Raw genomic sequence first — 144,179 nt, forward strand, 5'->3', positions numbered from 1 at the left:
GCTTCTCCCCTCCTTCCTTCCCTCCCTTCCGTTCTTCCTTCCTTCCCTTCCTTCACCTTTAAAACGGAGGACATTGCAAACTGGAAGAAAAGAGTGTGTCCAACTTCTTATCGCCCCCCAAGCCTGCCCTCCCCCACCCCCAACACTTGACAGTTGGAGGCCCATTTTCTTGGAGTGTTGGATCTCATCTTGATGAGGACAGGCAGTGTGTGAGAATTCTATCTTCTCCCTTGAGCCTGAAATGCATGCCCAGATGTTGCTATGGTAACTTGCTGGTACTCAGGCTCCCATCTACACAAGCATGATGCTTCTCTAGTGACCACCAGTTCCCTAGCTTTTATTTTGGTTTCACCTTCTCTAGATATAAATAACATGTTGGAGTCTTAGCAGATCACAGGCTAGTCTGGGAAACATATGTACCACCAGCAAACACAAAGGGAAGAAAAGTAAGCTGAAATTGGTCTGTAAGGTAGAAGACCTTATGTGAAACTCTGCATTAGAGAGCTATGTAACTTAGCAAGATGTTTCAGCTTTCATGATCCCCTCATTGTCCCTTCCTAGTATACAAGGTAGGGGAGTGGGCTAGCTGATATCCAAAGGTTTTTCTCTCCCCGCAAATGATTCTGTGCATATCTTTTAGTATGCACAGAAATGTCAGTGGTAACTGTTTCTAGAACATCAGCTGGCATTCTGAGAATTTTAAAAAGAGGTTATTTAATGAAAGGTCTGTGAAAGGAGTGGGAGAAGGGAAGTAAGTGGTGGGTTGGGGACAACTGAGAGTAGGAGACAGATTATAACTTTTTACCCTCCAGTTTGGTGGAAGAACACTCAGAGTCAAATACAAGTGGGAAATGGAGCCAGCCCTTCACTCCCTTGTCCTTTTTACCTTCTGGGTAGGTGGTATCTATCACTTAACTTAAACTCCCAAATTTCTAGATTGCACGAACTCAGTCTCATAAACTTTCTAGATCTCACAAACTTTCTTGCCTTTATGTAGTTCACTTTCCCCACCTGAATTCCCCACCATCTCTGCCAACCAAATCCTCTGTGTGTGTGCGTGTGTGTGTTAGTCACTCAGTCATATCTGACTTTTTGCAAACCCATGGACTGTAGCCTTCCAGGCTCCTCTGTCCATGGGGATTCCTCAGATTACAGGAGTGGGTAACCATTCCCTTCTCCAGGGCATCTGCCCAACTCAGGAATTGAACCCAGGTCCCCCACATTTTAGGGAGATTCTTTACCGTCTGGGCCACCATGGAAGCCCAACCAAATCCTACATCAATGCAAAGTCTTAAGCTCCTGATATGTCACCTCTTATTTCTTATCATAGACTGCTCCTTCATTTTAGCCATCCTTACTTTTATAATTTTAAATACACTCTTTTAAAATTTCATTACTTTCATATTGATTTTAAATATGGAGGGATGCAAAGAAGAAAACAAGAATGAGCTGTAATCTGTGTTAATTTTTTTTTTGGTAAAAGTAGTACCCATATAAAGGTTAGAAAATTCAAACTATGGAAATGTTTTACCAAATGAAAAGCAAAATTCTTTCCCAAGCTGCCCTGGTCTCTTTCCCCAAGATCACTATAAAATACTCCAAATGATATTGTCCATAAGAAAACCAACATTTGTTGTTGTTCAGTTGCTAAGTCATGTCTGACTCTTTGCAACCCCATGAACTGCAGTACACTAGGCTTCCCATACAGCATACATATGTATATCTATATTACAGAGCATAATCCTTTATCCTAAACCCTGGAGGCTAGAAGTATGTTGGAATTCAAAAATTTTAAGATTTTTCACATAGTAAGATAGTGCTTGTGACATTTAGCACATCACTTCCACAGTGGGGTTGGGGAGCTCAAAGACCTAGATTAGACGTGTTCAATATTAAACACATTAAAGCTTGTCACACACTATTTTGAGATAAATGAAGATCACAAATAGCCACGTGTCAGTTAATATCAGGTTCTATCCCAAATGAATTTATGCCAAGTTTTGGGGTATGGTGGGGAATGTTCTGTTTTCAGAGGTTTTAGGCTTAACGAAAAGCAGATAAGGGATTGTCTTTTTTTTTTTTTTAATTTGGTGGCACTAGGTCTTCCCTCATAGCTTAGGGCTTCCCTCATAGCTCAGCTGGTAAAGAATCCACCTGCAATGCAGGAGACCCCAGTTCAATTCCTGGGTCAGGAAGATCCTCTGGAGAAGTGATAGGCTACCCACTCCAGTATTCTTGGGCTTCCCTTGTGACTCAGCTGGTAAAGAATCTGTCTGCAATGTGGGACACCTGGGTTCGATCCCTGGGTTGGGAAGATCCCCTGGAGAAGTGAAAGGCTACCCACTCCAGTATTCTGGCCTAGAGAATGCCATGGACTGTATAGTCCAAGGGGTCGCAAAGAGTCGGACATGACTGAACGACTTTCAATTTCACTTTCTTTTCCAGATTTTACTTGTGGCATGCAGGGTCTTAGTTGCAGCATGTGGGATCTAGTTCCCTGACCAGGGATTGAACCCAGTGCCCTGCATTGGGAGCACAGAGTCTTAGCCAATGGACCACCAGGGAAGTCTTGGGGATTGTCTTTATATTCATATTCATTCTCTGTCTCTGCCTCTCTTTCATAACACACAAACACACACACACGGTACTATATACATACTATTCTGCCCTTGCCTCCTTTTCTCCTGAATAACTTATATTAGAGGATTTTAAATTTCAGCCGATACAGATCTAACTTATTATTTTTGTTATCCCTCAATATTCCAAGGTATGGTTGCACAAATATTTACTTATCAAGTCCCCTGCCGGTGGACATCTTGGTAATATTCTGCTTTGGGATTTTGATTTTGATTGATTTTTGTTGGTGTTTGGGGGGCATTTATTGCAATTACAAAGTTGCAGGGAATATCCTTCTTCATATTTTTTAATGAACTTTTTGCAGTCTATCTGTAGGGGAGATCCTTACCAATAGAATTCAGTACACTTTTATGTGTTTGGATCTTGGGTTTTTGAATAAACTGCAAGCTCCAAAGAACAGAGTTTGTTTCTTTAAGTTCTTTGTTATCCACCTCAGAGCTCTGACATATAGTGCTAGTAAATATTTTTTTTAATAATAAAGATAATGAAAAAAGATGAGATAATGACCATGGACATGAAGGTCCTCGCATAGATCTTAAAAATAAGACAAAAATATGTAGCAAGAACTTGAAAATAGCATACCATTCAACCCTATAGTGCTACCTATTAGCTGTTTTTTCCCCCTAAGGAAAGTATTTTAAATGTAGATTTTTATGAATAAAAATATCAGTTGAAACAGAATGTCTAAACACTGAACTCTGCTGAAGTTTGCAAAATGATATAGACAAAATTTTAAGATCAAGTGAAGAAAAAATCAAGGTAAAAGTTGCATATACAATTCCCAGTTATCTAGAGGTATTTTAAAGGCATTGGACTAAAGCATGAACAATGTCTACATCTAGATGAAGGGATAATCAGAAATGTTTTTTTTCTGCTTTGAAGCACTTTTCTATATTATGCTTATTATATCTCTATAGGGAATTTATATTGCTTTGATAATTAGGACCAAGACCTTTGCCCTAAAATTAGCTAGAAGGAAAATATCTTCATCTATTTGGGCTGTTATAACAACATACCATGGACTGGGTAGCTTGTAAATAACAGAAATGTATTTCTCACAGTTCTGGAGGCTGGGAAGTCCAAGATTAAGGTGCTGGCAGATTCAGTGTCTGGTAAGGGCCTACTTTCTAGTTCAATAGATAGTGCCTTCTCTCGTGTCTTCCACCACATGGTAGAAGGGACCAGGGCTCTCTCTGAGGTCTCTTTTATAAGGCATTAATCCTATTCATGAGTGATCTGCCCTCATGACTTTATCACTTCCCAAGGGCTTCACTTCCTAATACCATCACATGGGGTGGGGTAGGATTTCAACATATGAATTAAAAAAAAAATATTTATTTGGCTGTATCAGGTATTAGTTGTGGCACTCAGGCTCTTTAGTTGTGGCATCTGGGGTCTAGTTCCTTGAACAGGGATTGAACCTGGGGTCCTTGCATTAGGTGCACCGAGTTTTAGCTGATGGACCACTAGGGAAGTCCCAACATATGAATTTGAAGGTATGCACACATTTACTCTAAATTGGGAAGGATTGTCATTTTCATCTCCAAATGGAAGTATAGGGACATTTCTTGGTACTTGCTCATACTTTCCTCCACTTGATATCCTAGAGAATTCTCTCAAGGTCCCCAGGATGCATTGCTAGCCATATAGTATGCTCTGTCATGTAACTGTTTTATAAGCTCCAGCCCAGGTTGAATCATGCCTTCCTCAGAAAGCCTTTTTCTCCCCATCCCTGGCTCCACACATACCTACCCTTCAAACTCATTCTAGTTTACATTAGTCAGGTTGACTACTTAATCATTTTTAACAGCTTTTTCATTCTTTGTATATTTTTCAGAAGGGTTGGCTGGCATCTCTCTCTCTCTCTCTCAGATGCTTGCCCACTTGAAGTCCCCTAAGACCTAGGGAAGGGCTTTCCAGGTGGCATGAATGATGAAGAACCTGCCTGCAATGCAGGAGACATAAGAGATGCAAGTTCAATCCCTAGGTTGCGAAGATCCCCCGGAGGAGGGCATGGCAACTCACTCCAGTATTCTTGCCTGGAGGATCCCATGGACAGAGGAACCTGGTGGACCACAGTCCATGGAGTCGCAAAAAAGTTGGATGTGACTGAAGCGACTTAGCATGCACGCACACAAGACCTGGGGAAGAGTCATGCCATTAATCAGGAGGAGGAAAGCCAAAGATGTTAACAAGAGAATCTGCCCAATTTGAGTCGTTGTCTGCCACCAGCTTTTTTCTTCCTGAGTGGTTTCAGATGGATATCTCTTTCTGGGTTCTTAATGCTTGCCTTATTTTGGGGACTTCATAGAGTGGAGGCTATTTATAAAGCCAGGTCCAAGTAATATCCCACCTCTATCCATCCAAAATTATGTTCCCAAGCCAGTCTTGTCTTTCTTATGGCCATAACCATATTTTCCCAGCTGATTTGCATGATTACATATTCTGACTGGTGGAAGGGGACCTCTGATCCACATGCTCCCATCATGTTAAACATTGATTCCTTAGGGCTGGCAGACTACAGCATTTAAGTCTAATCTGCTAAAGTAGCCTGTTTTTGTGTGGCCTGTGAACTGCAAATTTTTAAAAATATTTCCTAATGTTTTAAAAATAAAAAGAATAATATTTCATAACCATAAAAAGTATATGATATTCCAATTTTAGAGTCCATATATAAAATTTTATTGGAACACAATCATACCCATTAGTTTACATGAATGCTTTTGCACTATGGTGGCAGAGTTGGGTAATTGATACAGAGACTGCATGACTTGCAAAGCCTAAAATATTTACTATCTGTCCCTGTAGAGAAACATTTGCTACCCCTTCCTGTAGTGCATTCCCATCTATTAATTGCTAGTGTTATCCCCAAATTGTATACCTGGAAAGTGCCAGGCTATTGAGATAAAATAATAAACTTGCCTGGACATCAAGTGATAGAGAAGGTTGAGAGCACAATGTCTATGTCAAGATGACAACCAAGCTTGCAATCATTTATGGTGCAGACTCAGCTTTGCCAAAGATTTTAAGTTTTCAAGAGAAGACAGAAAATCCAGATTTTTATGTGAACTCTCCTGGTTTATGTTGGCAAACACTGCTCAGGTCAAATATATCCTATCTGCCAGCTACCAGTTTACTATGACTCCTTATAGGACTTCTAACATGCAAGTTCAGGTTGTAAAAGTCAGAGCCCCACATCCCACCATCCTTGCAAACCAAGGATGCAGGCAAGGGACAAGTGAGCTCATGGTGATAGCCTCCACTGCACATGCTGCTCCACTGCACACACTGCAGGACTTGAGGGTGAGGACTAGAAATGAAAACAAGGAGAGAAGTCCAGCATGTCCCTCTACTGCCTTATTTATGTGACTTCTCTGGTGGCCTTAAACATCGACGACCATTCTCTGCTTGGAACTCTCCACACTTCCTCCTCCATCGCTGGCCTGTTCTACAATTTCTTTATCTGGCTCCTCTTCTCTCGTCCACTTTCTCTCTCCCATTAAACCAGGGTCCTCTCTCTCCTATCGCCACTCTTTTAGGCATCTGGGTCACAGAATCTGCCCTTGGCTGTGTTGTTCTTACAGCATCCTTCAAGTTCTACCAAGAGAGGGCTAAGTTCTAGAAGGGGTTGAATTTCTTTCTTTCTTCTTTTTCTTGCATTTGCTCAGTCATGTCTGACTATTTGCGGCCCCATGGATGGTAGCCCACCAGGCTCCTCTGTCCATGGGATTCTTCAGGCAAGAACACTGGAGTGGGTTGTCATTTCCTCCTCCAGGCGATCTTGCTGACCCATGGATTGAACCTGCATCTCTTATGTCTCCTATATTGGCAGGCGGATTCTTGACCATTAAGCCACCTGGAGATCCCAGAAGGAGTTGGAAGCCCTAGTTAAACCTCTGACCTAAGCTATGTCATTCAACCCAACTTTCCTAGAGAACCAAGCAGTGAATTTTAAGCCTTTTTATTAAAGTGATGTTTTGTTCCCCATTTGCCTACTGTTCTTTCAGATCTTTCCCTGGGAAATCTCATGAGGATAAAGGCTAATTGGCAACAAAGAAATTTCAACATTTGCAGGTACTATAGACATATATCATTTAAATATGAACAAAATTTCACCCCAATTCCTAACAGAAACCTTCTCTCTTCATTCTCTTTCTTTCTCTTAGTCTGTTTTATCCCAGGCTCCATGATGAACACTTTTTCTTATGCCCACCCTTGACATGCTGCTGTGACCTCAAATTCTTTCTTGCTCCTTTTCCATTCACATTCTGTGGTTTCTTCCTACACAATCTCAACCACTCCTGTGGCCTTAAATACAGCATCCAGGCTGATGAATCCAAAAATCTTTATCTTTAGTCTAGATTTCTCTCCTGAGCTTCAGACTCATATATTCATCTTCAGACTCATATATGCATCATCACCTTAGCAAGGATACCCCAAAGGTACCTCAAATCAACATGTCCCAAGTTAGACCTATTATCTCTACTCCTTCCCTTCAAACCTTCTTCTCTTCCTATAGAGAAGAAGGTAGAAGAATAAGGGTGTCTTACTGCTTGGCACCCTTGTTCCCCAAGACACTCAAACCAAAAACCTGGGGCTCATATCAGATTCCTTCCTCTATACCTCTCTCACATATTCAATCACTCCCTCATGTCCTGTGAATGTCACTTTCTAATTATCTCTGAAACCCACCCCTCCTCTCCATTCATATTTCTAGTATTTGCCCTAGTTCTGGCACTTATTACTCATCAAAAAAGAAAAAAAATTAACTATGGGAATAATCTGCTTCAAGTCTAACCCTTTCAATCCATCCACCAGGCTGCTACCACAGTTATTTTTCTAAATTGCAGAGCAGATCCTGTCCCTTTCCTGCTTTAAAACCTCTAACTGTGTAGAAAGTCAAGTCTAAATCCCTAAGTGTGGCATGTAAGACTCCCTGTAAGTGACTTCTGCTTTGGACCTGTGTGTGTGCTCAGTTGTGTCTGACTCTTTGCAACCTCATGTACTGTAGTCCACCAGGCTCTTCTGTCCATGGAATTTCCCAGGCAAGAGTAGTGGATTGGGTTGCCTTTTCCTACTCCAGGGGATCTTCCCAACCCAGGGATCGAACCGGCATCTACTGCATTGGAGGCAAATTCTTTACCACTGAGCCACCTGTGAAGCCCTCTGCTTTGGACACTATTCTTCAAATATGCCCTGCCCTGGGACTTCCCTGATGGTCCAGTGGTTAAGAATCCATGTGCCAATGCAGGGAATATGAGTTCAGTCCGTGGTCTGGAGGATTCCACATGCTGCAGAGCAACTAATCCCCTGTGCCACAACTGCTGAGCCCACGCACTGCAACTACTGAAGCTCACATGCCTAGAGCCCATGCTCTACAACCAGAGAAGCCACCCCAATGAGAAGCCCGCTCACCACAACTAGAGAGTAGTCCCCACTTGCCACAACTGGAGAAAGCCTGTGCAAAGCAGCAAAGACTCAGTGCAGCCATAACTAACTAAATAAATAAAACGTTGAAAAACATTATGTCCTGCCTTAGTTGTTTTGAGCACCTTTCATTCCTCAATTCCAAATACATCATGCTATTGGATTGGCCAAAAAGTTCATTCAAGTTTTTCTGTGAGATGTTATGGAAAAGCCTGAACAAACTTACAGAAAAGCTCAGATGAACTTTTTTGGCCAACCCAATATTTCTGACCTTCTTGCCTTTGCCTAGAATGTCCTATTCCATACTCCCCACCTCAACAAATCCTACAGCACAGCTTGTCAGAGCTTTGCTAGGTGACAAGCTAGTTAACATCTGATAGGCATTCATACTGAGATGGCTGGTGGTGACTTCTTGTCAAAAAATAATACTTGTGCTTACCATGTGACAGGGATTCTTCAAAGGGTTTTCTTGTGTTAGCACAGATAATCTTCATGATGGCTTTATGAGATAGGTACTACTGTCATCGTCATTTTCTAGATGCGTCTAAATCAACAGTTACAACAGGTCGTAGGTGGTAGAGATACAAACCCAGGTCTTCTGGCTCCAGAGTGTGTACTCTTAACCACAGCTCTCTTGTTATCATCACCTTAATTATGTCACAGCATTTGGGAAGGCTGCGTGGGCTCTTCAGTCAGAGCTTGTCGAAGCTCTGCCACTTACTAGCTATTTGACCTTGAACAAGTGAATTAACCTGATTCTCAGCTTCCTGTTTGTAAAATAATAATTCTTGTAAAGATTAAATGAGGTAATTAATAGGTGCTAGTGTATAGTAGTACAGAACCTGATCCATACTAAGTCTTTAATAAATACTACCATTGTTGATTGTTCTAGTGAATAAAAACAATGACTCCAGTGGTGGAGATTTCAGACAGCAAAGGGAAGCGTATATAGAAAAGTAGTTAAGAAAAGACCTTTGAATTCTAGCTCTCCCTCTTGAGAACTGAGTGATCTTAGGCAAGTTACAAAGTCTTTCTGTGTCTCAGTTTTTTCATCTATTAGATGGGGTAATAATAGTCTCTATTTCTTAAGATTATTTTGAGGATGAAATGAGTTAATAGATATAAAACTTTTGGAACATTGCCTACATGACTGTTGGGTTATGATAACAAATATGTTTCCTTGAGGCCCTTGCCTCTTCTTCCCATGTATACGGACCGCCAAATATGCAACTTTGTTTTGGTAACATCTGTGCCAGACGGCTGCTGCTTTTTTTTTTTTTTTAATCATTAGTGTCCTTAAAGGAAGAGGCTTAACTTCTTTAATATATCCCCAAAGCCAACATAGTTTCTGGAGCATGGTCTGATGAATGGATCTGAATCAAAACATGAATAAATAAACATAAGAATGAAAAATAGGGTTGAAGTTCTGGGGCTGATATCAGCAGGTATGACCAATTTTTCTGACCAAACAGTAGAATGGAAAATTCCTTCCTGCCCACTCTGGGGACTTATTAAATATTTAATAAATGGCACTTAAATAGCAATATGCAAATGGCATATTCCATTTCATTTAACTCAGTGTACTACTTCATAGTCCTTCATCTGAAAGCAAACACGACATATCATTCATTTCACTTTACTCAGCCCGCATCAGCATGAAATAGCTGCCTTTTTTCAAATCATGGCAGCCTGAGGGTCTGCAACTGATCTAGCTGAGGAAAGCTGAGTTGCCTTTTGTGGTTATGTCCACCTCTTAATTTTGAAGGCCCTCTAAGGCAAGGATTTTCAATCCTGACTGTGCATCAGGGTAACTTCAGAATTGATTAAATGTGTGGCTGCCCAGGTACCCTAAAAGAACTACTTAATCATATCCTCTGGGAACAGATGTAGTGCTTTGGAGATAGTTGAGTTTGGCCAGTAGATGTCACTGAATCCTTCCTAGGCTCTGTCACCCACCTGTCTTATTGTCTTAACCTTTACAAACTTACTTGGAAAACTGTCTATAGCAAGTAGCTGAGACCATACCCCCAAAGCATCCATAGCTGAGGTCACATGGACCATAAGAGAGAACGAGGGCCCTGTCATATACAGCATCTGGAAACCAAATGTTTTCCTGGTCAGCTTGGTGAAGCAAGCCTGGTGAAGCCTACACAGGAAGCCGTCTCTAAGCTTGTGGTTTTTCATTCCATCTTGATGCATTGATGGCTAAAGTGATATAGTCTGAAGGAGCCACTGTTCCTTTGAATGCCTGGGAAAAAATAGATCCCTGTAACACAGCACAGAATCAGAAGCAGCGACTTCATTTTCTTTTCAAATGGAAGAAAAAGAAAACATGTAATTCCTAAACCCACTTCAATTTTTAATTTTTCTAGTTCTGAAGAAACTGGGCAGAGGGATGGGGAAGTGCAGCAAAAGAAGGTGCAGAAACAACCCCATCTGCTACAGAAGGCCTCTACAGAACTTGAGCACTAAAAAAAGAAACAGACCGTGGCTGGCTTCAACAACTCAGCCTCTCATGGTTCAGTCGAGCCAGTCGTACCACAGAAGGATGCAGGGATTTGCTCAGAAATGTGGCTTTAGTTTAAAACACAAATGACCCCCTGCTGGAAAACAGTTGTAGAGCTCCTTGTCTGGGAAGGCAGGCACCACTCATTCACACACCATGCACTACTGCTCGCTCCCTAAGTTTCAGGGCCTCAGATCAGGGTGGGGTTTCCTCTTGTTTTGTAGTCCTTTCCTTCACAGCCATCATGTGCACATCTGCATGTGCCTGTAGTGTGTTGGCAAGTGTCTTAGTCTGCATGGGCTGCCATAATGAATACCATAGACTGCATGGCCTTGGCAACAGACGTTTATTTTCCCACAGTTCTGGAGGCTGGGGAGTTCAAGATTAAGGTTCAGCAGGGTTTAGTTTCTGATGAGAGCTGTCTTCCTGGCCTGCAGACAGCCCTCTTCTCACTGGGTGCTCATATGGCCTTTTCCTCAGTGCTCGCCCATGGGTAAAAGACATTTCTGCCTCTCTTTCTCTTTTTATAAAGCCAAACACTTTATTAGATTAGGATCCCATTCTTATGACCTCATTCAACTAGAATTACATCCTAAAAGCCCTATCACCAAATATTGGGGGTGAGAGTTTTAACATAGAAATTTGGGGATGGAATGGGGGACACGATTCAGTCCATAGCAAGAAGGCAGCGTAAGAAAACTGAAAACAGACACTTTGACCTCCCTGCAAGCAGCTTCTGGAAAGGTCTACCAGGAAAGAAAAGCACATATCAGATGAGGGAAAGAGCCCATACTCAACGGCCACTGAGTCAGTCTGCATTCCCCAAATTCCACCCTCCACCCCTAACACCACCCTGTTGCCATCTCTAATAGCCAGCTGTATACACTCTGTGAAGGAGTATCTGCTTTAACTCAGTTTTCAACAGGTACACCACTTATACCTCTGAGGCTCAATTTTCTTCCCTCTAAGCAGCCTTTTTTGGCAGCAGGGACTGGTTGCATGGAAGACAATCTTTCCATGGACCAGGAGAGGGATGTGATGGTTTCAGGGTGATTCAAGTGTATTACATTTATTGTGCAGTTTATTTCTATTATTATTACATCAGCTCCACCTCAGACCATCAGGCATTAGATCCCACAGGTTGGGGACCCCTGCTCTAAGGAGAAGAAATTGGATAAATTTGGTACCACTTATCAGCATGATAAGAGAAATGAATATTGATTAGGTATCACAAGTGCAGAGACATGAAATGCTTGCAAAATGATAATCATAATTGCATTCGGACTAAGCACATTCTAGTACATTACCTCATTGGATCAAAGTAAGTCAGGAGTTGTTATTCCTATTTGACAGATGAGGAAACAAATACAAATGAGCTATGACAGTGCCAAGATCACAAACCAAGTTACTGTTGAAATCAATACTGTAGGCTAAAAGAATGTAAGCAGTCATTGATAAATTAACAGGGCCACACTAGCCCCCTGGGCACAAGAAGTGCTGTTATATAGACAACACCACACAATTTAGCACTCAATTTCTTTCCTTTTGTTTCATATTTCATTCATCTGGTCTTCTTGAATTATTAATTTCACAAAATCAGAGACCTAGGTTTGTATATTATTGAATTGCCTGTAAGGCTTTTCCTAGGACTAGGCCAAGAGGGTGAACTCACTGAAAATACTTAAATGTTGGTATAGCACTTTACAGTTTGCCAAGGGCTCTTGCATAGATTATTTTAAATCATCTTTATGACAACTACCAGAATATCATTTTAGGAAAGGTCATTTTGTCTTTTCATTCTCATGATGCTTATTTTAATGCTTTTGTTTTGGGAAATATTCACTGAGAACTTATCATTATTTTATCGTGAATAACTAACACTAATTGAATACCTACTGTGTAACAGGCATTGAACCAGGCACTGAGCCTAAAATGCTGAGAATACAAAAAGTAAATCGTGTGTGTCCCCACCCTAAAGCAGTCTTGTGAATAAATAAATGATGAAGTTTATAACAATGTAGAGATAATCTCAGGTGAAAAGCAAAGGGTCTCAGCCATACATATACATGTATCCATTGTCCCCCAAAGCAACTTATCTCATTCTGTTTTCCAGATAGTTGTGATAGAGAGCTCTTCGTCACCTAGTATATTCTTTGCTTCCACTCCTTGCTCTTAGTCGTAGTCCTGGGGCTACATAATATAAAATTTCTTTTCACTTGACATCCCTTCAAATATTTGAAGGCAACTGTTATCGTCAGTCACCCTCTCCTAAGCTTCCCTGTCTCTGGCTCTGCCTACCCTGGGTCCCCCAGAGCTGGGCCCACAATTTACCCCAAAGGACTCAGCCCTTCCCTCATGTCCAGAGCAAGGGAGGCTTGAGGTCAGAAGCACTCAGGTGGCCAGCCTGAGCCTCCTCCATTCCAAATTCCAATCCTTGAGGCTCTGCATTAGGGCACACTCCTTGTTTTGTTAGTTTCTGAACCCCAGCCTCTTTCCCACCTGTACCCTTGTTTGTAAAGCAAGAGATGAGCCTGCAACTCCAGCATGTTAGAGGATAGGAGAAACTAAGGAGGAGAGGAAAGGTTGCAGATAAAATAGGGGATTTCATGGGTAGAACAAAGTCCTCAAGGAGATAAGGGTAAAGTCCAGAACAAAGGTGGAGACGATGTGTGCATGTGTGCTCAATTGTGTCCGACTCTTTGTAAACCCGTGCACTGTAGCCCTCCAGGCTCCTCTGTCCATGGGATTCTCCAGGCAAGAATACTAGAGTGAGTTGCCATTTCCTTCTCCAGGGGATCTTCCTGACCCAGGGATCGAACCCAGGTCTCCTGCATTGCCAGGCAGGTTCTTTACCACTAGCTCCACCTGGGAAGTCCAAGGAGATGATGGGATAGGTCTTAATCTGTAAGAAGGATGCCCTATCTTCAAAGACTTAAGGAAACTAGTGAGTTGAATGGAGCTGTTGGTAAACTTGCTGTTGGAGAGGGCTGGAAGTTGAAATTGTTCCTGAGGCTGATTTTGAGCTGGCTGACACCAACATGAGGGCTTCCCAGGTGCCTCAGTGGTAAAGAATCATCTGCAATGAAGGAGATGAGGGTTCCATCCCTAGGTCAGAAAGATCCCCTGGAGAAGGAAACGGCAACCCACTCCAGTATACTTGCTGGGACAATCTCATGGACAAGGTAGCCTGGAGGGCTACAGTCTACGCAGTCTCAAAGAGTCAGACATAACTTAGCGACTACACACACATGCACACACACAGCTCCAACATGACGATATTCCTTGTTAAAGCTGAAGTGCTTTTTGAGTGAGAAAGGGTAGTGCTATACCTATTGTTATATATTTTCTTCCAGTTTTGCCAAGATATAATTGACACACAGCACTTTGGAGAAGGCAATGGCACCCCACTCCAGTACTCCTGCCTGGAAAATCCCATGGATGGAGGAGCCTGGTGGGCTGCAGTCCATGGGGTTGCTAAGAGTCAGATATGACTGAGCGACGTCACTTTCACTTTTCACTTTCATGCATTGGAGAAGGAAATGGCAACTCACTCCAGTGCTCTTGCCTGGAGAATCCCAGGGACGGGGGAGCCTGGTGGGCTGCTGTCTATGGGGTCGCACAGAATCAGACACGACTGAAGCAACTTAGCAGCAACTGTATAAGTTTAAGACTTATACACATCATGAAATGATTACTACAATAGGTTTAGTGAACATCCATTGTTTCATATAGATACAACATTATGTTTATCATGCTGCAGGACACATCCCTATACCTATTGCTGTGTATTTTTAATAATACCCTTGGGTTCCCAGTTGAAAACTCATATTTCACACTGAAGTAGGACTTAAGGCTGTGAGGGAGGGAGGCAGGTAATTATACGCTGTGGGAGAAGAGAGCCATAGGCAGAATACTTGCTGAGGTGAATAGGAAAGTGGCTGAGGGCAAAAACAGAAGTTCTCAGCTGGAATTTGAGCCTCTAGGTGTATAGTGGCATCAATTTTCTTATCTTTCTTCAGCAGTCACAACAGCTCAGATACATGAATGGAAAATGCAGCTGTTTTCATTCATTTATCAAAAAAACATTTAGTAAGTACCTACTTTATGTCAGGTACTATTCTAGGCTCTGAGGATATAATAATGAACAAAAATAGGATCACTTACAGTATCAATATGTCTGAATATGTCAGCATTTTCCCTTTCACTTGCTAGATTATGCAAGAACAATGAGAAGAATGGAAAAATGCCCTCCAAACTCCACTTATCTACTAAGACAGATATAATCTCCAGATTCCACATTGCAGCTGCTAAAAGTATTTGAGATAGGAGCCAAATGGAAAGAAGGCATGGGAAATGAAGAAGCATTGAGAGTGTAGAAAGAACACATAGATCTTAGGAAGCTTAAGAAAAAATATACTTCCTGAAGTTGACTGGTACATTCTGAAGTATGAAAGCTAATTCCATGGTTTACAGCAACAGACCCAAGAACTGGGATGAGTAGAGCAGGGGCAGATACCCACATAGACTAGGTTTGATTCAGAGAAGCCAACAAAATAGGACTGGACAAAGAACCTCACAGAGGAGCTATATTTGCTGTAAGACAGTGGTCCCCAACCTTTTCAGCACCAGGGACCAGTTTCCTGGAAGACAATTTCCACAGACCAGGGAGGGGGCGGGGAGGGATTGTTTCAGGATGATTCAAGTGCATTACATTTGTTGTGTGCTTTATTTCTATTATTATTATACTGTGATATATAATGAAATAATTATACGACTCACCATAATACAGTCCCAGTGGTGCTAGTGGTAAAGAACCCGCCTGCCAATGCAGGAAATGTAAGAGATTTGGATTCCATCTCTGGGTTGGGAAGATCCCCTAGAGGAGGGCATGGCAACCCACTCCAGTATTTCTTGCCTGGATAATCCCATGAACAGAGGAGCTTGGTGAGCTATGGCCCATGGGGTCACAAAGAGTCTGACATAACTTAGTGACTGAACATGCACACAGACGCATGAGAGGAGCCTGGTGGGCTACTGTCCATGGGGTCACAAAGAGTTGGACGTGACTGAAACAACTTGGTACCATAATGCAGAATCTGTGGGAGCCCTGAGCTTGTTTCCTGCAAGACAGACCCATCTAGGGATGACAGAACAATGGGGAGTGGCTGTAAACACAGATGAAGCTTTCTCACTTGCCCACTGTTCACCTCTTGCTGTGCAGCCTAGTTCTTAACAGGTCACGGATCAGTGCCAATCCATGGCCAGGAACCTGCTGTAAGATACCCATCTGTTTACCTGCAAGGGATAGAGCTCTGGGAGAGTAAAATGTGGAGGGCTACCCTGGTCCACTTTCCAACACTGCAATCTCCTGCAAATAACTGAGACTGAATAATCCAAATCATTCAAGGATGGCTAATAAAAAAGGAACTGACACAGTATTGATAAAAGTATACTATCTTTTAAAAGGTGGAAATGTGCGACAGAGACAAAATGCCATAAATAGTTTTACCACTTAGTAGATGAAAAATTTTGCCCCAAATTCCTCCAACTACTTAAAAAAATAATGAGGTAACCAACTCTGTGAATGAAGAATACAAAGCAGAGATTAACAAATTCCAGAAGAGATAGTGATATAATAAGAAAGTGAAACTAACAGAACTCAGGAGAAGTGATCAGATTATGGATATATTTTGAAGATGGAACTGATGGGATTCACTGATGGGTTAGATGGGGAACATGAATTGCATGAGCCCATTCCAATGACCTCAGAAAGTTTCTAGCAATGTGTTCATATAGTAGTGTGTTTCTATATTTGTAGGAGACAAATAGGAAACAAATATATAATAGGAGAGCTTAACCTATTAGTTAACATTGGTTAAAGACTTCTATGATCATTAACTTTATGTGCCAACTTGGCTAATGTGGCCAGTTGTTTGGTCAAACACCAATCTAGAAGTTGCTGTGAAGATATTTTTAGATGTGATTAACATTGAAATAAGTAGACTTTGTTTCAACAGATTACCCTTCATAATATGGGTAGTTCTTATCAATCAGTTGAAGGCCTTAAGAGCAAAGACTGAGGTTTTGCAGAGTAAAAGCAGTTCTGTCCAAATATTTCAAAATTGACAACTTCTTAGTATCTATCTTTCTCTCTGTGTCTCCTTTCCTCCCTCTCCTCCCTCTCTTATATTTTGCTTTTCTGGAGAACCCAAACTAGTATAACTGCTAACTTGATTACACTCTCATTTCCCTCCCTAACACTTTCTCTCATGTTTGAGATCCAGCAAAGGGAAGTTCGGTGGCAGATATACTTAGCTTGTGTTCAGTGACATATTTATGTGGTTTGCAGTCAGTCCTGTGTACAGATAAATCACTGATAAACCATTGTGGTAAAGGAATGACTTCCAGAAATACCTCCACTGTTCCTTCTGCTGAGCTATCCAGCATGGTAATACAAAGGGGCAAAGCCAGAGGTCTTATCACTGTATGAAAGTGTCTTATGATACTTGGCACTGAAAGTGTGTGAGTACTGAGGTAAGGTTTGCATGTATGGATTCACAAGCTAATCTGAGGAAATTTTCTTCAGTCCCCTGATGTGCAAAAAAGTTAGCAGGGCATTCAGTTCTCACTAATGCCTGAGAGCAGAGGAAGTTTTGTTCTGTTAAAAATGTCCTTAGTAATACAGTGTATACAAGTATGCACACTACTTTTATTTATTCTGTGATGGGATTTGCATAAAATCCAATTATCAGAATTCTCATGTGTATAGCACACAAACCTGAATCAGTTCTACAAGCATCAGTTCTGCTTCAAGCGTGTGAAGTTGTGTGCTTTAGCATTCCAACTATCAATCATAATGATACATATTGATCAACCATGCTAGTGGAAAGAGTAAATTATCTTCCTATTTTCTAGATAAGAAATGTTATTACAAAACCACTGTCATATGAAGAAACCAACAAAAATATGAAGCCAAGAGTGTAGGGAAAAAAATACTATAGACATGTCAGACAGTTAATTCATAAAAATAATACACTGTATTATTTTTCTTTTCTATTGTTATGTATATGGTATTTGTCAGCTTATAAAACTTAGTAGTTGTGATTTCTCATTCTAAATAAGTATATTCATATCTGCTGGTACATTTATAATTAAAAAAACTATTTTTCATAAAGAGGACCTTTCTCTTTCTGACTTACTTCACTCTGCATAATAGGCTCTCGGTTCACCCACCTCATTAGAACTGACTCAAATGAGCTCCCTTTTATAGCTGAGTAACGTTCCATTGTGCATATGTAGCACAACTTCCTTATCCATTTATCTGCCAATGAAGAATAGCATTGAAACATATACATTACCATATATAAAATAGATAGCCAGTGCGAGTTTGATGTATGATGCAGGCGTGCGCCCAAAGCCGGTGCTCTGTGAAAACCTGCAGGGATGGGGTGGGGAGAGAGGTGGGAGGGGGGTTCAGGATCGAGGGGACACATGTATGCCCATGGCCAATTCATATTGATGTATGGCAAAAACCATCACAATATTATAATTATTCCACCAATTAAAGTTTCAAAATGCACATGATGTGGATTTGCCTCTGGGTGTGAAAGAAAAGAGTTCTAAAAGATAGGTTCTTTTTTTTTAATTTAAACTTCTTTTTATATATAATTTATTTATTTATTGACTGTGCTGCCCACGGACTTTCTCTAGTTGTGGTGTGGGGGTTTCTTGTTGCAAAGGCTTTTCTTATTGCAGAGCACAGGCTCTAGAGTGCACAGGGCTCAGTGGTGGTGGGCACACAGGCAGAGTTTCTCTGCAGCATGTGGAATCTTCCCTGACCGGGGATCGAACCCATGTTTCCTGCATTGGTAGGCAGACTCTCAACCACTGGACCACCAGGGAAGTTCTAAAAGATACATTACTTTTTGTTTCTTGGATCTTTTAGCTTTGGTTGTTGGGAAGAATACATATGTTACGTATTTGTCACACAACTAGTTTTTAACACCAAGCCCTGGTGGCTCAGCAGTAAAGAACCTGCCTGCCAGGCAGGAGACACAAGTTGTATCCCTGGGTCAGGAAGATCCCCTGGAGAAGGAAATGGCAACACACTCCAATATTCTTGTCTGGAGAATCCCATAGACAGAGGAGCCTAAAGGTCTACAGTCCACGTGGTCACAAAGAGTCAGACACAACTTAGCAACTAAACAACAACAAGTTACAAGAAATTTATTTCTCTTTCTTCTTTTCCTAGCTCTAGTTTGTCCCATGGGTGTATCATGGTGGCTTAGCTAATACCATCCTTCTCTTGGCCATCTTCTACAACATGACATGTGCCTTGATTATTTCTTCTTTTACTCTCCCTTGTTTGTGCAACTTAGCCCCAACAACTGGATAAATGCAAATTACCTAGATGCATAGCTTGAAAGTAATATAAACAATCCTACTTTCCCTCTGTTTTGATCTCAGGTTTTTCTAGGAAATTTATTTTTGTGGATATGTCTTCTTTGGAAAATAATATGTGTAGTAAGAGAATGAAGTAGGTATAGGCAAAATGGGGGAATAAAATGTCAAGTGTAGGCAGAACGAGAGGGGATTATTGAAGTCTGATGAATAGATTCTTAGGCCTGTAGTATATTTTCAATATATTTAAAATCTTTTATCTATGCCACATAGCCAATTTTGGATCCATGTGAAAGAATTTACCATCTGGAAGGTAGTATTTAATCTCATGGAATCAAGGGATAGAAGAATCAAAAGGGACATCAGAGATCAAAATTCAGTGACTTCATAGTATAGAAGTCATTGAGGCTAAAAGAGCTGACCAAGATCATAAATATGGTGGTAGTGGCCTCAAGGACCATAAACCATGTAAACCAATAACAACAGTAACCAACGTGTCTCGTTTGATCAGAGCAATGACTCCAACCACTTAAGAGTTTTATCTGGGGAGAATGGGCAGCTATTTCACCATAGGTGCTAAACGTGAATGAAGAAAGTAAAATGCCTTTAAAAAGAACAAAATAATGTTATTATCAGTAACATGGATGGACCTAGAGATTGCCATGCTGAGTGAAGTAAGTCAGAGGAGAAAAATCGTATGACATCCCTTACATGCAGAAAATAAGAAATGATACAAATGAACTTACTTACAAAACAGAAACAGACTCACAGACTTAGAGAAAGAACTTATGGTTGTCAGGGGGAAGGATGAGGGGAAGGAATATTTAGGGAGTTTGGGATGGACATGTACAGTCTGCTATATTTAAAATGGATAACCAGTAAAGACCTACTGTATAGTACATGGAACTCTGTTCAATGTTATGTGGCTGCTTGGACAGGAGGGGAGTTTGAGGGAGAATGGATACATGTATATGTATGGCTGAGTCCCTTTGCTGTGCACCTGAAACTATCCCAACATTGTGAATTGGCTATACTCCAATACAAAATAAAAAGTTTAGGAAAAGAAAATGACTGCCTACTGAAGTAGGGGTGTGTGTGATAGCTCATGTTCAAATTGGACTTATTTAACTGTGTGCAGTTGAGAGTCTATTATGTAGCAGAGGAACTGAAGAGGGGAAGGGAAGTAAGATAAATGCCAGGAAATCCTCAGCCAATGTTTCTCAAAGTATGTAGTCTCAGAACAAACTACATCAAAGTCTCCTGGGAAGCTTGTTAAATTGCAAATTCCTGGGTCTTATCCTAAAACTACAAGAGAAGTTCTCTGGGGCAAAGCCAGGGAGAGTGCATTGAATAAACGCCTGCCTGAACTGATTCTGATACAGATGGTTTGGATAGGACTTCAAGAAGTACTCTTCTAGATTAATAGATTAATATCAAAGTAAATAATGATGTGATAGCAGTAGTGTCCTATAAGAAAAAGAAAACACTCAGAATAAGGCATGATAATGATTCTACTGGAATAAATGTCCAAGATATCTGAGTTTTAGTTTCACATCTATCAACAATAAAATTTGGGGTTAGTTGTTTAATTCTCACCATCTCATTTTATTCACTTTGCAAAGGGAAGTTTTTGAAAGATTTTTAGCAGGGGAATGACATGATATAAGTTATATTTGTTGCTGAATAAATATAAATATTCATGTTAAATAGATATAATAAAGGGGTAAAACAAGAATGAGCATGACAGATCAGTTAACATTATAAGGCAAGTATACTCCAACAAAAATTAATAAAAAAATAAAATGAAGTATATACTTTAAGGAGATATTTGCACTCTATAAAAATAACAACAGATCTCATTAAGAAATTTAAGTAATTCCCTAAAATAAGCATGAAAACTAAACTTTTTAAAAAACACACAAAAATTATGCTATTGAACCTTTAGACCATGAAATTTTTTGTACCTTGTTTTATGTTCTTTGATATATTCCAGTGTCTCCTGGTTTATAGTCTATGGGAACTTTAGTAGAATTTGTATCCTGCTGTTGTGTGAAAATTGTATAAATCTTAATTATGCTGAATTGATTCATAGTGCTTTTTGGGTTTACTATATCCTACTTTTCTGTCCATTCATTCTATTAATTTTTGAGAGTTTGATATTGAAACCCTAACTAAAAATCTTACTTTACTTTAAAAAAATAATCATAATATATAGAGGAACTATATTTAACTTTGTTCTGTATTTTCCAAGTCTCCTGTAAATGTGTTATCATACTTTCATAATTTAAAAAATAAATATATAAATTATGCTATTGAAATAGCATGATAATGAAGGATTATGATAGCTTGAAATAGGTTGCTAACAATAGAGTTGGAGCATAGTGAATGAGTTTTGTTATTTGTGAGGATCAGTGATGAACTGGCTATCAGCTCTGAGGGAGAGAGGCTTCCCACGTGGCACTAGTGGTAAAGAACCCACTGCCAATGTAGGAGACTTAAAGAAAGTGGGTTCAACTCCTGGGTCAGGAAGATCCCTTGGAGGAGGGCATGGCAACCCACTCCAGTATTCTTGCCTGGAGAATCCCATGTACAGAGGAGCCTGAGGGCTACGGTCCATGGGGTCACAGAGTCGGACACGACTGAAGTGACTTAGCACTATGAAGGAGAGAGAGGCTCATGGATGACTCGTGAGTTCCAAGCTTGTGATGAATGATTGATATTTTAAGGGGATATGAATGATTTGAGGGTTCAGGTGATTGAGCATGAGGTTCAGATAGGTCAAAGTAGGTCAAGGCTAAAAGCCTAGGAGGAAATAGGGACATCTAAAGACTTTATGGTCCCTTGGAAGTCAAAGGGCAGATAGAGTGGGAGTAGGGGAACTGGGAGGATGGGAGACTGTAGCCAGAGAGCGGGGTCCTGGTGTATGTGATTTCCACAGTGGAAGAGTTCTGCAGGATGCCAAGGTCTGGGTTAGCGGTAGGCACAGTGGACTCAAGTGGAATGGATGTGGGGATCTGTGGAGCTGGAAAGGACAACTGTGATCCAGGGACTAAAGTTATCATCGCACTTAGGATAGTGACCAAATTGGTAGATGAGAGTAAACAAGGAATAGCTGGATGACAAGGACTTTAAAGAACTGGAGATTTTTATATGAGTGAAGGAGGAATAATAGCTTAGAACCTGCACTGGGGAGCCTTTAAAGAAAATATCTTCCCTGTGCACTTGAAACTATCACAACATTGTTAATCAGCTATACCCCAATACAAAATAAAAAGTTTAAGAAGTACAAAAAACCCCTCCCCCATTCGATATGTGAATTGTGGGAGAATGAACCCCTTACTTTTGAGACTTTTAAGTGTCAGTTTGAAGCAGGAATTATGGGATCAAACAGACAAGAAATGTGGTATCATTTTGTTTGTTTGGTGGGTTATACACTTTGGTTCCAGGAGTAGAACTTTAAATTTTTCATTATTAAAAATTTCATCTTATGCATATGAAAATATTTTGGGATAAAATGCTATGATGTCTGGGATGTGCTTCAAAATAATATAGGGTGGATGGGTGGGAGTTAAAAATTAAGCAAGATTTGCCACATGTTGATAATTGCTGAAACCCAGTAATGGTGATGTGGAAGTGCTTTCCACTATTCTGTTTTTGTGTGAGTTTGAATTTGTCTTTGATAAAAGTTAAATAAGCTGCCTCATCTTTATAGATTCAGCCTATCCTTTTGCCTTACCTTTTCCCTATAGTCTCACTTTGTGAAGCTTTTATCCCCTCTCTAGGAGACCCACAGGGACAAGTATTTATCTGCATTTTACTGATAAATTATTGCATTTAACTTCTCTGATCCTGTTCAGGGATTTATCCAAAGGTAAACATCTGTTTAGCAGCAGATTTAGGACTAGAACTCCATGTTCTTTTGACTTCTGAACTAGTATGTTCTACCACCTAATTAAGTGAGTTTTTAAATTTCCATTAAGAGATTGTTAAAATTCAGAGGAGTTCTCTAGGGACTTGGATCTTGGAAACATAGTCTTCACTTGGTTGCAGGTCTGACAAAGTGAGATTGCCTTTGTACATGCTATTTCTTTTGCGCTTAATGTTTGTTCCCACCCTCTAGCTCACCAGGTTAACACCTGCACATCCTTCAAAGCTCAACTTACTTCTTCCCCCACACATATACTCTTTGTTCCATTACAACAACCATTCCCTCCTTTGCACCGATTTTGCATCTTGTTCAGTTTTTGTATTTCATGTATCACAATGAATTGTAAATGTGTGTGTGTGGTTTTCTCTAATAAACTAGAATCAGGCAGTGTTTTATGAAACTTTAGGGCCTTGTACATAATGGCAACATCTAACTCATCTCACACACTAGTAAAGTAATGCTCAAAATTCTCCAAGCCAGGCTTCAGGAATATGTGAACCATGAACTTGCAGATCTTCAAGCTGGTTTTAGAAAAGGCAGAGGGACCAGAGATCAAATTGCCAACATCTGCTGGATCATCGAAAAAGCAAGAGTTCCAGAAAAACATCTACTTTTGCTTTATTAACTATAACAAAGCCTTTGACTGTGTGGATCACCATAAACTGGAAAATTCTGAAAGAGATAGGAATACCAGACCACCTTACCTGCATCTTGAGAAATCTCTATGCAGCTCAGGAAGCAACAGTTAGAATGGGACATGGAAAAACAGACTGGTTCCAAATAGGAAAAGGAGTATGTCAATGCTGTATATTGTCACCCTGCTTTAACTTATATGTAGAGTACCTCATGAGAAATGCTGGGCTGAAGGAAGCACAAGCTGGAATCAAGATTTCCAGGAGAAATATCAATAACCTCAGATATGCAGATGACACCACCCTTATGGCAGAAAGTAAAGAACTAAAGAGCCTCTTGATGAAAGTGAAAGAGGAGAGTGAAAAACTTGGCTTAAAGCTCAACATTCAGAAAACTAAGATCATGGCATCTGGTCCCATCACTTCATGGCAAATAGATGGGGAAACAATGGAAAGAGTGAGAAACTTTATTTTGGGGGGTTCAAAATCACTGCAGATGGTGATTGCAGCCATGAAGTTAAAAGACGCTTACTCCTTGGAAGGAAAGTTATGATCGAGCTAGATAGCATATTAAAAAGCAGAGACATTACTTTGCCAACAAAGGTCCGTCTGGTTAAGGCTATGGTCTTTCCAGTAGTCATGTATGGATGTGAGAGTTGGTCTATAAAGAAAGCTGAGCACCAAAGAATTGATGCTTTTGAACTGTGGTGTTGGAGAAGACTCTTGAGAGTCCCTTGGACTGCAAGGAAATCCAACCAGTCCATCCTAAAGGAGATCAGTCCTGGGTGTTCATTGGAAGGACTGATGCTGAAGCTGAAACTCCAATACTTTGGCCACCTGATGCGAAGAGCTGACTCATTTGAAAAGACTCTGATGCTGGGAAAGACTGAAGGCAGGAGGAGAAGGGGACGACAGAGGATGAGATGGTTGGATGGCCATCACCGACTCAATGGACACGGGTTTAGGTGTACTCTGGGAGTTGGTGATGGACAGGGAGGCCTGGCGTGCTGCGGTCCATGGGGTCACAAAGAGTTGGACACAACTGAGTGACTGAACTGAACTGAATATGTAGTTATTTAGCAATTCCCACATGCCTAAAACCAGTGGTAGAGGCAATAGGCAAATGAACGATACATGGGAGCCAAAATAAATACCCTGGGCTTGGCCAGTTTGTGCATCTGAGGGGTGAGTACTTGGATGTGGTATGAAATGGTGGTGCTGTGGGGAGCATTTTTTCTCTTTAGAAACCAAGTCCTGTTATTCAGGGATCTTCATTTAAATATCAGAGTGATTGCCAATCCATGTAGAAACTGTTCCAAGATCCAGTCACTTACACTTTTTTTTCTCCAAAAAAAGCCAACCTGTAGGATCAGATGGAGGTGGTCAAGGTGAGAAGCAGGTGTTTTCTTCCTGCAGTGTGTAACTAATATAGATAGAGCGGATTGCTTATCGTGGTGGAGGCGGCCCACAGGATGGAAGGTGCAATACCACACAGATAAGAGGACTTTATAATACTGGATAATAAAGCTGCTGTGTAGCGCAGGGAACTCCGCTTGGTGCTCTGTGATGACCTAAATGGGTGGGATGCGAGGGTTAGGAGGGAGGCTCAAGAGGGAGGGGATATATGTATACTTATAGCTGCTTCACATTTTTGTACAGCAGAAACTAACACAACATTGTAAATCAATTATTCTCCAATTAAAAAAATACTGATATGTATACATGCTCCTACAATGTGATCTTAGTCACTTTTGAAGGAACACCTGCTTTTTCTGTCCACAAATGATTGCTCATTAAGAACTAGATGTAATATATTTCTGAAAGGAATGCTTCACAAAGCTTTGTAAGAAGGTGTGGTTAACTTTAATACTATCTTCTTTTTCCTGAAAAAGAGGAGTGGGTTTTCACACATACAGTTAATGATAACCCTGTATGTGAGACAGCAAAAGAGACACAGATGTATAGAACAGTCTTTTGGACTCTGTGGGAGAGGGAGAGGGTGGGATGATTTGGGAGAATGGCATTGAAACTTGTATAATATCATATATGAAACGAATCGCCAGTCCAGGTTCGATGCATGATACTGGATGCTTGGAGCTGGTGCACTTGGAAGACCCAGAGGGATGGTATGGGGAGGGAGGAGGGAGTGGGGTTCAGGATGGGGAACACGTGTATACCTGTGGCGGATTCATGTTGATCTATGGCAAAACCAATACAATATTGTAAAGTAATTAACCTCCAATTAAGTAAATAAATTTATATTTAAAAAAATACTCATCATAAATATAGAGGGAATTCAGCCCAATTTAATAAAAAAATAAAATTTAGAATTGGAATTAATTCTATACCTTCTCCCTATCCATTCTGCACCACTCAAGACGCCCAATGTCACTATGAAAACTGCCATTTCAAAGCCTGTGGGGATCTTATCCTCCCAGGTCAGGCTGGGACTCGACGGTAAACAGGAGGCACAGAGAGGGAAGTGTAAAGGCAGCTTTAACATCTTCAGTGAAAAGAGCCAACTTGTTTGTGGGTTTGATTTGCTTTTAATAACAAGCTCCCTCAACCAAAACTGATGAATTGGCATAAGAACAAGGGTACAAAAGGAACATCAAGGGGCCTTCCAAAATGTTAACCCAAGGATGAATTCTCTGCTTTGGGTGGCCATCACTTTATCCCTTGGAACCAGGAGATAAAAAGATGCAAAGCTTTTAATATATGCTGCCTGAATATATAAAGGAACCAGTTAGACCATGTGGCCCATGGTGATGTTGTCTTAATACTTTATAATCACATTCCATACTTTAAACAAATGCAAAGTCTGCCACATGCTGCCCTTCAAAGGCAATTTCACTGGATACCGAATTGAAAGTAATCACTGATACAGCATAAATAAAGCCTCTTCTGGGTAAACACCAAAGCATTTTCCACACAGTATTACATTTTAAAATAGCTAACTTTATTATCAGTGAAAAGATAGGCACAAAGTGGATTCAAACCTGCTTAACTTTATTGGAACTAGCTCAGTTGATTACAGAACAGGGTCTCCATCATTATGGGGCCACATACATTTTAAATCAAAGGTGATTTCTGTCCAGCCATCTGCCAACCTCAGCTATCCATTCTACAAACACATGCCATCACAAGGGAGGCCAGAAGGAGTTCTGATGGCTCCATGTAACCCATAGTTGCTACCAGAGAAAAATAAACAAACTCCCAACAGTTGTCTAACTGATGATGGATGGTACTTGGAAGATATATTTCCAAGGATCATGGCGGGCTGAAATTGGTGGCAATTAGCCCATAGCTGATGCCTTCCTTTGAAAACATGTTCAACAAGACTGCACACATTTTAAGTAACACATTCCAAATGTGAATGAGCAATTGAGATAATGAGATTGCATGGCTAACAGACAAGAGAATATCATTTATAAAAGTTAGTGCATATGTATACACTTGAAGCTGCCGGATTATGAGTGGTTAGGCTCTTGATAAAAAAGTAGTCTGCACAATCAGTTTGTTCATTTCTCAACTGGTGTCCCCACCCACTCTGTAACAAGAAAAAGAATGCACGACTGGGCTCTTGGTGTGTTTCCCATGGCAGATGACATCAGATATTTTAGGTTCCCACTATCCTGTCGTCCTGAAGCTCAAAAGCAGCACTGAGAATAAATCCTTCATTAAAACAATAATCAGATACATGGTCTTAAAATACAGCTCAAGCTAGTTTTATTTAATAAAAAATTGTTGATAGGAGTTTTATATCAAGTAATGTTTATTTTAATGAAGTTTTTCTGTACATGGGACACTGGTATACAACTGACTCAGAAGGTCCCCAGAGACCACCAGGCAGTACAAGTTAAGACAACAAGGTCACCCTCCTGTCCTGAGGTGCCAGTAAAATGCATAGATAAGTGGGAGTCCAGAAAAATCCCCAAAATGTTATTACTTCGACACAATCATGAAAAGGTGGCTAACTTGAGATTTCTCTCATAAACCTGAATTTTTAAAATGACACCTATTGAGATTTTCTGAAAAGGCTGGATCTATCCTCCCAGTAAACAGAAAACACTGACATGGACTTCTTCCATCTCTGAGATGTTCCGTATTACTTTAGCAAATTACCTGGGATTAAAAACTGAGCCAAAAGGGACTCCCTCTGGTGTGAGGGGGCAGAGAAGTTGTGAAAAGTTCAAAATAGTAGTTGGCCAAGAACTTCTTCTTTTCCTCAAAAAATAGGAGTCTAAAGAGATGGCTGCCACACAGTGTGGAATGTATGACATTTGTCACCTTACAAAATGTGATTAAAAGGATGGCTCCCAGAGCTAGCAAAAACTTGGCAATGTGTCATAATCATGAAAGGAGTAGATGAAATGTTGGTTTCTTCTTTTTCTTTTCTATTTATCTGAATAGAAAGTAGCAGTCCTGAGGTTTGCTACTTGTTGGTTCTATTATGTGAGGGTTTCCCCCCATGACTAAAGGGTAGTATAAGTGAGTATTAACACAACTGCACTTTTAATTTCCATTTGGGATTCAGTTGATGACTGAGGACTTGTGTAGGATGATCATTCATTTTTGAAAATTTCAGTCATGACTGGCTTAAAAGTTACATCACCTTCCCTCCTGTCTCCCCCTCACCACAGACAAAACAATTCCTTTCAGGAACAATACAAAAATATTGTTAAATATGCCATTCCTACATTAGCAGAGGAATCCTGTAAAATGATCTGATACCCAAACCCATAGCAAGAGAAGAAGTGAGGTTGATTTCTTAGGGGGATGTTTCACGTGACTCTTTTGAAATAAGGATCAGGAAAGCAAAAACCTTGCAAAAGGCACTGCATGAGAAACAAGAAATTCAAAACGTTGGACAAATTACTCAAACCAGGGACACTGTCCAAAACGCATGTGCCCTGGACTATGTTGGTGTCTCTTCTTAAACGGGAGCATTTTGTATAGAAAAAATGTTTCCCAAAATCAGCATGGTAACTGGCAGAGTGGAAAGCTGTAGTGTGGTCTTGAAAAAGTCACTTAACCTCTCCAGGTCTCAGATTCCTCATTACTAAAATGAGGGGGTAGGGCTATATAGCTAAAGTTCTTCCAGCCACTATGCCTCACAATGTAATATATCAGGCCTACTCTTCTATTAATCTGGTTTCTATCTAACACATCCCCAAACCCCTATGCCCCCCACCCTTATCTAACACCTCCCTTCCTTCCCTCACCCCCCACCCGATACCCCTGAAAACTGATCTTAATGACATTGTCTGTGGATCTGTCACCTTAATGAAGGGCAGAGAGGTGACAGAGCAGAGACCTGTGGCAACAGACAGCCCTTCTGTGTCCCTAGAGGCAGCCCAAAGGCAAAGCTTGGGGCTATGGCCTCATTGGTCCCTGCCCACACGTGTGCTTCCTGCTGCTCTCCAAAGGTGTTCCAAGATGAAGTCACTGGCAGTGTGAAGAGGTAGCTGAGAATAGTGCTGCAGCACCCTCTCCCCCGACTGCAGCATAGTACTTTGGGCTTCTGATGCTATTCCATCGGAGGTGATAGCCAAACTTGTCTTTTAAGACGTATGTGAAGAATTTGGGAAAACAACACGAGTTATTTCAACGCAGTCACCAGAAATTCAAAGCCTTCAACCTGTCAACAAAAATGCTTCGTCATTTTGCTAATGATTAGCAGTTTGAGACTAGCAGTTTGAGACTGGTGACACAGCCAGTGAATTTGTGCTGGAGAAGAAATAAACACTGAGCAGCTTGGTCTCAGGAAAGGCAAGCAAGCTGTGTTCCTGGCTCCACACAGACTACACAAGTCTGTGCACAGCACCTCATGCAACTGTCCGTCAAGGCCTCAGGTGGTCTAACTCCCTAAGAGAGAAGTTGTGCATCACTCAGCTAATTTACTCTCCTAGCATCTGAAAGCAATATATTAATTATCCAAATGCATAAATTACTCCAGAGTATATATATGAATGTATGAACCTCCACGAGGGGAATCAAAAGAACCCACTTCCAAAGCACCACTGAAATAAAGATAAACACAATCTCCTGGCCCAGGGTAGCTGGGAAATTGGGAGGGGGAAATTAACTCCAGCACCCTTCCGCACCCCAATACTCCCTACCTTTTCTCCAGTTTACACAGCTTCTAAAACTATTCCCTTTCATGAGCCCAAAGCAAGAGGTCTCTCTGGATGCTGCCTAGGTGGTAACCATACAAAACAGCACACACCTCAATCCTCTCTGGCTTCCCACTTCTGAACTACATGTTACACACGGTCTTCCAAACATACTGTGCTCTTCTATAAAAGAATGATCTGGAATATGGAAATGCGAAACAAATTTCAGCACGTTGAGAACACTGATGTATATCCAGCTATTAACAGTCCTAGTAGTTGTATAAATCCAAACAATAAACTTTAGAGCACATTCAAATGGATCTGGCTTTAGAGGTACTCCCTAAGGGTACCAGAACAGACTGGAGTTCGTATGGTATTACCTAAGTACTATGTTGATTCAATAAAAAGTTCCTTTAAAAAAATCCCCTCCCCCAACCCTTGTCCTCACCCTCAAAATAAGAACAAACAAAAGGGAAGAATGATTAAAAGCATTCTTGCTGATACACTGCAGCTCTTGATTCGACCGTTTAGATGAGATATTCCACCATCTCTGTATCAGGCTCTTGTCCCAGGATCTGAATGGGAGTTTTTCTTTCCAGAGTGTTGGAGTGGAAAACAGAGCCATCTAAATGGAAATAAAGGTTTAGAAAACACTTAGTGACAAGGTGAAAACTCACATTTTATTCTCATTTAAAAAATTATTTTATTTATTTTTAATTGAAGGGTAATTGCTTCACAATATTGTGTTGGTTTCGGCCATCCATCAACATGCATCAGCCATAGGTATATATCCTCATTTCTTTAAAAAAAAAAAAAAAAAAAAGGTTTTGGCCACACTGTGCAGCATGTGGGATCTTAGTTCCTCTACCAGGGATTGAACTCACACCCCCGCGTTGGCAGCTCAGAAACATTCAAAATTTGAGAAATGGCTTTAGAGCCCATATTTAAGCCTACGGCAAAGTAAGACTGGCCCACTACCCTCTGCATCTTGCTCACCCAAGCATTTACTGTTACTTGGAAAATGACCTTGCCTCATCCCCATTCCTGTCCTGGAGAAGTCCTCGACAGACTCTCTGCCCTCATCTCTTCTGATGAATCTGCTTTAGCACTTGAAAAGTCCGGCCCACATGACCAACTGTGCCTACACATCAGGCCAACCCACCAATCCATAATTGAGGGCAAAACCCCGAGCTACCTGGCCCAGAGAATCCTTACCTGGCTTATCCGGATTGCAGCTCAGGCTTGGTGTAGACAAACGACGTGGTCCAGAACCGGTGGCTGGACTTGCAGGAGCCTCAGACTGAGCCAAAGCTGGAGCTGGAGTTGGAGCTGGAGGAGCAGCCGCAGCCGGAGCTGGAGTTGGTGCCTGAGTCTGAGCCGGAGCAGAAGCCTGAGCCGCTACTGGAGCTGGAACTGGAGTCGGAGCTGGAGCTGGAACTGGAGCCGGAACAGCTGGAGCAACCTGAATGGCGGTGGCAGCAACAGGAGCAACAACAGTGGCAGTGACAGCAGAGGCAGTAGCTGGAACTGGAGCTGCGGTGGCAGCTGGAGAAACAGCAGCAGCCAGAGTAGCAGCAGCAGTTGCTGGAGACGGGGTGGTGGCGGCAGCAGTGGCCGGAGCAGTGGCAGCAGCAACAGCCACTGGAGCAGCAGCTACCATGGTGGTGGTGTTGGTGGCAGCGGCGGCAGTGATGGTGGCAGCAGCAGCGGCAGCAGCAACTGGAGCAGGAACAGAGATGGGAGCTACAACGTTGGTTTTGTTGGATTCTACTCCCCGTTCCGTTTGGGTGCTGCAGTCCCGGCTGCCTGTCTTGGAGTGAGCTGACAGCAGGGGAGTTGAGGGCGGCACAGGTGAAGGGGTGGAAGGAACTGACTCAGCACGGTAGTCTCCAGCCAGGAGGATACCTACCAAAGAAAGAAGGAGAGAACTTAGAAAACTACAGGCTATTCCAATAGACACCTGATGACCTCTTCTTCCTTGCAGGAGGTTCAGGAGGAAATAGGAACAGTTCCAAATTCTTTCCTTGTGCCTCCAGGGAACCCAGGAATTAGTTTGTCAGGCACCCCCCACCAGGGCTGGCTCAAAGTTTCTTTCAGACGGGGCAGATCCCTTCTGGTTCTCATTCTCTAACCCCCAGCACAACATATTAAACCTTTAAGTGTCCTGGGTATCTGTTTTGATTTATTTTTCCAATGGTGATTGATTTCCAACAAGCTGTCAGAATGCTTCTGCTTGGTTCCACTTGTAACCAACACTAGCTATTAGCAGACAGCTGAAAAGGACTGAGGCAAGGATTCTGTGGTCACAGATGGGTGTGATGCTAATTGTGTGATCTAAGGCTCTCATCCTGACCATGGTCCCCCAAATACCTACTCTAACCAAAGGACAGTGCAAGTGTCAGAGGACCAAGAGAGGTATTAGAATCAACAAAAAGAGCTAAAATAAAAAAAATATAAAGAGCGAGCTTGTTTCCTCAGGCTCTAAAAAATGTGCCTTGTGGTATCCACAAAAGTTCTGGGGTTTTGATTAGAGGGGAAGGAATGGACAGGAATGGAATGAAAAAGTACATTCTGTTCTCAGAACATTCTGGTAACAAAAACCTGCCACCCAGCTCCACTTAGGTTAACTAGAACTCTTCGTCCTCCTATTATATGGGAGAAAAGAACACAGAAAAAGCTGGAATTTTGAAATGGTGAATGATACGAAAGCCACATGGGCTTTGGACAAAGACAAAAGGTTCCACGTGGCAAAAGCCAAAGCTGAGGATTTTTAAGAGGAAATTGACGTTATCTTCCTTCCCAAAGAGAACTTGGGATTCTTATCAGCCTGTGGCTTCAACCAGTGTTCTCTCAGTGAGACTTCACACTTTCCGCTAAATATGTAGTCAGCCTCTCAGGATGACAAAACTGAACCTGGTGTATCTTCCTCTCTAAAATCAGGACCATCACTCCTTCTCATTGCCATGTGGGCATGTATCCCAGTCAGGGTTCTCTCTGAACATGTCACTTTAATCTGCTGTGTTTACTGTCATTACCTAGGCTCCCCTTCCAGCTCTTGTCATCCCGCTTCTCTTCCATGATGGGGGTGCCAGTCAGGGTTGAAGAATGGGAGAGCAAGCCTGATCCAGCATTGGAAATGGACATCAGCGACTTTGCTGGCCGCATGGATGACAGCTGCTCTGTCTTACTCGGCTCCTTCCGGGAACGCTGCTGGAGTACTTTGATCATGGCATCCTTCTCAATAATCTGGGCATGGAGGGTCTTAATCCTAAGAGCCAAAGACAAAAAATGTATAAAACATTGCTGCCACCTCTAGGTTCTGATCTCACTACATGCGTGGACTTGAGCTTCTGTTTTCTTTTTCTAAAAATCTTTTTGGCAGGCCATGCCGCCATGGTTTGGGGATCTTAGTTCCCCAACCAGGGATTGAATCTGTGGCCCCTGCAGTGGAAGCGCAGTTCTAACCACTGGACAGCCAGGGAGGTTCCCCATTATCTTTTCAACTAAGGGGTGGTCTACTTATTTCTGAGTTGTAAGACAAGAGACAGTGTCTTGCAACAATTTTTAATGCACACCCAAATGGGCACAGCAGATCATCCAGGAGTTATTGCTTAAACCTTAGGAAGCCAAAGAAAAAGTATCTGTGAAAAGAAAGGCTGTATGTCAGAGAGTAAACTGATGCAGTAGGTACCACAGATAAGAATCAATGGAAATGATGAGTCAGTCAATGAGAACTTCTACGAATGGGCTACAACTTGGGCTAATAAGTAAGTGACCATGAGCTTATGAGAGACATCAGATACCCTATCTCCCAGTTTGAGTGGATGCTCTTTTGCCAAGCACTTTACTGTACCACAGAGTTGAGGTGCAATCCTAGAAAGAATACCCCAGAGTGCAAATACTAACAATTCAGTTCTGGCAGAGGGCCTATGGAAAGCAATTACCAAGGACAATGAGGAAAGCAGTATTACTTGGAATTCCAGAGTTAGAATAATCAAGGTAAAGGTCATTCCATCTCAAATCCTAAATAACAGGCTGGGAGCGGGGAAAGGGGTGGAGGAGGTTGCCTTATCAGGTGTGCCTGCAGTGAATGAAGATGCTTGCTCTTCCCTACTGACCTATCTGGTGTCTCTGCACCAACTCTCAGATCCACCAGAGTCCAGATCAGCATTTTACCTGCCCTCCATGTCAAGGCAACGCTTGTTAGCCATCAAGATTTCTTCTTCCTCCTTCTGGATGCGAGCTTCTAGAGCCGTGTCATAGCTGGTATTAGGAGAGTGACTGATGACTGTTGTGTCCCTGGGAAGGAAAATGGCAGTGATGATGATGGGAGGGCAACAAAACTGATGAACCCTATCTCCCTCCTAAGTCAAATGTATTGTCAGAAAGTCCTAAACTAAAATCAAACTTATCAGGAATGGTGGCTTTCTGGGTGACTTACTGGTAAGAATCAGTGATGGATTCTATGAGAGGTGCACAGGCTTGCCTTCAGAACTACATAGTTCTGCCAAAACCTCTGGCAGAAAGTACCTTCAAGTTTTTAGATCATGGCCAGGCAATAGGAAGACATTTATTTTTTAACTTTATAGTATTTATATTACATATGCGAAATGCCCATTTTATTCTCATGACAGTCATGGAGAGGAAAAAACTAGACTTTGAAGGAAGTCAGAGAATGTACCAAATTGCTGTTGCTACATTGAACAGCAGTAACTCTACCTGAGTGTTTGCTAAAAATGAACTCTAGACATGTCAACAGACCAGTTCAGGTAGGGCATGGGAACTGAGTGAGAAGCAGAGTCTTTGAGTCAGTGCCACTTGATTCCTACTGAAGCTACATATGAAACATTCTCGTGCCAAATCAGTGAGTCCCCCTCAACTGACTAGTCTCCTGCCAGCGTCCCAACTGCCTGAGGGACCATCATGTTCCATCTGAAAGTGTCTCAGGCCATTAACTCAAAGAGTAACTAACAAGGAGAAAAGTATGTGTGTGTATGTGTATGTGAGAGAGGTGAGGGGTGGGGGAGAGACATGGAGAGGAAGGGAAAGGATGTAACCCATAGACAAGGCTGATGTTTAAACAGCACAAGTCAAAGACACATGGGAATCCTATATCCTCCTGATAAGTGATATCATGCATCTTTCTTTAGTTCATTTAGAACTAGTGGTAGAGAAGAGAAGGAAGAAAACTGGATCTTACTTGAGTAACTTGGAGGGAAAGAAAAAGGAATTAGGAAGAATGTTATAATAACATTGGTTTTAAAGAAAACCAGACAATGGGCTGAGAAAACAGTGACCGGCACTGCTGTGCGATACTTCCTCTGAGAATGAGAATCTGCAGGAGAACTCCAGGCAGCTTTTGTGCTGGCAGCTAGTTACGTCCTGTGAGCTTAGAGACTGTGACCAGTGCAGATGGCAGTGAAGGGGCACGGGAAGGAAGAGGCAGAAAGTAGATATTAAAGTTGGGATACTTTGGAGAGCTTCTGCAAAATTAAGAGTTCCCCCAAATGCTTGCCCCTTATACATGAGGTGGGAAACAATGTACCTGAATTGTGAAGTAATAGGAGAACAAGAAGGGAAAGGACCACAGTGGCTTTCATCATTTGCTAAATTAAAAATATTTTAGCATCTCAGAATTCGGAGAAGGCAATGGCAACCCACTCCAGTATTCTTGCCTGAAGAATCCCATGGACAGAGGAGCCTGGTAGGCTACAGTCCATGGGGTCACTAAGAGTCAGACACGACTGAGCAACTTCAGTTTCACTTTTTACTTTCATGCATTGGAGAAGGAAATGGCAACCCACTCCAGTATTCTTGACTGGAGAATCCCAGGGACAGAGGAGCCTGTTGGGCTGCCGTCTATGGAGTCGCACAGAGTTGGACACGACTGACACGACTTAGCAGCAGTAGCAGTAGAATTCTACATTTGCCCTACTGCAGTTCACTTGCTTGTAATCCTACTTTGAATGGCCTCTGTGTCCCAAAGTATGCAAAAGAAACCAGCGTTGTGTAGTGTTGAGAGCACAGACCCTGACTGTAGACCCGGTCAGGGTCAAGTTCCACTTTCCCAAGTCCTCTGCCACTAACAAACTCTAAGAGCTCAGGAACTGGTTAACTGCCCTAAGCCTCAGTCTCTCTGTATGCAAAACTGAGATAATAATTATACCCATATCTCATGGGATGGGGAGGGGAGGGATAAAATGAAAGTATGCATGTAAGACATGCAGTGCCAGGCACAGGAAAATCCCTCAATAAAACTATCCATTATTAAGAGAGAAAAGTATAGGTAGAAAGAGAATTGCCTACAAGAGAGTATGAGTTGAATGAATTCCAGCTCTAGGTATGACCCTGGAGGAGTTCCCCGCAGTGCAGAGTTCCCATGTGATGGCCTGGCTCTGTCACTGGGGGAGCCAGTGCTGGCTTCCTGCCACTTTCATTGCATAAAAGACCATTTTGGGGACACACAGCCCTGCCAGCTAATTGATATGGACACTGTGAACTCCTCAGGAATGGAGCCTGAAAATGTGGGGCACTTAGTGAATTCCTACAGAGCTGCCAGGATGGCCTTCAACATCAATCTTCCTTCTAGACCAGGGCTACCAGGCCAGTGGCTTAAGCCAAAGCAAGTGGGCACAGTGCTGGAGGGAGCAACTTGACCTGCTAACTTCCAATACTCTGACCATACCCAGCAGAGAGATACTGGACTTGAAATGACAACCTACAGACCCCAAACCCAGATACATGAATTTACTATCCTGCATCTCAAATTCTTAAGTAAACTGTTTCTGGCAACTATCGTTCCAATCATCTTCTCTCTCCTTCCTCTGTCTGACAAAGTTATCCCTGTCACATTACTTACATTGCTTTCTAGAATATCACCCATGACCTCCTAATTAAAACATCTAGCGGCCTTTTAAACTTCCAGGCCATCTTTTCCTATCAGTAGCAGCCTTTTGTTTATTTAACATGGGAACTCAACCATGAGTGGAGCACTGTGTTTGAAGTTCCTGGGAGGCTGGAGAGTGACTGGACATGGATAAGACTAGTCCCTGAGTGCAGGGAACATGCAAGGGGAGGGGGAAAAAAGTAAAGAATTAACTACTACAGAAATGAGTTTGGACTTAATTCCAATAGGCACTGAAGATTATTAGAGCTTTTCAAGGGAATGAAATAATCCAGGCTGTGTTTTAGGAAGACAGCTTTATCTCTGCCGAAATGTGATGGAGAGATGAAAGGAACCATAACACTAGAATCAGGCAGGCCAGTCAGAAAGGTTATAATCCCAGCAACAGATTTTGAAAATGGGACCCAGTGAAGTGGCACAGGAAATGGAAACAGGCTACAGGAGGCAGAATTGCTAGAACTTGGAGACTATTTAAATGTGGGTGTTAGGGAGATGGAAGAATGAATGAGGACTTTGTTGTTTCTAATTCAAATGACTAGAAAAGATGGCATACTGCTCTATTTCTGTGATAGGAAACCAAGAACTTTTCTCTCTCTTTCTTTCTTGGAAAACGCTATGAGTTTTGATTTTAGTTACAGTGGAGTTAAAGTATCTTATTGAATAGCCATGACAATACACAACAAGTTGTTGAAAATTCTAACTTTAATCTTAGAGATGTCAGATTTGAAGCTAGAGTAGTCAGTTCAGTTCAGTCGCTCAGTCGTGTCTAATTCTTTGCAACCCCATGAACTGCAGCACGCCAGGCCTCCCTGTCCATCACCAACTCCCAGAGTTCACCCAAACTCATGTCAATCCAGTTGGTGATGCCATCCAGCCATCTCATCCTCCATCATACCCTTCTCCTCCTGCCCCCAATCCCTTCCAGCATCAGAGTCTTTCCCAATGAGTCAACTCTTCGCATGAGGTGGCCAAAGTACTGGAATTTCAGCTTTAGCATCAGTCCTTCCAAAGAAATCCAAGGGCTGATCTCCTTCAGAATGGACTGGTTGGATCTCCTTGCAGTCCAAGGGACTCTCAAGAGTCTTCTCCAACACCACAGTTCAAAAGCATCAATTCTTCGGTGCTCAGCTTTCTTCACAGTCCAACTCTCACATCCATACATGACCACAGGAAAAACCATAGCCTTGACTAGACGGACCTTTGTTGGCAAAGTAATATCTCTGCTTTTAAAAATGCTATCTAGGTTGGTCATAACTTTTCTTCCAAGGAGTAAGCGTCTTTTAATTTCATGGCTACAATCACCGTCTGCAGTGATTTTGGAGCCCCCAAAAATAAAGTCTGACACTGTTTCCCCATCTATTTCCCATGAAGTGATGGGACCAGATGCCATGATCTTCGTTTTCTGAATGTTGAGCTTTAAGCCAACTTTTTCACTCTCCTCTTTCACTTTCATCAAGAGGCTTTTTAGTTCCTCTTCACTTTCTGCCATAAGGGTGGTGTCATCTGCATATCTGAGGTTATTGATATTTCTCCCGGCAATCTTGATTCCAGCTTGTGCTTCTTCCAGCCCAGCGTTTCTCATGATGTACTCTGCATATAAGTTAAATAAGCAGGGTGACAGTATGCAGCCTTGACGTACTCCTTTCCCTATTTGGAACCATTCTGTTGTTCCATGTCCAGTTCTAACTGTTGCTTGCCGACCTGCATACAAATTTCTCAAGGTGCAGGTCAGGTGGTCTGGTATTCCCATCTCTTTCAGAACTTTCCAGTTGATTCTGATCCACACAGTCAAGGGCTTTGGCATAGTCAATAAAGCAGAAATAGATGTTTTTTCTGGAACTCTCTTGCTTTTTCAATGATCCAGCAGATGTCGGCAATTTGATCTCTGGTTCCTCTGCCTTTTCTAAAACCAGCTTGAACGTCTGAAAGTTCATGGTTCACATATTGCTGAAGCCTGGCTTGGAGAATTTTGAGCATTACTTTACTAGCGTGTGAGATGAGTGCAACTGGGTGGTAGTTTGAGCATTCTTTGGCATTGCCTTTCTTTGGGATTGGAATGAAAACTGACCTTTTCCAGTCCTGTGGCCACTGCCGAGTTTTCCCAATTTGCTGGCATATTGAGTGCAGCACTTTCACAGCATCATCTTTCAGGATTTGAAATAGCTCAACTGGAATTCCATTACCTCTACTAGCTTTGTTCATAGTGATGCTTTCTAAGGCCCACTTGACTTCACATTCCAGGATCTCTGGCTCTAGGTGAGTGATCACACTACTGTGATTATATTCGTCATGAAGATCCTTTTTGTATAGTTCTTATGTGTATTCTTGCCACCTCTTCTTAATATCTTCTGCTTCTGTTAGTTCCATACCATTTCTGTCCTTTATCAAGTACATCTTTGCATGAAATGTTCCCTTGGTATCTCTAATTTTCTTGAAGAGCTCCCTAGTCTTTCCCATTCTGTTGTTTTCCTCTATTTCTTTGTACTCATTGCTGAAGAAGGCTTTCTTATCTCTCCTTGCTATTCTTTGGAACTCTGCATTCAGATGCTTATATCTTTCCTTTTCTCCTTTGCTTTTCACTTCTCTTCTTTTCACAGCTATTTGTAAGGCCTCCTCAGACAACCATTTTGCTTTTTTGCATTTCTTTTCCACGGGGATGGTCTTGATCCCCATCTCCTGTACAATGTCATGAACCTCCGTCCATAGTTCATCAGGCACTCTATGTATCAGATCTAGTCCCTTAAATCTAGTTCTCACTTCCACTGTATAATCATAAGGAATTTGATTTAGGTCCTACCTGAATAGTCTAGTGGTTTTCCCTACTTTCTTCAATTTAAGTTTGAATTTGCCAATAAAGAGTTCATGATCTGAGGCACAGTCAGCTCCTGGTCTTGTTTTTGCTGACTGTATAGAGCTTCTCCATCTTTGGCTGCAAAGAATATAATCAATCTGATTTTGGTGTTGACCATCTGGTGATGTCCATGTATAGAGTCTTCTCTTGTGTTGTTGGAAGAGGGTGTTTGCTATGACCAGTGCGTTCTCTTGGCAAAACTCTATTAGCCTTTGCCCTGCTTCATTCCATATTCCAAGGCCAAATTTGCCTGTTATTCCAGGTGTTTCTTGACTTCCTACTTTTGCATTCCAGTCCCCTATAATTAAAAGGACATCTTCTTTGGGTGTTAGTTCTAAAAGGTCTTGTAGGTCTTCATAGAACCATTCAACTTCAGCTTCTTCAGCGTTACTGGTTAGGGCATAGACTTGGATTACTGTGATATTGAATGGTTTACCTTGGAAACGAACAGAGATCATTCTGGCATTTTTGAGATTGCATCCAAGTACTGCATTTCGGAGTCTTTTGTTGACCATGATGGCTACTCCATTTCTTCTAAGGGATTCCTGCCCGCAGTAGTAGATATCATGGTCATATGAGTTAAATTCACCCATTCCAGGTCATTTTAGTTTGCTGATTCCTAGGATGTCTACATTCACTCTTGCCATTTCCTATTTGACTACTTCCAATTTGCCTTGATTCATGGACGTAACTTTCCAGGTTCCTATGCAACATTGCTCTTTACAGCATCAGACCTTGCTTCTATCACCAGGTCAGGGGTGGCAGCCAGGAGGAGCTACCCCATGCCCGACGTCAAGGGCAGCGGCCAAGAGGAGCAACCCAATGTCCAAGGGGCAGTGGCTGCGTGGGTACAGGAGGGTGGAGAGGAGCTACTCCACATTCAAGGCCAGGAGGGGCGGCTGTGAGGGGATACCCCTCGTCTAAGGTAAGGAGCAGCGGCTGCACTTTGCTGGAGCAGCTGTGAAGAGATATCCCACGTCCAAGGTAAGAGAAAACCAAGCAAGACAGTAGGTGTTGTGAAAGGCATCAGAGGGCAGACACACAAACCATAATCACAGAAATCTAGTCAATCTAATCACACGGACCACAGCCTTGTCTACCTCAATGAAACTAAGCCATGTGGGGCCACCCAAGACAGGAGGGTCATGGTGGAGAGGTCTGACAGAATGTGGTCCACTGGAGAAGGGAATGGCAAACCACTTCAGTATTCTTGCCTTGAGAACCCCATGAACAGTATGAAAAGGCAAAATGATAGGATACTGAAAGAGGAACTCCCCAGGTCAGTAGGTGCCCAATATGCTACTGGAGATCAGTGGAGAAATAACTCCAGAAAGAATGAAGGGATGGAGCCAAAGCAAAAACAATACCCAGTTGTGAAGCTAGAGTAGAGAGCAAGATAACTAAGACAGAAGGTAGAATGAGAGGAAAAACTGAGAAAGGAACTGGAGAAAGGTCTCCACAGTGCAAGATTAGATAGACATGCATAAGAAGTGTGACCAGCTTCTACCCTCTGCTATCTATTTCTTTACTTCCCTCTTTCCCAGATGTACTTGGTCCCAAATAAAAGTGAAACACTGCACATTTGGAGAACAGTAACAACCTGATTTAGCAAGTGCAAAGAAATAAGTTACATGGTTGGTCAGGTGTGTTATCTTTTTGTCTTTTTGCTGCTATTTAGAAATAGATCACCATTTGTGAGCTGAAACTAAAAATCTGCATTGCCAAATTTGTTCTTCTTAGATGAACTCCTACTTGCTAGTAATTTCCCTCATCTACATTAGGCATCTAGAGGGGAATCTTTAGGAACACAATAATATGAAGTTATAATATAGGCTATGTTATTGAGATTATTTATAATAGTCTAAGAAATTAAATAAACCTCAAATAGCAACTCTCAAATGGGGATAATCCCTATTTCATCACCTTTGAAATCATCCTATATGGGGCACAGCAGAATATAGCAGTTAAGTTGTCAAAAATGCAGATTTAAGTCCTGGTTCTTCTGTTTTTTAATAGTTGTATCATCTTGGGGGAAGTATTTCATCTGTCTGTGCTTCAATTTCCTTGTCTATAGAATGAAAACTAGTACTTTGCTCAAAGGATTATCATTAAGATAAGCAATAATTGTAAAGCACTTAGAAGAGCATCTTATAGTAAACACTACATGTGATTTCTTGCATTGACAGCTTTCCCTTTGACAAGAGATGTTTCATAGAATCAAAGTGCCACAATGAGTATAAACAGAAAACCTAATGTCTTCTCACCTGAGAAAAGATAGATGTCTATTTTTGTATTAAAAATCTGTATTTTATTATTCACAGTGGCCAAACACTGGAAACAATCTCAAAATCCATAATCAAATGAATGCATAAAGTGTGGTACATCCATGTGATGGAACACTACTCAGCAATAAAAAAGGAGCAGACTATTAATATACACATTAATTTAGAGGAAGCTCAGAGTAATCATGCTTAGTGAAAGAAATTTAAAAAAAGAGTACATACTATATGGCCTTTTAAAAAATATGACATTTAGGATTTTTTTGCAAAAACAAACAAACTTTTTGGCCAACCCAATGTTGGGCAATGTTGCAAGTTTGCCAACGGAAAAGGCAAACTTACAATGACAAAGAACAGATGTTGTCTGGGGTCAGGCATAGGAGGAGGGGTTCGAGTTAAAGGGGCATAAGGACACTTTAGAATGTGTCCTCTATTTTGATAGTGGATACATATACAATAATATCTTACATTATTGTATATTATTACCAACATTCACCAAATCAGACACTTAAAATGAGTAGTTTTTAAATAGGTAGCTTATACTTCAATTGAAAAAAATTCTGCAACTACCATTGACACCACCAAAGCAACATTTCCTAATCATGAAACCTGTTATTTACCTATGAGCTATTATTTTAGGAATATATTAAGTTTGGGATACTAGCAGAATACACAGAAGAAACCAAGCAGGCCATTACAATGTGACACTAGATTTAAGGATTTAAATTGTAGTGATAAATAATTTGTCCTTCTTTCATTTCTTTTCTCCTTCTTTCATTTTTTGTCCTTTCTTTCTTTCCTTTATCACTCAAACGTATGTTGAGCACTTTCTATCTGCAGCCAATAGCCTAGGCACTTAAAAATTATTCTGAAAGAAAATAATATATAAAGGCTTTACTACAGAAAGGGGCAAAGAGCAGAACCTTGGTCAATACATTAAGGATTGGGAGGAGGGAAAGTGAAATCATTGGAGAGAAAATAAATGGCAAGAGAAGTTGAAAGGGAAGGCAGAAAAGCACACAGGTTCTGAAATAAAGTTTTCTGAATGCCAGTTTCCAAATCTGAAATCTCATAAAGAAAGAAAGGAGGAAAAGGAGACCAATCTCCATGGCAGAGCATAAGATGCAAATATTTGGAAAATAGTATAATCTTAGCAATAGAAGGGTCTGGAGGAATCACCTAGTCCAATTCTCTCATTTTACAGGAATTCAAATATAATCTCTCAATCTCTCATGTGGGTTGTATTAATAGGCATGCAAAAGGTACACAGTCCAGATATGGAATGTTTATCCAGGGAACTATTACAAAGTGTTCCTACTAGGTGGGAACTGGCTGCTTTTTATCATTAAATGATAAGCATGCCCATTTTACTGAAAATAGTGATTACATGGAAACTTTCTACCTGGTAATTTAAAGGAATTCAATTTAAATTAAATCTCTTTTACGGGAGCCAACAGACTCTGGAAAGAAATCCATCTGAAAGGGGATTCTCCCCATATTCTAAACTTTCCAGGGAGGCAGGAAAGGGGTAGTTTCTTTATATAAGGCCCCAAATGACAACCTCCTACCATTCCTGAATTTTGACCTGGAGTCTATTCTGAAGTCAGTTTCAATAGCAAACTTCCCAGCACCAACATTTTCTCACACAGCACACCTTCATGAGCTCTAGCTTTCTAAGTTTCTGCCCAAAGATGACAAAAATGCCCTCATCTCCCTTTCATCGTTAGGGTTTCCTGAACAACCTCTGAACAAAGAGTGAGCACAGGTGTTTGCTTGGGAACCAGCAGCTAAAATTATACTTCATTCTGCTTCAAAGCTGCCTACAAACCTCTTGACCATCTTCCAGCATAGCTGGGGCTTCTATGCACTCTATTACTACACTGGCAGGTACTGAGCATACTGTTCTCAGAAGAAGAAAGAAAAAAGACAGGTAAGCTTAAGCCCACGAAGATCTCAAAATCAAGACACAGGCAATTTGTTTAAGGTTTATAGGAGGTATGTGAAAACAGACAGATCACATTAGAGAAATGTAAGCCATCTTCCTGAAGCACTGGGAATAGATTTACAAACCACCAGTCCAGCTTTTAAGCACTGACCTCCCTCTGATTTGGCAAGAGAAGGACTCAAAAATAAATGTATCCACCGCCCCCTCTACACATATTCCAGCCCAAGTCTGGCAACCACTGCCAGACTCTGCTGGCTTACCACATTTAGGAGAATGCTAAAACAACACCAGGATTTTTAATAACTTTCTGTGTAGAGACCTATCTGGGTGCAATATGCTATAGCCTGCCTCAGCTACCCAACTCCAGACCATGGCTCTGTTTCTATCTCCAACATGCACCATCTCCTGATTCAAATTTAGTTTTTGTTTCTTTCCCAATAGATGATTACAAACAGCAGCAAGACAGACAAACTGGATAAGAGCACAGTGTCCTCCAAAGACCAATAATAAATGTTTATAACGAGAAGAGGGGAAACACATAAAAGGCAAAAAAAGAAAAAAGAAAAAGCCTCCTGCCACTTTCTCTCCTTTACCAAATGGAATGTGACTGCTTACATGTGATGAACTCAGGGACACTGAGAATGCGGGCTTCAAATATAGACCTTCTCAAAGGGCACAGACAGATTCGGGTTCAGTACAACCTTCGGCATACCTTGGAGGAGCCAGAGCTATCAAATGGCAGTAGCCACTCCTGAGTGACATTTAGTTTTGGAGTGGCATTTCTCTGGAGAAGCTTTTATTCCAGTCCTGGGGCTAAACAAAGAAACCTACACATGTGGCTCAAAAAACCTGAGGCCCTGGGGAAAGAGATGTACACAACTTGATCCGGTCTGCAATTGTTTAGGCTCCTGAGGAAAGCTGAACTATGAGTCTAGAAAGTTCATCAGTAACTTGAATTTTCCAATCCCGTACCCTCAGCCCCTACAGTCATTCAGTCTCTGCATGTGCTGTGCAGTGCTAGTTGCCCAGTCGTGTCTGACTCTTTGTGACCCCATGAACTGTAGCCCACCAGAATCCTTTGTCCATGGGGATTCTCCAGACAAGAGTACTGGAGTGAGTGGCCATGCCCTCCTCCAGGGGATCTTCCCAAACCAGGGATCGAACCCAGATCTCCCACATTGCAGGTGGATTCTTTACCATCTGAGCCACCAGGGAAACCCCAGAATACTGGAGTGGGTAGTCCATCCCTTCTCCAGGGGATCTTCCCAACCCAGGAATCAAACCAGGGTATCCTGCATTGTAGGTGGATTCTTTACCAGCTGAGGTACCAGGGAAGGCCCAGTCTCTGCATTAACCAGATTAAAGAAAACTAAAAACCACACTTAAGCAGAAACCGAGAAAAAAGAAACACAACATGATGGGGGGAGGAAACACTGGAAAAACTATCACTCAGTCACTTTTCTGTTCTCCCCACCACCCCTGCCCTTCATGCCGAGATTTTACCAGCCAACTACTTACCTCTGAGCAGCTACAGTGGCCGCAGCATCCAGAGCAAAATGTCTCATCACATTCTCCTCCAAGTACTTCTGCTCCCACTTAGTCATGTCAGCTTCCAGGGCCAGGATCCTTTCTTCCTTCTCACGAAGGATTTCCATCAGTGCAGCGGCATTGTATTCTGAAACGTTGGTGGGCTGAGAGTTGCCCTGGCGCTGTTGGGGGAGATGCCAAGACCTCTGACGTTAGTGAGTTAGGACCATGGTGGGCCGAGTCCCATTTGAAGAGTCCTTATTTTTGGACAGGATTACTGCCCAAGCCACTTCAGTTTGGACTCCAATTCAGAAGCTAGGGAAATTCCTAGGACTTTCTACCTTAGGCTTGAGTATGTGACTCTGAACCACAAAAGGAGCCTGCCATATCAAATTGTCATGCTGCTCAGAAAGTGGATCATAGAAACAGAAATTAAAAATCTGGGATTTCATCTCTACCTTTCCTCTAAACTTGTGTGATCTTAAGTGAATCATGCAACCTTTCCTGGGTCTTGATTTTCTCTCATCTGAAATTGAGGAGATTGGGGCACTTCTCTGGCAGTCCAGTGGTTAAAACTCCATGCTTTCCACTACAGGAGGTATGGGTTCAATCCCTGGTCAGGAAACTAAGTTCTAAGATGCCAACCATGGGGCCAAAAAAAAAAAAAGTGAGATGTATGGCTAAATGACTCTTACGACCATTTCCAATCCTTAAATGTCCCAAAGTCTGTTTGTATAGCATTTTTACCTCTTATAAGGCATTAAGGATTGTGCTGCGCTAGGAAGCTAAGGAAGCCGACTATGTCTTTACAACTGGGAGCCGTTCTGGAGTAAGACCAGGTAGGGCAAGAGTGTATTTTTCGTTCTCATGTCAGACACTATCTGACAAATGGGCGATCAGGAGCCATCCCACTTTCTGGAAATTGTCCATACCTGCTGGATTCGGAGGGATTCCAGTTCTCTTTCCAGTCGTGTCCGGAGACGGTGCTCCAGCTGCTCTCGCTTTTCACATGCTGCCTGGAGCTGTACAAGAGCCTGCTGCATCTTTTCCACCTTATCTACATACACTTGCTTCTTCTTTAGCTGAAAATCCAGGTTGGGTGAATTGCAAGATGGAAGGAAAGAGAACAACAGGGTCAGTTATATAGAGCCCCCCAAATCCAGCCCTGTGTTTACATCTCTTCCTGTCCAGTTTCAGGAAAGAATGAATAGCAAGAAGATCCTTCATGAGTAGCAGGCTGCCTTGTGTTGACCATACATAGAATGTCTCAGCAGTTAGGAATTAGGAACTCCTTTTTTATCTCTCCCTCTATCTATGTTTCCCCCCAAGTCTATTTCTATCAAGAGAGTCTTTGCTAGCAAGCTCCTAAGATTCCCATCTATAGATGTCCTCACCTCTTCCCTTCTTTAAACTGCAATATTCTGGGGGAGGAATATCTTATTTTGGTCCTTATATTGGGGGGAATGCTAAAGAATGAAAGGGGGATCCCCAGGGAGAAGAGTTTAATTTGGAATGGAAAGGAAGCCCCTTTATATAGCAGTCTCCCCTTTAAGTAAGAGAAAAAGGGTGGTCAACAAGGAGGCCAGAATTGTCTTTCTGAACTCTACAGTCCTAGTAATTACTCAGTGTCATCACTGCTGTGCTCCTGGAACATTTCTGCCCCTCAAAAGTGAAGGTGCCATGCAATGGTTCAAAAGTCTTTAGTCTCTTCATTGACCAGCACTGTCCCACCAGTTCTTTTTTTTTTTTTTTTTTAATTTTATTTTATTTGTAAACTTTACATAATTGTATTAGTTTTGCCAAATATCAAAATGAATCCGCCACAGGTATATATGTGTTCCCCATCCTGAACCCTCCTCCCTCCTCCTTCCCCATACCATCTCTCTGGGTCGTCCCAGTGCACTAGCCCCAAGCATCCAGTATCGTGCATCAAACCTGGACTGGCATCTCATTCCATACATGATATTTTACATGTTTCAATGCCATTCTCCTAAATCTTCCCACCCTCTCCCTCTCCCACAGAGTCCATAAGACCATTCTATACATCACTGTCTCTTTTGCTGTCTTGTACACAGGGTTATTGTTACCATCTTTCTAAATTCCATATATATGCATTAGTATACTGTATTGGTGTTTTTCCTTCTGGCTTACTTCACTCTGTATAATAGGCTCCAGTTTCATCCACCTCATTAGAACTGATTCAAATGTATTCTTTTTAATGGCTGAGTAATACTCCATTGTGTATATGTACCACAGCTTTCTTATCCATTCATCTGCTGATGGGCATCTAGGTTGCTTCCATGTCCTGGCTATTATAAACAGTGCTGCGATGAACACTGGGGGTACACGTGTCTCTTTCCCTTCTGGTTTCCTCAGTGTGTATGCCCAGCAGTGGGATTGCTGGATCATAAGGCAGTTCTATTTCCAGTTTTTTAAGGAATCTCCACACTGTTCTCCATAGTGGCTGTACTAGTTTGCATTCCCACCAACAGTGTAAGAGGGTTCCCTTTTCTCCACACCCTCTCCAGAATTTATTATTTGTAGACTTTTGGATCGCAGCCATTCTGACTGGTGTGAAATGGTACCTCACAGTGGTTTTGATTTGCATTTCTCTGATAATGAGTGATGTTGAGCATCTTTTCATGTGTTTGTTAGCCATCTGTATGTCTTCTTGAAAACTATAAAACACTGGTGAAAGAAATCAAAGAGGACACTAATAGATGGAGAAATATACCATGTTCATGGATTGGAAGAATCAATATAGTGAAAATGAGTATACTACCCAAAGCAATTTATAGATTCAATGCAATCCCTATCAAGCTACCAACAGTATTCTTCACAGAGCTAGAACAAATAATTTCACAATTTGTATGGAAATACAAAAAACCTCGAATAGCCAAAGCGATCTTGAGAAAGAAGAATGGAACTGGAGGAATCAACCTACCTGACTTCAGGCTCTACTACAAAGCCACAGTTATCAAGACAGTATGGTACTGGCACAAAGACAGAAATATAGATCAATGGAACAAAATAGACAGCCCAGAGATAAATCCACACACATATGGACACCTTATCTTTGACAAAGGAGGCAAGAATATACAATGGATTAAAGACAATCTCTTTAACAAGTGGTGCTGGGAAATCTGGTCAACCACTTGTAAAAGAATGAAACTAGAACACTTTCTAACACCATACACAAAAATAAACTCAAAATGGATTAAAGATCTAAACGTAAGACCAGAAACTATAAAACTCCTAGAGGAGAACATAGGCAAAACACTCTCTGACATACATCACAGCAGGATCCTCTATGACCCACCTCCCAGAATATTGGAAATAAAAGCAAAAATAAACAAATGGGACCTAATTAACTTTAAAAGCTTCTTCACATCAAAGGAAACTATCAGCAAGGTGAAAAGACAGCCTTCAGAATGGGAGAAAATAATAGCAAATGAAGCAACTGACAAACAACTAATCTCAAAAATATACAAGCAACTCCTACAGCTCAACTCCAGAAAAATAAATGACCCAATCAAAAAATGGGCCAAAGAACTAAATAGACATTTCTCCACCAGTTCTATATTAAAAGAACACAGGTCATTTGCGACTTCTGCCTCACTCTTGAGCCTGAGTTGATAACATTGGACTGTAATCTCTTAACTTTCACTCTGGGACCTTTAGGGTATCTAAAGATGCCAAATAATGAATCAAATCTAAGACTAAATGAGATCACATATAATAATTCTTTCTCTTTGCAAGTCTATGAACCATAACCAAAAACAAAAGCTGAAGCAGGCTGGGACTAAGAGTTTGAGTTCTTTGTACCCTTGTAACTTCCAAGGCAAATTCCACCATGGCAAATCCCTGATTCCATTGGAAGGAAGGAATGAAGAGAATTCCAGAGCTTTTAAAAGAAGGCATACACACCCTGGGGGGCTCAATGGTAAAGAATCTGCCTGCCAATGCAGGAGATGCGGGTTTGATCCCTGGGTCAGGGAGATCCTCTGGAGAAGGGAATGGCTACCTACTCCAGTATTCTTGCCTGGAAAATCCCATGGACAGAGGAGCCTGGTGGGTTACAGTCCATGGGGTTGCAGAAGAGTCAGACACAAATTAGTGACCACACTACCAACAACAACAACAACATATTTACTCTCAACATCTAAGAAGACAGGGGAAAGTACAACTTTCCCAAATTGTTAGGAATGAGCAGATGATGCTCCTTAATACTTAAAATGCTTGTGGGAGTGCCTCTCTTGCTAATAAATCAACTCATGGACTCTTTCTATAGCAGAAATTCTTCCCAGCTGGTCACATCTGTTATTATTATTTTCCTGAAATCTCACTGCAAAGACTTAAATGTGAAGATATTATTGATAACATGGTCCAAAGGAAATTCAAGAATTCAGCTCAACTCTAACTTTCCAACAAATTCCCAAGCCCTTGAGATACCTGGGTAGACAGTTGCAATGTAAGAAGTTACCCACTTTACCAGCGTTGCCCCAATCCATTTAGCTGGAGCAAAGCCAGCAGAACCAACCTGACTCCCTCATCGCAGAAACCAGGAAACAGATTCAAGGAAATGTGTCCAAATCAACTGCTCTCTAGAATGTCCAGTTAGACAACGATGGTACATGCCAACTGGGAACCTCTCCTTGTCTTTTACCTGCTCTCTCTCCAAATTAGAGTCGCTGAACTTTCTCTAGGTAGAAGAAAACTTCTATTTTCCTACCAGACTTGTGTTATGCTTTGCCTAGGTGACTGGGAAAACCTAAAAAATTTGCACTACATGTCTTGACATTTCCTTTCATTCCAAGGCCTAGTTCAATCTAGCCTTGTAAACCAGCTGAGGCAAGTTATAAGTCTAAATGCTTTTATCCATTAGACCTTCACCTAGGAAATAAAAGAAACAAAAATTGCCATTCTCTTTCTCCTAATAAGCTTAAACCTTTCTTTCCTGGGATATGTGACTATTTGTAATAACATGGACTAGGGCAATCGAGACCTTTAAGCCATGGACACCCCTGCCTTCTTATTTGCTAAGCTTTGAATAATTGGAGAGCAGAAAATATCCTCTATCCTTCACCTTTTGGGTTCCATAGTCCTGATGAGCTATTTAAAGCTGAATGCATTTATTTGTGAATCACTCTGAAAACCCTAGGGGAGCCATGCAATGTTAATGCAGAGAATGTCAACTATAATTACTGAGGCTTACAGCAGTTATACTTAAAGGCAATTAAAGTTAGATAGCATGCAGTTCTTGCCTTGATGGTAAAGTACTGCAATGTAAGGTCAGAGAACTGAAAAATAATCAATCCAGGGCTAGGTGTCTTTCTCCATGCCCTGTCTTTCTTCAGAAAGGTACCCTCAATGTCTTAGCTAAGGAATCCCCAGCAGTAGAAGTCACTGAGCTAACCATCTGGAAGGGAAAAGCAATAAAGGCCTAGAGTTTTCTGAGTTGGCTGAAGACAGTTACACAAGTCAGACAACTTCCACAAGCAGGCTAAGAAAAATCCCATTATGCTTTGCCACTGGGATGGTTTTCCACAAGGTACCAGGACCTCTGTGGTTGGCATAACTCTTCTACTTTCTTTAAAGAAGAAACAGTGCAGCTCAAACATAAACACCAAGAAAGTGAAAGTGTTAGTTGCTCAGTCGTGTCCAACTCTTTGTAACCCTATGGACTGTAGCCCATCAGGCTCCTCTATCCATGGAATTCTCCAGGCAAGAATACTGGAGTGGGTTGCCATTCCCTTCTCCAGAGGATCTTCCTGACCGGGGGATTGAACCCATGTCTCCTGCATTTTGGGCAGATTCTTTACCATCTGAGCCATCAGGGAAGCCCTATAAATACCAAGATCACCTAGTAAATGCTTAACCCCTAGATAATTTAGGATACAAAAGGACAACTGTTACATACTACCAGTGGATACTACCAGTGTAAGACCCTATAAAGATGCACTCAATGAAGTCAGCAATCTTCAAGGTTATATATTCTATGTTTTCTAGGTCTCATCTATACACAGAAAATACCACAGGTCTATTAGGCTTATTAACTCCTCTATTATCCTAGACTTTATATGCTTCATTTTTACCTTCATCATGGTAAACCCCCTTTTATTTTCTGCCTCTCTTCTGTAAAACTATCTCATATGCTAAGCTCCTCAAATGTTAGCTTGGTAATTAGGACATCCTGAGTCCTCAACTTCACGTTTCAATGCCATGAGAAATGTCAGTGGTTCCTTCCAGGTAAAGAAAGAGCCCATAGAGGAAAGTGGTTAAGGTCATGGGCTCTGGCCTCAGGCTACCCAAGTCCAAATCTTGGCTCTTCCGCTTACTAATTGTATGAAATCTGAAGAAAGCTACTTAATGTCCCTAAACTTCATTTACTCATTCATCAGTAGCATAGAGATGATGATAATTTGATATACCTCTAGAAGGAACAAATGAGATAAAAATGAAGTGCTTAGTAGAGTGTCTGGTACAAAAAGTACTCAGAGTTGTTTTTCTGTTTTAAAGAAAAAGTTAATGCCAAATCGCACATCCTCTAGTCCTCTCAACTTGGAACATTCACTCCAGATAGCCTTGACATGGTTCTCATTATCTCAATAAGTCTAATTATCACATCAATTAAGGCATTAAAAACATAGCCATTTTGCCCCAGGAAGGCATATAACAAGGAGGCCTCAAACCCCTTGTGCAACAGAGCTTCACGTATCTTTAGAGGGCAAGGCCTTTCATTGGAGATACAATTAGAAGCTGTATTCTCTCAAAATGATACAATTTGGAGGGCACTTCTGCTTTATGAGAAATATTTTTGTTGTTGCTTAGTCACTAAATCGTGTCTGACTCTTTGTGACCCTATGGACTATAGCCCACCAGGCTCCTCTGTCCATGGGATTTTCCAGACAAGAATACTGGAGTGGGTTGCCATTTCCTTCTCCAGGGGATCTTCCCAATCCAGGGATTGAACCTGAGTTTCCTGCATTGGCAGGCAGATTCTTTACCACTGTGTCACCAGGAAAGTCTGAGAAATACTTTACCTATAGTCAAAGGTACTGTTTAAATAAAGACACTTAGGCAGACATCATTCCCTGCCCCACCACACACATTTGTACACACACATCAGAAATTTCCATTTGACAGTAAATTGAAAGGTAAAGGTGGCAATCAGGAGACTTGGGTTCTAGTCCCACCTCCACTCTTAATGGTAATTTCCTTCCCTGTTCTCCCATTTGTAAAAAATGAAAGAGGTTTTCAGTTCAGTTCAGTTCAATTGCTCAGTCGTGTCTGACTCTTTGCGACCCCATGAACCACAGCACGCCAGGCCTCCCTGTCCATCACCAACTCCCGGAGTCTACCCAAACCCATGTCCATTGAGTCAGTGTTGCCATCCAACCATCTCATCCTCTGTTGTCCCCTTCTCCTCCCACCTTCAATCTTTCCCAGCATCAGGGTCTTTTCCAATGAGTCAGCTCTTCGCATCAGGTGGCCAAAGTATTGGAGTTTCAGCTTCAACATCAGTCCTTCCAGTGAACACCCAGGATTGGTCTCCTTTAGGATGGACTGGTTGGATCTCCTTGCAGTCCAAGGGACTCTCAAGAGTCTTCTCCAACACCACAGTTCAAAAGCATCAATTCTTTGGTGCTCAGCTTTCTTTATAGTCTAACTCTCACATCCATACATGACCACTGGAAAAACCATAGCCTTGACTAGATGGACCTTTGTTGGCAAAGTAATGTCTCTGCTTTTTAATATGCTGACTAGCTTGGTCATAACTTTCCTTCCAAGGAGTAATTGTCTTTTAATTTCATGGCTGCAATCACCATCTGCAGTGATTCTGAAGCCCCCCAAAATAAAGTCAGCCACTGTTTCCACTGTTTTCCCATCTATTTGCCATGAAGTGATGAGACCTGATGCCATGATCTTAGTTTTCTGAATGTTGAGCTTTAAGCCAACTTTTTCACTCTCTTCTTTCACTTTCATCAACAGGCTCTTTAGTTCTTCACTTTCTGCCATAAGGGTGGTGTCATCTGCATATCTGAGGTTACTGATATTTCTCCAGAAGTTTTGGGAGCCAGCAAACCAAAATGGTCAGCAGTGGGCCAAATTCAGCCATGCTCACTCATTTACATATTGGCTAGGGCCGTCTTCCTGCTGTAATGGCACAGTTGAGCAGCTGCAGTTGCAAAAGAAACTATATGGTTCACAAAACTGAAAATATGTACTCTCTGGCCCTTTACAGATAAGGTGCCTACCCCCAGAGTGATTTTCAAACTGTTCCAGAGTCCTAGCATTCTAAGGAGTGCTTCAGAAGCCACCTGCAATTGGTGAGTTGTAGCAAGTGGCTCGTCTTTTATTTATTTTTGGCTGTGCTGGGTCTTCCCTTTCTTTCCCTAATCCTATGATCTCCTCATGGGGTTCCTTAAATCATTCTTACTTTCTGCCTTGATCTTTTAGACCCACCTTCTCTTCCAATTTGTTACTTCCTGCTGTACCTCAAAGGTCCAATCTATGGTAGTTTACTCTTTTACCTCTATACTAATGATTCTTAACTGGGGGTGATTTTGTCCCCAGGGAACATTAAGTGTGGAGACATTTTTGATTGTTAGATCTGGAGGTAGGTTGCTATTGGCAACTTGTTAGTGGAATCCAGGGATACTGCTCAACACCTCACAGTGCACAGGACAGCCTCCCCCATCACAATCACCAAAGAATGATCTGGCCCCAAATGTCAATAATGCTGAAGTTGAGAAACCTTGCTCTCCACTTCAGCACTACTGGAGATTTCCTTCATATCTCTCTTAGGTTCTAATTATAGTTCATTTTTTACTATACTGTTGGTGACCAGTTAATATTAAATAACTGTCAAATACAGGAACAAAAACGAACATAGCATAGCTTAGCTATAATGCTGAGATATAAAAACAATAAACACATTCATAGATGTATTTACTTTGCTTGGAAAGTCAAGATAAGGGCTTCAAATCATTTCTATTAAGAGTTAAGTTTTTAGAGGGGAATCATAAAACTGGGGGGAAGAATTGCAGGAAGGCAACCTACTGAAGAATAGGGCAAATACTCTTGAGCTCAATCAATCATGTTTTTTCATCACACTTCTACAATAATTTGAACCCATTCCCAAGCATTTGGCAGATCTCTTAACCCCCTTCTGACTCAGGAAAATCTGATCCCTGCAAATGAATACCACGTGATGGCATCTATTCCCTCCTTCCAACAACTGCAGATGTCTTTCAAATTTATTTTTTCAAGGATGGCTAATTTTACAAAATTACATCTAGGGCCCCAAAAGCTACCCATTTGTCTCAGTCATTTGTAAGAAACTGATTTCATCATCAACCTTCTCCATTTATTCACTGGTAGACAAGGCATAATATGGGATATTTTGGAGTTAAGAGATCTGAGTTTTCTTCTAGATGTATTACCAACTATATAATCTGTCTGCACTTTAATTTCCTAATCTATTGAAACTTTCAAGGTTCACAGTGGGGATATACTAAGTATTTGGAAATACTTAAAAAAGGTTAAAAAAATACATGGGGGTAGGGGTGAACAGGCAGAACACAGGATTTTTAGGGCAGTGAAAATATTCTATATGATACCATAATGATGGATATGTGTAATTACATATGTTTACCAAACCCACAGAATATATACTACCAAGAGTGAACCCTAATGTAAACTATGTACTTCGGGTGATTATGATGTGTCAATGTAGGTTCATGAGTTGTGACAAATGTACCACTCTGGTGGGGAACGTTGATAATGGGGCGGGGGAGGCGCGGGCTGTGCATGTGTGTAACCAGTGAGTATATGATGAAATCTCTGTACCTGTCCTTCTATTTTTCTGTGAACATAAAACTGCCCTAAAAAAAGTAAAGTCTTAATAAATAATAAAAAATATATAATATGGATAAGTAGAGGGGGTAGACTATTATGAGCTAGATGAACACCAACATATACACACACCCAATGACTAAAGAACATTCAGACATAATAATACAGCACTAAGTCCAGTGTCACAGAGGTCATCCTTCGTTATGTCTTGATTTTCATCTTCCCTTCTACCTCCCAGAACTCCGAACACTCACAGTACCACAAATATCACAACTGAAATGTACTTTCTTTGTTCCTCTCCTTCATACAACTAAGTTATATGTTGCATGTTGCTCCATGAGCCTCCAGTGATTTGATCTGATTTAGTCTTACACAGGAGCACATGGCTCCAAGTAAGAGTTCCCTCTGAAGCAATTTGGTAACATTACCCTGGTATTAGCAAGTTGCCTGTGTCCATTGCCAAGAAGCTGTGGTCCACTGGTAGATATTAAAAGAACTGCGGAGTAAAAAATAAAACCACGTCTAGAAACTTGCTACCAAGGGAATGGAGTTCATTCTGTTAAGGAGACTAAAGAAAAATACACAAGGCTATTAGTTTGGGAATTTCAAATGCCAAAATCAGGAGAAAAACAGAATATCAAACTCTGAGAAGTAACTTTACCTATGTTGGGAGCAGGGACATAATTTCTCATATTGAGTGCAGCACTTTAAAGAAAACATGCTGCCCATAAATATGGAAAAAAGTCCTCTTTAAATGAAACACCCTTCAAATGAGTCAACAATTCATCAGCAGAGCACTCAAGAAGATTTCTTGCTATATACATATTTTATCTGAATTCCTATCTATACTCTCAATGCACACCTCAGATTTATAATCCATTATAACCACTGTATGAATTTTACCTATCACAGCAGAATCCTATTGTTTGAGGATTATTTTGGATGAGACATATAAATGTCTATCCCTAGGACATCTTCCTCTAATATTGGGCAAGAAGGAGACAATTAAGATGCCCTGTGGATATGTGTGATAGCGAAAATTATGTCTCTCTAAAGTCAAAGACAAGTCAAATAAGTGGCAGGGGATCGAGAAATGAGAAAATATGAGCCACGAAGAATGGTGGTGGAAATGAAATGAAACAATATGGATTTAGTGTTGGAGAACTGAGAGGAGTGGCACAAGGACTCTGGAAAATACACCACCGCTAAGGGTTTTCACTGCAGTGTCTAAATATCTGTACCAGACATTGCAGCTGAGAAAAGGTTAACACTTGGGCCCTTTTTGCCCCTGAATCTCTGTGGCTGTCAATCTAGCCTAAAGCCAAAGAACAAGGCTCACTGGCTCTTTCTGCCAGCCCTCCCACATTCTACTCTATCCCTTCCTGTGCATTCTGCTCAGTAAGCAGCCCACCCGCAGCATCTTCCCTCTTTGATCTTGCCAGGGCCTTTTCCCCACCATCCCTGAAACAATTACCCAAGCAGTAGCTCCGCTGTGGATCATCATAAGACAGTAGCCAGCCAGAAGCCTGGGCTGCCTTGAGCCTTGTGAGTGGATATGCCAAGCATCTGTCGACTCTCCAGTGAGGTCAAATTAGTGGTGGGCAGAGGGAAGTCTCTTTGAATGTGAGAATACCATGGTTGCTGTAGGACACAGAGTTCTTTTGACTTGGAGCTTAATAAGACTCCACTTCAATAGGACCTATGTGTCCTGAAAGATAAGGGCAGGGATGGAAAGACCCCATTTACCTCAGCCAGCTGCATGCTGCGTAAGCAAGCAGGATTATAGTCAATCACCAAAAAACAGGTCTGCTCTTTAGAATGATATCCCCTTCCTAGCAAGATACCATATCCCTCGATGTCAGCAGAGCAGGGTTCGTGAGAAAATCTGTGCTGAACTTGGAAGAGGAAGGAGACTGTGATTGCACAAGAAAGTTCCCTGTAAGGCCAAGGCACCCTTTCTGTATAGAGCTTAGAGCACAGTGAATGCTGAGTGTCATGGGCAAGAGACTTAATAGGATTAGAAAGATGGAAAGGATTTCAGGGAAAATACCTAAATGAGGATGTTGTAAAAGAGAAAGACATAAATAGATGCAAGGGTCTTCAGACCATCAAAGTAGTCATCATTGTTCCCTAACCATCTTTATTTTTATTTGTTGTTGTTGAGGTGATAAGTCATGTCCGATTCTTTGCGACCCTGCCAGGCTCCTCTCGCCTTGGGGTTCTCCAGGCAAGAATACTGGAGTGGGTTGCCATTTCCTTCTCCACGGGGTCTTCCTGGAACATGGATCAAACCCATGTCTCCTGTACTGGCAGGCGGGTTCTTTACCACTGAGCCATCTGTCAGTGGGCTCACAGGGCTTCCTGTTACTTCACTTATCTACACTTCTATTTTCACATCTGTAAAGCAGGTGATATCATTGAGATATAATTGATTTGTAACATTACATGCATTTCAGGTGTACAACATTATGATTCAATATATAATGTGTGTCAACCTGACCATCTTGATGCAATGCTGAATAGGTAAACTTGAGTGAACTTGCACTTAGTAGGCTAAGAAAATATTCCCTAGGGAAAAAAAAAAAAAAGCTTAATTTGGGAAAATTTCCCTAATTCTCATTTACAAAGTAGACTAGAGAGGTTTTCTCTGAAAGAACTTCTAAGGAAAATTCATGGTGCCATTTTTAAGCCATGACTAAATTATCTGTTTCTATGAGCCATAGACAGGCATCTGCCATATCCCTCTGCCTTACAACATGACCTGACTTCAGCCACCTCCAACAGATAGATATATATTTTCTGTTTGGGAATACTCTTCTTCATTTAGAAATGTCCACTATTTTTGTGAAGAAATCACAATCAAGAACCCTTACTAGATTAGTTCCAAGGCTACTTACATCTTAAATACCTCCCTAATGTTCTACTTAAAATTTTTACCCCAGGAAAAATGAGACCTCGTGGGGGCTGAGTCACAGCAAAAACAAGCAAAACTTCAGTTATCAATTCCTGTCTTTGAAGATAAGGAAAAGGAATGTTTTCCTTTGAATACAGTGGAGGAGATACGTCAAACATCACCCAGGAGCAAACTTAGCCCTTATGGGGTACTTAAATGAAAAGGTAAACAGGAATCCATGGATTTTTTTCCCTGAGATGTGGTTTTAAGCCCTGACATGTGCTAGAGGTGATCTAGCCTGAGATTCTGGAAGACATTACATGGCCTCTACCTCTGCAATTCTGCCAGGTACAAGGCTCCCAGGTTATGCTTGCTGTCACACGTCCTGCCTCCTTTAGCCACAGCAACTCAGAATTTCCCAATAACTAGACTGTGTGTGAGACAACCAGTTGGATGAAGACTAAAAAATTAACTATAGTTGATGAGCTTATGTGAGATATCTCTGACTACTAGATGCCATCATTCAATTCTAGCCCAATATTCAGAGCTTCTTCTTTAAATTGTAAATCCACATATTTTGGAGTGGGGCCCTGGAAAATGACAAAAAATCTCTGGAACAAATGCCCAGAAAAGCCTCAGAAGTCTGAAGCCAGAAATATATTTCAGGCAACTGTTTCAGTGAGGGCTTCCCAGTGGGAACTACAGATTAACATCATCTCCATACATGTATGTTATTTCCATGATTAAAAGCCAGTTACCACTGAGCCCTCAGACACTGAAAACCAAGATGGCTGCAGAGTCTTTATCACCAGTTTATCTCCAACTAGATGGGCATCCTTCCTGGAGAGGCAGTGGGCTGTATATATACCCTAATCTCAAAGCAGTCTGGACAAGCTTCCCATAGTCTGTTGAAAAAGAGTGGCCCAATGAGTAAAGCAATTATTTTTTTTAATTAAAAGATGCAGAGGTTTACTAAATCTGAACAAGCGCCCACATTTTCTTTTTGGGAGTGGAACCAAGGGATGATTCAGATGGGGAGACAGGCAGCAGGGTCTAGGGAATGAAGAGTCATGAGATTCCAGTTTTATTCCTGGCTCTGTTAAGAGTTGCCATGTGACTACCAGCAAGCTACTTCTCAGCGGGTCTCTCAGTTTTCCCTTCTCTAAAAGAACACAGTCTTAACCCTGTCCTGTAATTTACTCTGTGATCTCCTTGCAAAAAGGGAATGGAAGGGAATATATGAGTGTGGTGAAGGGCTAGCTAGAGGGAGTGCTAAGCTCCTAAGACCTGGACACCAGGCACGTACAAGTATCCTTCATTTTCAATAAAGAAACTTGGCAGTATTTCTGATCTAGAGAACTGATGAAGCAGAATATTAGCCTGACTTGATGCAACTTGAAGTTTAACGATTAAACAATTCAGGTTAAAGGACATCATAGGTTAGATGGCACCATCTATTAGAAAAGTTACGAGCCCACAATGCAGCTCGAACAAGCATGTTAATACCCATAAAAGAATTCAAAGGGTATTTATAAGTCAGAAGATCTTTAAGAACTAGAACATTCTTACTGAGGGAGAGGAAGCAGTCAATGAATGAAAGTAGGAGAGGCATCTCACCTATAATAGCCAGAATGGGTAAGGCTTTGTAACTGAACACTTTCTTTTTTAATCTCAAGTTTGTAAAGATCCCAACTTCTTATAACGGAGGCTATTTTTTTCCTACTAATTCCAATTTCAGAATAGACAATCAGTGAGATATATATATATACATACATATACTTGTGTATGTATTTTGTGTATATATACATACACATATATGTGTATGTATATATACACAAAATACAAATATGTAAACATATACACACACATATAGATATATATGTATATCTATCTATATCTATAGATACAAATATATACACAAAATCTGTCATTAGCTTAATTTAAGGCAAGATTAGCTATCAATACATGGAATTTGGAGAGGGAGGGTAGTTAGCTTATTATATAAATGAGCAAATGAAAATCACTCCTTGACCTTGGTAACTTTCAATTCTGAAGCAAAAGGAAGGAACTTGAAGAGAAGAGACAAAAACTCCAAGTCCAGTCACATCAGTTATAACTAGAAGTAGCAGACAGCACCTTCCTGTCAGGGGATGATGCAGCTGCCAGTTTGCCAAAATGGAAGACCCCCCCAACCCAGTGCCATCAGTTTCTAGCTCTTCTACCCTCAGGCTCACATGCCACCTGAGGAAACTACACATACCTCTTCTTCCAGCTTTACCACCTTGGCTTGGGCGTTGCTCAGGGCCTGGTCTCGGATTTCGATGTGTCGCCTTTGGTCCTCATTGGTAGAACGGGCAGTGGCCAGCTCCGCTTCCAGTTTCTCCTTCTCACGCTGGCTCTCCTTATCTATCAGGACATGAAATATTAATACTGCCATTCCAGAGCTGGCTCAAAACCTTACCTGAGCAAAACTGATAGTCACACCCATTCCTGGACATTTTAGTGTTCTAACACCCAGCGACAAGAAGCAGGACACGGAGATCTGGACTCTTACCACTGGTTCTACCACTAAATTGCTGTGTCAATTTAGAAGTCACTTAACAATGGTGGTGGTTTGTGCAGAAGCAATGAGGAAACAGATGTCAAAAGTATTGTGAAAAATATTATACAAAGGTGAACACAAAAACACATACAGACACACATATATCAGAAGAACAGGTAGGCTTGTCTCCTCCATTTTATTTTTTCAAACAGTCTTGTATTGGCCAATGAGCCATTGAGCCTCCACAAATTTTCCCCATCATTTCCTCAATAGACAGTCTATTAAATCAATTAAAAAATCGATATTAAATCGATCAGAAAAAAATGGTATTTCATAAAAATGCATAAAACTGGCAATGTCACCCTTTATTCACTAACATAATTTTCAAACTGAGGTCAATCTGAGATCACACTGTAGGTACACATGACCATGACACACGGAGTTATGTCCCATGCCTTTCTAGGTCCCTCCGCTTTTAACTCTGACAGACCTCACACAAAAACTCAAATGAGCAGTTTTGATTCTCAGTGGCAGGAAGAGTGCCCTTCCTCTCAAGACATGGATACTTAAGTCTTTAGGAGAGACTTTATTTGGCTACACCACAGGCATGGCATGTGGGCTCTTAGTTCCCTGACCAGGGATCAAACCTGCGTCCCCTGCCTTGGAAGCTCAGAGTCTTAACCCCTGGACTGCCAGGAAAGTCCCTGTAGGAGAGACTTTAACTGGGCAACCTACCTTCCTTCCCATCTTGACTTTACATACCTATTCAGATGTACCTTGGGAAGAAATAAATATTTGTTGAATACTTATTGCATACCAAGTATTGTACTAACTTAATCCTCAGAACAACCATACACAGCAGGTGTTGTATTATTCTCTTCTCCATTGTGCATATGAGAAAACAGAATCTCTGAGAGCTTGAGTAATTTGTACCATGTCCCACACCCTTAAGGCCAAGTTGTTCTGAGCTCTTTGTACTGTACCAGACTGCCTTCTCCTAGGATTAGGTTGGTCTGGCCTGTCTAGGGGGGGCTTTTCAAGAGTGTTTTCTTGGCTCCTGCCACACTTTCAACCATGTAGCACCCTGCGGATGCCCAAAGGCAAAAGAAATGACAGAGGCACACAAGTCATGCCCTCTTCCCTACCTACTAGGCTCCTTCCAGGACCATTTGACAGTCTTGGACCCTGCTGCTAATACAGTTTGATCTACTAAATGACCACATGAGAAACCAGCAGCAGAACTCTCAGGACACCTGAAATACCATCTCCACACAGGGAGAAGTGTGAAGTCAGAGATCCAGGGCCAAGAACCCATACATTCTCTGTGTTTTAAACTGGGAAGCCACCACCATCTCCAGCAGCAAAGTAGCTTCCAAAGGACACCACAAAAGCAACTTCACAACAACTTACACTAAGCACTGATGACACCAGAAAAGCAACATTCCTTCCTCTAAGGCAAACTGACAAAAGAACAGGAAGCTCAGGGAAATGAGGAAGGAAAAAAAAAAAGCCCCAGCTCTGAAGCCAAAGCACAAGAGAGCAACCCAGGAAGGGAGGGGGATATTGTAAGTGAAGATCAAACAAACTTGTAAAAGCTGACTGGAAGCTGCATGGAATGACCTGAAAGGGTCACGTGGAGGCCCAACAAAGATGCGGCCTGATGGATCCCCACGAAGTACTTCTCCAGCTGAGAACCACACTGGTGGAGGCCGAGGGTAGCAGCCACCAGGCCTTGGGCATCTGCAGAAGTCAGAGGAGATAATCTATTTCCTCCGGACTTGTCTCTCCCTATGGACTCAATCCACTGTGTAGTTTTTTACTGCTGCTTTTACTGCGGCAGTTGGAAAGAATGAAGCATTGTCTAGCTGGGTGGAGTCCATTAGGGACCCGATAAAGAAAAAGATTAATTCATTGTCCTGGTCCTAGGAGTATTTCCAGACAAAGGAAACAATATTAGGAGGAAGACATAGCTCTGCCCTCCCGCACAACCTCCAACTCCACACTAGAGTCACTAGTTGAGGCCTTAGCCGTGGTTCCCCTCTAGTTCCCCTTGCAATCCTCCAATATGGAATCATATGATATAAAAAGGGTGTTGACTGGAGCCCCAGGTACAGGTTAGGTATTCTAAGCGGTCCTACGTGGTAATCTCATGTCTTCCAGAACCAGCAGATGCAGCCTTCAATGATAAGTACCTTCAATATGAAGGGATCCCAAGTTTACCGAGGTCCTTTTCAGCTAGCTATGACAAAAAGCCAGAATTCCAAGGGGCTTCTCTGTTTTAATACAGAAGGAGTTATGTTGATGTGACTTGATGTTGTGGCAAGCAGCCTTCGTGGCCAGAAGGAAAAAAACACAATCTCCCAACTTGATGCTTGAACAGGAAAAAGAATCCTTAGATGACATTCACTCTTCGCTGGCTGTTTTAGGGGGCTATATAGAACTGCATAACCTTTTCATACACCTCACTCCCACTCGTACATGAATACCTGCTGCTGAAGCTTTCAGACTTACTTTTTGCAAAGAGCTGAGAGATGGTTTTTCTGGTATCTTCTGACCCCTCATATTCCTTCTCTGCAAGCTGCTTGTTGGCCGTCTCCAGACGCTCTGTGGAATTTGGAGACAATCAACAGGGCCCTGAGGACAAACTTCCAAGCACAAGCTATTTGCCCTCTAAATTCTGATCTTGAGCAAAACAAGCCTGTCTCTTCTTATTACACAAGAAGGGGTGACACAGACAAAGGTTTGCAAACGTGGATCCCAAAACAACACTAGACCATGAAGGGAAAGTAGGAGGCAAGTACTTTAACACTTTCACTCCTCACTGGCAAAACCTAAGTCCAAATTCCTAGATTCCATCCAAGAAATCTGTCCCTGAATATATGATATTTTTCATTCACTGGGAAAAAAGAGCACCAGGGTTATTATAAAATGTTTAAATTTAAATGTTTATAAAATCTTTAAAGCTGGAAAGGAAGACAAGTAGCATAGACTATGGGGGCAGGCCAACTGAGTCCAAGAGACCTGAGAGGAATACCGTCTGATTTACACATCAGTTCATCCCCCTTTGATTAAGAAAGCTTAGGAATAGACATGACTATAGTCACAAAAACCTAGCCCGTCTATGCTCTGCAATTTGCTGACTATCCCAGTGCGCTGGACAAGACCTAGAAGCCTTACCATGTGTTCCTTAGCTTAGCCCTTCCCTTTACCACCCTTTTTTAAAATTGAAGTATAGTTGATTTAATTGTGTTAATTTCTGCTATACAGCAAAGTGATTCTGAGATATATCTATATACACATTCTTTTTTATATTCTTTTCACTGAAGTTTATCAAAGGGATTTTTTTTTTAATTGACTGCTAGAGGTACTGGTAGGCTCTGACCTCCCTTTCTATCATAGAATATTGAATATAGTTCTCTGTGCTATACAGTAGGACCTTGTTGTTTACAGTAGGACCTTGTGGTTTATAGTAGGACCTCGTTCCCTTTAATGTCTTGACTGATGCCTTTCAGTGATTCTCTCACCTCTCAGATCCCTGTTGAAGTCATGCATTCTCCGAATCTCGCCCTCAAGCTTGTTTCTCATTGCTTTCTCCAGGGCCTCTCTTTTGGAGGATGACTTGACAAGGTTCTCATATGCCTCTGAGACTCGCTGGATTTCTGTCTCCACCTGAACAACAACAAAAATGAAAGACAGTGATGATGGTAGGAAGTGGATGGGGGAAGAAGATCTGAAAACATATATGCAAATCCTTAATGATAACTTCTCCCAGGGATTCATGGATAGCCAGGAGGCAATCATAACACAGTCAGAGGGAGGAGGGAGGAGGGTTCAGGATGGGGAACACAGGTATACCTGTGGCAGATTCATTTCGATATTTGGCAAAACTAATAAAATATTGTAAAGTTTAAAAATAAAATTAAAAAAAAAAGAAAAGTTTTCAGGATAAATTTCTAAGTTCAACCTCAAGCTCAGTAATTAACTTACCAGTCCCCAAGATTTCCTTAGGTTAAAAACAAATATGTTTATCTGTCTTCAGAGAAGGTTGTAGGAGAGGATAAATTTCATAAGTATAGTTACAAATGATTTTCCTTTCCTTTCTTAATTTAGAAAATAATAATAATGTATATAGTTACTGCAAAGCATTTAAAGGGTTTTTATATGTTTATTTTGATCTGGGCTGATATTGGCCTACACAAGAGCACCTCTCCCCCATTTTAGGAAAGAGAAGACTGAGATGGCCTTTTACTAGAAGGCAGAGGCAGAGATCAAAACTAAAAACCCTAAGACTCAGCCTCATTAGTTAGTTCAGTTCAATTTAACAAACATTTACCAGGGGCCAAATATTAGAGGAACTCTTTAAAGCACTGTGGGGTGTGTAAATATGAATAAGGACATTACAACTGCCCTCAAGAAGCTTTCAATCTAATCAAGTAAAAGAATACCGGGAAAGATATGTTATTAAGAAAAGCTGGAGTAGTGTTATAAATTGTAGGGGAGAAAGAGGTTGTTCCTGTTTGGGGGTGAAGGGAGAGGAGAATTTCAGGGAGGAGGTGGCATTTACAGTCAGATCCTGAAAGCTGGGTTAAATTTCAACGATCAGAGGTGAGGGGAAGGGTATTCTATTCTAAGTGAGCGAATGCATTCCCAGAATGACCAGTAGTCTCATTTGGCTGGACACTGTGGGGTACACAGGGAGAAGCTGGTAAGATCTGGCTGCAAAGATAGATTGGAGTCAGATCATAAAAGGGCTTTAATGCCAGGCATTTGGACTTTATCCCATAGTTAGTGGGACACCGTAACAGATTTTTTAACAGAAATTCATGATTAGAGTTGTGTTTTATGACACTCCAGCAAATCTTGTAAAAGGTAAACACACACACAACCTCAAAGAGAAAGGATCCCGCCCTGAATCAGCCCGAATTGGGAAGAAAATAAGAAATCTGACTCCAGAGTCTCTCTGGAACCAGTAGAGCTTCACTGTACATATCACAACCACAGAGATATTTGCATATGATTTGTATAAGACAAGTAAACCCCATTGCCTATTAAGTAATTTTCAAGTTAAATCTGACTCCTGCAACCATTCTGCATTCCTTCTCAGCTTTTCACTATCCTCCTTAACAAAGCTCAGGCTACTTTAGGGGGAGAAATATTAGCACCACCCCCACCCCATGGGAGACTCAGGGAAAGGTGGGGTTACCAAACAACTCTGACTGCACCTGCCCCAGCTCCAGCATGATGCCTGAGGCGGGACTGCCTGCAAACAAATGAAGCTTACACCACAGAAAAGAGCAGACTTGAGAGTGTTTTTTTCCTTGCAGATGGTACCAAGATAGCAGCACAGAAGGTGAAAACTGGTGAATGGCATTTAGAGACAAGATCTGCAAGGCCTGAGCCCAATAAAGCTTTTGCATGAAATTCAAGTGCTTGGTAGAGAAAATAAACATTTCTATTTGAAAGAGCAGGCTTGGTGCTGGTCTGTTCTGGGCTGTCTTCAGAGTACAAAGTTTTCTAGTGCCCCATAGAATGCCACACCTGGAAGGCAGTCCCCTTTGTTTATGTTTTTATGGAAGTATATTTGATGTACAATATTGTAGAAGTTATAGGTGTACAATATAGTGAGTCCCTATTTTTAAAGGTTGTACTCTATTTATAGTTATATAAAATTTGGGCTATATTACTCATGCAGTGAAAGTTGCTCAGTCGTGTCTGATTCTTTGCGACCCCCTGGACTATACAGTCCATGGAATTCTCCAGGCCAGAATACCGGAGTGGGTAGACATTCCCTCCTCCAGGGAATCTTCCCAACCCAGGGATCGAACCCAGATCTCCCACATTGAAGGTGGATTATTAACCATCTGAGCCATCAGGGAAGCCCAAGAATACTAGAGTGGGTAGCCTAACCCTTCTCCAGTGGATCTTCCCAACCCAGGAATTGAACCCAAGGGTCTCCTGCATTGCAGGTGGATTATTTACCAGGTGAGCTACCAGGGAAGCTGGCGTTGTGTAATATATTCTTGTAGCCTATTTTATACCTAATAGTTTGTGCCTCTTATTTCCCTCCCCTTATGTTGCTCCTCCCTCCTTCCCTCTCCCCACTGAGTATCACTAGTTTGTTCTCTGTATCTCTGAGTCTGCTTCTCTTTTGTTATATTCACTAGTTTGATGTATTTTTTAGACTCTTCATATAAGTGATATCATACAGTATTTTTTTTTCTGACTTATTTCACTTATCATAATACCCTCCAGGTCCATCCATGTTGTTGCAAATGGCAGAATTTCATTCTCTTTATGCCTGAGCAGTATTCCATTGTGTGTGTGTGTGTGTGTGTATGTATATATACACACACACCACATCTTCTTTATTCATTCATCTGTTGATGGACACTTAGGTTGCTTCCATATCTTGGCTATCCTACACAATGCTCCTATGAACACTGGGGTGCATGCATCTTCTTGAATTATTATTTTTTTTTTTCAGATGTACATCCAGCAGTGGAACTGCTGAGTCATATGATAGTTCTATTTTTAGTTTTTTGGGAAACCTCCATATTCTTTTCCATAGTGGCTACATCAATTTACCTTCCTACTGGCAGTGTATAAGGGTTCCTTTTATTCCGCATCCTCATGGAAGGCAGTCCCTTTACTCAAGTTGTTCAGAGTACTATTTCAAGACATTGTACCAATCCTTTCCCTATACCGTTTGTAGATACTGCCCCCACTAAAAGGGCAAGTTGTACATCTGTCAACAGGAAAAGGAGTCAGAAGGGCATATCCATCCGTTTGGTCTGTGGTGGGAGGTGAGGGGAGAGAGAGGATGGTAGTGGGTTTCCAGGTTGATTCTATCTACTTATTCCCCTCATGAGCCTCAGGCCTTCTTATTTTTTCCAGCACAAGCTGACATCTACCTTATTCCCCTCATTTGTCCTCTTCTAACCCACCTGTGCCTCTAACCCACTGCAGCATCGGGTCAGGTTTCACTTCTCCCAGCACTCAAGCTGTCCCAATTGCACTTGGTTGAGGCATCTTTCCCCATAATGGAGAACAAAACAACAACCCAGACTCTGTTCTGCTGCACTTCCCTGCCACCCATCTTCCCCCTCAAAAAAAAAAAAAAAAAAAATTCACTATCCTCTAGAAAGGAGAGTCTGTAGAAGATCTGGGTTCACCCTTCATTTACTACATCAAAGATGGGGCCAGGGCCACCACAAATAAGAGTTTAGGGAGCAGTATCAACTGTTAAACCTAATCAGCCAAACTGGACCCGTCTGCTTATAGTGTGTGAGTACCAATGGGATGGAACAGGGGCAGGTATGAGAGAAGAGGGAAAATTTTAAATTGGGGGCAAAGCCAGGAAGAAACATTTCTCACTCAACAACCCCCATCCATCCAGACTTGGGAACATTAGGTGCAGTAAAGGCATTTTTTTGTTCCGTAAAAATACTTAGCTGATAATAAGCCCTCCTCTCCTTTAGGACTCAGATCTGGTGTTTACATAGGCAATGGCACCCCTCCAGTACTCTTGCCTGGAAAATCCCATGGACGGAGGAGCCTGTTAGGTTGCAGTCCACGGTGTCGCTAAGAGTCGGACATGACTGAGCGACTTCACTTTCACTTTTCACTTTCATGCACTGGAGAAGGAAATGGCAACCCACTCCAATGTTCTTGCCTGGAGAATCCCAGATGGGAGAGCCTGGTGGGCTGCCGTCTATGGGGTCGCACAGAGTCGGACACGACTGAAGCGACTTAGCAGCAGCAGCAGCTTAATTCAGGCCCCTGAAATTTCCACTGTTGGGTGTCTCCTGAGGATAGAGTTACTGAACAATATCAGGCAACCTCCCTTCCCTCCTCCACCTTCATCCTCACATCCCTGAGCAGTCTGCATTGTCTGGGAGATCAAACCAAAGGAGCTCCACAATGACAGAAGTTGCAAAGAGGCTGTCAAAGGCAGAACCCTATTCACCACCAGCCACAGGAAGCCAAGAGCTAAGGTTCCTAGCTTAGGGCATTCAAGACCTAAAGTCCCAGCTGCAAAAGACTCAGGAGGGGCCCAGGGAAGAATGTGAACTTGGGACATACACTCCTTTTGCTACTTCCTTAGCCTCGGGCTGTCACCTGTCACCCATCTGTGGTGTGCTAAACCCCTCCTGCCCCCCACACACACCAGAGGAGAGCAGATGTTTCATTTGAGCTGCAAGGAAGGACCAACGCAAGAAGGGGGGAAAGGAAAGGGGATTGAAAAAGAGTTACAATGAAAACTACCACTTGGAAAACTCTAGGCCCTTTCCAGAACAAGGCAGGTCAGGATCTAACTTCAATGATGAGATTTTTCTGGGAACTATGGATTTATAGTTAAGATTCAAATTCAGTATTTTGTATTTGGTAAAATATAATCAAAAGGAAAAGTCTTTATGCTGGCAGGTACTTCTCCTACACAGCCCTCTCCAGTGTTCTTGACCTTCTGAAGCAGTTTCCCTGCCTTTCGTAATTCTCAAACACTCAGTTAAGCTTTCTTGGGGGCTACAGTTTCTGTGAAATGTTACTTCTAGATAGAGAGGCAGAAGGTTTTTTTAAAGTTTGCTCCATCTAACCTTCAGATATAAGAATCCTGAAGACTTGCCCATAAGTCATACAGGGACGCACAAGTGGACACTTTTATATCAATATTAAACAAATAAGATTTCAAAAAGACTCAAATAGCCCCATACGGAGATCTCACCTTCTGCAGTCTCGCCACCTTCTCATAGCATCCTTCCAACTCCTGCCGCAAGTTCCGGTTCTCATCTGAGAGAATCTCAACCATCTGCTGGGCTCTGGAAACAATGGCAAAAGGGTCGGCTGGCATTGGCTGATATGAAGCAGACGACTGCTGAGCTCGTGGCATAGCGGAATAGCCTTCTCCTGGCTGCTGCTGCTGCTGGTGATGGTGGTGATGGTGTGGCTGTGGCTGCTGTGGCTGCTGTTGACTCAGGCCAGGCTGGGGGAGACGGTAATGATCCCCCTGGTGAGCCTGGTTAGGAAGGAAATGCTGCTGTGGCCTAGGCAGGTGAGCCGAGTGGTCTCCTTGGTTGGGGACCAAGGGGTGTTGGGCAGGAGACAATCTAGTAGATGGTGGAGACTGCAGCAAGGGCAAGGAACCCCCAGATGTGAGGGAAGAAGTAGGGCTGTGAGGCTGAGAGTTCCGGGCTGACAAAGGCAATGAGATGTCCTGTGTTGGCCTGGAAAACATGGAGGGTGTACTCAGGTTAAGCTCCCACTTGAAGGCACAAGAAAGGGAGATGTGGAGTCTCCCAGGCTCCCCCACACAGGTGCAAAATGAGGAGCAGGCAGGGTTGGACTACAAGGTCTCTACCGAGACCTCTCCAGTCCCTTCCACGCCTGGCCTCCTCTCAATACCTGACCCACAGAGGTGTGATCCTATGGAGGACAGATCAGATGATCTCAAAGGTTGCTTTGTGAAAATCAAAGTAATGCATCCTTATACACTTGTTTCTCAAGTCTAAGCATTTCAAATGCGTCTTTGACAACGTAATTGTCACCTCATGATTTTAAACTAAGCTTTTTCTGGCATACTGTATGTGGCCCTGCACACAGAAAGGGTCACAGAAAGTTTGTTCCACTTGCCCAGAAGGAAAGAGCAAACCATCATCAAATCTGCCCCTCATCTTGTTATCTGCAACTCTCTTGGATAATTCATATAGTCAGAAAAAACTACCTGAGGATATACAGGTACTTACTACATTAGAGACACCAAATAATTATTGTTGATGACAGTTGTTAATAACTGAATGATGCTTTTTAGCAGCAATAATTCCAAGAGTTGGAAGGGATTACAAGTAACACTATCATACAATTTGTGATGTACTGAATCACAAAATGTAAGGACTGGAAAGGCCTTAAATAAATCATTTAGTCCAACTCTTTCAGTGGACAGAGGGGGAAACTGAGGTCCAGAGAGGGGAAGTATTCTGCCAAATATTACAGAGTGAGTTAGAAGCAGTGCCAGGGTAGAACCTAAGAGCCATTTTCAGGTTCTTTCTACTACTATTAAATAAAATGCACTGATTTGTAGTGATGTTCAGATTCCCAACCTATTACTTACAGAAAGTTCCAGATAGAGAACTTTGGCACATGGTTTAATGTGACTTTTCCATTTTGGTACCTAATACTGGACTATGAGCCATTAATGGAAACAGTGTATGCAAATGGATCATTTCCACCATTGCCACAACCAGGAAGAATATCTGTCAGTATACACCAAACACACACAAATAATGTTCACCTCCCTGCCCCTACCCAGTTAACCTAATATACTCCCACATCCACTGGATGCCTGTCCTACAGTTGGTATTTCTCAATCCAGGGAAGACAGATGGCTAAGAGCACAGGATTTGGATCCCAACAGAGTTTGGAGACCTTTCCTACTGCTTACTAGCTGTGTAACCTTGCTCAAGTTACTTCATCTGCATGAGCCTATTTTGTTTCCGAGGTCACAAATGAATTACTAAAATACTGGGCTCTTCTCAGTGTTGAATTACAAACAGTCTCATATCTACCTCCCAATGAGAATGGTTGACCCTGTTAGTGATTTTACTTATGGGATATCCACTTAATCTTTGCACTAAATTGCATAAAATTTGTGGTGAAACTGGGACAAATCACCAGGAGCAATTAACTTTTAACTGGCATTCCTGATGCTAAAGCACATTCCCTCCCACACATACTCCAATTATCATTACTGTTCATTTATCTGTCACTATAAGAGATCCTTACTATGACGGATTTTTACCGCTACAAAACCATTCCAAACACTTGCTCACACATACCCAATAACCCAGATGTTCACCAGAGCCCTCAAACCTATTCAAGTTGAAGGTTGTTGCTCAGCCCCATCAGTGCCTCTGGTATACCCACATTCTTCCAATTTCACATATCTGTCAGTATAAATAATTACTGAATACTAAAGTGGGCAAACTACTACTTGTGGACAGAATAATTCACATGGTTTTCATGATGACAACTGGAAAGTTGCTACCCTACATAACCCTTATGTCTGAGAGTTCAAAGCACTCATGCAATCAGACGCATGGGAGCTGTTTATAAACTTACGTGGGGGGAGTCTGTCTCCATTTTTCATACTGTGGATCTTTAGTTTCCTCAAAGGTTAAATGGTCTATGTACTCTCCTTCCACTTTGAGTAAGAGCTATTATAAATTGGGTTGACCAAAAAGTTCATTTGAGTTTTTCAAAACATCTTACAGAAAAGCCTGAATGAACTTTTTGGCCAACCCGAGCTAAAATATGGCAGCCTGGGGTCTGTTAGGGCTTATGTCTCAGGCAGAAAAGAGGGGTTGAAATTTCATGTTCTCTAATCCAGTCCTCAAATTTTAAGGAGAAAATGACCATACTAACGTTCATCCTCATTGCCAGGATGTGTAAACCCAAGGCCTGGTAGGTGTTCTCTTTTAAAGAGTGAACGCCCAGCTGTGAAGTGGGCTTCCTCCCCTCAGCTCCCTGGGTCCTACCAGCAACCTAGACCTCTCTCTCAAACAGAATAGCCACTGACCTCTCTCCCACCTGTAGACCAAAAGGCCTCCCCATGCCCTGGACAGAACATGGCCTCCCAGGGGCCTCATGGAAGGGGTGACCACAAGGTGCCTGGAAGGAGGCTCCAGAGTTGGATAAGCCCAGGATGGCAGTGACCATGGCCACGACTGTGGGCTCTGTCAGAGATAAATGGAGAAGAGGCAGCTGCCTTTCACATTTCCCAGACTGGAAAAGGAAGCAGATTTCTATGCACCGTGCTGTTGGGAAAACTGAGGCGGTCCGACCCTGGCAGGTTTGCAAACACGAAGCAAGGTTTGGGCAGTTGTAAAAGAAGAGAAAGCCCTCCAGCCAACGAACTCCATCTGGATCTCAGCATCCGCCCACCATGAAAAAGCAGGACAGTACTAATGCTTGTGTGAATTTCCCCCTGAGAGAAGGGGACTGAGGAACGACGGGTGTGGGAGAGAGCTGGGGGAATGTCAGAGGAAGCAAACCTACACTCAAGATAGAGTAACTGTAATAATGGTAATAAGGGTGTCAGCTGGATGAGCGGCACTCTCCCCAGCTCCTTCCACTGACATATTAACCAGAACAACAAGGCGCATGCAAACAACAGAATCACATGATCCCATGGAAGCCCTGACCTGCCTCCCTGCCCCTTCCCTCCCTTTGTCCTTCTCCTTCCTAAGACAACCTGGGCCTCCGGTTCTCTTGGAAAAGGAGACCTGACAGACACATGGGACAGAGGCCAGGGACCAAAATCAGCATCTCCCTGAAGCCAGGGAAGATCCCCACCCAGAGACAGCTTGTGAGGACACAAATGGAAAGCAATCAAGCTGACACTGCAACTTATACCCTGCCCCCTCGCTGACCAGAGCCCCCACTCTTCCCAGACACATGTCACCCCAACCCCCCATCCCAGCCCCCCAATGCACGCAAGACAGTCCTAGCCTACACGTACGCAAGCTCCCCCATACACCCTCTCACCAGATCAGGTGCCAACAGCCTGGAACCCAATTTATTCTCCCCACAGAAACTGCCTTTCTCAGGCTCTGTGATGGTCACTCTCTGAAGTCTGGAGAGGGCTGCAAATTCCTGATTGTTTCTCTTGCACAACCAACTCTGCTCTGAGCTACAGAGTTAGGTCACCCTTAGATTCCACTAAACAAGGATTTCAAGAAACCTCAGATCTGGGCACGATATCAACAACTGAAAGGAGGTGGCTGCTTTACAAACAGAAAGGATTTGATTTTTAAAAGCAGTTGATAAATGCATAAACCCCGGCTGCAGAAAAGGCTCAGCACTTAGACAAAGATTCAACAAACTTTTAATTCTTCAGATGGCTTGGCCTTGTCTCCCATCTGGAGTTCAGGGCATTCAGGATATTTATTTTTTAAGTGGGGAGGAGGGGATAGGGAAAATAAAGTAATAAAAAAGACTGTTTATAACACTGTGTTCATCTTAACAGCAAATCTCTAGCATTTCACAGCACCTCTGAAGAAGAAAATGGCACCCCACTCCAGTACTCTTGCCTGGAAAAATCCCATGGATGGAGGAGCCTGGTGGGCTACAGTCCATGGGGTCACAAAGAGTCGGACACAACTGAACGTCTTCACTTCACTTCTGAAGGTCAACAAAGGTTTTTTTGGACAACAATTTGCTCAAAGAGCTTGCTCTGAATCTTGATCTGTAATTTGTGGATTAAGAACTAAGTATTTTGTCTTCTAATTGTTTGGTACTAGCAGCAGTTACTTGGAAAGGTACTCAAAAACTGTCTAGCTAGTTGGTTTAAAAGAAATAAAGGAGGAAAAACGTGCCTCCACCTAAAATGGTACACTTATGGAAAGCCATTCAAGGTCCTCCCTTTGGCAGGCATTCATCAACATGTGCCACACCCTCACCCCAGGCTCTGCAAAAATTTTATTGCCAGTTTGTCTGCTGCAGACCCAAAACTCACAAAGAGCATCTTCTGATTAGGATTGTTTTAGGCTTGACTTTTCATTGAGCATGGGCTTTCCAGGTAGCTCAGTGGTAAGGAATCTGCCTGCAATGCAGGAGGTACAGGTTCGATTCCTGGGTAAGGGAGATCCTCTGGAGAAGGAAATGACAACCCCCCAGTATTCTTGGCTGGAGAATTCCATGGACAGAGGAGCCTGGAGGGCTACAGTCCATGGGACTGCAAAGAGCTCGACACAACTGAGCATGCAGGCACATTCATTGAGCATATCAAGCACCCTATTTCTCTCCCATAGAGGGGGGAAAAAAAAACATCATTTCTCTCCCATAGAGAAAAAAAACAAAGCTATTTCCACAAACCTGTGTGTTAAAATACTGCTCAAGAGACGATAATCAGTGTGGGCTCTACTGCTTTGGGAAGCAGAGCAAGAGACCCATAGATAACATAGGAGGGAGGAGAAAATTCAAATCTCTTATGGTTAAATATATGCAACTAAGTTTCTCTGGTGGTTTAATCAGTATGGAAAGAAAAAAAAAACAAAACAAAACAAAAAACCTCTTTGGGCTCCTTAGTATTTATTTAGGCAGATCAAAGGGCTTTTCCATCTAGCTTCAAACACTGTGGGAGTCATTTCAGATCGCAAACAATACTCCTGAATGAGTTCTGAAAATAGCTTTCCTGGGAAGGCGGGCCATGTGCTAAGCGGGGCTTGGATTCTGCTCCACACCCCAGCCAACACATTCCCCTCCCACAAGGCAATACACACACATCCCATCCACATACAGGAGGGAGTCCCCCCAGACTCTTCCATGCTGATGAGAAGAGAAAAACAAACCCCCCCAGCTTCACTGACATGTTGCTGGCTTGCATGGGTCTGCACTAAGCTAAGCAGTCCAATGGACCAACCCCTCCCCGGGTCTTTTACTGGGCAGATGGGAATCGGATTCTTGCTCATTTAAACCGGAAGGGCCCTGTCCCTTACCCCATTTCCTGTTCCAAGCCACTTATCAGAAGTTAGGCTCCTGCCCTTTGAAAGCTGCACAGCAGAGGTTGAAAAGGGTTAGGAAATCAACCTGAGTTAAGGAAAAAAAAAAATCCTAAACTAGCAAAGTTAGGAGTGGAGCCCAAAGTGAATTGCCTCTGGCTAAAAAACAGGACCTGAAGGTGAAAAAAGTAAAATACCAGGAAATGCCAGGTGCATTCTCCTACCTTCACCCTACTCCACCCCTTGACTGCCTTCTTTCTCTCCTGAGTCACCCACTATACTTCAAGCCAAGAGACTCTTTCCCAAATGAGTAAGAGGGGACAGGAGACAAAAAGTTAGACATCAAAGAGATCATAGGCCTGGTCTGGGGGCTGCCTATGGAAAAAAGCCACCCATAATTACCCATGGTAATCAGGCAGGAATACCACATATAACTTTCATCGTTTTTGTCCAACCCTGAAACCTTCCCTCTGTCCCATACGCTGAAATACTCCTGACTGGAGACATGGCCCCAATAGGAACAATGAACAGAATCAAGGAATCATAAGGTCTAGTTGATACAGCAATAAGTCAACAGGCCTCTGAATAATTCAGAACTATATTTAGGGATTAATGAATATTCAAAACAGTCCTCCTAAACTAATGGCAAGTTGTACAGAAGCCATGGGAATATTTTTTTCTTCTGCATTTTAGCATTTGACCAAAACTTCTATACAATATGAGGTGAATTTAACTTAGATGTTTAAAAACATCACGGGCAACTACTAAACTCACTACATAAGAAAGATTAAGCAGCCCAGACTTCGTGAACTGCAAGCAAGTACAAGGCTAGTCACATGCTGAACCTGTACATATAGAGTTCTCCCAACAATAATATCCAGATGTTTGTTTAGTGTCTGAGCGAATCATGGTAATTCTGCAGAAAGATTTGTTTGCAGAAATTAGTGAAAAGAATTTTTTGGAAGAGAATAAATGAAAGTGATAGGATATTCCAGACTCAAGTGCAAGATAATTTACTTGCCCTCAAAGGAAGGCTTAATAACACACAAGAAAAGGAACACTGACTCTTCCTTCAATCTCCCAGGAGACTGGACAGTGAAATGCTACTGAAATCAAGACTTGTGCTCCCGTTCAGCCACTAGGCAGTTGAGGCCATGCTCAACCTATAAAGTCAAGGATATGTTAATTACAGGACTAATGATGTCTGAAGAAGGGTACAAGTTCAGGTTGGCAGGACATTTACTAAGCCGAGGGCCAGCCATGCATTGCAGAGTTTGTTACACCAAATGCCTGCCCATTACTTCCCTTAAGGTTCCCGACACACAGCAGAAGCTGGTTGGGGATGAGGTCAGGGAATGACAGAAAGGGAACTGTCTTACCTGGCTGCTCCATACTCAGGGGGATGCTGATACCTCATCAGTTGCCCCTCTGTTCTCCCTGGCTGGTTCAGACGATGCTCACTATAGTAGTGCCCTGGCTCTTGGGGCTTGCACACTATGGATTGGGGTGGCATGCCCTTGAAGGGATACTCTGGTGGGGGGCCTCGATGTTCCATGCCCTTCAGGCTATGCTGGCTGGGAGGTGGCCCTTGGGCCTTGTAGAAATCACTGGAACTTGTGGGATTCTTGTACAGGTCATTGGGTTGTGGTGGGGAGAGAGGAGCGCTGGTAACAGGTGGATGGGCCTTAACTCCGCTGGTAGCCAGTGACATCTGCATGAGTCGTTCACTCAGGGAGCGAACATGTCCTTGCTTAAGATCTCTGAGTCCTTCATCCTGGTGCATCTTTCCAGGATTGAGCCGCTGAACTGATGGGCGTCCCTCAGTCCTCATCTTCTGGTTGGTCACGCCAGTGACATAGAAGGCAGCTCCGACACTGGCATGCTGTTGGCCCCGAAAATACTGGGACTGGACCTTGGCTTCCTCATAGGTCGGGAGTTCTTCATTATTCTGCATCCGAGGAGACAGCTGTTTCTCCATGATGATGTTTTCTGACTGGATTTCCTGCCCCTGAGGTTCCTGTCGGGCAGCATGAGCCACAAGCTGTTGGTGGTGGTCTTGAGGACTCAACACATCATTCTGAGGGCCTGGGTTCCCACTGCCACTGGGGAAAGGAGGGCCGTTCCCTGTGGCTTGCTGGTGTATGGCAAGCAGGTTGCGATTCTCATTGGGATTGCCATAGCGAAGCTGCTCTTGTAGCAGACGCTGCAACACCGTGGTTCCTCCACTTGGCTGTTCATCAGAATTTCTCATCTCTATTGCTGGTGGTGCCTTGTGAAGAGAGAGAGAAATTGGGCACCTGGGCTGCCCTTGACCTGGGAAGGGGAAACAGGAAGCTTAACACCCAGTTGATGGATAAATCAGTCCTCTAAAGGGGGAGAAAATGAGTATTGGGGGCGGGGTGAGGATTTCTCTGCAGAGATCAAGTAGAGAACTGAATCTAGACTTAATCAGTTAATTGTTGACCACTTCTGGCTCTAGCATTGACATGAGGAGGAACTTGGAGGCATACTAGCCCTCCGTTTTCTCTTTTACTTTTAGCCTGGGTTAAGTATTCACTCTTAACTCCTAAAAGGACTGGGGAAACCTGAAGCAGTCAAGTGAGGTTGTCAGAGAGTGCAATTTTCCTAGGCACTTATCAAGTTCATCTCTCTGTATTCTATCAAAATGAAAAATTCAACTCTTAAGGTTGTGGCAGTGGGGGCAGGAAATTACCCCATAGGCAGGATCTGTAAAACAGTTCAGCATGTGGGGGGAGCTACAAAATGTCAAATGATAACTAAGATAAATAAAAAGTGATGAGAGAGCTTGGTTGTACCAGATAGAAATGATCTCTGCTTGATGCAAATCTTTTTCTCTGACCTCATAAAACTCTGAAACATATTTTTTTTTTTAATCCTTTTTGTATTGTCCATTTTGGATGCTCCTTGGCTTAATAAGAGAAGAGCTTGGGATAACTGTTATTGACAAAGTTTCTCTTTCAGCCATCCAGGAATAGTCATTGAGCATTTGTTGTTGTTGTTGGGTACGAGGAGTTTAAAGGGGAAGCCCTCTTTCATTTGAAGTGTGCCTCTGATAGTAGTATAGTATCCACAAATTCATTAGAAACTCATTAAATCTTTGGACAGAATCTGTCTGTCATGTTAAGTCCTGCAATTTGATACTAAGCTTCAGTAGTGAAAATTTTCACCTCAAGGATCTTAAGTAGTGTTGGAGAATGGACATGATGTCACACCAAGTCACAGTTAGGTCAACCTAATCAGCCTCAGGTTCCTAGAGGAGAACTTTGGACTCCTGGCTTCCAGGTCCTGATTTCTATGATATGAAATAGTTTCCAGTGTCTCTGGAAACATGATCCCCTTTGCCTTCAGTCTTACAGGGACTGTCCCAGAAGATGTGTGTGGTAGCTGGAGAAAGGTCGTCACCCTTCCTTTTCTACTTTTCTGATTACTGCTACCTGGTTTCTAATTGTTCTATTGAGCAGTTTGACTCCACAGTTAACCTTCCAGAGGCCCCCTTTAAATCCCATTCATCAGATTCTTGGGGAAGCATATACCAAGGGGCTGAGAAACCTGCCCTTAAGTCCCCTTTCCCTCCCTGCCAATGACCCCTCAGGGATTCCTGTATTTCAACTGTCAGACTGAGATTTTCTATTAGGCTGACAAGTATAACAAATCTCTCTTGGTGCCTTAAACTGGAAAGATGATTACCAAATTACTTCTCCTCTGTCAAAAGAAAAATAGAAATGGGAGTGTGTATGGTTAAAACACCACCACTCAGAAACCCCTCCTGCAAGGCAGGGAGATCCAGACAGTGAGCTGCCCCAGACTCTAAAGAGCACACCACCCTCTCCCACCCCACAGCCACCCGACCCCGGACACACACAGGTTCACACACACACACCGGCACCCATGCACAGTGATGGTCCATACCTATTTCTGCTTTCTTTTAGGCTTAAAGCCTTGCTCAGGATAGGGAATTCTTGCTTATGAGCAGCTCCAGAAACCGCAACAGTAGATTCCCTCTGCCCTAACACTCAGGTTCAGGGTAATCGTCGCCAAGAGTCCAACCACTGGTCACTCTGAAATGGTCAGGAGGGGGAGGGGGAGAAACAAAAATGTCGTTTCTATTTTGCCACCAATGGCCAACAGTTAACCAAACCAGTTCTTCCAAGGGGATGACTTCTCCTCCCGTTTTTTTTTTTTTTTTTTGCCTTTTATGTGAATGGCAGAGTCCGTTTCCACAAGGACAAAAGGCAATCTCACTCTGGTGGCTGTATTCAGGAGGCCAGCCAGTCTCGTGGAGATAGAAATGTGCAAGATGGCTCTGTCATAGCCTCACAGCCCTCAGGAGCTGTTGCTCCCATTCTGAGTTGGAATGGTAGTTTAATCACTAAGTCATGTCTGACTCTTGCGACACCATGGACTGTAGCCCATCAGGCTTCTCTATCCATAAGATTTTCCAGGCAAGAATACTGGAGTGGGTTGCCATTTCCTTCTCCAGGGGATCTTCCCAACCCAGGTCTCCTGTATTGCAGGCAGATTCTTTACCAGCTGAGCTACCACAGAGTTGGAATGGTAGGTGATGACAAAAGCTGTAACTACCATCACCTTGAGAGTGCGACCTTTAAACTGCTATCAATAGCAGGGTAAGTGAGTGAGGCTCACTGGCCCACATCCCAGAAGGGAAAGCAGTCATCAGAAGGTAGATTTTAGTAAAAAAAAAGAACGCTTGGTGAAGCTCCTGATTAACGGCTACAGCCTCAGAGGGCCAGAAGAAAATCCCAACTTCTTGTCAACCAAGCCATTAAGTATTTATTGCATCCTGGCTATTCCAGATATTTGCCAGCCTCACGCTAGACACAATGAGGGATAGAAATGACACACAATATATAGTTCCTGCCCTCACAGAGCTTACAATCTGATCAACAGTCCATCCATTCTTACTAGAGTAGCAAAAGTGATGGCCCTTCTCCACACAGCAGCAACTCTTCTCTGAGAAGATGGCTCCACTTGCTTTCTCAGTGCTTCCACTGCCCCAGTATCTCCACGCAAGGAAACTACTAGACTCACATTATAGAGACTAGATGCAAATGCCCACCAGATATGGATTTGAGATAGTCCTCACTTTGAATGACTCCTTTGACCCTCAGCAAAAAGCCCTGCAGTTCCAACCAAAATGGTTATGAAACTGAGGGGTTGAGGTGAGAGGCACATGATCTACATTCCTATTTTCTGCCCTGGACTAGCCATGACTCACTCATATCACTTAAAGGAAAGCCTTTAATCTGCACCAGGGACGCCATTTGAGGAGCAAAGCAATGCAAAGGAAGCACACCCGCGTCCCCGTGCTTTGGGAGCATGTCCAAAACATCCAAGTTAGAAAAAAAATCTACAAAACTGCACGGTGATTAATTTAACATTATTTCCTTGCAATGTTGCCAAAAATAAAGTGAACAGATACAGAGTGAACAAACACGGATATTTGTCTTTCCATCTTGTCTCGGTCCAATATATAATGACAATCAAAAAGCAAAATCATCTCCAGTATGCAAGATAATTGTTTTAGGCTGTCTCCCCTAATTTCAAAAGCAGAGGAACAACTTCTAATTGGAATCAAAGCTGGGCTGCTAACAGAGCTATGGTAAATAACTGCTGTGTTTCTATTGCCCAATTTTGAACAAAATGGTTGTCTTTTTTTTTTAAATGAAACACACAGAAAACAGGGTTTTAAACTTGAGCCCCTGGTGAGAAACCACCATGACTCTTTTCCAGGACTACTTAGATTCTTCATGCTGATTTTGACTGGCTTGCTCCTAATACCCAGTTCCTCACCAAGAAAACTTATCCAACATCTTGCTCTCTTCCTTCAATTTTGTCCCCTCTCCTCCATATCCTTTTCAAAACCCAAATCACTTTGTGTCAACCAGACTGACTGTCCCTTCCCAGGACACCGCCCCCTGGCCTTTTTGTTTCTGTTTAAAAGAGGAAAAGAAATCAGTCTAAGAAAAAAGCTTTACTGATTCCTTTCCAGTTTACCGATTTTTTTCTCCTACAATACTTACGTTCATCTACATGTTCAGAGTTACGTAAGAACGAAAACACTACTCCATTTTTTTATTAGAGAAAAATAAAATGCAAGTCTTGTCTCATGCACAAGAACTAAAATAGTGTGAACTCTGCAAACTTTTATCTGGCCACAGCTTTAATCATGCCACTTCCAGGGGTCTGACATCATCTTCAATCAATAAAATAACCTGTTTCTCCTGTACAAACAGACTGTCCCTGAGGATATTTGATAGGGGAGGAAAGGATTTCTGTGGTTCTCTCTTTAAAAATGCAATTTGAATCTATATATTCAACTCCTTTGTGACAACAACAGGGCAGCAAGGCCAAGCTAAGTTCTCACTGCATTTGCAGTCATCGGCCACTCCCAGTGTACCTGAGAGGGTGAGCCAAAATGAAACAACCAAGGTGTTTCCCAAGCTAAGTCCCAGAGAATCAACATGGCCAGGACACACCAAATTCCAACCCTTCACGTAAATTTTGAAATCTGCCTATAAGATCTTCTTTCTATCCCTTCTACCTCCTCCTCCGATTCTGCTCTCACCCCTCACTCTACCAACCAGGATGAAGAATCTGAGTCTAGGGAACCTGTTTCTCTGCTAAATCTTGGTCAACTTGTTTCATACCATTTTACTTCCAGCTAAATGGAAGGAAGCCAGTTCAAAGTTTTCCCTATATCTGTGTGCATGTATTTGTGCATAACACACGCACAGACACACAACTTCCCACATAAAGATGCCAAACAGGCCATTGAATTCTCTCATGTCCTCTCACGTTGGTCCATATTGTGGCCTGAAGTGTCCTAGAGAACGCCTTTCCCAAGAGTCTTGAAATGCAAGCTACTAATTTGCTTCCTTTGGGAGGTAAGAAACAATGGTCCCTTTGCAGGTTATCCCTAAAACTTTCAGTGGGTAATGGGCAGGCAGTATAAATATCATGATTACGAGCCTGGGTCCAGAATCACACTGCCCAAATCCAAATCCTGGATCTATGGTTTACTAACTGACCTCACCCATGTCTCTCAGTCTCCCCAAGTCTCAATTTCATCATCTGCAAAATAGGGCTAACGGTGTTCATACCTCATATGGTTGTTATAAAGATTAAGGGAAGTAGTCTATGTAAAGTGCTAAGCTCAGAGCCCAGTACATTGTAAAGGCTCAATAAAAGTTAGCTATTACTATTACTATTTCAAAGTGGTCTTTTTCTAGCATAGTACAGTTATTTTATGAAGAAAGTTTTTTTTTTAAACCTTTTATTTGCAACTCAAATCTTCTATGCCCCCATCCTTAAATAAGTGAAGGCCAGAACTAGAAAGACTCTTGGAAGACCATCTGGTAGTCTAACCCTCTCTTTCTAAAGATGAAGATGTCAGAGCTTAAAAGTGATCAGAGCCAGGGCCAGAATGCAGGTTTTATTATTCCTAGGGTAACAGCACTTCCACTACAATATATGGGCTTCCCAGGTGGCACTAGTGGTAAAGAACCCGCCTGCCAATGTAGGAGACATAAGAGAGGTTTGATCCCTGGGTCAGGAAGATCCCCTGGAGAAGGAAATGGCAACCCACTCCAGGATTCTTGCCCGGAGAATCCCTTGGACAGAGGAGCCTGGCGGGCTATAGTCCATAGGGTCACAAAGAGTTGGACATGACTGAAGCGACTTAGCATGCACATTCGCACTACAATATATTATGTAGTATATTAGCTTGTACATTGAAGATGCTTAATAAATATTCATTAAATTGAATTGACTCTGATTTTAAGAGATTATAAATCTGGCTTAATGCTACCATCAATTTTCCAATTCCACTGGAAGTAAAATGTTAATGGGAGGAGGGAAAATTCAAAGACATAAGAGGGATATGTTTAGCCAGAGGTATGGCAAAAGGACCCGGCAAAACCTCTCCTCTTTAGGCCATGATATGCAGGTAGGTTGGAGAGTAATAGGAACCTCCACTGATCAATATTTCCAGGCCTCTGTTCCAGATCTTGTCAACATCATACCAACTTGGCACTTACTATGGTTCAAGTCTAGCACTAGTTTAAGAACAGGTTATGAGTTGGTCCCACCTCTTTGCTCCTATCTCTACTTCTATCTAGATTAGGTTGGAAAATTATTTTAAGAATCACAGCAGGTCCTTGGCATTTCCAAATCTTAGGATCAGTGTCAGTTATCTGTTTCTCAAATGGTAACTCAAGGCATGGTCAATTTGGTAGCAGTTTTACTCTTCTGGATTCTAAAACAATCAACTTGAATAAGGTAATAGTCAACAAAGGTGATTAACCCTAAAGAGTACACGAGCAGTGAAACACTAACAAGGAGAATCCTGATGCTACCATCCTCCACTCCCCTCCACAAACACTCATTCCAAGGGAGGAATAGATCACACCATCACATCCCATTTCTTCTTGCCTCAGAAAAAGTATAAGCAGTCCATGGAATCAGATTGAGCATAAACTGAGAAAAGGTTAAGAATATACCTGAAACTTGCCAGCTTTACCAATCTTCTGTTTTCAGTGGCATACTACCCATTTTTATTTTACAAGTATAATAATATAAGTACAATATGCAAATACTGATAACAAAGAGAAAAAAAAAAACCACTCATAATCCCAACACCTCAGCCCAAGCATTGTTAGCATTATAAAATATTATCTGTAGTTTATTTCTATGTGGTTTTGTATTTTTCACAAAGCAATGAAATATTAACATACATATCATTTTGGCTCCTCCATTTCACTTAATCATAAGCACTTTTTCTATGTTGTGACGTAGACTTCTTAACAAACAATTCAATGTCCATTAAATGAATGCATCAAGATTCCCTAATCTATTCTCCAATTATTAAAAGATTTAAATTGCTTTTTCACTTTCTGCTAATCTAAATAATGTGACAAGATCATCTTTGTGATTTAGCCTGTTTTCAATATTTTGGATTGTTCCCTAATAATAGAGTCCCAGAAGTAAAATTAATGGGTCAAGGAACATGAATGTTTTCAGACAACTCACTAAAAAAAATAAATAAAACTAACAAAACACCAAAGCCCCATGAAATCTCTCCTTTATTTAATGAAAAGTTCTTCTGCTCCCATTTTTCCACCAGGGCAGAGCAGGACTCCTGGGAGGGAAAGAAGCCAGTGTAGTATCCTAGTGGCTTGTGAAATGGCAGAGTGGAATGTAGGTTCCCCTGTGAATCCAGCTTGTACGCACTTGCCCCAAATTGCCACTCAGCCAAGAAGCTAATTAGTAAAAGCATCAGGTGGGTGAGAACAGGTTCATGGCCTGTAATGGCTTATATCATGTTTCATTTTTGCCCTTGGAAAGATCTGACAGCTCAAAAACATTCAGTTCCAGTGACCCAACATGGTACATTCTGAGAAATAAATCTGGTAATTTTCAGAACCAATCTTCAATATATTTTAAAGGCTATTTTGCTATATAGAAATAAGTGCACATGACCAATGAGCCTGTGTGTACCTCTATTTTCAACCACAGTTAAAGAGGCACATTTAAGGTCAGTCTTGTTTAATATTATATGACTAAGTGGCACCTGTCTTACATGGTCAATGTGTTATAGACAGAGGTTTATTTGCAGATTCAACCATAAAAGTCATCCAGTCTTAAGACAGAGGAGGCAGCAGGGCAGAGATGCCCCTGGCTTAGCAAAAGCAGACACAACAAGCATTTCTTTCTGGGCTGCTCAGTCAGAGCTTTCAGAAGATGGCAGTTGCTCTTTCCATCTTCTCCTTGAAGAATTTTCCCAATCCATCTCCATCTTCCCCTTTCCCCCCAATTCTGCTAAATGTGGAAAATTAATTCTCTCTTCTCAGTCTCCCCACTGGACTTTGGACACATCTCTATTACAATACTTATCGCACCATATTTTCCACAAACATTTATTAAGCACTTACTATAGCCAGTTTCCCTCCTGGCTCAGCTGGTAAAGAATCTACCTGCAATGCGGGAGACCTGGGTTTGATCCCTGGGTTGGGAAGATCCCTTGGAGAAGGGAAGAGTTACCCACTCCAGTATTACGGCCTGGGGAATTCCATGGACTGTATAGTCCATGGAGTCGCAAAGAGTGGGACACGACTGAGCAACTTCACTTTCTTTCACTTTACTATAGCCAGGCACTGAATAGGCCCTGCTGCTGCTAAGTCACGTCAGTCGTTTCCGACTCTGTGCAACCCCATAGAAGGCAGCCCACCAGGCTCCCGTCCCTGGGATTCTCCAGGCAAGAATAATGGAGTGGGTTGCCATTTCCTTCTCCAGTACATGAAAGTGAAAAGTGTAAGTGAAGTTGCTCAGTTGTGTCCGACTCTTTGTGACTCCACGGACTGCAGCCTACAAGGCTCCTCCGTCCATGGGATTTCCCAGGCAAGAGTACTGGAGTGAGTTGCCATTGCCTTCTCCAGAACAGGCCCTAGAATGGATTAAAAAAAAAAAAAAAGAAAGTAATACAGAGTCTAGTCCTCAAGGAGTTCCCAGACAAGCAGAGGGGGCACAATTCAACGGGAAACCAGAGATATGAGCAAATAGCTCAGGCAATGCAGAGGATGCTGCAAAAATAAAAACTCTGGGCCACCTGAGCAAAACTTCCTACAGGGAAAAATCCCATGAGCTGAGTAGGAGAGGTGGAATCTGATAACCAATGTTGGGGAAGTTGAAAAGGGAGGAGTCAAAGATAGGTTGAGATATATCTTTCAGAGTCATTAGCATATGGTAAAATCTAAGGTCAAAGAGTGGGCTGGATCATACAGAATAGAAGCAGAACAGAACAAGGATGAAGCTAACGATAGACTCCTCAAAAAAGTGATCATTAAAGAGTCAGGTGCTTTGCAAATGTGGGAATGAGAGAGAAATTCCCTTATGTACTGAATGGCTTTTCCCCCACATACCTTTAATCGAGACCTTGTAGTACACTGCTCCAGGGTCAGAAGTCCCCACTTGCAATGCAGAGAGAAGAAAGTTCATTTTTATTCTTTTATGTTTCTAAGTATCCAGGTTGAAGTGAAGTGAAAATGTTACCCTCAGTCATGTCTGACTCTTTGCGACCCCATGGACTGTATCCCACCAGGCTCCTCTGTCCATGGAATTCTCCAGCCAAGAATACTAGAGTGGGTAGCCATTCCCTACTCCACGGATCTTCCCAACCCAGAGATGGAACCCGGGTCACCTGCACTGCAGATTCTTTATCACCTGAGCCATCAGGGAAGCCCCAATAGAAATCATTATGATAGGCTAAGCCAGAAATGGAAATTGTGATCTTAGAGGGCATGGGCTGAGTGCATGATTTCCTCTGTATACTTCCCATCCCAACACCTAAAACATTAGGTGCTTAATAACTGCCTATTGAGTAAATAACTTTCCAAACACTCTGCTAGAGGCAACAGAAAGAGAAGAAAATGAATGAAAGACACAGAATAGCAATAACAATAATACTCTTACCTTAAGTTTCTCAGCCTTTCTTCTAAGGAGACAGAAGCTTTCACTTCTGTTATCTTATTCGTCCTTCTCCGCAGCTCTGTGAGGAAATAAAGCCTGATGTAATTAATTCCATTTTATTAACAGGAGAAGCTTAAGTCCAGGACAGATAATTTTTGATAATTAATTTGACCAAGGTTCCACTCTGACCTACTCGTGGGGCCAGGATCAGAACCCAGGTCTTGTGACTTCCTGCCCCGTGCTGTGTGACTAGACACAAACTTCTACAGAACTGACTCTCTGATTAAGACAACAGTTCCCAGGAAAAATTCATCAGGAAAGCAAATTCCTCTGGGACTTCAACAGTCTCTTGAGCAAGCCAGTGCACTGCACCTATAAGAAAATATCTAAGACGTTTCCCCATACCAACACTGCAATGGCTCAATGCAATCATTCACAGTGGTGCTCTGCTAACATAATCAGGAGCTCTCCGTTCTGTTGAACCTCTTTTGAAGGGAGCTCCATTTGCCTTCAGTCTGTTTTTTCTGAGTGGGGCTCAGGTGCTGACTACACGTGTGGCATCCAGCAGGTGCATGGACAGAAGCCAGCATTTCGTATCTTCATACCAAAGGGCCTGAGTCACTCCCCAAAGGCAGCCGCTTCTCCCTCTGATTTACAAGCCCCAGGAACCTGTCTTCACCGAGTTGCTACTGAAAAACAAAATCTAGACCCTGATTTCTCAGGAAGGGCTAAGGTGGAATCAATTAAACTACAAATCAGATAACCCAGCCAATGTCCCCACTTACTCTCCGAAACTGGTGCAGGCACAGGTCACAGGCATACAGCATCAGGGAATATATGTACAGAATGACTGTCCCCTACTAGTTACGAAGGAAAGGAGGACCACAGCAGATCCATATTACATATTTATTTAACTACAGGACACTTATTCTATTGCAAATGGCCTTCAACCCTCAGAAGCAAGGATTCATTTCCCTAAATAAGATGGAGTACAGTAGAAAGAACATACTAGAAATTCTGCGCTCCAATTCCCATCATAACCGCTCTACTTCAGGCTGCCATGGGAGAACCAGTTAGCATACTCACAAAAAGTACTAGGTCGGAAAAATCATCACAGTGTCCTAATGGAAGCCAAGCTGAGAGCCTGAGGCAGACAAAATGTTCTAGGGAGTAAGGGGGGCGGTCATCAAATTTTCTTAGCTCCAACATTTTTTTTTCCTAAGAAAGCAGTTTGCCTCCACCAAACACACACACACACACACACACACACACACACACACACACACACACACACACGGCAAAGAGAAACTAATTGTAGGAGAAAAGAACACAAATGTTACCTTAATAAAATGGTTTATTGTCATTTGTCGTATTTCTCCAATTCATATGGGAAACTCAAACTAATAAGCTTTGGTTTACAGCCCATGATCCACAAAGTAAAACTGGCTACTAAACTAAAATGTGATCACTGTATATAAACAGAGTGAAAGAAAAATCTGAACTGAAAACCTAAATGTAATAAAGAGGAAATTCGATTTCTTCAAAATAGGCAATCTAAATAATTTTCCCCATCTGTGATTTTTATCTTACTTTGCTATCACATGGAAAAGAATGTCATTAATTCAATGCAAATCCATGCCCCTTGAAAACAACCGAAATGAGTAAGTGATGTACTAATTAGCTTCCTAATGGGGAAGGTTTTAATTGAACCATTCTATAACAACCTTCATCAAAGTTTCCAGGGCAACTTCATAAAAGGATGTCAAACCTGGCCCATATTTTTATCCCCTTAAAAATAATTCTCAATGCACAGAAACACAGAAAGCTTATTTCTCTTCAATGCTGTTAACACTCAGGCCACTACATTTTCTGATGTCAGCAATCTCCTTCCCACAAATATTCCAAGTATGCACCACCGTCATTCTCCTTTCAATTATGTGGTTTCTCTGCTCCTTTACTGATTGAGTCCAGGCCTCTCGGATAATGAGAAGCATGTGCAGGGAAAATATGCTCTTAAAAAACACATACATCAGTTTCATCTGCATTATGGGGGGAGCAGTCATTTGTCCATATCAAAAGGATCAAAATTTGAAGCATGCTACAGGATATATAAAGGGAAAAAATAAAGATCAGCATCAATGCCTAAGGTTGGGAGGCAGTTATTGTGATCTGAAGCAACATCAATAAGGATAAAGAGGACTCCCCCAATCCACCCTTTCTAACTTGGCCACATTTATATTTAATGTTATCTTAATGTTGCTTTGGGGGGTATTTAAGTTCTGACATACACATGGAAATGAGCCACGAATTGTGCAGCAAGCATAAATATTCCATCATTAATAAAAACCAGCTGTGTATAAAACACTACAATGGCTGGGTTTCAGTTACTGGCTATCATCAGTATGTGTCACAAGCAAATATTACTCAAAACTTTCTCCCTTAAAACACACACACACACATCCACACACAGAGATACATGCAGAAATTTTCTTTACTCTTTTTAATTTTTTGTAAGAACTTTGAAGAACTCAATGATCTCCATGGCACATTCCAACTAATGTCTCTTTTTGAAGCTATTTTTCACCACCCCGGCGGATGCTGGAGTCCTCTGATTAGAACATCAACTTATCATATAAATGACAGTGTTGTAATTTTTTTTTATAAAAGAGGACCAATAATACAAATGTTGGGACAATCAATTATAGTCAGTATGGCAATTGAGGCACCAAAGGGCTCTGGATGTTATGAAAGAGAAAAAGCTCATTAAAAGTGAACACCTGCTCAGGACCCTATAATAAGCCTGCTCGGCCATCATGCAGACACCTTTCATCCAATGACCTCAAAGCATGTGCCCAATATGAAGCATGCCTAAACACCTCTGTGAAATATTAATATCCTTGCTTCCCAGAAGGGTAACTGAAGCTCAGACCAGCTAATTCATTTACCCTTGGTCACATGGCAAGTCAAAGGGTTGGGCAGAGAAACCCAGAGCCTGGCTTCAAGTCATGCAGTCTAATGATATTTCATGAGTTGGGGCAATAGTGAAAGTGAATTAACAAATGTCAAGGGCAGCCTACAGAGTTGTTTTTTTAAGCAGATCTTCAAAAATCACCTTAGGAGATGTTAGCAGATATATCCATCTGCATTTTCCCCATGAACACATATCATTAAAAAAGTTCCTATATTTGACTTGGTACTTTCTGAGTACTAAAACCCCATACTTCACTTTCCTATTCTGGTTAAATGAAATTTAATCTAATTTATGAAGAGCCTATCAAAGGAAAATTGAAGGACCATGTAACTGAACTGTCACTGTATAGTAAAGCCTCAAACGAAGAACCTCTTATGTGTGGGTCATTCTGCTTACTACCTATGTCTTTTATTTAATTATCTAAAGCCCTTAGTTTCCTTACTATTATTTATTCTAGTTTAATATTGTTTTCAAAGCTATTAAAAAATTTGTGTTCTCTTGCTTTTTCTTTCTTGTTTGGGAGATTTCATAGTATACCCATATTTGTACTCTCCTGAAGGTATATCATGATACAGTGATTTAAGAATCATTGCTAATGATTTAGACAAAGTAAACAGTGAATTCTAGTTTTCCTTTTGCTTAAAAAGAATGGGAGAAGGGTACTAGGAGGTCAAGGGAGTACACTTAAAAGCCTTACTAGATACAAGAACACCCTAAATTACAGAAATGGATTAGGGATTACTTATTAAATCTGTTAGTTTCTCCTGGCATTTGATTCCTCACATATACTCAGATTCTGACTTCATTCCTCCACATGGGTTTACAAAGCTAAGTCTTGCTGCTGCTGCTGCTGCTGCTAAGTCACTTCAGTCGTGTCCGACTCTGTGCGACCCCATAGGCAGCAGCCCACCAGGCTCCCCTGTCCCTGGGATTCTCCAGGCAAGAATACTGGAGTGGGTTGCCATTTCCTTCTCCAATGCATGAAGGTGAAAAGTGAAAGTGAAGTCGCTCAGTCCTGTCTGACTCTGAGCGACCCCATGGACTTCAGCCTACTAGGCTCCTCCATCCATGGGATTTTCCAGGCAAGAGTACTGGAGTGGGGTGCCATCACCTTCTCTGAAGCTAAGTCTTAGGTGGGCTCTTTTTCAAAATTTAAAAGCAACAGTGTACATTTCTAGGACTCTCATTCTGTAAAACTCGATTAGTACAGAAACAAGGACTTGAAAGAAACTACAAAAAATTAAAGCAGGTGATCTGTTAGAATGATGGGATTCTTGATGAAGTTTTGGGTAGGGTCTTAGCTTTTTAATTTGATATGTTGCTAAAATACAAAATACAATGCATTTATATCAATATATTGATTATTGATAAATCCTTAGAGTGTTTTTCTTAATATATCCATGTGACTATATGATTGTATTTCTAACAACTGCTGCACCTCATTTAGTAGGAATCATTCACATTCACATCAGAAATCGAGGCCTAAGTAGAGAACCCTAAACTTTTGATAACTGGTTCTCAAAATCATCCTGTCTGATCCCCCACAATTTACAGAGAAGGAAACTTGCTAAGGGTGGCAAACTTAAGAGTTGGGCTCAGAACCAAGCCCCACTCACCAACAGGCTCACAAGGAAAACTTATTGTGCATTTTTTAATTTAAGATGGCATCAGTTGCTATTATTTTTGTCAGCCTTACTAGATACATGAACAGACTACCAGAAAAAAAAATTTCCGAATCCTTGGGTTATTCAAATACAACAACTGGAATTTAAATCTTCTACCTATATGCAATAGAGGCCCATTTAGACTTCTCAAAATCCATGAAATCTGATATTGTTTCAGAAAGTCATACTAGCTTTCTTCTATGAGTGGATGTACGGTGAGGCTAAACGTGGCCAGCATTATTACAAGCCAGGATGATTTAGACAATTAACTCCATCCCATGTAACAAAAAGATTTCCAAGACCAAATAATGGCCTCACTTATTCAAGCAATAATCATTACAACAAAATTCTAAAACCTTTATGCAATAAATGTGTTTTTGAGCAGTCTCAGTTAGAGTGAATTTTTACATATCAAGTCATAGTTCAAAGGCACTAACTAGGAAAGCTAGTTCTTTCAAAGAAAACTGTAGTGGATTCTTTTACAAAACAAATGACCTCCTATTTTCCTTCTTTATCCTTTTTTCTTTCCTAGTTCAGATTTCGTGTATGGAAGGGAAGACAGCACTCCTTTCTCTGTTTTAAAAGGGGTCAGAAACCCACCATGGAGAAGAGTAATGCCATATGGGCAGCTTGTTTAATGCCCCCCTTAGTTCCTGGGACCAAATTCTAACCTTTGACTTAGGGGTGGGACCCTAGATTTTGGACCAAAGTCCACAAAAGGAAGCAAAGAACGAAGAAGTAAGCAAGACTAAAGACAACACGTCATAGCAAACCAGCAACAAAAATTCCTGGGGACAGGAAATCAATAGAGCACAATTCTAAACAAATTGGTTTAGTCCCAAGCTAATTAACTTGTCAAGCAGATCTCCAAACCCCCTGAATCCATGGGGGAAAGAGGTGATGTAATAGGAGATTTGGGAACATTTACCCATTTACCATCCTAAAAGGCTCAGCTACGACCACACACACCTCTCTCCACTCCTTTCAGTGGGTTTAAGCTGGGCTTAATGGGTGCAAAGGACAATTTCTTCCAGACAGCCCCTAAGAATAAACTGTTCTCATGCATTCCAAATGCTCAGTCTCCATGGAAGAGGCTACCTGGTCACAAACATTTCTCAAGAGGGACTATATCGTCAATACCTCCTCATTGGTAACACCCCCAGCCCAACAAAACAAAACAATTTCTAGCCATCCTGAGAACTTTGGGGCACTTTGGTGGGGAGAAAGGAAAAGAAACCTTAAGAAGGGAGTAGGAGAGTGTGAGAAACAACTCTTGTCTCCAAAATGGAAAAAAGGCCTTAAAAAAGCTGATCAAAGGAAGAAAAGGGGGATGGGGGAGAAGGGCTGCTTAATTACAAAGACACCCTTTTAAAGAAGGCACAGGCCCTGGGAGAGGGCTCTTAGGAGAGGCACAGAAGCAGATGTACCCACTTAGAATTCTGGCACTCAATGGAACCTCAAGGTCATAGCATCCATCCCTCTGCTTTCTGAATAGACTGTTCCTAAGGCATTCTAGAAAGAGACTGATTCGGTCTTTACAAAACTTCATAAAAAGCAACTCCACAAAACGCCTTGGTAATACATTAGTCTAATAAATCCTACTTCATAAACCAGAAATGAGATTTCAATTTCCAAATCCAAAACAGTATTGAATGTGAATTTTTAAATTCCCTAAAATCTTTTACATAGGTAAACAGATCCGCAACTTTCAAGCAAAAGTTACTTTACATATAAGCATGGTTAGAGATTTACTTCATATCTAGACTATGAAGTAAGAAAAAGTGCTTTCAATTTTACAGAGCCACAGACTTTTCCAAAGAAAGAAGTATCTTAAAATGAAGTATGATGTAGTGCCAGAAAGTGTCTGTAAATGACACTGGATAAACCCATACAGAATAGCTGGAACCTGAGTTATCATCTGTAAATAGATGCAACTACTCTACAACCACCTGGCTATTAAAATGTCCCAGGCCAGTTATAAAATGTAGTTTCGTCAGGCCAACTTTTCCTTCTCAGTTGATCTGAAATATGATAGCCTTTAAAATTGTCACCCTGTAGCATTCCTTCTCTCCTTCCTGCTTTCTTTTCCCCCACTGAAATCAACTAATGAAATCAGGTAAAAATATAAGAAAATAATTTGTTCCCCAATAAGCAATATGTTGCAGACATCTTGGTAATTGGTCTTTGAACACCACCATTCTTATAAGTTTGCCATGCTTGCTAGATTGGAGGTTAGGTGGGAGATGGGTGAAGATTTATCTAGCATCCAAAATGGTATTTCAAACTATTCTTAGCTACTAAATGAGGGTGCTGAAAGGTCTAACTCAGAAAGCTTCACAAAGGCTGTTCTGAGAAAGGACTTTTCACAAAGCTTAGTTCAAGGAGACTTAAATACCCTTAGCCCCACATTATGGAAGATTATGGTGACTAATTATCTTCCTCTCTGAATGGGAGAAGAGGGTTATATTTTTTAAAGCTTTAATCTGCCTCCCAACTTCCACTCTTCATGGGGGTGGGGGAGGACAAGGAAGAGGAAGTAAAACTAAATCAGATACTCCAAGGTGTCAGAAAATCCCTTCTAAAATACATGTCAGAGATTGGAAATGCCATTTCTCACAAACTGTCCTTTCCTCTCTCATTTAATCGTATTTAGTCCTTTGCTGCAAATTACTATTATATTATTACTAGCAGCAATTAACCAGGGATTGCTCAGTCTACAAACACTGTCACTTTGTCTCTCAATTTTCTTCTCTTCATTGGCTTACCCTGATAAAGCCATTCTGCTGCTGAAGCATCTGTGTACAGCGACCCAGCCTTGGGACCCTCAAGACACCTGCATGATCAGGCAAAACTAATTACTAACATCCATAACGCAAATAAGGAGCAACCCTTTCTTCATGACCACACACACACCTATACCTAAAAGAACCTATACCTAAAAGAGTATAGCACTGTAGATTACTCCTCCAGGCTAAGATTTCAAGAATTTACAGCCCCGGGGAAGAGGAGTGTGAGCTCCCACCTCAACCCCAAGCATTTAGGAAAAATGTATCTAGCAATCTGAGATAAACCCAGACATTCCAGATGATCTAAACGTAGACTTCAAGTTCCCTCTGCTCTTTAGTTCCTTTTGTGCTTAATTACCTAGAGACCTACAAGGACCCCAGGAGGCAAGAAAGTAAAAGTGCCATCAAATAGTGGTACCCATTCGCATCTCCGTAGGACGGGGAAAAGAGCGCACACTCTTTAACCTATTTAACTTACTGCACATCCCGGAAAACTTGTGGCCAGCTGCAAAGAAAGTAGAACACAGGCATCCCCACGCAAATCTAGATCGACTCACTCACGCTGAGGTTATGATCAAGTTCATGCCACCATGGATTCCTGCCCCAATTCCCCGCGAAAAGTAACCACGCGTCTCCTACCCCTGAAGGAAACGAAGACAAGGTGACGACTCTGCTGGCGCAAGTGGCTTCGGTCCCGGGCCAGAGGCCAGGGGTAGGCAGGAGGGAAGCCCCAGCTCCCGGCTGCTCCCCTCCTCACCGCTCCGTCCGGTCTCTCCTTGGTGGCAGTGGACAGGCAGGATACCGGGCCGGAGGGTGGAGCAGCGGATGGTCGGAGGCGAGACAGACTGGAGGTGGGGGTGGAGGGGGCGCTGAAAACTAAGAGAAGATGAGGCGAAAGGGAGCGGAGATGGAGGAATAAATCAGGGGGTCTACCAGCTTAGGCAGCTAGAAAGCTCCTCGGAAGGAAGGGGCGTGACTGCGATGAAGGCAGCTCCTAGGCAAAGGAGCTGGGAGCTAGGGGAGGGGGACGAACGGGTGGCTTTTCTTCTTGCGGTGAGCGGCTAGGACCGCCCAGGAGCCGGGGGGTGGGGCGGGGAGCGGGGTGGACTAGGCAGTGGGGCGGAGAAGAGGGCGGGGAAAGAAGTGGGGGAGTCGGCCAGGACCCCGGGCGGGGGAGGGGGGGCGGAAGAGGGGCGGGGGGGCGGAAGAGGGGCGGGGCTAGGGGCGGGGAAGTTCAAACAATTGAACGCCCGGGTCCGATAGCTCCGACGAAAGCGGGGACGCTCACTCTGGAAGCCCACGAACGTGGCACGGTTCGGTTATAGTAGCCCCGAGTCTACGCAAGGACGGGCTGGGAGGAAGGAAAGACTTGTGCAAAGACTCCAAAAATAGTGTGCGGCAACAGCGGAGCGGAGTCGCGTGGGAGAGCTAGTGCCACTCCCCGCCCCATAGCGGGGGGAAGAAAAACAAATAACAGAAATGCTGAAAAGCAGCTTCTCGAGAAGCTTGCTTAAAATAATTCAGGAAGGAGCAGCGATCCTTAGTTTTCCTTCCCCTCTTGCTTCCTATGACCAGGAGGCCCCCACCCAGGTCACAGCTCCGCGAGACACCCTCCTTTCTTCCTCCACTCCCCCTAGCCACCCCTTTCCTCCCCCGCGCCACCCTGCGTTCCCGCCCCTCTCCCGGCGGCAGGCCGCGCTGGCAACAGGGGTGCCGTGGGCGGGGCTCTTCCGAGTCTCCGCCTCTTGGGCGGGCTGAGAGGGCGGGTCTGGGCGGGGCCGGCCTAGAGGAGTAAATTCCGCCCACGAGTCTTTGACGGCTACCGGTTGGCGAATCCTGGCCCAAGGTTCTCTTATGATTGGTCACGTGCGTCGTCGCTCGGATTCTTTGGTCCCACCCGCCCTCAAAATTAATAAAACTAAACAAGAGGCTATTGTCCTGCTCTCGGTTCTCTCACAGCTACTGCCGAGAAAAGAAAGATGAGACGCTTGGTTTTTCCGTCTCCTAAGAGAGTACGACAGGGTGTCGGCTGGATCCGGTACACCTTCCCGGCCCTCCGGGAATAGGTAACTTTTCTTCCCCCTTAATTCATTAGGCCCAAGGGGGGAAAAAAAGTATGAGAAGTGTCAATGTGGTGGTCACATTTCCCGGCTGCGAAAAAATTGGTATTGCTTGAAAAACACAGCCTGGTTGAGAACAGCTTCCTGGGACACTGAAAATCAACCATTTTAAGCCGGGAAACGAAAGCACAAAGAAATAGCAGGAAAGATGGAATTCGGAACTAAAGGAAGAACTCCTTCAGACTCAAGCACTCATTAGCTAGTTGTGCGACGACTTCGGTTAAATTCCTTAATTTCTCTGAGCCTTTATTTTCCTATCTGTAAATAAAGGCTATGAGACATGTCCTGTTAACCTAATGGCACTGGTATATGAAATATAAAACGAATTGTGTGTGAAAACTGTAAATCACAAGGCACTCCACACGTGTATATGTTCCTACTTGTTTCTGTCACACGTGGAGATTCTCCACATGTGTTTGGGAATCAAATATTCAGCTCATAATGCTTTAAGCATTTATAGCCAAGGTTTTTAGGTTTTGTGGCTTTATTTTTTTTTCTTTTTCTTCCTTTAAATTTATTTTTAATGGTAAAATTGCTTTACAATGTTTTGTTGGTTTCTGCCATACAACAATGCAGATCAGCCATAAGTATACATATATCACCTCCCTGTGGCTTTATTTTTTTTGAAAGTCAGCTCTTTTCCTACAGTTTTCAGGGTGGATATTAAAGTGACTCCCTGCAGTTAGCATAACAAACTACTACTTAATCTAACCAGGGTAGGTGAGATTTCTTTTTTAAACAGTTCTGCAGTGGCGCCACGACCTAAAGTCTATTGTGGTGCTGGTACTAAAAGAGGAAATCATACTGTGTATCTCTGAAGAGCACTTAAGAAAACAAATGTGGGGGAACATTTACCATGGAAACCACCATTCTCTACAGATCCATATTTCCTAGAAAATACTACAAGGAGGGAGTTGGTCTAAATGTAAGGCCTTGACAATGCAGAGCTATTACAAAGAACTCATGCCAATGAGAAAATGACACCCAATGCAAGCCTGCCTAATGGGAACCTTCTGAGGTGCCATGGACCAACATACAAGAGAAAGTGTGCTCCAAGGAAATACCATCTCACCATGAACAGGGTCCCAGGCTGTAACCAGCTGCAGAAAAAGTAGGGAGGTACCCTCAATGTGCAGAGAGTTCTGCTAGAGCTGCTGAAAGATTCAGAAGCAAGCCAGGGGCAACAATTGTTTCTTGGTGTGATTCAGTTTATGTGTGTGGTGAAGTTATTTAGGTGATTTTTTCCTGGGAAAGGTGAGATTTTGAGTGTTCAAGACGTGGAGACACCTAGTTTGTGAAGCAAAGGAAGATTATTCCAGCCTTGCTTGGAGGGGTGGACAACAGAGCTGGATAGGGTGGGTATATGCTGCAGATGACTGCTGATCATAATGGTAATGGGATACTTGCTAAAATTAACAATGCTGTTAAAGTGGGAAAAGTAAAATATGCACATGGTAAAATGAAAACAGTGCTGAAAGCAGGACCATAAAGGGTTCCTCTCTAGCTCTGTTCTCATTAGTCTCTTTCTCTCCATACCTAGGTATAATCTTCAAAATATATTATTTGCACACACACACATTTTACATTTCTTTACTCAGTAATGTCTCTTAAATATCCTTCCATATCAAGGTAACTTCCTTTACCTCATTCTTTTTAATGACTGTTCAGTGTTCCATTGCATAGATGTGCCAAAATTCTTTTACTCATGCCTCTCTTGAGAGGTGGTTTAGGCCGTTATGGAAAATACTGGAAAACAAACCCTGGTAGCAAAGGCCTGGTGACTGTTTGCAGAATGCCTGACCCCAGGCTTGAAGTTGTCCTTCAAAGATTTTTTCAAACCTGCCTTCCTCACAGCTACTGGGGCCTTCATACAGTGGAAACTCCTCAAACACTTATTTCCTTTAACACTCCCCATCTCAAATCCTACCTTGGGCATTACTGATCTCCTCTGATTTTGAATTTTGATGTGGTAAAACAGAGCACAGCTCTGAATCTCGTGGTGGATCAGGCCCTGTGTGAGTCACTTTCTTAGCCTGTGGCTAATAACAGGTTTTTTACTACCTCCTCTTCGCCCAAGTCTTCTAAGTATCTTAGGTGTTCTTCTGTCCTGCCATGCAAGACTTCCTTCTGTTTTTACCCTGAAAACCCTTCAGTTTGTTTAAACTGAGTTTCAGTGTAAAGCTATGCTTTGCCTGCTCTACTTAAAAGGAAGGGGGGAGGGGGGCAAACATCAACAAACATTGATGGAGCCGCTATTATGGACAAGACTGAAAAAACAAAGAGGGATAAGAATTGGCTCCTGCCTTCAAGGGTATATACAGAAAAAGACAACTAACAAGCATATGATAAGTGCTAAATGAGTGGGATTGACAGTAAAAACTGTAGAAGTTGAGAGCAGGGAGTGAATACTAGTTCCAGAGAGCGAGTTTATACAGCCAAGTTTGCCACACACGTTTAACTAATCCCTGGAGCATCCCTGTGTCTTCATATCCTGACTATATAGAGAAGCCTCTGGGGGATACCACAAGAATTAACCACTAACTGTAGAACACCTGTGTAAAGACACGGGCTTGCCTGAGTACATGAACAATCTCCACATATTGATAATAGATGTAATGAACATTTGAAGCTTAGAAGTCAAGAATCTCCATCCCAAACTACCTGTCCTATTTGACACTTTTTTTTTCAATAAAATGCAAATCTTCCTTTAGAATGCAATAAAAATCAGGAGTTTCCTGGTGGTCTAGTGATTATGACTCACCGTGGCCTGGGTTCAATCCCTGGTCATGGAACTAAGATCCTGGAAGACATGGGGTGCAGTGCCCCCTCCAAACACAGTAAAAATCAATGTCAACGTGCTACTTTGGCCACCTGATGTGAAGAGACAACTCATTAGAAAAGACCCTGATCCTGGGAAAGATTGAAGGCAAAAGGAGAAGAGGGCAGCAGAGGATGAGATGGTTAGATAGCATCACTGACTCAATGGACATGAGTTTTGAGCAAACTCCGGGAGATAGTGAAGGACAGGGAAGCCTGGCATGCTGCAGTCCATGGGGTTGCAAAGAGCGAGACATGACTTGGCAACTGAGCAACAGCCACATGTGCAAGAAAAAAGCAATTAAAAAATCAAGGTCTCCCTTTAAAATATTACACTAAGCCAAAGAAGCCAGATACAAAAGGACAAATATTGTGTGATTCTGCTCTTCTGAGGTACCTAGGATAGGCACTGTTCACAGACACAGAAAATAGCAGAGTGGCTATCAGGGACTGAGGGGAGGAAGAAATGGAGAGTTATGGCTTAATGAGCACAGTTTATCTTTGGACTGATAAAAAAAATTCTGGAACAAGATAGTGGTGATGGTTGTACAACATTGTGCATGTATTTAATGCTACTTACTTGCTGCTGCTGCTGCTAAGTTGCTTCAGTGGTGTCCGACTCTGTGCGACCCCATGGACTGCAGCCTACCAGGATTCGCCATCCATGGGATTCTCCAGGCAAGAACACTGGAGTGGGTTGCCATTTCCTTCTCCAATGCATGAAAGTGGAAAATGAAAGTGAAGTTGCTCAGTCGTGTCTGACTCTTAGCGACCCCATGGACTGCAGCCTACCAGGCTCCTCCATCCATGGGATTTTCCTGGCAACAGTACTGGAGTGGGATGCCATTGCCTTTTCCCGTTACTTACTTAAAAAATAGTTAACATGGTAAATTTTATGTTGTATATATTTTACCAAGATAAAAACAATTAAGATACCAACCCTCAGGCTCAGTGTCAGGAGACAAAGCCAATGATGGAGGCTGCCTGCTGCTAAGTTGCTTCAGTCGTGTCTGACTCTGTGCGACCCCATGGACTGCAGCCTACCAGGCTCCTCCACCCATGGGATTTTCCAGGCAAGAGTACTGGAGTGGGGTGCCATTGCCTTCTCTGCAAGAAGAAGGCAGGACACCTCTAAAGGGGGCAGCTAGGTCATCACCAGGGGAAAAGCAGGCCCAATTTGGCCAGGACTTCTGATTTTTCAAGAGAAAGTAGAAGTCAAAGGTTTAAGTGTAAAGCCTCCTGGTTTTTAATTTTGGCAACTACCAAATATTTTAATAAAAAAAATCTGCCCTTTGCACACAATATTTTCCCCAATGTATGGGAAAAGTAGGAAGGAGAATAGGGTTTATAGTGGTTTATAGTGTATTCCTCAATCCCTTGCTAGCTTCTTCCAGAAGGAAAGACCACAAAACCATAGTGTCTTGTATTAAATGACATTCTCCCCACCCATCAAGTCAACTGGGAGTGTGAAATGAGCACATCTTCCTCTAATTGCCTGGTGAACAACTCAATCATTTAAAGGTATTTAGAAACAAAAGTAGAGGCAAGCACATACACCAGGGAAAATAAATCCTAAGGATTTATGGCTCCACATGACTCTCGCTCCTGCCCCAACTCCAGGAAAAAACACACACACACACACACACACACACTCTTCAGATATATTTGACAAACACTGAGAAGCAGCCTTCCCCAGGACACCTCTTAAAGTCAGTCTCTCATTTATTCCCAAGGATACTATCCCTTGCATATACAGAAGCCAGCTGAATAGATAATAGCTGCTTTATCTGAACAGGAAAGGATCAAAGGAATATATATGCCATACAAGCATTGAGCTAAATTCTCTTCCTTTTAGGTTCCCCTCTTTCTCCCTATCCACCCTTCCCAAGCATATAAACACACACACACACACAAACACATGAGCGTGCATGCGTGCACACACACACCACACACACACGGTCCAGACACAGGAAGTTTGAAGCCTGATCTATGCGTGGAAAACAGCTATGTGGGAATTCAGGAAACAACACAAGAACTGTGCTCCAAGGCCAAGACCTGCTCTAGCATTTGGGAGCCAAGTTACTCCTGGGGTACTTGTGGGCCCCAGCATTTTGGAAGTCAAACGACTGTAGAAAAATAAAGCTGACTGCAAGTCTATTCCCCAAGTACCTCCTAGGGTCCTGTTTGAGTAACCTGGGTTCACCTCTTTATGATTTATGCAGGGCTTCACTTCAGCTTAACTAAATATCATATCTCCCTCAGCAGCTTGAGTTTCTGGAAAGGCCCAGACTGTCCATACTTCTCAGTAGGGTTTGTTTGCAAAGTCCTGTGTTAGATGGTGCAAGAGGGAGGTAGGGAGACCAAGAGGCACACATCAAAGTCTGCACTTCTGAAAGGTGGTGGGATGAGAGGAAGAAGACGATTTAGTCAATGATAAAGAACAAATCGCTGAAAGCAAGTCAGAGAGAAATAACATTCCTGAGCCAGTGAGCTGTTGAACTGTATGAAGTTAGCAGGATTTAAAGGAAGTTCATCCTCTGACATTACACTTTACAAATAAACTCTTGATTGATTCAGAGCTTTCTCTGTTTCTGTAGTTGCTAGAGTTTCTTAGAGTTGTTATCCCAGTTGGAGAAGAAGGCTGTGACTGGAATAGAGATTTATCTTTGTTGGCATGCTGCCCCACCTCAGGAACTACAGGGAGAGGGCAGGTCAATGCCATTCCAGTGTGATTTAAGGCACGCTCACCTTGCAGCCCCCAATTAGCCTTCTCTTCACGTTCGCCATGGTCCTGTGAGATTCACACAAGAAAGACCCTTGTTAAAGTGCAAATATGTAACCTGTGAAGGGTTAAACATTAAGCCATTTTTGGTGTACTGTGATGGAAAGGGTGTAGACTTTTGGAGTCACTCAAGCCCAGATTTCGGTCCCAGCTCAAATACTTACCAATGAGGTAATTATTTAACAATGCTGGGCCACAGCTCCCTCATCTGTAAAGGCAGGGGGATGGTAATAATTTCTCCACCATGAGGGGGTTACTGTTAGTATTCCATGAAATAACTCATTAAGAGGGCTTGTCACCATGCCTGGCTTTTAGTAGTCACTTAACACTGTTTCTTTCTTTATGCCTCTCTGTTCAATGTTCTTAGGGAATTCCAGGGGTTAGCACAATGGGTTTGCTTAGGGGCCTGCTAGGATTAAGACTCTAGTTATCACTCTTTCGTCCTAACCCTGCTCAGCCAGGCAGTGTGGTACTAAGCATATGGGCTTCAGCACCAAGGACCAAGTATCAGAGTCTTTGTTCTGTCACTCACTAGCTATGTGACTTTGGGCCCATTTGGAGCCTGTTTTCCTCATTTTTCCCTCATTGAAGGTCAGGAAGGGTGGCAGTGAGGAGATACCCCTCGTCCAAGGTAAGGAGCAATGGCTGCAGTTTGCTGGAGCAGCCGTGAAGAGATACCCCACGCCCAAGGTAAGAGAAACCCAAGTAAGATGGTAGGTGTTGCAAGAGGGCATCAGACGGCAAACACACTGAAACCATACTCACAGAAAACTAGTCAATCTAATCACACTAGGACCACAGCCTTGTGTAACTCAATGAAACTAAGCCATGCCCTTGGGGCAACCCAAGACAGGCGGGTCATGGTGGAGAGATTTGACAGAATGTGGTCCACTGGAGAAGGGAATGGCAAACCACTTCAGTATTCTTGCCTTGAGAACCCCATGAACAGTATGAAAAGGCAAAATTATAGGATACTGAAAGAGAAACTCCCCAGGTCAGTAGGTGCCCAATATGCTACTGGAGATCAGTGGAGAAATAACTCCAGAAAGAATGAAGTGATGGAGCCAAAGCAAAAACAATACCCAGCTGTGGATGTGACTGGTGATAGAAGCAAGGTCTGATGCTGTAAAGAGCAATATTGCATAGGAACCTGGAATGTCAGGTCCATGAATCAAGGCAAATTGGAAGTGGTCAAACAAGAGATGGCAAGAGTGAATGTCGACATTCTAGGAATCAACAAACTAAAATGGACTGGAATGCGTGAATTTAACTCAGATGACCATGATATCTACTGCAGGCAGGAATGCCTCAGAAGAAATGGAGTGGCCATCATGGTCAACAAAAGAGTCCAAAATGCAGTACTTGGATGCAATCTCAAAAATGACAGAATGATCTCTGTTCGTTTCCAAGGCAAACCCTTCAATATCACAGTAATCCAAGTCTATGTCCCAACCAGTAACGCTGAAGAAGCTGAAGTTGAATGGTTCTATGAAGACCTACAAGGCCTTTTAGAACTAACACCCAAAAAAGATGTCCTTTTCATTATAGGGCACTGGAATGCAAAAGTAGGAAGTCAAGAAACACCTGGAGTAACAGGCAAATTTGGCCTTGGAATACGGAATGAAGCAGGGCAAAGACTAATAGAGTTTTGCCAAGAAAATGCACAGGTCATAACAAATACCCTCTTTCAACAACACAAGAGAAGACTCTATACATGGACATCACCAGATGGTCAACACCGAAATCAGATTGATTATATTCTTTGCAGCCAAAGATGGAGAAGCTCTATACAGTCAGCAAAAACAAGACCAGGAGCTGACTGTGGCTCAGACCATGAACTCCTTATTGCCAAATTCAGACTTAAATTGCAGAAAGTAGGGAAAACCACTAGACTGTTCAGGTATGACCTAAATCAAATCCCTTATGATTATACAGTGGAAATGAGAAATAGATTTAAGGGCCTAGATCTGATAGATAGAGTGCCTGATGAACTATGGAATGAGGTTCGTGACATTGTACAGGAGACAGGGATCAAGATCATCCCCATGGACAAGAAATGCAAAAAAGCAAAATGGCTGTCTGGGAAGGCCTTACAAATAGCTGTGAAAAGAAGAGAAGCGAAAAGCAAAGGAGAAAAGGAAAGATATAAGCATCTGAATGCAGAGTTCCGAAGAATAGCAAGAAGAGATAAGAAAGCCTTCTTCAGCGATCAATGCAAAGAAATAGAGGAAAACAACAGAATGGGAAACACTAGGGATCTCTTCAAGAAAATCAGAGATACCAAAGGAACATTTCATGCAAAGATGGGCTCGATAAAGGACAGAAATGGTATGGACCTAACAGAAGCAGAAGATATTAAGAAGAGGTGGCAAGAATACACAGAAGAACTAGACAAAAAAGATCTTCACGACCCAGATAATCACGATGGTGTGATCACTGACCTAGAGCCAGACATCCTGGAATGTGAAGTCAAGTGGGCCTTAGAAAGCATCACTACAAACAAAGCTAGGGGAGGTGATGGAATTCCAGTTGAGCTATTTCAAATCCTGAAAGATGATGCTGTGAAAGTGTTGCACTCAATATGCCAGCACATTTGGAAAACTCAGCAGTGGCCACAGGACTGGAAAAGGTCAGTTTTCATTCCAATCCCAAAGAAAGGCAATGCCAAAGAATGCTCAAACTACCACACAATTGCACTCATCTCAAATGCTAGTAAAGTAATGCTCAAAATTCTCCAAGCCAGGCTTCAGCAATATGTGAACCGTGAACTTCCTGATGTTCAATCTAGTTTTAGAAAAGGCAGAGGAACCAGAGATCAAATTGCCAACATCCGCTGGATCATAGAAAAAGCAAGAGAGTTCCAGAAAAACATCTATTTCTGCTTTATTGACTATGCCAAAACCTTTGACTGTGTGGATCACAATAAACTGTGGAAAACTCTGAAAGACATGGGAATACCAGACCACCTGATCTGCCTCTTGAGAAATTTGTATGCAGGTCAGGAAGCAACAGTTAGAACTGGACATGGAACAACAGACTGGTTCCAAATAGGAAAAGGAGTTCATCAAGGCTGTATATTGCCACCCTGTCTATTTAACTTATATGCAGAGTACATCATGAGAAAAGCTGGGCTGGAAGAAGCACAAGCTGGAATCAAGATTGCCGGGAGAAATATCAATAACCTCAGATATGCAGATGACACCACCCTTATGGCAGAAAGTGAAGAGGAACTAAAAAGCCTCTTGATGAAAGTGAAAGTGGAGAGTGAAAACGTTGGCTTAAAGCTCAACATTCAGAAAACGAAGATCATGGCATCTGGTCCCACCACTTCATGGGAAATTGATGGGGAAACAGTGGAAACAGTGTCAGACTTTTTTTTTTCTGGGCTCCAAAATCACTACAGATGGTGATTGCAGCCATGAAATTAAAAAACGCTTACTCCTTGGAAGGAAAGTTATGACCAACCTAGATAGCATATTCAAAAGCAGAGACATTACTTTGCCAACAAAGGTTCGTCTAGTCAAGGCTATGGTTTTTCCTGTGGTCATGTATGGATGTGAGAGTTTGACTGTGAAGAAGGCTGAGCACCCAAGAATTGATGCTTTTGAACTGTGGTGCTGGTGAAGACTCTTGACAGTCCCTTGGACTGCAAGGAGATGCAACCAGTCCATTCTGAAGTAGATCAGCCCTGGGATTTCTTTGGAAGGAATGATGCTAAAGCTGAAACTCCAGTACTTTGGCCACCTCATGCGAAGAGTTGACTCATTGGAAAAGACTCTGATGCTGGAAGGGACTGGGGGCAGGAGTAGAAGGGGACGACAGAGGATGAGATGGCTGGATGGGATCACCGACTCGATGGACATGAGTCTGAGTGAACTCCGGGAGTTGGTGATGGACAGGGAGGCCTGGCGTGCTGGGATTCATGGGGTTGCAACGAGTTCGACACGACTGAGTGACTGATGTGATCTGATCTTCCTCATTTTTAGAAAGAGCAATTGTTGTTCAGTTGTTAAGTCATGTCCGACTCCTTGCGACCTCATTAACTGCAGCACGCCAGGCTTCCCTGTCCTTCACTAATAAATAACTAATAATAATAATAACACCTATTTCATTGGGAGAGGGGGAGGATGATGAGGATGAAATGTCAGCCATATGCAGATATTACAACAGCTGAGATGGTTATTTGCAATATTCTATGCCATGGGCTGATTAGAGTTTACTTTTATACCCAGCATTTCCTAACTAGTTTTAGCAAGAGTGTTGAAAATCCTTAAGCAATGACAGTGATGTGTTCTGGCTTCTGGGTTTTGGCTAAGGAATTTGGGTGCTTTTGGAGTAGCTGCAAATATCTCAGTTCAAGGCAATTGGAACTTCTCCCCACCCCTGCACCCCCACAAAGATTTTCACAGTGTTTTCACAGGATATGAGCAAAAGAGGAAGAATTCCTAGGAGGTATTTCAGGAGATCCTGAGATAATAGAATATTCTTGTTGTGGAGTGTGAGCTGAGAACACTAAGGCCCCCAGCTCTTTGAATCCCACATGTCCCTGCCTTAGATTTCTTGCCCATACTACTCTTTCTGCCAAGAACACAAACACACACCTCCCTTCGCTCCAGTCTTCACCTTGTGGACTCAGTCTTATTTCTCAGGCCTCAACTTAAATGTCACTTCTTCATGGAAAAATTCCCTAAACAGTAGTAACCTCTACCCTAGTCTCCTGTTTTTCTTTAAACATTCATGAGAATTGCATATTCTATGTGATAAACTATATCACGAGTGGTTTTAGTATACAAATAATATTTAAATTACTTCATAGCTAAATTATTTAATTTTGTCTTCCAATCTAGAAAATCATTGATTCAGGAAGAAGCTTCAAGCTTATCAGATAGCTTTGTGTATGGCCTGGAACCCTTTTGCTTACTTCCTTAGGAATACCCATGGACTGACCTGAGTTAGTCATTGTTTTAGAATGCTTCCTGTGCTAGGCAGATGCATTGAACTAGATGATCTTTAGGGTTCCTTGCAACTCTTGACTGCTGATGGTTGTCAGATGCTGGCAAGTTTGCCTAATGCTGGCATGGGAAGCTATGTCAGAAGTGTCATCCATATCCTCCTGCCTCCCAGTTTCTTGATCTTGGTGTATAACGGGGAGTTCTGAAGTATGGCAAGGAAATGTGGGTGTGAACTGTTTAAGCACAAGGTGGTTTATTTATTTGGTGGCTAGTAAATAAGTGCTATGAGATCAGAGGGAAGACAGTATAGGTATGAGAGATAGGAAGTCAATTCATTAGAGTGTGACTGACTGGCTGAAGGCTTTTGATGGCAAGAAGATGGTTCCTGATGGGCTTATGAATGGTGTTGCTTCCTGTATTCCCATGAGAACTATAAACCAGGAAGAGTTTCACCCAAAGGCAGCCTAGTATAGTGCAGGAAACAAAGCAGTTTTTCATTCAGTCCCAACTAGGTTAAGATTTCTACATTCAAGTAGTTATGTGACCTTGGAAAAATCACTTAACCTCACAAGTCTGAATTATAACTTGTTGGTTGGACAGATATGTATTGAGTATCGACTATGTGTTCAGCACTGTTCTAACCACTTGGGATGATTTGGTGAAAAAAACAGGCAACATCCTTGCCCTTACGGAGCTTACATTTTGGAGGGATGTGGGAATGGTAAGTAGATATTTAAAGATCTGTGAAAATTCATGATGTTGTCTGCATAGTCCTGAAACATGATAGTATCAGTAAATAATAATAGTAAGTAGTAGTTATTATATTATTGTTATTATTATATTTTTAGCAAAGCAATCAACACCTGTGAAGGCAGGTAGTTTCTATACAAATTCAAATGTCTGTACAAAGCGTTGTTAAAAAGAAAGAAGAAAACTCAAGTGAAGTCAGGTAATTTCTACATAAGAGATTATAGATGGCTTGAACAAAGTACTTAAGATCCATGCAATTTGTAGTAAAAGGAGACTTGTATGAGTTTATGCTAAGTGGCAATATTTTCTTCCTATTTGAGTTTCCTACATGAGTTTGAGCAAACTCTGGGAGATGATGAAGGACAGGGAAGCCTGGCATGCTGCAGTCCATGGGGTTGCAAAGAGTCAGACACGACTTAGCGACTGAACTATTCAGTAGCAGTTCCCTCTGTGGCAAATTTTCACCCAGGGTGTCCCGAAGCCATAGGTTTAACCTCCATTTGGATAAACTTTCATTATCTCCAGGAGATCAAAGAGCATAAATCTGGGATGATAACATTCCCCTCCAACCACTCTGGTCATGCTCCTCCTCAGGTGACATTAACCAACTGAACTTTTTAACAGAGATCCGATGTCTCATCCCTCTCATCCCATAGTCTCCTTTCTAGAAGCATAGTGTCAGAGTGGGAAAGAAGGGAAGGCTGTTCATGGTTTTTCATGGTTCATGGTTTCTAGCTTGAAAAGAAGAAATTGCATTTTTTGCCTCATTACAGAACAACAGAACTGCAACTTATGTTTACAATATATGTAGTTCATTTCACATGGTGTCATGTTTCATGTACTATCCCATTTCCAGCATTTCAATAACACTCTCCTTGGGAGTGGGGCAGGCATCCAGTCAGGGTATGCTGTGGGTGAGCAACACCTCCGCCCTAGATCCCTCCCTCTTTCTCTAGGCTCCGGGTCTTTTCCTAGTTCCTCTCTTTAGTAGATTACTTTTCACATTGTCATGTAGCTATTTATATTCTGGATGCCCAGCTAGACTTTAGGTTCACCCGTGGTGACGGACAATCTCTTATTCAGTGCTATATCCCCAAAACCTAGCACATGCTGTATCTGGCCCATAGTGGGTACCTATGAAATACTTGTTGGGTGAAGGAAACATATTTCATAACAATTCCCCATCTTACTTTGTGTTTAAAACCAAAATCAAAACTATTTTTCTCAGCACCTGTGACAACTGAGCAGGCAAAGTCATTTCTCCAGTGTACCCCTCTGCCCTCGGTAAAACCCCCCTGAAGCCATTCCAACCCCATCTTGGTGGCTTTCCCGGGATGCTCTCAATACTTTCAAAACTCACCTCCCCATTTCCTTGGAACAAAGACTCTGGATTCCCAACTATTTTAATGTAAAAGTTTTTTTCGATTCCTAGCCTGAACTTTTTCCCACAGCTTTACCATCCTCATTTCTCATTTTTCATTTCTGTTTTCACCTGTCCAGCTCCCCAGTGGGTCACCTCTCCCCATGGATGTACTTCTTTGCCAACCATTTCCCACCTTGGTGTTTTGTCACTAAGAACACCAGCAGTAGTGTAAAAGTAGCTTTAGGTATGAACTCTTGAGAGATTTGAGTGTGTAACTGCTATTTACAAGCTGTGAGAACTTGGGCAAGTAGCTCAACCCTTTTGAGCTTCAATTTCCTCATCTATAAAAATTGGGAGAATAATCTCTGTCATGTTTTAGGACCACACTGGCTTGTTGTGAGCTTCAGATCAAACAAGGGTGGTGAAAACACCTTGGAGGCTGAAATATATGGTTATTTTCAGGACATCTGTGGTTAGTGTGGTTACCACCCACACTAACCCACACCAATCCACACTAACCCTTCCTCCTCCCAATTAGGCACCAAGCATTTATTTAGTCTTAAATGCTCCGGCCCCAGGCTACATTTGGGTGGGGGAAGCATTGTTCTTCCTATCTTCTTGACAAGTTGATCTCAGCTTAAGACTTGTTGCCCTCAGGTCTTTTCAGTCAACATCTGGGGGGGAGCCCCTCCCTTGGTTTCTCAAAAGCTGTTTGTCAGGTGTTCTTTAGAGACTAAGTACTTTCTACCTTTAGGCCCCCTTTGTCCTCCCTAGTGAAAAGTGGTTCCAGTAGGGGAAGGGGGAGGGAATATTTCTAACCTCCCCCTCTCCTGCACCTGAACTCCCAGGGTCCCCAGACTGCAATTTTTCAGGCCTAATTTCTTTACATTCATCACGGTCTACCCTATAAGGTATTTTAGACTGATCCCAGGCAGGTAAGTTACATTTTGCAGAGATTTTCAGTTCAGTTCAGTCACTCAATAGTGTCTGACTCTTTGTGACCCCATGAATTGCAGCATGCCAGGCCTTCCTGTCCATCACCAACTACCAGAGTTCAGTCAAACTCACGTCCATCGAGTCAGTGATGCCATCCAGCCACCTCATCCTCTGTCGTCCCCTTCTCCTCCTGCCCCCAATCCCTCCCAGCATCAGAGTCTTTTCCAATGAGTCAACTCTTCACATGAGGTGGCCAAAGTACTGGAGTTTCAGCTTTAGCATCATTCCTTCCAAAGAACACCCAGGGCTGATCTCCTTCAGAATGGACTGGTTGGATCTCCTTGCAGTCCAAGGGACTCTCAAGAGTCTTCTCCAACACCACAGTTCAAAAGCATCAATTCTTCAGCCCTCAGCTTTCTTCACAGTCCAACTCTCACATCCATACATGACCACTGGAAAAACCATAGCCTTGACTAGACAGACCTTTGTTGGCAACGTAATGTCTCTGCTTTTGAATAATGCTATCTAGGTTGGTCATAACTTTCCTTCCAAGGAGTATGTGTCTTTTAATTTCATGGCTGCAATCCCCATCTGCAGTGATTTTGGAGCCCCCAAAAATAAAGTCTGACACTGTTTCCACTGTTTCCCCATCTATTTCCCATCAAGTGATGGGACCCTCCCCTCCTACCTCTAATTAATATTCCTTTGGCTTTGGTGGACATTTTGGAAAGTGAGAGCTCCTTGCTCATTTTCACAGGGTCTCAGAAAAATGTCCAAGGTAATTTGAAGACAGAGCAGATGTTAAATATGGGGAGATTTCTGAGCGGACTAAACCATGGAGACACTTAAAATCCCCCTGCAAATGGAGACTAACTCTGTTTCACCCACAAGGTGATTTATTTCCATTGCTCTTAGGAAGAAGACAGGCTCAGTTTACCAAGGCTCAGCTTACTCAGCAGAAGGGCTAATCTCTGTTAAACTGTATTTTCTGCCAAATTTAATCTTCCTCTCATTGATCTTTCTTGTGCACTACCTTCCTAGTAATTGAGGGTGCGTCACACCTAAAGAATGTTGCTAGACTCAAACAAAGAACATTAGTAGTTAGTCAAAACACAAATTCTTACTGAATAACTACTAGATACCTAGCATGTAGTTGGTGCCATGTGGGGTACAAAGAAGTCTAAACTTGGACTGAGCCTCCAAAATCTCCAGTGTAGCTATAAAAACAAAATGCTAAATAAGTCTATACGGAGTTCTCTGATATAATCCAGATGAGTATGAATAGCCTCAATTTAAAATAATCTCTCCTGATTGTCCCATAACACATATATATTTATCAAATTCTCATTTTATCCTGAATATATGGTTACTGTAACCATGATTGCAATATAATATGGAAGATAAGGGTGAGAGCTGTATGAACTTTGACAAAGAAAGTACGTAGTATGTGTTCAATAAAGATTCCTTGAATGTGTGTGAATGCTCAGGTATCTGTTCAATAAAGATTCCTTGAATGACTGTAGGTAAAGACGTTAGTACCTGGCATTTCAAGCTCATGGAACAACTCTTCAACTCTTGCATTAGCAAGAGTTAACAATCTGAAAAACTCTGGTTTGTTTTCAGTACATGTGAGTGATAGTTTGGTAGAGGCTAAGAAAACTTCAGATATGTAAGATGGGACTAGATTTTTCAGGAACTTGAATGACAACTGGGCCTTGCTCTTTTGGAGGTTTGGGAGACCGATGCAAGTGGTGTTTTATGAAGAGTAATTTGGTGGTGGTACAGAATGGTTTAGAAGGTCTATAAGCAGGGGTAAGGAAGACTTTACAAAGCCTTAAGAACAAAAAAGCCCCAAATCAGGAGCATACAACCTCTTGTTTATTCTGTCCAATTCTCTTTGATGCATAAATGCTATTTAGTGAAGGACCAAGACCAACAGATACCACGTTTTATTTTCTTGGGTCATTTTGCACCCCTTGCAGAATACATTAACTACTGTGCTAATCACATTTCACAGCTAAAGTCCACAAACCTGTCCTTCTATCCTGGGTCAAGAGCAGCTGGACTGAGTTGGGGGCTGGGGGGTACACAAGGCCGACCAGTGGCCAAGATATTTCAAAGATACCTGGAAGTTTCTCCCACCTTAACAATGTCTCTTCCACCTGCTATTCACGAGTCAGAAGCCAAAGCTTCATGATCTCACAAAACAGCAAGGGGACATGTTGAGTGATTCCAAAATCAATACACTTGTCATATTTCTTATAAGATCCAGGTATCAAACTGCATGCTGGAATCCCCCAAATATTTCATAGGCATCTCAAAGTTAACATGTGTAAAGCCAAATGTATCATCTGCCTCCATCCTAACCCATAATTCTCATTTGCCTCGAAGGCAATGGCACCCCACTCCAGTACTCTTGCCTGGAAAATCCCATGGACGGAGGAGCCTGGTAGGCTGTAGTCCATGGGGTCGCTAAGAGTTGGACACAACTGAGCGACTTCACTTTCACTTTTCACTTTCCTGCACTGGAGAAGGAAATGGCAACCCACTCCATTATTCTTGCCTGGAGAATCCCAGGGACGGGGGAGCCTGGTGGGCTGCCGTCTATAGGATCGCACAGAGTTGGACACGACTGAAGTGACTTATTTTTATTTATTACCATCTCTACGAATACACCACCCTCTACCTTATTGTCTAATTACCCAAGCCAGAATCACCAAAGACCTCAAAAATCTCTCTCTCTCCAGAAATTCTTACCTCCTTGAGAAGCCCTCCCTCAATTCTTAGTGTAGGTTAGATGTTCCTGTGCAGCCTCTGCAGTACTATGGTTTTACTTTGAATATAAAATAATGACATTTGACTATTGTAGTAGTCTGTCTTTGCCACCAGAAACTGAGTTTCTTGGAAAATGTCCATGAATTTTTTTTTTTTTTTTTCCTATCAGTAATGTCTTTGAATAGTACACCCTTCAAAGTATTTGTTACTGGAATGGATGAACAAATGAATTTGAATGTATTCATGGTGCTATGTAAAGGTTCAACACCTGATCCCTCTGGAGAACAGGTTTGAGAGGTACAGAGCAGGGAAATCATGATGATTGAAAATATAAGAGGAATGTTGATATATGGAGTATTAGGGGATGCTATGAGCAGAGGAAAAAAATCATACTGAATGTTCCATAGAAACTGCCCATCATTGGAGAGGACAAGCCTTGGCAATCTAGGAATTTATGTGACAACAGAGAAAGAGTGCAGCCTAGTTAGCAGAGCCAGCTGACTTCCTGGGAGGTAGGCAGTCACCAGGATGCTGGAGGTAAACAGGAGACTACTACTGACGGAGGCAGAAATAGTGCTTATAGAAGGAAGAAGACTTTCAGATTTTTAGTTACAAGAAAGCATCTGAATGAATGCATCAGCAACTACCTCCTCCTTTCCCCCAACCCCTGAGTGACTCTCTGAAATGAGAGTTCCTTAGACCTGTGTAAGACAATCCAGGAAAGATATTCAAGGGATGACACCTGCCAATGCAGAAGTCCATCATAATATGCTTTGAAGGAAATAGATTTTAAGTTCTTAGAGGGCATGGGCATGCTCATTTCTGTGTCATCCCATAAGGCCCAAGACAGAGCCTTGAACCTAAGGAGGTATTCTTTCAAATTATGTTTAATGAGGCAGTGGGGTATAGCAGAAAGAGCATTGGACTGGGAGTCAGACAGACATTGGGAAGTATTAACTTTTACACATTCTTGCTATCTGACCATGAAAGTCACTTCAATCCTCTGTCCCTCAGTTTCTTTTTCTTTAAAATTGAGATGTTGTTATCTACTGACAACTCACTCCAGTATTCTTGCCTGGGAAATCCCATGGATAGAGGAGCCTGGTGGGCTACAGTCCATGGGGTCACAAAAGAGTTGGACATGACTTTGTGACTAAACAACAACTACAAAATATCTACTTCATAAGGTGGTTGTTAAGAAGACAATGAGCTGAGTGAAAGAAAATGCCTGGTCTGATCAGGGAAAGAACACGTGTTTGATACATGTCAGCCGGAACTGAATACATGAATATGAGACGTTACAGACCTACCCCAAAGGATTCATCCACCACATGTCAGTCCATTATTAGAGCTATATTCTTTTTGGTTCTGAGTGCTCTTTGATTTCCAAGACAGACCTGGTTAAACACAAAATATTTCTCTGAAGGGGTCATACTTCAACCTTATACCTTGTTATCAGTTAGTACCTTCATGGGCAAAATTACCACAGCCAGACAAAGCATGAACTGTGATAAGGACACAAGTAAGGGCACCTTCCTGGGGGTAGGCAGAAGGGAGAGGGTGGAACACGACAAAAATAGGGGGGCTTCCCTGGTAGCTTAGTGGTACAGAATACACCTGCCAATGCAGTAGACATGGATTTGATCCCTGGTTTGGAAAAATTCCACGTGCCATGGGGCAACCAAGCTTGTGAGCCTCAGCTACTGAGCCTCCACTCCAGTGCCTTCAAGCTGAGACTACTGAACCTGCATGCCACAACTAGTGAAGTCTGAACATTCTAGAGGCCGTGCTCCACAACAAGAGAAGCCACCACAGTGAGAAGCCCATGCACCACAACTAAGGATTAGCCCCTGCTCATCACAACTAAAGAAAAGCCTGCACAGCAATGAAGAATAAATAAATCAATATTTTTTTAATGAGGGTCTTTGAATATGGGACTGAAATAAACACAAACACTGCCGACTTGAATTTGACAAAGCCTTGCCATAGTGGCAGCAGGGTCTGGCCTGGGCTCTGTTACTGAGGGTGACATCTAATTGGCCTTAGATTTGCACCCTTCTCTCCGCCACACCATAAACCATTGGGGTGAAGGTTTATAGTATTACATGAAATGAACTGAACTGTATATTTTATTAAATTTGGGGAATGAAACAGTGCCACAGTGTGGTCCTTGCATAGTGTTTCATAAAATGTGTGAGGAACTCATCATTTTCGAGTAGGAGATGTATCATTGGGAATATGGATTCATTGGGAAAGATATGGGCAGAAAACCAAATGTAAAGCTGTCCTGGAACCTTCCCTTTTACCCTTCCCCACTCTCCTTCCATGGCCACCTCAGAGGGACAGAGAGCTATGTGCATGTGTCATTGGATAAATGGAAATGTCAGAAATGCCAGGAGAAATCTAATCTTTAGAGTACCTACATACTCTCTGTATATGAGCAAATAAGACCAAAAATGTTTGCCGGGTCACAGGGTAGGGAAAGGCATCTGTGGGGCCCTGGAAATTTCCTAATCCATCACAGAAAACAAGTTTGCCTTAAAGCAAGAATGTTGTTTAGTCACTAAGTCGTGTCAGACTCTTTTGTGACCTCATGGACTGTAGCCCGCCAGGCTCCTCTCTTCATGGAATTCTCCAGGCAAGAATACTGGAAGGGGTTGCCATGCCCTCCTCCAGGGGATCGCCCAGATGCAGGGATGGAACCCGCATCTCCTGCATTAGCAGGTGGATTCTTTACCACTGAGCCACCAGGGAAGCCCATATTCTGTATCCCATATCGTGACCTTTGGGTTTCTGTAGTCAGCCGTCCCTCCTCCTACTTGAATATTTAGCTTTGGGGCCTGCCTGAGTCCCTGGTTCCTGATCAGTAAATGAGAAAATAGGATAAGAACAGGGTTTCTCAATTCAAGGTTCATAGACTAACTGAAATCTACAACATGTGAAGATGTATGTTTCTATTAGTTTCCTATGGCTAATGTAACAAATTTCCGCAAACTTGGTGACTTAAAAACAACAGAAGTTTATTCTCTCTCAATTCTGAAGGTCAGAAATCCAAAATAACTGTGTCTGGAAAGCCACACGTGTGTGCATGCGTGTGTGTGCGGGTGCATGCTCAGTTGTGTCTGACTGTTTGCAACCCTAGAGACTGTAGCCCTCCAGGCTTCTCTGTCCATGGGATTTTCCAGGTGAGAACACTGGAGTGAGTTGCCATGCCCTCCACCAGGGGATCTTCCCCACCCAGGTATTGAACCAGCATCTCTTATGCTCTTGCATTGCTTCCTGCAGAGTTCTGGGTAAGATTCCGTGACTTGCCTCTTTCTCTTGCCTCTTTCAGTTTCTGCTGATTTCCAGTATTCTCTGACTTTTGGCCACATTTCTGCCTCCATCTTCACATCACTTCCCATCTTCTGTCTCTTGTGTAGGTTTCTGTTTTTTAAAAATTATTTATTCATTTTTGTCTGTTCTGGGTCTTTACTGCTGCATGAGGGCTTTCCTCTAGTTTCTCTAGTTTCGACTTCTCATTGCTGTGGCTTCTCTTGTTGAGGATCTCAGGCTCTTGAGTGCATGGGCTTGGGTAGTTGTAGCTCATGGTCTTAGTTGCTCTGTGATATATAGGATCTTCCCGGACCAGATATCAAACCCGTGTCCCCTTCGTTGACAGGCAGATTCTTAACCGCTGGATCACCAGGGCAGTCCCCTCTGTGCCTGTCTTATAAGAACACTTGTCGTTGGGTTTAGGGCTCACCTCTTTAATCCAGGACAATTTCTTCATCTCAAAATCCTTAATTGTATCTACAAAGACACTTTTTCAAAATAAGGTCACATTCACAGGTTCTAGAGATTAGAACATGAACATATCTTTTAGGGAGCCACCATCAACCCACTGAAGTGTTGTTGTTGTTTCTTGGGACAGTTCCAAAGAATTTACCAGATTCTTCCTCTCTCCCTTTTTTTTAGCTTACCAGATTCTCAAGTATCTGTGATATAGAGTAAGCTTAAGAACCAATGATGCTTAAAGCTTTTTGAAGCCCAGCATTCTGTGGTTCTATAACTGGTGAAGTAAATGTTACTTGGCCTTAGTAAAATACCTTGCTTGTAAGAAGTATTCGGTAAAATTTTGTACATTTGATTTGACATTGGAATTTTAGAAATACTGATATATCTGACATTATTGAGCACTTACCATGTACTCAGTGCTATTCTAAGTGGAGCATCCAACATCATAAAAAATAAAGAACAGCAGTGAAAATATTCCAGGTTAAATGAGGCTAAAAAAACATTACTTCTAGTTTAAATATCCCATCTTAGACTAGGTCCTGTATTTGGGATTGAGACAGTATGCTAGAGACGACATTATTGGGCCACTTGACAAAACTAGAAAACAGATGGTAGATTGGATAAAACGTTGTATCAATGTTAATATCACTGAAGTTGTTACCTGTACTGTGGTGCATAAGAGAATATTCTTGTACGTAAGAAACATACACCAAAGCATTTGGGAGCAGAGGGTCATGATGCATGCAACTTACTCTCACACGATTCAGGAATGTCCTTAGGTTAAAGAGATAAGTAGATGGGGTAAAATGCAAACAAAAAGTGCATCTGGATAAAGGGTATGTGGGTATTCTTTGTGCCTTATCTCTCTCTCTCTCTCTTTTTTTTTTTTTTGGCTGTGCTGCACGGCTGTGCTGCACAGTTTGTTGGATCTTAGCTTCCTAGCCAAGGATCAGACCTTGGTCATGGCAGGGAAAGTGCTGAGTCCTAACCACTGGACCGCCAGGGAATTCTCTGTGCCATTTTATTCTGCCAACTTTTCTAAGTTTGAAATTATCTCCAAATACATTTTTAAAATTTATAGAACATTTACAGGGGAACTGGATGGCTCCCCTTTGTTAAAATATTTGCATTTTATGCTAAATAAGCAAGTAACATATTCCCTGGTGGCTCAAATAGTACAGAATCTGCCTGCAATGCAGGAGACACAGGTTCAATCCCTTGGTCAGGAAGATCTCCTGGAGAAGGGAATGGTACTCACTACAGTATTCTTGCCTGGAGAATCCCATGGACAAAGGAGCCTGGCAGGCTACAGTCCGTGGAGTCGCAAATAGTCAGACATGACTGATGGACTAACATTATTCAAAGATGCTAATATTTATTGAGTGCCTACTACGTACTACAAAGAGTTACAAAAATTATTTAATGTTTCCCCCAAACACTATGCTATTTATTTCTAATCCTATTTTACTGATGAAGAATATCAATATTTCTCAATATCAATAGAGGTCTGGTGATTTGCTTAAAGTTCAGGACAATTGTGTGACAGAGCTGGGATGGGAATTCGGCTTCTTTGACCCCAGAACTAAGTCTTTTTACACTATGCTACAGCTACCTCCAATTACATATGGCCCATTTCAACTTTTTTGAACATAGACATCTTTAACTGTTATCAGCCTGACTTTCAGATCCAGTGGTCAGAAGGTCAGTGGGAGGGTTTTCTCCCTTCTCTGGCTGCTAGTGATTATAGCCTTGAGCCCCAGGAGCCAAAAAGGGAGGATCAGTCTAAAGGAACAATGTTTCTGTCCTGGTTTGATAAATGGAATTAGCATTCCCACACGAACAGGAAATGTTGAATTGTTAATAGCCTCCCTTGGGTTTATTACACACACACACACACACACACACACACACACATATATAATATCTACATGCCTTAACTATACCCAGGAGGTATTCAAGACAAGTACTCCCACCTGAAAGTAATGCTGTCCTGTTTTCTGTCAGTCTGTGTACTGACAAGAGTAGAGATTAAACACACTGCTTAATTTTCAATATTACACACAGCACAAACATACATAGTTAGTTACAGGTTGATTGAAACATGCTTGATGATGTAAGTAAGTAAGTAAGTAAGTAAGTAAGTGTTAGTCACTCAGTCATGCCCGACTCTCTGTGACCCTATGGACTGCAGCCCACCAGGCTCCTCTGTCCATGAGATTTTCCAGGCAAGGATACTTGATGATGGGAGGGACATAAACCAATCAACATATTTATTGAAAGCCTTCGATATTTATAGCACTGAACTCAGTACAGTGGGGATATATGGTAGACATAGACTAGGTCCCCAGGGCTTAAACTAAGTAGGAAAATGAGACATGGAAACAGAAAATATTACTACAAGCCAATGCTTGGGTTATGACTACATAGGCCAAAAGTTCTACAGGTGCCCCAAAGGTAAATAATCACTATGGTCTGAATTCCTTAGGGGGATGCTTCTTAGATGAACTGGACTTTGAAGAATGAGAAAGATTTGGATAGACAGAAGAAACACATTCCAGCATATAGTCATGAGGTTGAGAGGGCCTAGGTTTCATGAGATAGAATTGATCAGATTTTAAGGAGCCTTAAAGTTGCTCAATGGAGGCTTATTAAAGGTTTTGAACCAGAAAGTTACATAATGAGAGCAGTGCTTGTAGAAGTCCTGGCAGTAGTGAGTAGAATAGAATAAGCATTGGTTCACAGTGTTGGATGCCTCCATCCTAACCCCAAGATTTTGTGTGTGTGTGTGTTTTTTAACTAACACCTTTTTTAAAAAACTTTCTATTTTGTATAGGGGTATAGCCAGTTAACAAACAATGTTGTGATAGTTTCGGGTGAACAGCGAATGGACTCAGCCATACATATACATGTATCCATTCTCCCCCAAACCCCCCTCCCATCCAGGCTGCCACATAACATTGAGCAGAGTTCCATGTCCTATATAGTATGTCCTTGTTGCTAACCCCAAGATTCTGATTTAATGGTGTGGGATGTAGCCTGGGCCTTAGGATTTTAAAAAGATCGCCAGGTATTCCTAATAGGCAACCGAGTTTGAGAGCACAGTAATGGAGGAAGGAGAGATAGGGGCATGGACATCAGTTAGAAGGCTATTATGTGAAAGTAGCTCAGTTGTGTCCTACTCTTCATGACCCCATGGACTATACAGTCCATGGAATTTTCCAGGCCAGAATACTGGAGTGGGTATCTGTTCCCCTCTCCAGGGGATCTTCCCAACCCAGGGATCAAACCCAGGTCTCTCACATTGCAGATGGATTCTTTACCAGCTGAGCCACCAGAGAAGCCCAAAATGCAAGCTTAAGACCATGAGTTCTGGGACTGCTGGAATCCTTGAAAAAGAGACTAGATAGGGAGGTTTGGATATGGCTGACATTTCAAAGGAAGAACTTAATGAGCTTTGGGATAGACTGAAGACAGAATAAGAGAGAAGATTTAAAAATGCCAGCATGATTTCTGGGCTCAATGTCTTCTTCCTGGTAACCATCCCATTACTATTTTGTTGAAATAAACTGAACTTAATAGAAGAATTTGGAGAGTTGTGCTCCCTTATCAAAAATCAGGGAGGAAAAAGTCAGTTTGGGAGGATGGAGGGGATTTTGTTCCTTAGCCAAGTATGAGATGGCAGTGAGTTATCAGTCACTTTTGAGAGGTTGGCCTAGGATTCTGAGGCAAAATCAGAGCTGGATACTACCACTTAGAAGCCAGCATCATAAGTGATAGTTGAAATCCTGAGAGATGATATCACCTAGGGAAAAGAATCGAGTAAGAAGAGAAACAATTTGGTTATAAAAGCTTAAGGAAGGCAGAATCAAGTTTTTATTATTGCTTTTACCAGTTAGAAGGTCCTATGCATGTAAGTAAGTGGAGAAGAGCAAGTTAAAACATCTAACTAGAGTAGGGAGAGAAGAGATGCCCAGCTTTCTATAGCTATCCTGAGAAGTAGAAGTCAAGGTCCCTGTCTTCAGGTAGATTATAATCTAGTTGTACAGACAAGCCATAGTGCTGGTTGTATAGTCAGTAGAGCTGCCTTTACCAAATGTGATTGAAATGATCACAGGAAAGGCAGGAAGATGGAGCTTGAACAATGATTGGGTGCACATCTTTTTCTGGGGGGAGAGGTATATTTGCTTTACAATGATGTGCTTGTTTCTGTTGTACAACGAAGTGAATCAGCTTTTTGTATACATATATGCCCTCCCTCTTGGACCTTCCTCCCACCCTACCCCTCATTCCACCCATCTAACTCATCACAGAGCACCGAGCTGAGCTCCCTGTGCTATACAGAATTCCCACTAGCTACCTATTTTACAAATGTAGTATGTATATGTCAATCCCAGTCTCCCAATTCATCCCACCCTCCCTTTCCCTCCTCATGTCCACACATCCTTTCTCTCCATCTGCATCTGTGTTCCTGCCCAACAAATAAGATCATCTATACCATTTTTCTAGATTCCACATATATACATTAATGTACAAGATGTGTTTTTCTCTTTCGACTTACTTCACTCTGTGTGACAGACTCTAGGTCCACCCACATTTCCATAAATGACCCAATTTTGTTCCTTTTATGGCTAATATTCCATTGTGTGTGTGTGTGTATATGTGTATATATGTATATGTATATATATATATATATATATATATATATATATCTCACATCTTCTTTATCCATTCATCTGACGATGGACATTTCGGCAGGTTGCTTCCATGTGGTGGCTATTGTAAATAGTGCCACAGTGTACACTGGGGTGCGTATGTCTTTTTGAATTATGGTTTTCTCGGGGTATATGCCCAGTAGTGGGATTTATGAGATTGGCAGGAAGGATGAAAAGGTGAATTCATAAAAGTAAAGGTAGACAGGAGAAGTTTACCTCTTAAAAAGCAGGATCCAAGACCCAATATCTTCTCTGTCACCTTACCTGAACACTTCAGCCCATTGCCTACATCTTCTATCCTCCATAGGCCCCACCCTTAATATATCACTTCCTCTCAATCCCACTGTGTCCTGAGTCAGTAGACAACCAGAGCAGTCTGCTTAATTTGCCTTAGCTTAAGATGTCCCTCGGAGAAATACTTAAAATACTGCATGGGCAACTTTAGTCCATTTCAGAACGACCTGAATTTTTCCTTAAGGTTCATTCGTTAAGTATTTAGTGCATGAATGTGTTCTACGTGTTCAGGATGGTGTATCAAGACAAGATGTGGGAGGGTGGCCCAGACAATTCCTCCACTTCACAGGGTTGCCTTGGGGCAGGCTTGACTGTGCCTCTCAGAATAATTTCAAGTTGCCTACAGTGTAGGCACGACCTGAGACGCTCCCCAGGTTACTGAATCAGCTCATTATTTGTTTAGTGCCCTACCATTTGTTTGACATTATGTAGACACAAGGCTCTATTGAATGAGGAAAGTGTGTTCACTGGTAGGGTCATAACTGGGGCCTTGGAATTGCAATCCAAACAACCTGTCACACATTTCAGTCACACATAACAGCAATATAATTCTATTGCTTTGGAAAGAGTTAAAAGCTAGTTTTACAATAAGAAGACAAGTTCTTGAAAACAGGGAGGGGCGGTCTTGGGGTGTGATTGACAGACTGCCATTAATATTTGACAGATATCCATGATTGTTTTTTCTAACAGGAAAATGGTGATTTTTAAAAGCAGTTTTAGATTCCTGCTTCTTTTTTTTTTTTTTTTTTAAATAAGAAGAAAGCCTCTTTCTTCAACTTTTCTGTGTAGTGTCAGTAAATGAACTGTTTCCTCTCAAATCATGCATATTGCCTTGCAACCTTCAACTGCTTGGTAATATATCACAAACATTTGGATGTGGGCAGGGGAATGGACAGAAATAACCATTTAGGTCATATTGGCTTTCAAATGCATCTTTTTATGCACAGAGTGTCCCTACAGAAGACTGTTTTATTTCAGGGGATATTTTACCCGGATGACAAACTGTAAGTCAGTGAGTCATTTTCATGGTCTGACATTTTGCTGTAAAAATGCTTGAGAGAGGGTACGTTGCTTTTACGGGCTTGCTTGTGTCCTGAAGCAAAATTTCAGGCATTGTGTATGACACACATAGGTTCTATAGGATGGAGGAACTTTATGAGACCAGATTAAAATGGAAACTTGCATTTTTCAACTTTATTTCAATTACTTTGTTATAGAATATAATACTAGTTGCAGTAATGGGTCATTTGAGAACTACAGAACAGGATTGGTATAATATAATACCTATAATGTTACAGTTAAGTATAGCCATGATCACTCCCCTCTCCCTGATTAAAACTCTTCATTTTCATACATGTCTAGATTTCCATTGATACACTCACTGTACTTCCAAAAAGAATTCAGGAAGTCCCCAAGTTAAGTTCCAAAAGTTTGTTTTTTTAAACTCAGAAACAATTTACCCTTATAAACAATGTTATAAATTATGGGCATATTCCCAAACTAGTTTACCCAAGGCTATTTAACCCATAATGTGCTTGCAGTAAAGTAGTGTGTGTATCACATGTCAATGAAAAAAAAGTCCAGTTCCAACATGAGAAGACCAGAACATATTTCCCATTTCTTCAGTGACCCTCCCTCTAGTGCTGCCCCATCCCAATTCTGAATCCCTTATCAGTCAGGGCAGTTGGCTCCAAGATTGATATGATTTCCTTAGGGGCAGAAAAGAAGGTATGAGGAGGCAATGGAGGTTTGCTACCCCTTTTCTTCTCTATCATCAGGTATTGGATTGCCTACTGCCCTGACAACAGTCTCTATAAGAATTTTTTCTTTTAGGACTTTTACTGATAGTAGTAGTGGCAGTTCAGTTCCGTTGCTCAGTCGTGTCCGACTCCTTGTGACCCCATGAATCACAGCACGCCAGGCCTCCCTGTCCATCACCAACTCCCGGAGTTCACTCAAACTCATGTGCATCGAGTCGGTGATGCCATCCAGCCATCTCATCCTCTGTCGTCCCCTTCTCCTCCTGCCCCCAGTCCCTCCCAGCATCAGGGTCTTTTCCAATGATTCAACTCTTCATGTGACGTGGCCAGAGTATTGGAGTTTCAGCTTCAGCATCAGTCCTTCCAATGAACACCCAGGACTGATCTCCTTTAGGATGGACTGGTTGGATCTCCTTGCAGTCCAAGGGACTCTCAAGAGTCTTCTCCAACACCACAATTCAAAAGCATCAATTCTTCAATGCTCAGCTTTTTCCACAGTCCAACTTTCACATCTATACATGACCACTGGAAAAACCATAGCCTTGACTAGACAGACCTTTGTTGGCAAAGTAATATCTCTGCTTTTGAATATGCTATCTAGGTTGGTCATAACTTTTCTTCCAAGGAGTAAGCGTCTTTTAATTTCATGGCTGCAGTCACCATCTGCAGCAGTGATTTTGGAGCCCAGAAAAGTAAAGTCTGACACTGTTTCCACTGTTTCCCCATCTATTTCCCATGAAGTGATGGGACCAGATGCCATGATCTTCGTTTTCTGAATGTTGAGCTTTAAGCCAACCTTTTCATTCTCCACTTTCACTTTCATCAAGAGTTAGTTCCTCTTCACTTTCTGCCATAAGGGTGGTGTCATCTGCATATCTGAGGTTATTGATATTTCTCCCGGCAATCTTGATTCCAGCTTGTGCTTCTTCCAGCCCAGCATTTCTCATGATGTACTCTGCATATAAGTTAAATAAGCAGGGCGACAATATACAGCCTTGACGTACTTCTTTTCCTATTTAGAACCAGTCTGTTGTTCCATGTCCAGTTCTAACTGTTGCTTCCTGACCTGCATATAGGTTTCTCAAGAGGCAGTTCAGGTGGTCTGGTAGTCCCATCTCTTTCAGAATTTTCCAGTTGATTGTGATCCACACAGTCAAAGGCCTTGGCATAGTCAATAAAGCAGAAATAGATGTTTTTCTGGAACTTAGTGGTGGCAACAGGGATACAAATGAACAAATCTGTGCTTCTCTTTCTCTACATTCATTCACTCACTCAACAATGCATTAATCAGTTCCTAAGTAGTATTTCAGTTCAGTCTAAACCCTGAGGATACAAACATGAATGAGCCCTTGATCCCCTACCCTATTCTAACGAGGAATACAGAGACACAAACTATTGCCATGCAGCATGCTACCTGCAACGATCGTGGGCTAGACTTGGTAAAGTGGTGGGACAAAAGGGGCAGTGTTCTGCTTGGTTTGAGGGTGGGGGAGGTTGTCAAAGAAGACTCCACAGGGCAGACACTGAGGCTAGTCTTGAAGGATGAGGTGTTGGTCAGGGAGATAAGAGACTCTGGGAAGGCATTTTAGGCAGAGACAAGTCATGAAATACCCCATGTTTGAAAAACTAAGAACAACTTGGTATGATTTGGCCAGAGATATAACATAGGGCAGTGTTTGTAGATGGGACTAGAAAAGAGCTTTAGGTGAAGAGCCTTGCATGTCAGGCTGAAAACTGCATTGTATCCTACAGTGGTTAATGGGGGGTGTTGTGATCAGATACACCATTCGAATGACAATGTGAAAAACAAGATTGCATGGGAGACAAAGGGAGGCAGAGGCCTTTTAAGAAGGACAAGAAGAAGGGTGAGAAACATTTTAGTTTAGTTATTTTTTGAATATTTGACTGCTCGTTGGGGCTTGTGGGATGTTAGTTCCCCAACCAGGGATCAAACCCACTCCCCCTGTATTGGAAGCATGGAGTCTTCATCACTAGACCAATAGGGAAGTCCCTCATTTACTTATTTTTAATCTTTCAAATTTTAATTAAAATTTTTTTGAACTGTGGTAAAATACATATAATACAAAATCGACCCTCTTAACCATTTTTAAGTGTACAATTCAGTGACATTAAGTACATTTACATGATGGTGCAACTGTCAACACCACGTGATTTCTGGAAATTTTTGTCTTCCTGAACTGAAACTCCTTACCCATTAAATAACAACTCCTCATTCACCTTCTTTTCCTATCCCCTGACAATCACGATTCTGCTTTCTGTCCATGAATTTGACTACTCTAGGGACCTCACCTAAGTGGAATCATAGAATATTGGTCCTTTGGTAACTGGCTTATTTAGTTATTTTCATTTCAAAGAAAGGGAGATGCTTGTCTGTGGTTTTAAAAAATTCCAAATAATATCAAAATCTGAAAAATGCAAAGTAAAAGGATGAAATGGCTGGTAGATTTTGTTAAGGAGATTTTCAATGCTCATTTGGGAACTAACATTTGCTAAGTGTATGACATATGACACTGTGTTGAATGCTTTACATGTGTAATGTAAGTTGCTCCATAAAACATATGTGATTTCATTTATTTGTCATACTTTATCATTTCATCATCTTCAGTACCTAGGGAGAGGGGTCGGACAAGAACTAGGGAAGCAGTCAGGGTGAGTGCCATATGGACTAGCATATAGAGAAGAGCTTCTATGCTGGTGAGAGCACTGGAATACATAGTGGGAACCAAGGAAGCCCAGCCTTCAACAATGAATATGGCAGAGCAAGGCAGGGGAAGAATTGTTTGCCCAGGTGGGCCTGGAGTTCACAGGATCCTTCTCAGACACACTGATTCTTGAGTTTTAAAGACTTAACAGGTCAGACATGATCCATGGTGAGGTTGATGGTTTTTCATTTGTTTTGATTTGTTTGGGCTGTGGTGAGGCACTGTGGAACTTCCAGGGATGGAAGCTGAGCCCCCCCACTGTAGAAGCACATCTGGTCCCATCACTTCATGGGAAGTAGATGGGGAAACAGTGGAAACAGTGTCAGACTTTATTTTTTTTGAGCTCCAAAATCACTGCAGATGGTGACTGCAGCCATGAAATTAAAAGACACTTACTCCTTGGAAGGAAAGTTATGACCAACCTAGATAGCGTATTCAAAAGCAGAGACATTACTTTGCCAACAAAGGTCCGTCTAGTCAAGGCTATGGTTTTTCCAGTAGTCGTGTATGGATGTGAGAGTTGGACTGTGAAGACAACTGAGCACTGAAGAATTGATGCTTTTGAACTGTGGTGTTGGAGAGGGCTCTTGGGAGTCCTTTGGACTCCAAGGAGATCCAACCAGTCCATTCTGAAGGAGATCAGTCCTGGGTGTTCATTGGAAGGACTGATGCTGAAGCTGAAACTCCAGTACTTTGGCCACTTCATGCGAAGAGTTGACTCATTGGAAAAGACTCTGATGCTGGGAGGGATTGGGGGCAGGAGGAGAAGGGGATGACAGAGGATGAGATGGCTGGATGGCATCATCGATTCAATAGATGTGAGTTTGAGTGAACTTCGGGAGTTGGTGATGGACAGGGAGGCCTGGCGTGCTGTGATTCATGGGGTTGCAAAGAGTCAGACATGACTGAGCGACTGAACTGAACTGAACTGAATTACAATATTGTAGTGGTTTTTGCCATACATTAACACAAATCAGCCATGGGTGTACATGTATCTCCCTGTCCTGAACCCTCCTCCCACCTCCCTCCCCATGCCATCCTTCAGGGTTGTCCCAGTGCACCGGCTTTGAGTGCCCTGTTTCATGCATCAAACTTGGACTGGCGATCTGTTTCACATATGGTAACATACATGTTTCAATGCTATTCTCTCAAATCATCCTACCCTCGTCTTCTCCCGCAGAGTCCAAAAGTCTGTTCTTTATATCTGTATCTCTTTTGCTGTCTTGCATATAGGGTCATCGTTACCATCTTTCTAAATTATATATATATATATATATATATATATATATATATATATGTGTGTGTGTGTGTGTGTGTTAATATACTGTATTGGTCTTTTTCTTTCTGACTTACTTCACTCTGTATAATAGGCTCCAGTTTCATCCACCTCATTAGAACTGACTCAAATGCATTCTTTTTAATGGCTGAGTAATATTCCATTGTGTATATGTACCATAGCTTTCTTAGCTATTCATCTGCCGGTGGATATCTAGGTTGCTTCCATGTCCTGGCTATTGTCAACAGTGCTGTGATGAATATTGGGGTACACATGTCTCTTTGAATTCTGGTTTCCTCAGTATGTATGCTGAGCAGTGGGATTGCTAGGTGGTATGGCAGTTCTATTTCCAGTTTTTAAACTAATCTCCACACTGTTCTCCATAGTGGCTGTATTAGTTTGCATTCCCACCATCAGTGTAAGAGGGTTCCCTTTTCTCCACACCCTCTCCAGCATTTATTACTTGTAGACTTTTTGATAACAGCCATTCTGACTGGTGTGAGATGGTACCTCATTGTGGTTTTGATTTGCATTTCTCTGATAATGAGTGATGTTGAGCATCTTTTCTTGTGTTTGTTAGCAATCTGTATGTCTTCTTTGGAGAAATGTCTGTTTAGTTCTTTGGCCCATTTTTTTGATTGGGTCGTTTATTTTTCTGGAATTGAGCTGCAGGAGCTGCTTGTATATTTTTGAGATTAATTCTTTGTCTGTTGCTTCATTTGCTATTATTTTCTCCCATTCTGAAGGCTGTCTTTTCACCTTGCTTATTGTTTCCTTCATTGTGCAAAAGCTTTGAAGTTTAACTAGGTCCCGTTTGTTTATTTTTGCTTTTATTTCCATTACTCTGGGAGGTGGGTCATAGAGGATCCTGCTATGATTTATGTCAGAGAGTGTTTTGCCTATGTTTTCCTTTAGGAGTTTTATAGTTTCTGGTCTTACATTTAGATCTTTAATCCATTTTGAGTTTATTTTTGTGTATGGTGTTAGAAAGTGTCCTAGTTTCATTCTTTTACAAGTGGTTGACCAGTTTTCCCAGCACCACTTGTTAAAGAGATTGTCTTTTCTCCATTGTATATTCTTGCCTCCTTTGTCAAAGATATGGTGTCCATAGGTGTGTGGATTTGTCTCTGGGCTTTCTATTTTGTTCCATTGATCTATATTTCTGTCTTTGTGCCAGTACCATACTGTCTTGATGACTGTAGCCTTGTAGTATAGTCTGAAGTCAGTCAGGTTGATTCCTCCAGTTCCATTCTTCTTTCTCAAAATTGCTTTGGCTATTTGAGCGTTTTTGTATTTCCATACAAATTATGCAATTATTTGGTCTAGTTCTGTGAAAAAATACCATTGGTAGCTTGATAGGGATTGCATTGAATCTATAGATTGCTTTGGGTAGTATGCTCATTTTCACTATATTGAGTCTTACAATCCATGAACATGGTATATTTCTCCATCTATTTGTGTCCTCTTTGATTTCTTTCATCAGTGTTTTATAGTTTTCTATATATAGGTCTTTTGTTTCTTTAGGTAGATTTATTCCTAAGTATTTTATTTTTTTGTCACAATGGTGAATGGAATTGTTTCCTTAATTTCTCTTTCTGTTTTCTCATTATTAGTGTATAGGAATGCAAGGGATTTCTGTGTGTTAATTTTATATCCTGCAACTTTACCATATTCATTGATTAGCTCTAGTAATTTTCTGGTGGAGTCTTTAGGGTTTTCTATGTAGAGGATCATGTCATCTGCAAACAGTCAGAGTTTTACTTCTTCTTTTCCAATCTGTATTCCTTTTATTTCTTTTTCTTCTCTAATTGCTGTGGCTAAAACTTCCAAAACTGTGTTGAATAGTAGTGGTGAGAGTGGGCACCCTTGTCTTGTTCCTGACTTTAGGGAAATGCTTTCAGTTTTTCACCACTGAGGATACTGTTTGCTGTGGGTTTATCATATATGGCTTTTATTATGTTGAGGTATGTTCCTTCTATGCCTGCTTTCTGGAGGGTTGTTGTCATAAAGGGATGTTGAATTTTTGTCAAAGGCTTTCTCTGCATGTATTGAGATAATCATATGGTTTTTATCTTTCAACTTGTTCATGTGGTGTATCACATTGATTGCAAATCCATAAGTTCTTTAAACTGCTTACACAGTGCCAGCTTACCACTTCCTACTTCCGACTCCAGTTCCATAACTATTGCTGAAGCTTCAATAAGGCACAGCTTTCTAGGCTACATTTTCTCTTACTTAGATCTCTGAAAAGCATACAAATTGATATGAATTTTGAAGGAAGATGAGGAGAAAACCACTTTCCAACTGAGTACAGTCAATGGGAATACAATTTCACTTTTCTCCATGAAATAGCCCTGAGGTCTCCCAGAGATCTGTGAACATTGAATTTAATCAGAGACTGTAGTAGCATGGGATTATCAGTCTACTTTAGCAAAAATGTGATGTACCCCAGTGCTCTTGCTTGAGTGACTGGAACACCTCATTCTGGATAGACTTAATGACAGCATCAATTCTATTTAAAAAAAAAAAAAAAAAACAAACACAAAATCTCTGGAAATGTCAATTCAAACTTCTAACATCAGGCTTCTCATCCTATAATGAATGAAGATACAAATTACCAAGGTCTATATTATACTCTAAGCATCAAAAATATACCACAAATTGTCTGTTCTTTTCAGGTTTCATGGTATATCACCAGCATTCCTTGGGAAGTCTGTGGCATAATAGTAAGAACACAAACCTTGAAGCTGGATAAAGTAGATTTAAATTCCAACTCTGAAAATGAATGCTTCTGATATCTTAGCCAATTATTTTAGATAGAGTAGCAATACCTATCTCAATAGGGTTAATGCCACATAATGTATATAAAAACACCTGGCATAACACCATGTGCATAGTAATAATAATAATGATAGAACCGTTAACTGAACACTTAATATGGGTTCATTGTACTAAGTACTTTATATTCATTATACAAATTAATATATCTAACACCATTTTGTTCATGATCCTTCATAACTCTGGGTGTGAACATGGATGTATCACAACTTTGGAGTTGTGATGCCATTTATTGTCTTGAAACTGGATTCTCTTAAAAATATACACACATATATGCACCCTTAGGCAAATGTCCTACTCCCTATCTTTCCTTGACTATTAAACCTCCAGTTGCAATCCAAGTCCATATCCTGGATCTGGAGGGCTCATCTTTGACACCTTACTCATGACATCACACTTCTGTTCATTATCACCAGATCTTTGAGAAATGATTCTATTTCTAATTATGTTATAGCAAAATATACTAGGTAGTAAGGTTTCCTTACAACCTTCATTGGAGTTCTCATGAGATATATATTTCACAGATTACATCTGTATCAAGAATATTCCATTCTGCACCAGATTGGTTTTCACCTTTGTATCTTTCAATTCCAACTATGCCCACTGCTATCTTCTTTAGACATGACTACATGACAAATATTGTAACAGCACAAATGTTCTTCAGCAAGTAACATTCTAGAATAAACAGTTTCAATTTGTGTCAAATTCCTGAAGAGCATCTGAATAGAGGTCTGAATCTGGACTCAGAAAATTAGATTATAAGTGCCTGGACACAGTAATGTTACATCTTGGTTTTTCTATCTCGCACTCACACTTCCTTTGAGAAATTGCTCCTCTTGCTCTCTAATCATGTGATTATGTGCTTCTTGTGAGGGAGTTGCTAGGTAGGCTATCTCACTGGCTTCTGATCCAGGCCCTTCCAAACAAAGCTCCATTCCTCTCACCACACCAACTGTTTTGAGTTGAGCATGTGACCAAGCTTAGCCAATTTTAGTCTTTCCTTGAGGTTTTCAATTTTGAGCCAGACAAAAGTGGTTTTGCGTTTTAGGTCATAAATCTAGAAGAAAGAAGGAAGCTATGAGCCATTATCATCCTTGTCATGAGGTTAAAAACTTCCCTCATTAGAGGAGAATGAGGCCAACAAATAAAGAGAAGCTAAAGATAGAGATATCCCAGATTTGTCATTTGAGTGTATGGTCCAGATATTCTAGATCTACCTAAGATTTCCCAGTTTTATGAGCCAATAATTCTCTTTTTCTCTTCAAGTGACTTTGATTTGGAGTTATGTCATTTGCAAACATACTTTTGCATAATTCCCATTGTCTATCTGATTGCCTGGCTCTCTCCACACTTCAGATATATTCTGTGTTCCAGCAAGTCTTTCTCCTTTTGTGTAAACAGGACGCCAGACTGTATCTGGCTCTGCCACTGGGTACCAATCCAGCAGTATTAGTCTCCACTGATAACTGAGCAGACATTTTGGAAGTAGCCACCTAGTCAATAAATTGCTTTTTAAGATCAGGGTAGTGTGAAGTAGAAGCAAATAGTGTTTATGATGAAACAATGGGTCATCCTAATAGGGAACATATTACAATAATGAGGAAATTCAGAGATGGGCAATACTCAAAACACAAAGATAAGAAGTTAATGTTGAGAGAAACACGGTTTTTAGGTTATTTTATGTCCTCTAGTTATCCCAGCTTTAACTATTTACCTACTTACTCTAGTTGAACCTAGTAACCCATAGTTATTCAAATGAGAATGGTGACATTAGAATTGAGTGGGATGTGTATTTCTGATCCTCTGGCTCACTCTAGTTGTTCTAGTTGTCTGTAGTATATAGCTATTAGTTAACTTGTTACTCGTTGACTAATTACATAATGCTTCTGTCTCTAGTTTTTTAAAGTTTTCACTCATTCTAATAAACAAAAAGAATGAAGAGGAATGAGTTTTTTTGGCTTCTTGGTTTACTCTAGTTATTGCTAATGAACCCTAATTACATCTAGTTACCAACAGTTATTCCAGCAAGAATGAGAATTTAGAGTTGAGAAAATAAAGTAACATTCTGAGCCTGTTATATTACTCCCAGTTATTCTACTTACCTAGTTAGTTAGTTACTAGCTAACTTTCTCCTCTTTTTTTCTAGTTTTAAATAGTTCTCACTTATTCTAACAAGAAATAAGAAATTAGATTTGAGAGGGTTTTTCTCCTTAGTTTCTTGGCTTCATCTAATTATCTCTAGTTACCTCTAGCTAACAAGTTACCAAGTTGCCACTGCCTGTATCTACTTATCAATATTTGTTCACCAAGCTTGTTTACTTTTCTTAGGACACGAACTATCTTTTCCAGTCTTCTTTTGTATAAGTGGAGCCACCTGACTGGTTCTTCCCTAGGCAATGTAAGCAGAAGTGATGTGTTTCTTCTGAGCAGAAGCAGGTAGCTCAGTTAAGTTCAGTCACTCAGTCATGTCCGACTCTTTGCGACCCCATGAATCGCAGCACACCAGGCCTCCCTGTCCATCACCAACTCCCGGAGTTCACTCAGACTCATGTCCATCGAGTCAGTGATGCCATCCAGCCATCTCATCCTCTGTCGTCCCCTTCTCCTCCTGCCCCCAATCCCTTCCAGCATCAGAGTCTTTTCCAATGAGTCAACTCTTCACATGAGGTGGCCAAAGTACTGGAGTTTCAGCTTTAGCATCATTCCTTCCAAAGAAATCCCAGGGCTGATCTCCTTCAGAATGGACTGGTTGGATCTCCTTGCAGTCCAAGGGACTCTCCTTGCAGTCCAAGGGACTCTCAAGAGTCATCTCCAACACCACAGTTCAAAAGCATCAATTCTTTGGCGCTCAGCCTTCTTCACAGTCAAACTCTCACATCCATACATGACCACAGGAAAAACCATAGCCTTGACTAGACGGACCTTTGTTGGCAAAGTAACGTCTCTGCTTTTGAATATGCTATCTAGGTTGGTCATCACTTTCCTTCCAAGGAGTAAGCGTCTTTTAATTTCATGGCTGCAGTCACTATCTGCAGTGATTTTGGAGCCCAAAAAAATAAAGTCTGACACTGTTTCCACTGTTTCCCCATCTATTTCCCATGAAGTGATGGGACCGGATGCTATGATCTTTGTTTTCTGAATGTTGAGCTTTAAGCCAACTTTTTCACTCTCCTCTTTCACTTTCATCAAGAGGCTTTTTAGTTCCTCTTCATTTTCTGCCATAAGGGTGGTGTCATCTGCATATCTGAGGTTATTGATATTTCTCCTGGCAATCTTGATTCCAGCTTGTGTTTCTTCCAGCCCAGCGTTTCTCATGATGTACTCTGCATATAAGTTAAATAAGCAGGGTGACAATATACAGCCTTGACACACTCCTTTTCCTATTTGGAACCAGTCTGTTGTTCCATATCCCATTCTAACTCTTGCTTCCTGACCTGCATACAGATTTCTCAAGAGGCAGTTCAGGTGGTCTGGTATTCCCATCTCTTTCAGAATTTTCCACAGTTTATTGTGATCCACACAGTCAAAGGCTTTGGCATAGTCAGTAAAGCTAGTGGATGTGTTTTCTCCACACTCTTTCTTTCCTCTCCATGATGATCGTACAGACCATGTGTTAAAGATGTTGGTGGTGTAAGATTGAAAGAGTGTGGGTCCCTGAAATGTTGGTTAGGATAGAGGCTCATCTGCTTCCTCCTGATCACATTGGATTTTGACTTGAATGAAAAAAAAAAAAAAAACTTTACTGAGTTAAGCCACCGATATCTTGAGGTTTGTTACAGTATTTAGCCTATCCTGACAAATTCATCCTATCATTGTACTTATCATATACTATTATAAATTGCCTGTTTTATTTCTCTCTCTCCACCATTAAAACTGTAAGTTCCTTGAGGTCAGGGCTGGTGTCTATTTATTCATTATTGTATCCCCAGTATTTAGTGCAGGGTTAATAATTACAATAATGGGTATATTGTAAGAATATAAGAATATAATAAACAAGTGTATATGTACTGACAGCATTCCTCCTTATTGTCTCACTAATAAGAATCACTCTTAATGAAAGAGGAGTTGCTAATTCTTGACTAATACTCAATGCTTCTCCCTAAGTTTTGACTATAGGAGGGTGGAAATTTGTAATGATTTTGATCTAAATGATAAGTTACAATGATCAACCCGTGGCTTACTCTCAGTGGATGTGAAGACCCTTATTCTACATAATTGAATCACATTTTAAGTTGCTTGTAAGCAGCCAACAGAATTTTTCTAAAAAGCTGAATTTCTTTTATGAAGTCCATAGATGTCAGTATAACATAAAACAAATATACTGAAAAGTGGTTCATGGAGTATAAAGTATGCATAGCAAAGATACTTTGAAATTCATGTATATGGGGTCTATAAAATTACACTTGTGATTAGTCATTCTGGATAAAAATCCAACCAACCAACCAAACATAATTAGCTGAACTAATATTTGGCAATATGTAACCAAAAAAATTTAGTTGAGAGACTTTCCCATTTTTACACGTTGAGCAATCATATATAGAAAATAAGCTTAATGTTTTTAAAATGTGTGTTTATAATCCTCAAGCAAATTTAACTGAAATTTCCTCAATCTCTAGCACATGTGTTGAAATATGACAGGCATTTTCTAACCTGGCAGGAAAGAGAAACTTGCAAGGTTAGGCGGAAATGTTTTTCGCTGAGTCTTAGAAAAGGTCACTGAAAAGATTTCTGAGAATCTTCTAGAACATTCAGGCTGTGCTACTTCCTGAATCAGTATGTCCAGTTGAAAAGGAAACTGAACCCAAAAGAAATGAAACAAAACAAAACTGGGGGTTATCTCAGGGTCTACTTCATCCCAAATAAGCATTTTGCTTTTATTTTTCAACTATCCTTTTGGCTTTGTTTGATGCAACCTGAGTATGTGAGGTATTATGCCGTGCCACAGGCACTGATTGTTTCTGCTATAATTCAATACACTGGGTCTACTCATTTTTACAGTTCTGCACATATTCTAATAACAGATCTTCTAAGGAAAGTGCAGAGTGACAGGCAGCTATTGTGCTACTATTAATAAAAGACAATAAAGATAAGGTTGCAATTTTCCAAATGAAAGTTTTTAGTTATAATTGCATATGTAGCACATTCCTTAACCCACTTACATAGAAGACATTGCCAATTACTTCTGAGAGTCAAAAGGGGACAATTAGGTCCATATTCATACATTAATAAGCATTGCATTATTTAAACCTGTTTTTCTTTTTAATCTATGAAAATGAGAATTGAGCAGTGGCAATGGAAACATTAAAGTAGTAATTACCTTCTTCCAAGCGCAGCTTTTCACATAAACACATTTCAGCTGGCAGGTTTAGTAGTTATTTTTCAAAACTAAAATTTGGTAAATAAACCTCATTGTCTCTGTAGAAATAGCCTTTAAAATACAGAATACCAAGTTACCTTAGAAACATCTCTAAGGAAAGTGGTTTGCTACAAATACGGCAAACTTCCTATTTCTTATTTTCGAAAGTCTGCCTTCATAGAATATGCTAGAATCTCCTTTTTTTTTTTTTTCTTTTTGGGAAAAAATTCAGCCGGATGAGGAGCAGGAAGTCGCCTCACATTTTCATTAATTGGCATTTGGTGCGAGACTCTGGAGAGATTGGGGAGCGTGACTATTTTAGATGCTGGACATTAATCACCAAAGTGCTCACAGGCTCTCTCTGTTGTGACATGAGTCTCTCACACTGAATATTCAACAACAGGCTAATGTTTGACATTTGTTATGTGGGTTGGCTGATAGTTAATAAAATTAAAGCCATAAAGAAAATTACTCCCTGACTTGCTTGAGGGGTAGATTTTACTTTACCAAGTATCAGGAACTAAACAATCGTGAAATCCAAACAAAGTCCCACTTTAATCAGGGTATTTTGTGGAGTTTAGGTCACACTGCACATTGATTATTTGGCACGTGATGTGGAGCCCCAGCTCATTACTGAGCATTAGCTCTCACACCTGCATCATGCCAATTTCACTGAGCCACCTGCCTGTCTGCTGCTTCTGCACAGCGTTTAACATACTGAAAATCCTAGTTGAAATAAAGATGAGCACGCCACACATTGTGGTAAGATTTTCTTCACAATCAAGGCTCATAGGGAGTAGAACTATGAGTTCTTCACATACCTCCATTCCTCATTTACCTCGCACAAAAGGCAACTGATTCTTATGCATACCAACTCACAGAGCAACCTTGGTTAGGTAAGTCACTTAACCTCTGTGTGCCTGAATTTCTTCCTCTGTCAAATGCCTGTATTAATGAACACCTGTTCCACAGGGTTGGTGTGCCTATCAAGTGAGATAATGGTCATAAAAAGGCTTTGCAAATTGTACAGTGTTGTAAAAGTGCAATGTTTTAATAATAATAATCTGTTAAAAAATGGTGGTGGCTTTTGTTTCTGCTGTGGCCTTTTTGCCTTAGAGAAGCTAGATATTTGCCCTCTTGCCCTTTCAAAAATCAGAAATTCTGAAGCAATCCATCTGCCTACTCTGTGTTTATGAGGTTGTTCCAAGGTGAATTGCTGTTTAGCAAATTGCATAAGCTGCAACCACCAGTTCAAACCAGAAATAAGCTGGAAGGTGTACTCTGTGACATTTGAAGTCTGGTAAAATTTCTTTCTATACAGGATAGGATAATGTGGGTAGAGCAGAACTTCATATGTAGATTCTACTCAATGTGCCACATAAGCATAATAACCAAAGAAGCAAATCATGTTTTGAACCTAATAAGTAGTTCCAGTGAATGAAAAAGGGTTACTTGTCACCTTTGCTTTTCCTCATGAAATAATCCTAGATCTTTATCAATTCCATAATGAAAATCACATCACAGAAATCCTGTTATTCAATGGGATAATGACAAATATAGATTGTGTTATAAACCTTCTCCAGGGAATCTTCCCAACCCAGGGATCGAACCCAGGTCTCCTGCATTGCAGGTGGATTCTTTACTAGCTGAACCACAAAGGAAGCCCAAAAAGCACTTAAGACTCTGCAACCCATGAAATCTCAACTTGCAACGTATTGTTAGGTCTGCATGAAATTATTCCTTTGGAAAGCTGATCTTATTGTTTAGCCAGATGTTATGATTTCCCAGGTTGCCAAGTGAGCTTGCTGCCCTCAGAAATGTTTCTCTCCCCTAGTTAACACAAGTGTGGATGTTCCCTTTTAGTTGAAGCTTCATTCTAGGATCTTAAGAATTTTATTAATACTCGTCAATCCCTGGGTCGGGAAGATCCCCTGGAGAAGGAAATGGCAACCCACTCCAGTATTCTTGCCTGGGAAATCCCATAGACAGAGGAACCTGTGGGCTATAGTCCGTGGGGTTCTCAAAGACTCGAACACAACTGAGAGACTGAGTACACACACACACAATAAACTTTTCTTATTAATGTATTCCAAGTACTTGTGTCTTATTCAAGATTATAGAAAATGGAATTGATATTTACAACTGAAAGTGAAAAAGATGATCTCCTGACAGTTTAAGTGAAGAGACATGATCCTCTAGTCTAAGGGTCTGTAAACCCTTTCATGAAAGCAAGGTTGGATCATGAAAAAGCATTTGGGGAAAGAGAGCCTGAGGCAATTTCACTCATGGAAGGGGTGAAATTTGGGAAGCCTCACCTATTTCAGCATCAATATTTTCCCCTTGTAGACATATTCAAAAGAGACCTTTTATGGTTGCTGTGACCTTGGAAAGACAGGATTGTGCAATTACACACACCTGTTACAATGGCACAGTCTTTAGAAGTTTGCTTCTATCAGACATCTGGCCAACTTGAAAGAATTTCAATCAAGACAAGGTTTATGAGGTAACATTGCGTGGACTGTCCTCTCTGAAGCCCTTTTTAAAAAAAAATTATTTATTTTAATTGGAGGCTAATTAGGAAATTTTTTTCAGTTGATCAGTTGCTTATCAGGCCTATCTTAACTATACCTTGGAAATCAATATGCAAGTTAAATTGTCGTTAGGCTGTTACTATACTGTCTTAGAAAGTGTGCGCTCTGTTCATTTCTGAAAGGAGACTTTTCTTCATCTTTAGAGTCACAGCTGGAGCATGACTAAAACCTAACACCAGCCAGGAAGCCTCCTGCTGTGTGCAGTTTCCTAGCTTTCAGCATAATTATGCAAATCCATCTTTGACATTAGAGAAAGGCCAAGGACAATGTCAGGCAAATGGTTATCCAATTTTCATTTAGCCACATTTTAGGTATTCACAGAGCTGATGTTCAAGGGCTAAAATATGAACGTCATTTAAATGTTTGAGGGAGTTGCAGTTTGGTTCCTGCTACTGCAGTGGGAGTGGGTCAATTAAAAGAAGAAAGTCATCTGCACAGAGGCCTCTCCACTTCTAGCTCATCAACCAGCAAAGATGCTTTCAGTTTACTGGTGCTTTTTTTGACACTCCTAAATGGTGGTTTCCATGACACTGACCACTGTGAACTCTGCTATTCTGGAATTAAGTTGTGTCTGAATGTAAAACAGAAGCACCTGCAGCCCGTGTTTTATCCTGTGTTTTTATTTATGTGTTTGTTTTTAATGTATCTCTACCTAGCACAGTCACAATGGTCTACGAAACCATAATCATTATGTGGCTTTTCAAACAGAATAAAATGGCTACAGAAATTCTTCTTATTGTTTACAGAGACTACAGAAATAGATTTGTGGACATGATGATTTGAAAACAACCATAATATGACCTCAAATGGCCTCTACATTCTGTGTGTGAATTACCAGAAGCCTGCAGTGAAGGACTTGTCCAAAGTCTCTAAGCAAACCAGTGGTGTAGCTGGGAGGAGAACCCAGATTTCCGGCCATCCAATCTGTATTCATTTCACTACATTACATTGTTTCCAGGGGATGTTTAAGTATTAGAGACTCTAAATGTTCATAGAGGCAATAAGGGCATCTTCTTAATGCCATGAAATTTGAGAGGTAGTTGTTTACAACCTCTTGGAGAGGACCAAATTCCAAAGCCTTACTTCTACCAATTTTGGATGCTTGGATATTTGCCCAGTGATAGTGGTGACCATGAAGAGCAAATGACCCAAATGATGGTGTTTGTAGAAAAGCTGGTTACGGAAGATGATCCCCGCATTCCAGAGAAGATCACTTGGCTTTGAGAGATTCTGACAACTTTACTAAACGAGGTGTCTTTGGTTGGGCAAGCTGGAGTCCATCATAGTTATCTTAGCCTTGGGATCCAGGAGGTCTGAAAAATATACACAGTCCATTAAGAAATGTGTTATGGGTGTCCAGGCCTTTTCATAGAGTGACTTGAAAGATTACCAGGGTTTTAAAGGACAAAGAGGGTGAGGCAAGAGAGATGGAAGGGGAAAACAAAACCAGTATGGATGACAGGATAATAAAACAAAAGGAGGAGGAATTTAAAGAAAGGAGGGATGGATTGTATCTTAGTTTCAATAATTGACTTGCAGACCAGTTGAACTGTTATTGCCAGGTAGAAAGAGCAAAGCCAGACTGGCAGATACCATGAATATTATAAACAGGATACCAAGACAGGCTGTAGTGTAAAAGTAGTTATTGATGAGCCAAACTCTGATACCCATGTCAAGAAACTGTGTCTCCAAGTCCGAACAAAAGCAAACAGGAGCCGGAGTTGGAAGGGACAAATCTGATAAGAACCAATGAAGTGGAGCCTGGCCAATTTATAGTGTTCTGTGTTGGTGGCAGAGCAAGCCCCAAGTAAGGAAGGCACTGTATGTTTCTGCAAACAGTTTTATTTCTAATGTCCAGCATAGTGCCTGGCACAAAGTAGGAATTTGATAAATGTTTGTTGAAGGAATGAATTATTGAACTAGATTCTCTCTTAAAAACCTATTCTTCTGGATTGGGTGATTCCCACTGGGACAGAAAACAAATCCAAAGTATATGTAGAATGTGAAGAACATGGCAGAAGGGTATGGGGGTAGAGTTTGAGGGTGTAACTTGGGGGGCCTGGACAGATGCCTGAAAGATAGACTGAGTAGAGCTTGTTATTTTGCTGAAGGCAACCTTTGTATTTTATTTTATATAAAATAAGATGATGTCCCTTTGTGAGCATACTTTGAAGTTTGGAGTGTCAATGTAAATATAAATTATTATCATCATTGTGCACCTTAGTTGAGTCAAGATATGTTTGTTTTTTCTGATCCATTCCCTTGGGGCTTTTGTGAGAACAGAATGGGTGTGGGATAAATAAATCTCAACATATTTCTTCTCCTCCCTGTATGAAAAGGGCTAAAATGAAGACATTTCTTCTTAGGCTCATATGTCACTACTTGTATTGACATAGAAAGGGAGTCTTTAATGCTCTTATGATCAAAGGGTACAAGCAGAGTCACTGAGTTACCATGCCAAAGTATTTATTGGTCATGAAAATTCAAAAGCACCCTCTTCATAAAAGAAGTCTTCCACCCCCTCAATTGTTTGTTTCTCCGTGCTTTCACAGCAAATTGCAAATTAACTTTAAATTCTAGCTTATTTTAGGCTCCTCTGAGCTACTTAATGAATGTGTAGTAAATAAATGAATGAACAAATGAACTCAGAGGCAATTATATTGTACAATAAAGGAGATGTTTGAATGTCTCACTGTTGCTGCTGCTGCTGCTAAGTCACTTCAGTAGTGTCTGACTCTGTGTGGCCCCATAGACGGCAGCCCACCAGGCTTCCCTGTCCCTGGGATTCTCCAGGCATAAACACTGGAGTGGGTTGCCATTTGCTTCTCCAGTGCATGAAAGTGAAAAGTGAAAGGGAAGTTGCTCAGTCGTGTCCAACTCTTAGCGACCCCATGGACTTCAGCCTACCAGGCTCCTCCATCCATGGGATTTGCCAGGCAAGAGTACTGGAGTGGGGTGCCATCACCTTCTCTGGAATGTCTCACTAGTACACATTAAAGAAAGAAAACAGTATCATAACCTTCCTTTCTCCAATCAACTTCTTATAACCCCAGCTGCTGGGTCATGATGTCCTTGGCATTCAGTAAAATGGACTGTTTGAAAAATGAATTATTTCAGAGCATTAATTTTAAAAAAAAGTCCGAATTCCTGCTGCTTGGATTACTGGTCCTTAATCATTTAGCCTGTGTTTGAGCTGGTAGTCAGCCTCTCCCTATTACTTTCTATTAACTTTGTGCAAGTCATTTAATTTCTAATCTCTCAGTTTCCCTCTCTGTAAAATAATGATAACAGTATCTATTCTGTAGGGTTATTATGAGGTATTCTGATGTTAAATATAAAAAGATTTTATTACAGTTCTTGGCACACAGAAAATGCTCAATACATGTTTTCTGTTATTGTTTTTCCATTATTATTATTTTAAAGATTTTTGTCAGCAGATAGATGGATGTCTCAAAGAAGAGCTGCTGATTTGTCAGGAAAGATGTGGGTCTGTTTTTGGCAGATTGAATTTAATGTGCTGGTAAAATATTCTGTAGCGCCATCAAGCAATTTGTTAAACAGACAGTGGTGTCTTGCTGCTGCTGCAAAGTCACTTCAGTCATGTCTGACTCTCTGCGACTCCATAGACGGCAGCCCACGAGGCTCCCCCGTCCCTGGAATTCTCCAGGCAAGAACACTGGAGTGGGTTGCCATTTCCTTCTCCAAAGTGAGAAGTGAAAGTGAAGTCGCTCAGTCATGTCCGACTCTTAGCGATCCCCATGGACTACAGCCTACCAGGCTCCTCCATCCATGGGATTTTCCAGGCAAGAGTACTGGAGTGGGGTGCCATTGCCTTCTCCAAGTAGTGTCTTAGGCTAGTAATTGAATTGTTGAGAAACAGACTAAGGAGAAAGCTTTATGGAGGTAAGAACTGAAGCTAAAAGAGGAAAAAGAATACCTTGAGAGAAAGTGTAGAAAGAGAAAAGGACCTCAGGCTTCAGCTTTGGAGAAAATTCACATTTATGGAGTCAGAGAAGGAGACAGCAAAGCCAATAAAAACAGAGCTAGAATACCTCCACAAAACTCAAGAGAAAAGTTACCGTTTAGAAGGGATAGTCAAGGGTTTCAAATACTTTGCAGAGAAATCAAGGATGATTAGGTTGAGACTTCTATTCACTTTTGTTAGATTGGTTTTTGATAGCAAGAATTGAATTTTGGCAATATTTATCCATTTCCGCAGCAAACTGCCTGGCTCATGGTAGGTGGTCAGTGTATACTTGCTAAATGAGTGAGTGAAAAGGACATCCAAAAGAGGAATTGCCATGGAGTTTTCATGACAGAAGTCAGATTGCAAAAGGTAAAGAGTAAATTATGGAGAAGACAGTGGCACCCCACTCCAGTACTCTTGCCTGGAAAATCCCATGGGCGAAGGAGCCTGGTAGGCTGCAGTCCATGGGGTTGCGAAGAGTTGGACACAACTGAGCGACTTCGCTTTCACTTTTCACTTCCATGCATTGGAGAAGGAAATGGCAACCCACTCCAATGTTCTTGCCTGGAGAATCCCAGGGACGGGGGAGCCTGGTGGGCTGCCATCTATGGGGTCGCACAGAGTCGGACACGACTGAAGCGACTTAGCAGCAGCAGCAAAGAGTAAATTGAATGATGAGGAAATGAGAGGTGCCAATTGAGAAAATGGTTAAAACACAGGTGGGAGATTAGGATGGTCACTGAAAGAAGTCACAGGGTAAACAAAAGAGGTTTTTTTTTGTTTGTTTTTTTTTTTTAAATGTGGAGGTGATGGGGGAACAGGGAATGTTTTCAGGCAGAGAAATGAGAAAAAGATTGAATCAGCCTGAGGAGAAGGGGTGAATGATGGAACAAAGATGGATGGAAAAATAAGATGAAAGAAAAGAGTGAGACACCTTATCCTCTGAGTGGGAGGGAGAAAGGATGAGTGGCCATATACAAATATTGTTATTTAGGAAAGGAAAGTGTGGCAAAGATGAAGTTTAGAAACAGAAAAGAGAGGACATGAGAGAGATCACTTTAGGTGGTTTAAGTATCCTTGGTGCCAGAAGATGGGTGGGGCTAGGGATTTGAACAGGAAAGACTGAGAACAGCACAGAACATTTCATCATTCATCTATGGGGTGGAGGAATAGGCCATTTGACTTAGCCTTTGGTCTCATGTATTCCTTGGGTTTCAACATTATTTCCTAAGAAATTTTGTATACTTCTAAGAATTTAGTTTGTCACTAATGCTAAAGCTGGAGGAAGTGTAGATAAGTATTTTAAGAACCAAGTAGCACTTTTTAAAAAAAATGGTATACCATCATGTCAGGTTCTAAAAATTCCATTATTATCAATAGCCACTTGGCAGAGGGTAATTAATTTTATTTTATGTACTCTTTCAATGCTAAGACAATAAGACAATTTTAAATCTAGCAAAAAGATAGTTTAGTGTTTTCATGACGGTAATTCAAATATGTAAATTACTGTTTTACAGTCACACACCTTGCAAATGTCACTATCACATCTGTAGTCCAGAGATAAACGTAATCAGCCTTTGTTAAAGAGTTTTTTTGGTAAGTTTTTGTTTTGTTTCTGTGCTTTCACTTTTTTGTCCCATCATTTGTTTTTCAGAAGAGAATGATTTACTATATGTCTGCATGGGAACAACAGGACTGAATCTGAGCCAAAAATTTCAACTTGATTTGGTCCATTTTCCTTAGAGTTTTGGGATTTTCATAATAGGAGGAAGGTGAGCTGATTTCAGTAATTGAACTCTACTACAGATAAGGACCTTTCAATCACCTAGTCCCCATCTCCTCTAGCACACAAAGAAATTATACTTAGGCTTCTAAAATATCCAACACTCAATCCACCCCAACAACACTATTATAAGCAGCAAGAGTGTGTGTGGGCAGGGTGAGGAGGAGTCTAAGGATGGATGGAGATGTTTGTTACCAGAGGTTGCTTAGAATCTCTATGTGTTTTTACTTCTGCAACTGTATAGTGATATGAGAAATATGACTTTGTTTTCTTTTTGACTCCAGCGGATTTTCAGGAAGTGTTCTAGAGAGGTCAGTGGCTTTTAACATTTAGATTTCATCCTTAGGATCTCTTTCCTTTTGCTTCTCTTTCCTTTGGAGAGATTTTTGTCAGTTCTGCCATTTAGGTCTGGATCAAATTTAATAGTTGGTTCCTCTTTCCATTCTGGGTTAGCGTGTAGCTTTTGTATTGGTCGGTTTATAACAAAAGCTAATTATTTTTCATGCAGTTCCTTATGATTTCCCCCTAACATTCAGTTATTTGGCAGCAGTGCTACTGCTAAGTCGCTTCAGTCGTGTCCGACTCTGTGTGACCCCACAGACGGCAGCCCAACAGGCTTCCTGTCCCTGGGATTCTCCAGGCAAGAACACTGGAGTGGGTTGCCATTTCCTTCTCCAATGCATGAAAGTGAAAAGTGAAAGTGAAGATGCTCAGTCGTATCCGACCCTCAGCGACCCCATGGAC

The 144,179-nt window shown here is 41.7% G+C and overlaps 1 protein-coding gene across 5 annotated transcripts; it reads right to left on the reverse strand.

Moving 5' to 3' along the window:
* Window positions 1–26,467: 26,467 nt before the first annotated feature.
* Window positions 26,468–94,879, reverse strand: AMOT (angiomotin). Of its 5 annotated transcripts, XM_005227927.4 has the most exons (15): window positions 94,503–94,879; window positions 86,446–86,521; window positions 85,896–85,943; window positions 78,868–79,016; window positions 76,317–77,250; window positions 69,168–69,666; window positions 63,970–64,114; window positions 62,957–63,049; window positions 60,164–60,309; window positions 46,085–46,234; window positions 45,144–45,334; window positions 33,823–33,945; window positions 32,682–32,914; window positions 30,862–31,551; window positions 26,468–30,271 (listed from the first exon to the last, which is right to left on the reverse strand). In XM_005227927.4, the coding sequence occupies exons 5-15, from the start codon at window positions 77,186–77,188 to the stop codon at window positions 30,174–30,176; spliced, it is 3,240 nt and encodes a 1,079-aa protein (XP_005227984.1). In that variant the 5' UTR covers window positions 77,189–77,250; window positions 78,868–79,016; window positions 85,896–85,943; window positions 86,446–86,521; window positions 94,503–94,879; the 3' UTR covers window positions 26,468–30,173. The 5 variants fall into 5 exon arrangements, with proteins under 5 accessions (XP_005227984.1, XP_005227983.1, XP_005227986.1 ...); XM_005227926.4 differs by lacking the exon at window positions 85,896–85,943; XM_005227929.4 differs by lacking the exons at window positions 76,317–77,250; window positions 78,868–79,016; window positions 85,896–85,943 and having other exon boundaries at window positions 94,503–94,800.
* Window positions 94,880–144,179: the final 49,300 nt, after the last annotated feature.

The sequence above is a fragment of the Bos taurus genome, chromosome X (assembly GCF_002263795.3).
Source record: "Bos taurus isolate L1 Dominette 01449 registration number 42190680 breed Hereford chromosome X, ARS-UCD2.0, whole genome shotgun sequence".
Taxonomy (NCBI): domain Eukaryota; kingdom Metazoa; phylum Chordata; class Mammalia; order Artiodactyla; family Bovidae; genus Bos; species Bos taurus.

What these genes read in the sequence shown, in the direction of transcription:
- AMOT (XM_005227926.4), bottom strand. Translation starts at nt 77,188, where the DNA reads ATGAGAAATTCTGATGAACAGCCAAGTGGAGGAACCACGGTGTTGCAG. An exon ending in TGGTAAAGCTGGAAGAAGAG is followed by an intron (nt 46,235 to 60,163) that starts GTATGTGTAGTT and finishes CTGGATTTTCAG; the next exon opens with CTAAAGAAGAAGCAAGTGTA. An exon ending in GAGCTGGAAGGGGAGCCTAG is followed by an intron (nt 31,552 to 32,681) that starts GTAATGACAGTA and finishes TTTCTTTGGTAG; the next exon opens with GTATCCTCCTGGCTGGAGAC.